General features: G+C 44.8%; 3 protein-coding genes and 1 long non-coding RNA gene across 11 annotated transcripts; 2 read left to right on the top strand and 2 right to left on the bottom strand.

The window, feature by feature from the left end:
- Positions 1-40,200: 40,200 nt before the first annotated feature.
- On the top strand, positions 40,201-70,643 carry CHAMP1 (chromosome alignment maintaining phosphoprotein 1). 4 transcript variants are annotated; one of them, XR_006200419.1, is made up of 5 exons: positions 40,201-40,309; positions 43,918-44,047; positions 62,029-62,091; positions 67,428-67,603; positions 70,407-70,643. XR_006200419.1 is itself a non-coding variant. In XM_042930928.1 (3 exons), the coding sequence occupies exon 3, from the start codon at positions 48,665-48,667 to the stop codon at positions 51,134-51,136; it is 2,472 nt and encodes an 823-aa protein (XP_042786862.1). In that variant the 5' UTR covers positions 40,201-40,309; positions 43,918-44,047; positions 48,611-48,664; the 3' UTR covers positions 51,137-51,485. The 4 variants fall into 4 exon arrangements, 2 of the variants coding, with proteins under 2 accessions (XP_042786862.1, XP_042786871.1); XR_006200420.1 differs by lacking the exon at positions 62,029-62,091; XM_042930928.1 differs by lacking the exons at positions 62,029-62,091; positions 67,428-67,603; positions 70,407-70,643 and adding an exon at positions 48,611-51,485.
- Positions 66,786-96,425, bottom strand: UPF3A (UPF3A regulator of nonsense mediated mRNA decay). Of its 2 annotated transcripts, none has more exons than XM_042930970.1 (11): positions 96,198-96,425; positions 95,093-95,199; positions 93,648-93,754; positions 90,300-90,398; positions 90,065-90,175; positions 86,046-86,101; positions 85,797-85,955; positions 80,160-80,320; positions 78,238-78,535; positions 76,039-76,187; positions 66,786-67,583 (listed from the first exon to the last, which is right to left on the bottom strand). In XM_042930970.1, the coding sequence occupies exons 1-11, from the start codon at positions 96,402-96,404 to the stop codon at positions 67,460-67,462; spliced, it is 1,578 nt and encodes a 525-aa protein (XP_042786904.1). In that variant the 5' UTR covers positions 96,405-96,425; the 3' UTR covers positions 66,786-67,459. The 2 variants fall into 2 exon arrangements, with proteins under 2 accessions (XP_042786904.1, XP_042786914.1); XM_042930980.1 differs by lacking the exon at positions 96,198-96,425 and adding an exon at positions 95,758-95,866.
- An 806-nt stretch (positions 96,426-97,231) lies between these two features.
- On the top strand, positions 97,232-98,599 carry LOC122215554. 2 transcript variants are annotated; one of them, XR_006200446.1, is made up of 2 exons: positions 97,232-97,453; positions 98,211-98,599. It is a non-coding gene; the product is annotated as an uncharacterized LOC122215554 (long non-coding RNA). The 2 variants fall into 2 exon arrangements; XR_006200451.1 differs by having other exon boundaries at positions 98,177-98,599.
- On the bottom strand, positions 98,326-142,260 carry CDC16 (cell division cycle 16). Of its 3 annotated transcripts, none has more exons than XM_042930966.1 (18): positions 142,076-142,260; positions 140,101-140,155; positions 139,902-139,999; positions 138,922-138,960; positions 138,440-138,580; positions 136,790-136,949; positions 135,745-135,836; positions 134,916-135,049; positions 134,000-134,079; positions 132,907-132,956; positions 131,641-131,714; positions 129,785-129,910; positions 119,421-119,573; positions 118,002-118,065; positions 115,400-115,461; positions 114,152-114,287; positions 112,343-112,433; positions 98,326-98,408 (listed from the first exon to the last, which is right to left on the bottom strand). In XM_042930966.1, exons 1-18 carry the CDS (start codon positions 142,121-142,123, stop codon positions 98,383-98,385), a joined length of 1,629 nt encoding a protein of 542 aa, XP_042786900.1. In that variant the 5' UTR covers positions 142,124-142,260; the 3' UTR covers positions 98,326-98,382. The 3 variants fall into 3 exon arrangements, with proteins under 3 accessions (XP_042786900.1, XP_042786884.1, XP_042786893.1); XM_042930950.1 differs by lacking the exon at positions 98,326-98,408 and adding an exon at positions 108,376-108,858 and having other exon boundaries at positions 142,076-142,258; XM_042930959.1 differs by lacking the exons at positions 98,326-98,408; positions 119,421-119,573 and adding an exon at positions 108,376-108,858 and having other exon boundaries at positions 142,076-142,258.
- Positions 142,261-144,179: the final 1,919 nt, after the last annotated feature.

Below are 144,179 nucleotides of genomic sequence, written 5' to 3'. Positions count from 1 at the left end.
CCCTCCAGGGAGATCACGAGAACGGAGTCGCTTCGGCCCTGGCGACGTCCCTGGACCGAACCCTAACCCTAGCTAAGGCACTGTCCCCATGGGTCCCCAATCCCAAAATCTGACAACACCACGCACCTGGGCTTCACAAGCGGTGCAGTCTCACTCGGCATGGAACCTGGAAGCTGACCATGTGGTGTCCCAGGCGCGGCGGCAGCTGCCCGAGGGGATTCCTGAGTCCTCCCCGACCAGGGTTCCATCGACGTGTGTGCCTTGGCAGCCAAAGACTGATCCTGAGCGGCAGCCTACTTTGTGCCCTCAACTCAGCCCTTCTGGGAGACCACAGCCGTGCTGTGGGTTCGGCGTCTGGAGCCTCCTGGGACCTAACCCTAACCCTAACCCAATGTCGGACCGGGACCCTCCACCGAAACCTAAGCCGGCTTCGATATCAAAACGAACACTTGAGTCGCCTGTTCGCATGAGCCCTCACTTCAGCCCTCGATGGAGATCACGAGACCGGAGTCGCTTCGTCCCTGGACACTTGCCTGGACTGAACCCTAACCCTAGCTAAGGCACTCTCCCCATGTGAACCGTATACGAAAATCGGACAAGACCATGCGCCTGGGGTCCAGAAGCGGTGCAGGCTCACTCGGCCTGGAACCTGGAGCTCACCGTGTCGTTTCCCTGGCCCGCCTGCAGCTGCCCGAGAGGATTCCTGAGGCCTCCCCGACCAGGGGCCCATCGACGTGGGTGTCCTTGGCAGCCAAAGACTTATCCTGATCGGCACCTTCCCTTGTGCCCTCAACTCAGCCCTTCGGGGAGACCACAGCTCTGCTGTGGGTTCGTAGCCTGTAGCTTCCTGGGACCTAACCCTAACCCTGACCCTACCCCGAACCGTACCCTCCAGCGGGCCCTCACCCGGTCTCGAACCCTAACCCTACACTTGAGCCGCCCCGTCACGTTAGCCCTCACTTGAGCCCTCGAGGGAGATCACGAGAACGGAGTCGCTTCGGCCTCTGCGACGTCCCTGGACCGAACCCTAACCCTAGCTAAGGCACTGTCCCCATGGGTACCCAATCCCAAAATCTGACAACACCACGCACCTGGGCTTCACAAGCGGTGCAGCCAACTCGGCATGGAACCTGCAAGCTGACCATGTCGTTTCCCAGGCGCGGCTACAGCTGCCCGAGAGGATTCCTGAGGCCTCCCCGACCTCGGGTCCATCAACGTGTGTGGCCTTGGCAGCCAAAGACTGATCGTGAGCGGCAGCCTGCCTTGTGCCCTCAACTCAGCCCTTCGGGGAGACCACAGCTCTGCTGTGTGTTCGTAGCGTGTAGCTTCCAGGGACCTAACCCTAAGCCTAACCCTACCCCGAACCGTACCCTCCACCGGGCCCTCACCCGGTCTCGAACCCTAACCCTACACTTGAGCCGCCCCGTCACATTAGCCCTCACTTGAGCCCTCCAGGGAGATCACGAGAACGGAGTCGCTTCGGCCCTGGCGACGTCCCTGGACCGAACCCTAACCCTAGCTAAGGCACTGTCCCCATGGGTCCCCAATCCCAAAATCTGACAACACCACGCACCTGGGCTTCACAAGCGGTGCAGTCTCACTCGGCATGGAACCTGGAAGCTGACCATGTGGTGTCCCAGGCGCGGCGGCAGCTGCCCGAGGGGATTCCTGAGTCCTCCCCGACCAGGGTTCCATCGACGTGTGTGCCTTGGCAGCCAAAGACTGATCCTGAGCGGCAGCCTACTTTGTGCCCTCAACTCAGCCCTTCTGGGAGACCACAGCCGTGCTGTGGGTTCGGCGTCTGGAGCCTCCTGGGACCTAACCCTAACCCTAACCCAATGTCGGACCGGGACCCTCCACCGAAACCTAAGCCGGCTTCGATATCAAAACGAACACTTGAGTCGCCTGTTCGCATGAGCCCTCACTTCAGCCCTCGATGGAGATCACGAGACCGGAGTCGCTTCGTCCCTGGACACTTGCCTGGACTGAACCCTAACCCTAGCTAAGGCACTCTCCCCATGTGAACCGTATACGAAAATCGGACAAGACCATGCGCCTGGGGTCCAGAAGCGGTGCAGGCTCACTCGGCCTGGAACCTGGAGCTCACCGTGTCGTTTCCCTGGCCCGCCTGCAGCTGCCCGAGAGGATTCCTGAGGCCTCCCCGACCAGGGGCCCATCGACGTGGGTGTCCTTGGCAGCCAAAGACTTATCCTGATCGGCACCTTCCCTTGTGCCCTCAACTCAGCCCTTCGGGGAGACCACAGCTCTGCTGTGGGTTCGTAGCCTGTAGCTTCCTGGGACCTAACCCTAACCCTGACCCTACCCCGAACCGTACCCTCCAGCGGGCCCTCACCCGGTCTCGAACCCTAACCCTACACTTGAGCCGCCCCGTCACGTTAGCCCTCACTTGAGCCCTCGAGGGAGATCACGAGAACGGAGTCGCTTCGGCCTCTGCGACGTCCCTGGACCGAACCCTAACCCTAGCTAAGGCACTGTCCCCATGGGTACCCAATCCCAAAATCTGACAACACCACGCACCTGGGCTTCACAAGCGGTGCAGCCAACTCGGCATGGAACCTGCAAGCTGACCATGTCGTTTCCCAGGCGCGGCTACAGCTGCCCGAGAGGATTCCTGAGGCCTCCCCGACCTCGGGTCCATCAACGTGTGTGGCCTTGGCAGCCAAAGACTGATCGTGAGCGGCAGCCTGCCTTGTGCCCTCAACTCAGCCCTTCGGGGAGACCACAGCTCTGCTGTGTGTTCGTAGCGTGTAGCTTCCAGGGACCTAACCCTAAGCCTAACCCTACCCCGAACCGTACCCTCCACCGGGCCCTCACCCGGTCTCGAACCCTAACCCTACACTTGAGCCGCCCCGTCACATTAGCCCTCACTTGAGCCCTCGAGGGAGATCACGAGAACGGAGTCGCTTCGGCCCTGGCGACGTCCCTGGACCGAACCCTAACCCTAGCTAAGGCACTGTCCCCATGGGTCCCCAATCCCAAAATCTGACAACACCACGCACCTGGGCTTCACAAGCGGTGCAGTCTCACTCGGCATGGAACCTGGAAGCTGACCATGTGGTGTCCCAGGCGCGGCGGCAGCTGCCCGAGGGGATTCCTGAGTCCTCCCCGACCAGGGTTCCATCGACGTGTGTGCCTTGGCAGCCAAAGACTGATCCTGAGCGGCAGCCTACTTTGTGCCCTCAACTCAGCCCTTCTGGGAGACCACAGCCGTGCTGTGGGTTCGGCGTCTGGAGCCTCCTGGGACCTAACCCTAACCCTAACCCAATGTCGGACCGGGACCCTCCACCGAAACCTAAGCCGGCTTCGATATCAAAACGAACACTTGAGTCGCCTGTTCGCATGAGCCCTCACTTCAGCCCTCGATGGAGATCACGAGACCGGAGTCGCTTCGTCCCTGGACACTTGCCTGGACTGAACCCTAACCCTAGCTAAGGCACTCTCCCCATGTGAACCGTATACGAAAATCGGACAAGACCATGCGCCTGGGGTCCAGAAGCGGTGCAGGCTCACTCGGCCTGGAACCTGGAGCTCACCGTGTCGTTTCCCTGGCCCGCCTGCAGCTGCCCGAGAGGATTCCTGAGGCCTCCCCGACCAGGGGCCCATCGACGTGGGTGTCCTTGGCAGCCAAAGACTTATCCTGATCGGCACCTTCCCTTGTGCCCTCAACTCAGCCCTTCGGGGAGACCACAGCTCTGCTGTGGGTTCGTAGCCTGTAGCTTCCTGGGACCTAACCCTAACCCTGACCCTACCCCGAACCGTACCCTCCAGCGGGCCCTCACCCGGTCTCGAACCCTAACCCTACACTTGAGCCGCCCCGTCACGTTAGCCCTCACTTGAGCCCTCGAGGGAGATCACGAGAACGGAGTCGCTTCGGCCTCTGCGACGTCCCTGGACCGAACCCTAACCCTAGCTAAGGCACTGTCCCCATGGGTACCCAATCCCAAAATCTGACAACACCACGCACCTGGGCTTCACAAGCGGTGCAGCCAACTCGGCATGGAACCTGCAAGCTGACCATGTCGTTTCCCAGGCGCGGCTACAGCTGCCCGAGAGGATTCCTGAGGCCTCCCCGACCTCGGGTTCCATCAACGTGTGTGGCCTTGGCAGCCAAAGACTGATCGTGAGCGGCAGCCTGCCTTGTGCCCTCAACTCAGCCCTTCGGGGAGACCACAGCTCTGCTGTGTGTTCGTAGCGTGTAGCTTCCAGGGACCTAACCCTAAGCCTAACCCTACCCCGAACCGTACCCTCCACCGGGCCCTCACCCGGTCTCGAACCCTAACCCTACACTTGAGCCGCCCCGTCACATTAGCCCTCACTTGAGCCCTCGAGGGAGATCACGAGAACGGAGTCGCTTCGGCCCTGGCGACGTCCCTGGACCGAACCCTAACCCTAGCTAAGGCACTGTCCCCATGGGTCCCCAATCCCAAAATCTGACAACACCACGCACCTGGGCTTCACAAGCGGTGCAGTCTCACTCGGCATGGAACCTGGAAGCTGACCATGTGGTGTCCCAGGCGCGGCGGCAGCTGCCCGAGGGGATTCCTGAGTCCTCCCCGACCAGGGTTCCATCGACGTGTGTGCCTTGGCAGCCAAAGACTGATCCTGAGCGGCAGCCTACTTTGTGCCCTCAACTCAGCCCTTCTGGGAGACCACAGCCGTGCTGTGGGTTCGGCGTCTGGAGCCTCCTGGGACCTAACCCTAACCCTAACCCAATGTCGGACCGGGACCCTCCACCGAAACCTAAGCCGGCTTCGATATCAAAACGAACACTTGAGTCGCCTGTTCGCATGAGCCCTCACTTCAGCCCTCGATGGAGATCACGAGACCGGAGTCGCTTCGTCCCTGGACACTTGCCTGGACTGAACCCTAACCCTAGCTAAGGCACTCTCCCCATGTGAACCGTATACGAAAATCGGACAAGACCATGCGCCTGGGGTCCAGAAGCGGTGCAGGCTCACTCGGCCTGGAACCTGGAGCTCACCGTGTCGTTTCCCTGGCCCGCCTGCAGCTGCCCGAGAGGATTCCTGAGGCCTCCCCGACCAGGGGCCCATCGACGTGGGTGTCCTTGGCAGCCAAAGACTTATCCTGATCGGCACCTTCCCTTGTGCCCTCAACTCAGCCCTTCGGGGAGACCACAGCTCTGCTGTGGGTTCGTAGCCTGTAGCTTCCTGGGACCTAACCCTAACCCTGACCCTACCCCGAACCGTACCCTCCAGCGGGCCCTCACCCGGTCTCGAACCCTAACCCTACACTTGAGCCGCCCCGTCACGTTAGCCCTCACTTGAGCCCTCGAGGGAGATCACGAGAACGGAGTCGCTTCGGCCTCTGCGACGTCCCTGGACCGAACCCTAACCCTAGCTAAGGCACTGTCCCCATGGGTACCCAATCCCAAAATCTGACAACACCACGCACCTGGGCTTCACAAGCGGTGCAGCCAACTCGGCATGGAACCTGCAAGCTGACCATGTCGTTTCCCAGGCGCGGCTACAGCTGCCCGAGAGGATTCCTGAGGCCTCCCCGACCTCGGTTCCATCAACGTGTGTGGCCTTGGCAGCCAAAGACTGATCGTGAGCGGCAGCCTGCCTTGTGCCCTCAACTCAGCCCTTCGGGGAGACCACAGCTCTGCTGTGTGTTCGTAGCGTGTAGCTTCCAGGGACCTAACCCTAAGCCTAACCCTACCCCGAACCGTACCCTCCACCGGGCCCTCACCCGGTCTCGAACCCTAACCCTACACTTGAGCCGCCCCGTCACATTAGCCCTCACTTGAGCCCTCGAGGGAGATCACGAGAACGGAGTCGCTTCGGCCCTGGCGACGTCCCTGGACCGAACCCTAACCCTAGCTAAGGCACTGTCCCCATGGGTCCCCAATCCCAAAATCTGACAACACCACGCACCTGGGCTTCACAAGCGGTGCAGTCTCACTCGGCATGGAACCTGGAAGCTGACCATGTGGTGTCCCAGGCGCGGCGGCAGCTGCCCGAGGGGATTCCTGAGTCCTCCCCGACCAGGGTTCCATCGACGTGTGTGCCTTGGCAGCCAAAGACTGATCCTGAGCGGCAGCCTACTTTGTGCCCTCAACTCAGCCCTTCTGGGAGACCACAGCCGTGCTGTGGGTTCGGCGTCTGGAGCCTCCTGGGACCTAACCCTAACCCTAACCCAATGTCGGACCGGGACCCTCCACCGAAACCTAAGCCGGCTTCGATATCAAAACGAACACTTGAGTCGCCTGTTCGCATGAGCCCTCACTTCAGCCCTCGATGGAGATCACGAGACCGGAGTCGCTTCGTCCCTGGACACTTGCCTGGACTGAACCCTAACCCTAGCTAAGGCACTCTCCCCATGTGAACCGTATACGAAAATCGGACAAGACCATGCGCCTGGGGTCCAGAAGCGGTGCAGGCTCACTCGGCCTGGAACCTGGAGCTCACCGTGTCGTTTCCCTGGCCCGCCTGCAGCTGCCCGAGAGGATTCCTGAGGCCTCCCCGACCAGGGGCCCATCGACGTGGGTGTCCTTGGCAGCCAAAGACTTATCCTGATCGGCACCTTCCCTTGTGCCCTCAACTCAGCCCTTCGGGGAGACCACAGCTCTGCTGTGGGTTCGTAGCCTGTAGCTTCCTGGGACCTAACCCTAACCCTGACCCTACCCCGAACCGTACCCTCCAGCGGGCCCTCACCCGGTCTCGAACCCTAACCCTACACTTGAGCCGCCCCGTCACGTTAGCCCTCACTTGAGCCCTCGAGGGAGATCACGAGAACGGAGTCGCTTCGGCCTCTGCGACGTCCCTGGACCGAACCCTAACCCTAGCTAAGGCACTGTCCCCATGGGTACCCAATCCCAAAATCTGACAACACCACGCACCTGGGCTTCACAAGCGGTGCAGCCAACTCGGCATGGAACCTGCAAGCTGACCATGTCGTTTCCCAGGCGCGGCTACAGCTGCCCGAGAGGATTCCTGAGGCCTCCCCGACCTCGGGTCCATCAACGTGTGTGGCCTTGGCAGCCAAAGACTGATCGTGAGCGGCAGCCTGCCTTGTGCCCTCAACTCAGCCCTTCGGGGAGACCACAGCTCTGCTGTGTGTTCGTAGCGTGTAGCTTCCAGGGACCTAACCCTAAGCCTAACCCTACCCCGAACCGTACCCTCCACCGGGCCCTCACCCGGTCTCGAACCCTAACCCTACACTTGAGCCGCCCCGTCACATTAGCCCTCACTTGAGCCCTCGAGGGAGATCACGAGAACGGAGTCGCTTCGGCCCTGGCGACGTCCCTGGACCGAACCCTAACCCTAGCTAAGGCACTGTCCCCATGGGTCCCCAATCCCAAAATCTGACAACACCACGCACCTGGGCTTCACAAGCGGTGCAGTCTCACTCGGCATGGAACCTGGAAGCTGACCATGTGGTGTCCCAGGCGCGGCGGCAGCTGCCCGAGGGGATTCCTGAGTCCTCCCCGACCAGGGTTCCATCGACGTGTGTGCCTTGGCAGCCAAAGACTGATCCTGAGCGGCAGCCTACTTTGTGCCCTCAACTCAGCCCTTCTGGGAGACCACAGCCGTGCTGTGGGTTCGGCGTCTGGAGCCTCCTGGGACCTAACCCTAACCCTAACCCAATGTCGGACCGGGACCCTCCACCGAAACCTAAGCCGGCTTCGATATCAAAACGAACACTTGAGTCGCCTGTTCGCATGAGCCCTCACTTCAGCCCTCGATGGAGATCACGAGACCGGAGTCGCTTCGTCCCTGGACACTTGCCTGGACTGAACCCTAACCCTAGCTAAGGCACTCTCCCCATGTGAACCGTATACGAAAATCGGACAAGACCATGCGCCTGGGGTCCAGAAGCGGTGCAGGCTCACTCGGCCTGGAACCTGGAGCTCACCGTGTCGTTTCCCTGGCCCGCCTGCAGCTGCCCGAGAGGATTCCTGAGGCCTCCCCGACCAGGGGCCCATCGACGTGGGTGTCCTTGGCAGCCAAAGACTTATCCTGATCGGCACCTTCCCTTGTGCCCTCAACTCAGCCCTTCGGGGAGACCACAGCTCTGCTGTGGGTTCGTAGCCTGTAGCTTCCTGGGACCTAACCCTAACCCTGACCCTACCCCGAACCGTACCCTCCAGCGGGCCCTCACCCGGTCTCGAACCCTAACCCTACACTTGAGCCGCCCCGTCACGTTAGCCCTCACTTGAGCCCTCGAGGGAGATCACGAGAACGGAGTCGCTTCGGCCTCTGCGACGTCCCTGGACCGAACCCTAACCCTAGCTAAGGCACTGTCCCCATGGGTACCCAATCCCAAAATCTGACAACACCACGCACCTGGGCTTCACAAGCGGTGCAGCCAACTCGGCATGGAACCTGCAAGCTGACCATGTCGTTTCCCAGGCGCGGCTACAGCTGCCCGAGAGGATTCCTGAGGCCTCCCCGACCTCGGGTCCATCAACGTGTGTGGCCTTGGCAGCCAAAGACTGATCGTGAGCGGCAGCCTGCCTTGTGCCCTCAACTCAGCCCTTCGGGGAGACCACAGCTCTGCTGTGTGTTCGTAGCGTGTAGCTTCCAGGGACCTAACCCTAAGCCTAACCCTACCCCGAACCGTACCCTCCACCGGGCCCTCACCCGGTCTCGAACCCTAACCCTACACTTGAGCCGCCCCGTCACATTAGCCCTCACTTGAGCCCTCGAGGGAGATCACGAGAACGGAGTCGCTTCGGCCCTGGCGACGTCCCTGGACCGAACCCTAACCCTAGCTAAGGCACTGTCCCCATGGGTCCCCAATCCCAAAATCTGACAACACCACGCACCTGGGCTTCACAAGCGGTGCAGTCTCACTCGGCATGGAACCTGGAAGCTGACCATGTGGTGTCCCAGGCGCGGCGGCAGCTGCCCGAGGGGATTCCTGAGTCCTCCCCGACCAGGGTTCCATCGACGTGTGTGCCTTGGCAGCCAAAGACTGATCCTGAGCGGCAGCCTACTTTGTGCCCTCAACTCAGCCCTTCTGGGAGACCACAGCCGTGCTGTGGGTTCGGCGTCTGGAGCCTCCTGGGACCTAACCCTAACCCTAACCCAATGTCGGACCGGGACCCTCCACCGAAACCTAAGCCGGCTTCGATATCAAAACGAACACTTGAGTCGCCTGTTCGCATGAGCCCTCACTTCAGCCCTCGATGGAGATCACGAGACCGGAGTCGCTTCGTCCCTGGACACTTGCCTGGACTGAACCCTAACCCTAGCTAAGGCACTCTCCCCATGTGAACCGTATACGAAAATCGGACAAGACCATGCGCCTGGGGTCCAGAAGCGGTGCAGGCTCACTCGGCCTGGAACCTGGAGCTCACCGTGTCGTTTCCCTGGCCCGCCTGCAGCTGCCCGAGAGGATTCCTGAGGCCTCCCCGACCAGGGGCCCATCGACGTGGGTGTCCTTGGCAGCCAAAGACTTATCCTGATCGGCACCTTCCCTTGTGCCCTCAACTCAGCCCTTCGGGGAGACCACAGCTCTGCTGTGGGTTCGTAGCCTGTAGCTTCCTGGGACCTAACCCTAACCCTGACCCTACCCCGAACCGTACCCTCCAGCGGGCCCTCACCCGGTCTCGAACCCTAACCCTACACTTGAGCCGCCCCGTCACGTTAGCCCTCACTTGAGCCCTCGAGGGAGATCACGAGAACGGAGTCGCTTCGGCCTCTGCGACGTCCCTGGACCGAACCCTAACCCTAGCTAAGGCACTGTCCCCATGGGTACCCAATCCCAAAATCTGACAACACCACGCACCTGGGCTTCACAAGCGGTGCAGCCAACTCGGCATGGAACCTGCAAGCTGACCATGTCGTTTCCCAGGCGCGGCTACAGCTGCCCGAGAGGATTCCTGAGGCCTCCCCGACCTCGGGTCCATCAACGTGTGTGGCCTTGGCAGCCAAAGACTGATCGTGAGCGGCAGCCTGCCTTGTGCCCTCAACTCAGCCCTTCGGGGAGACCACAGCTCTGCTGTGTGTTCGTAGCGTGTAGCTTCCAGGGACCTAACCCTAAGCCTAACCCTACCCCGAACCGTACCCTCCACCGGGCCCTCACCCGGTCTCGAACCCTAACCCTACACTTGAGCCGCCCCGTCACATTAGCCCTCACTTGAGCCCTCCAGGGAGATCACGAGAACGGAGTCGCTTCGGCCCTGGCGACGTCCCTGGACCGAACCCTAACCCTAGCTAAGGCACTGTCCCCATGGGTCCCCAATCCCAAAATCTGACAACACCACGCACCTGGGCTTCACAAGCGGTGCAGTCTCACTCGGCATGGAACCTGGAAGCTGACCATGTGGTGTCCCAGGCGCGGCGGCAGCTGCCCGAGGGGATTCCTGAGTCCTCCCCGACCAGGGTTCCATCGACGTGTGTGCCTTGGCAGCCAAAGACTGATCCTGAGCGGCAGCCTACTTTGTGCCCTCAACTCAGCCCTTCTGGGAGACCACAGCCGTGCTGTGGGTTCGGCGTCTGGAGCCTCCTGGGACCTAACCCTAACCCTAACCCAATGTCGGACCGGGACCCTCCACCGAAACCTAAGCCGGCTTCGATATCAAAACGAACACTTGAGTCGCCTGTTCGCATGAGCCCTCACTTCAGCCCTCGATGGAGATCACGAGACCGGAGTCGCTTCGTCCCTGGACACTTGCCTGGACTGAACCCTAACCCTAGCTAAGGCACTCTCCCCATGTGAACCGTATACGAAAATCGGACAAGACCATGCGCCTGGGGTCCAGAAGCGGTGCAGGCTCACTCGGCCTGGAACCTGGAGCTCACCGTGTCGTTTCCCTGGCCCGCCTGCAGCTGCCCGAGAGGATTCCTGAGGCCTCCCCGACCAGGGGCCCATCGACGTGGGTGTCCTTGGCAGCCAAAGACTTATCCTGATCGGCACCTTCCCTTGTGCCCTCAACTCAGCCCTTCGGGGAGACCACAGCTCTGCTGTGGGTTCGTAGCCTGTAGCTTCCTGGGACCTAACCCTAACCCTGACCCTACCCCGAACCGTACCCTCCAGCGGGCCCTCACCCGGTCTCGAACCCTAACCCTACACTTGAGCCGCCCCGTCACGTTAGCCCTCACTTGAGCCCTCGAGGGAGATCACGAGAACGGAGTCGCTTCGGCCTCTGCGACGTCCCTGGACCGAACCCTAACCCTAGCTAAGGCACTGTCCCCATGGGTACCCAATCCCAAAATCTGACAACACCACGCACCTGGGCTTCACAAGCGGTGCAGCCAACTCGGCATGGAACCTGCAAGCTGACCATGTCGTTTCCCAGGCGCGGCTACAGCTGCCCGAGAGGATTCCTGAGGCCTCCCCGACCTCGGTTCCATCAACGTGTGTGGCCTTGGCAGCCAAAGACTGATCGTGAGCGGCAGCCTGCCTTGTGCCCTCAACTCAGCCCTTCGGGGAGACCACAGCTCTGCTGTGTGTTCGTAGCGTGTAGCTTCCAGGGACCTAACCCTAAGCCTAACCCTACCCCGAACCGTACCCTCCACCGGGCCCTCACCCGGTCTCGAACCCTAACCCTACACTTGAGCCGCCCCGTCACATTAGCCCTCACTTGAGCCCTCGAGGGAGATCACGAGAACGGAGTCGCTTCGGCCCTGGCGACGTCCCTGGACCGAACCCTAACCCTAGCTAAGGCACTGTCCCCATGGGTCCCCAATCCCAAAATCTGACAACACCACGCACCTGGGCTTCACAAGCGGTGCAGTCTCACTCGGCATGGAACCTGGAAGCTGACCATGTGGTGTCCCAGGCGCGGCGGCAGCTGCCCGAGGGGATTCCTGAGTCCTCCCCGACCAGGGTTCCATCGACGTGTGTGCCTTGGCAGCCAAAGACTGATCCTGAGCGGCAGCCTACTTTGTGCCCTCAACTCAGCCCTTCTGGGAGACCACAGCCGTGCTGTGGGTTCGGCGTCTGGAGCCTCCTGGGACCTAACCCTAACCCTAACCCAATGTCGGACCGGGACCCTCCACCGAAACCTAAGCCGGCTTCGATATCAAAACGAACACTTGAGTCGCCTGTTCGCATGAGCCCTCACTTCAGCCCTCGATGGAGATCACGAGACCGGAGTCGCTTCGTCCCTGGACACTTGCCTGGACTGAACCCTAACCCTAGCTAAGGCACTCTCCCCATGTGAACCGTATACGAAAATCGGACAAGACCATGCGCCTGGGGTCCAGAAGCGGTGCAGGCTCACTCGGCCTGGAACCTGGAGCTCACCGTGTCGTTTCCCTGGCCCGCCTGCAGCTGCCCGAGAGGATTCCTGAGGCCTCCCCGACCAGGGGCCCATCGACGTGGGTGTCCTTGGCAGCCAAAGACTTATCCTGATCGGCACCTTCCCTTGTGCCCTCAACTCAGCCCTTCGGGGAGACCACAGCTCTGCTGTGGGTTCGTAGCCTGTAGCTTCCTGGGACCTAACCCTAACCCTGACCCTACCCCGAACCGTACCCTCCAGCGGGCCCTCACCCGGTCTCGAACCCTAACCCTACACTTGAGCCGCCCCGTCACGTTAGCCCTCACTTGAGCCCTCGAGGGAGATCACGAGAACGGAGTCGCTTCGGCCTCTGCGACGTCCCTGGACCGAACCCTAACCCTAGCTAAGGCACTGTCCCCATGGGTACCCAATCCCAAAATCTGACAACACCACGCACCTGGGCTTCACAAGCGGTGCAGCCAACTCGGCATGGAACCTGCAAGCTGACCATGTCGTTTCCCAGGCGCGGCTACAGCTGCCCGAGAGGATTCCTGAGGCCTCCCCGACCTCGGGTCCATCAACGTGTGTGGCCTTGGCAGCCAAAGACTGATCGTGAGCGGCAGCCTGCCTTGTGCCCTCAACTCAGCCCTTCGGGGAGACCACAGCTCTGCTGTGTGTTCGTAGCGTGTAGCTTCCAGGGACCTAACCCTAAGCCTAACCCTACCCCGAACCGTACCCTCCACCGGGCCCTCACCCGGTCTCGAACCCTAACCCTACACTTGAGCCGCCCCGTCACATTAGCCCTCACTTGAGCCCTCGAGGGAGATCACGAGAACGGAGTCGCTTCGGCCCTGGCGACGTCCCTGGACCGAACCCTAACCCTAGCTAAGGCACTGTCCCCATGGGTCCCCAATCCCAAAATCTGACAACACCACGCACCTGGGCTTCACAAGCGGTGCAGTCTCACTCGGCATGGAACCTGGAAGCTGACCATGTGGTGTCCCAGGCGCGGCGGCAGCTGCCCGAGGGGATTCCTGAGTCCTCCCCGACCAGGGTTCCATCGACGTGTGTGCCTTGGCAGCCAAAGACTGATCCTGAGCGGCAGCCTACTTTGTGCCCTCAACTCAGCCCTTCTGGGAGACCACAGCCGTGCTGTGGGTTCGGCGTCTGGAGCCTCCTGGGACCTAACCCTAACCCTAACCCAATGTCGGACCGGGACCCTCCACCGAAACCTAAGCCGGCTTCGATATCAAAACGAACACTTGAGTCGCCTGTTCGCATGAGCCCTCACTTCAGCCCTCGATGGAGATCACGAGACCGGAGTCGCTTCGTCCCTGGACACTTGCCTGGACTGAACCCTAACCCTAGCTAAGGCACTCTCCCCATGTGAACCGTATACGAAAATCGGACAAGACCATGCGCCTGGGGTCCAGAAGCGGTGCAGGCTCACTCGGCCTGGAACCTGGAGCTCACCGTGTCGTTTCCCTGGCCCGCCTGCAGCTGCCCGAGAGGATTCCTGAGGCCTCCCCGACCAGGGGCCCATCGACGTGGGTGTCCTTGGCAGCCAAAGACTTATCCTGATCGGCACCTTCCCTTGTGCCCTCAACTCAGCCCTTCGGGGAGACCACAGCTCTGCTGTGGGTTCGTAGCCTGTAGCTTCCTGGGACCTAACCCTAACCCTGACCCTACCCCGAACCGTACCCTCCAGCGGGCCCTCACCCGGTCTCGAACCCTAACCCTACACTTGAGCCGCCCCGTCACGTTAGCCCTCACTTGAGCCCTCGAGGGAGATCACGAGAACGGAGTCGCTTCGGCCTCTGCGACGTCCCTGGACCGAACCCTAACCCTAGCTAAGGCACTGTCCCCATGGGTACCCAATCCCAAAATCTGACAACACCACGCACCTGGGCTTCACAAGCGGTGCAGCCAACTCGGCATGGAACCTGCAAGCTGACCATGTCGTTTCCCAGGCGCGGCTACAGCTGCCCGAGAGGATTCCTGAGGCCTCCCCGACCTCGGGTCCATCAACGTGTGTGGCCTTGGCAGCCAAAGACTGATCGTGAGCGGCAGCCTGCCTTGTGCCCTCAACTCAGCCCTTCGGGGAGACCACAGCTCTGCTGTGTGTTCGTAGCGTGTAGCTTCCAGGGACCTAACCCTAAGCCTAACCCTACCCCGAACCGTACCCTCCACCGGGCCCTCACCCGGTCTCGAACCCTAACCCTACACTTGAGCCGCCCCGTCACATTAGCCCTCACTTGAGCCCTCGAGGGAGATCACGAGAACGGAGTCGCTTCGGCCCTGGCGACGTCCCTGGACCGAACCCTAACCCTAGCTAAGGCACTGTCCCCATGGGTCCCCAATCCCAAAATCTGACAACACCACGCACCTGGGCTTCACAAGCGGTGCAGTCTCACTCGGCATGGAACCTGGAAGCTGACCATGTGGTGTCCCAGGCGCGGCGGCAGCTGCCCGAGGGGATTCCTGAGTCCTCCCCGACCAGGGTTCCATCGACGTGTGTGCCTTGGCAGCCAAAGACTGATCCTGAGCGGCAGCCTACTTTGTGCCCTCAACTCAGCCCTTCTGGGAGACCACAGCCGTGCTGTGGGTTCGGCGTCTGGAGCCTCCTGGGACCTAACCCTAACCCTAACCCAATGTCGGACCGGGACCCTCCACCGAAACCTAAGCCGGCTTCGATATCAAAACGAACACTTGAGTCGCCTGTTCGCATGAGCCCTCACTTCAGCCCTCGATGGAGATCACGAGACCGGAGTCGCTTCGTCCCTGGACACTTGCCTGGACTGAACCCTAACCCTAGCTAAGGCACTCTCCCCATGTGAACCGTATACGAAAATCGGACAAGACCATGCGCCTGGGGTCCAGAAGCGGTGCAGGCTCACTCGGCCTGGAACCTGGAGCTCACCGTGTCGTTTCCCTGGCCCGCCTGCAGCTGCCCGAGAGGATTCCTGAGGCCTCCCCGACCAGGGGCCCATCGACGTGGGTGTCCTTGGCAGCCAAAGACTTATCCTGATCGGCACCTTCCCTTGTGCCCTCAACTCAGCCCTTCGGGGAGACCACAGCTCTGCTGTGGGTTCGTAGCCTGTAGCTTCCTGGGACCTAACCCTAACCCTGACCCTACCCCGAACCGTACCCTCCAGCGGGCCCTCACCCGGTCTCGAACCCTAACCCTACACTTGAGCCGCCCCGTCACGTTAGCCCTCACTTGAGCCCTCGAGGGAGATCACGAGAACGGAGTCGCTTCGGCCTCTGCGACGTCCCTGGACCGAACCCTAACCCTAGCTAAGGCACTGTCCCCATGGGTACCCAATCCCAAAATCTGACAACACCACGCACCTGGGCTTCACAAGCGGTGCAGCCAACTCGGCATGGAACCTGCAAGCTGACCATGTCGTTTCCCAGGCGCGGCTACAGCTGCCCGAGAGGATTCCTGAGGCCTCCCCGACCTCGGGTCCATCAACGTGTGTGGCCTTGGCAGCCAAAGACTGATCGTGAGCGGCAGCCTGCCTTGTGCCCTCAACTCAGCCCTTCGGGGAGACCACAGCTCTGCTGTGTGTTCGTAGCGTGTAGCTTCCAGGGACCTAACCCTAAGCCTAACCCTACCCCGAACCGTACCCTCCACCGGGCCCTCACCCGGTCTCGAACCCTAACCCTACACTTGAGCCGCCCCGTCACATTAGCCCTCACTTGAGCCCTCGAGGGAGATCACGAGAACGGAGTCGCTTCGGCCCTGGCGACGTCCCTGGACCGAACCCTAACCCTAGCTAAGGCACTGTCCCCATGGGTCCCCAATCCCAAAATCTGACAACACCACGCACCTGGGCTTCACAAGCGGTGCAGTCTCACTCGGCATGGAACCTGGAAGCTGACCATGTGGTGTCCCAGGCGCGGCGGCAGCTGCCCGAGGGGATTCCTGAGTCCTCCCCGACCAGGGTTCCATCGACGTGTGTGCCTTGGCAGCCAAAGACTGATCCTGAGCGGCAGCCTACTTTGTGCCCTCAACTCAGCCCTTCTGGGAGACCACAGCCGTGCTGTGGGTTCGGCGTCTGGAGCCTCCTGGGACCTAACCCTAACCCTAACCCAATGTCGGACCGGGACCCTCCACCGAAACCTAAGCCGGCTTCGATATCAAAACGAACACTTGAGTCGCCTGTTCGCATGAGCCCTCACTTCAGCCCTCGATGGAGATCACGAGACCGGAGTCGCTTCGTCCCTGGACACTTGCCTGGACTGAACCCTAACCCTAGCTAAGGCACTCTCCCCATGTGAACCGTATACGAAAATCGGACAAGACCATGCGCCTGGGGTCCAGAAGCGGTGCAGGCTCACTCGGCCTGGAACCTGGAGCTCACCGTGTCGTTTCCCTGGCCCGCCTGCAGCTGCCCGAGAGGATTCCTGAGGCCTCCCCGACCAGGGGCCCATCGACGTGGGTGTCCTTGGCAGCCAAAGACTTATCCTGATCGGCACCTTCCCTTGTGCCCTCAACTCAGCCCTTCGGGGAGACCACAGCTCTGCTGTGGGTTCGTAGCCTGTAGCTTCCTGGGACCTAACCCTAACCCTGACCCTACCCCGAACCGTACCCTCCAGCGGGCCCTCACCCGGTCTCGAACCCTAACCCTACACTTGAGCCGCCCCGTCACGTTAGCCCTCACTTGAGCCCTCGAGGGAGATCACGAGAACGGAGTCGCTTCGGCCTCTGCGACGTCCCTGGACCGAACCCTAACCCTAGCTAAGGCACTGTCCCCATGGGTACCCAATCCCAAAATCTGACAACACCACGCACCTGGGCTTCACAAGCGGTGCAGCCAACTCGGCATGGAACCTGCAAGCTGACCATGTCGTTTCCCAGGCGCGGCTACAGCTGCCCGAGAGGATTCCTGAGGCCTCCCCGACCTCGGTTCCATCGACGTGTGTGGCCTTGGCAGCCAAAGACTGATCGTGAGCGGCAGCCTCCCTTGTGCCCTCAACTCAGCCCTTCGGGGAGACCACAGCTCTGCTGTGTGTTCGTAGCGTGGAGCCTCCTGGGACCTAACCCTAACCCTAACCCTACGTCGAACCGTACCCTCCACCGAAACCTAAGCCAGCCTCAATCCCTCAACATACACTTGAGACGCCTGTTCGCATGAGCCCTCACTTCAGCCCTCAAGGGCGATCACGAGACCGGAGTCGCTTCGGCCCTGGCAATGTCCCTGGACCGAACCCTAACCCTAGCTAAGGCACTCTCCCCATGGGGACCCAATCCCAAAGTCTGACAAGACCACGCGCCTGGGGTCCAAAAGCGGTGCAGGCTTACTCGCCATGGAACCTGGAAGCTCAGCAGGTCGTTTGCCAGGCCTGGCTTGAGCTGCCGGAAGGGATTCCTGTGGCCTCCCTTACCAGGGACCCATCGACTCTTGTGGCATTTGCAGCCAAAGATTGATCCTGACCGGCACACTCCCTTGTTCCCTCAACTCAGCCCTTCGGGGAGACCACTGCCCTTTTGTGGATTTGGCCCCTGGAGCCTCCTGGGGCCTAACCCTACCCCGAAACAGAACCCTCCACTGAAACCTAGGCCGGCCTCGACCCTAACCCTCCACTTGAGCCGCCCGGTCACATGAGCCCTCACTTCAGCCCTCGAGGTTCACGAGACTGGAGTCGCTTCAGCCCTGGCGAAGTTCCTGGACCGAATCCTAACCCTAGCTAAGGCTCTCTCACCATGGGGACCCAATACCAAAGTCTGACACCACGCCCCTGGGGTCCAGAAGCGGTGCAGGCTCACTAGGCATGGAACCTGGAAGCTCAGCATGTCGTTTTCCCGGCCTGGCTGCATCCGCCCGGAGGTTTCCTGAGGTCTCCCCGACCAGGGACCCATGGAGTTGTTGTCCTTGGCAGCCAAAGACTGATCCTGACTGGCCCCCTCCCATGTACCTTCTACTCAGCCCTTCGGGGAGACCACTGCCCTGCTGTGGGTTCGGTGCCTGGAGCCTCCTGGGACCTAACCGTAACCCTAACCTTACCCCGTGCTGGAACCCTCTATGGAAACCTAAGCTGGCCTCGAACCCAAACCCTCCATCCACCCCGTCGCATAAGCCTTCACTTGAGCCCCCGAGGGAGATCAAGAGACCGGAATCGCTTCGGCCCTGGCGACGTCCCTGGACCGAACCCTAACCCTAGCTAAGGCTCCCTCCCCATGGGGACCCAATCTCAAAGCCTGACAACACCACGCGCCTGGGGTCCAGAAGCGGTGTAGGCTCACTCGCCATGGAACCTGGAAGCTCTGCATGTCATTGCACAGGCCGGGCTGTAGCTGCCGAGTGGATTCCTGAGGCCTCCTTACCAGGGGCCCATCGAATTATGTGTCCTTGGCAGCCATAGGCTGATCCTGACCTGCACCCTCCATTGTGCCGTCAACTCAGCCCTTCGGGGAGACCACTGCCCTGCTGTGGGTTCGGCCCCTAGAGCCTCCTTGGACCTTACCCTAACCCTAACCTTACCCCGAACCAGAACCCTCCACTGAAAACTAAGCCGGTCTCGAAACCTAAAGCTCCACTTGAGCCGCCCCATCGCATGGGCCCTCACTTCAGCCCTCGAGGGAGATCACGAGACCAGAGTCGCTTCGGCCTTGTTCCCAGAGGATTGCTGTGGGCCGCCGAAGGGGGAGAGGCCGAGGGGGCTGCTGTCTTGGGATACCAAAGAATCCCACTGTGCAAGGGCCTGGCATCTCGGCACCGAGATTTGGAATCACAAAGGGAACTGTTTCGGCTCTTAAGACTAATTTCCCTGGGGTGAACTCAATGGTAATCTTACATTCAACAGTGGGCTGAATTGTAAGTATCTGAGCACAGAGAGGCTGACTGTGCGTAAGGGTTTACATACAGGATTTATAGCGTTTTTCAAACAGCGCTACCACTCACTCCCAAGAGATGGGCTCCCTGGTTTTGAAAAATGCACAAGAAATCTGAGATAGGGGTCTCTTCCATGGGACAGGCCACAGTGTTGGTTCCACTATCACATGGAATTATTCTTCTCCTAGCCAGATATGAATGATATTGTGGCACCTCATCTGATATTGCACATTAGACTAACAGAGACCAAGTAAGTACCAGGCATGGGCAGAACAAGTCAAAAGGTAGGAGACTGACTACCAGCTTCAGTATCAATCATCAGATTCATTCCTCATTGAAATACTGGTCTGAGAGAACTTATTTTAAGAGAGAAACTGACAAGGGGTCAGGAAAATGAGCTTATAGAACAAGGAAAGAGAGGAAGGGGAAAAAGAAGAGTATAGTAAGAAAAGCTGTTCTTTGAAGCACTAAAGGGTGATTGTGCTCTAGATGTTCCCTTTCATTGCTGAGCAGGTTTTGGAAGCTTTGCGGGGATGAAGGGAGGAAGCTCATGCCTTTTCTATTATCCAAAGTAATCTGGTTTCTTCAATTCAATGTGTTTTTTCAATCCCTTCTTGCCCTCCCCCCAGCACTCAGCACAGCAGCTCTCTCCCTGAATGCACATCCCAGACATCAGGTGAACCATGATGCAGACCCAGGTGGGTGGGAGCCCCCAGCGGCAGGGCTCACGCACATAATAACCCTGCTGGTTTTTACTCCTTCATAGTGTACTTTCCAGCTCTACTCAAGGGTGCTACTGGTCTAGTTCTTCAAACCATGAAGATTTCATTCAGACTGCGTTGGTCAAAGATTACTCAAGATTTTAGAACTGGGGGGAGTTTTGGAAGCATTCTCCTCCAAACCTTTGTTCTATGGTAAGGAGACAGAAGTCCTTAAAAACGAGGTGGGACCAAGGTTGGAGAGTAGCCCTTCCTTCCCTCTATGTCCAGCTCCATATTCCTATCTCCTATGCTTCCCCTGCAAACACCTGCCTCCCACATGACTCTCCTGCCATTCTCTCACCTTGTTGGTTCTTCTTACCTCCTTGTCCCATCAACATGCTGGTCCCTTTGAACAGAACACCCTCTCTGACACCCAGTCAGAAGCTTTGCAGCTTTTCCCAACTTTTCTGGGATCAGAGGCTCCATCCTGTGTTTCCAGAACACCATTTTAAAACTCTCCACATAGAATTACCTATTTAGACACCTGCTTCTTTTAGGAGCCTGACTACCCTAAGTGCCTCTCCATGGGGCTCTGGTGTGTACAAGACACTTCATGTTTACTGAGAGAAGGAATGCATAGGAGCCGGACCCAAGCATCCTTTGACTTTAGCTGGGGCACCTCAGACTCACATCTCCAGCTGTTCTCTGGATGTACCCCCACTTTAGAACCTGTTGTCAGAATCTCCTCTTCTGTCATCTGGCACTCCATTTGATGGCACTCATAAGATGTCTCTGTGCAGGGATCCTGCTCATTCACTGCATACTGTCTTACCAATGTGTCCCAACTCTGATAAGTTACCCTGGCTGGCCTCTAAAAGGCACTGGCTCAGGTAATGTTTCCTGGGAAAGCCAACAGAATATGCTCTAGCTTCTAGGCCCTTACGTTTCTCCTGCACTCTCAATTTTTAAAAAAAATCACCTGATGGGGTGCCTGAGTGGCTCAGTTGGTTGAGTGTCTGACTTCGGCTCAGGTCATGATCTCACAGTTCATGGGTTCAAGCCCCACATTGGGTTCTGTGCTGACAGCTCAGAGCTTCAGATCCTGTCTCCCTCTCTCTGCCCCTCCTCCACTTGCATTCTGTCTCTCTTGGTCTCTCAAAAATGAATAAATGTATAAAAAAAATTTTTTAATCACCTGATACCTAAACCTTGACAAGCTTTTTTTTTCATTTTTAGGAACATTTCATTTTTAGGAACATCTGGTGCTTCAGGCTAACCTGGCATAACTTCCTAAGCATTTCAGGACTCTTGCCCCAGACAGTCCTGTCTCCTTCTACCACAAGGCCCCATGGAGGAAAGTTCTGAGGGAAAGCATGCATGAAACTAGGCAAAGCTCTGAAATACCAACTATCCTGGTCCTCCCGGTTCCTGCTTTGGTACTGGCCCACTTCACTTGAAGTGTATTCAGAGATGTTTACATTCAGAAGATCTTAGGCTAAAAAAAATTTACCTTCTATTATAGAGTTTTAGGCACCAACATGGCACTTGGTTCAGAAGGGCTTGCCAGAGGTAGTGACATCAAGACAGGGGATGTCCAAGCCAACCATAAGGGGGGCCAGGCCAGGGCCCGATGTGACAGGTGTGTTGAGCCCCCAAATGGCCAATGCCCCATCAAGGATGTGGTGATGGTGATATGGAAGCAGGCTATCTTATCAAAGACAACGTGACATGTGGAATCCCACTTACTGGCATTTTCCCTAATCAAACTTGGGAACAGTTGTCAGAAGGGAAAGACAAAACCTCACAAAAAATTTCAAGTGGCTGCTGTAACATGCTTATTAGTAAAAGTCTTAAAGTCTTCAGAAGTCAGTGATTTCGGAATCTAAAAGTCATAGAGAAGCTTAAGTCTTAACTCTTTGTGGAGCTTGCCTGGATGACACTACCATTGCAGTGGAGCAGAGGAGAGGGTTTGTGGGTGCAGGAAATGCTCTTTTGGTTTTAGGCACATCCTCTCCCACTCACACCTTCCCGTCCCTGAGATCTGAAGCAGTGTCTCTCAACTACAGACCCAAATACATTTTTAGGCACACCCCCAAGCAGGCACCCTCTGAAGAGGGCAATCCCCTGGGGAATCCTGTTATTAATGGAAACTGCACCTCTCCCCTTCCAGGATGCTTCATCAGCGTCACTCCCTCATCCCCTCTCAAGGTAGAATTTTACAGACTTCCCTTAAGAGAGCTGGAAGAGGGACAAGGATGCAGGCTGTCTGTCCTGAAAGTTATCTACTCAGCTGACACCATGAGTGGGAATGACTTCCAGGCAGCACCAACTTGATGACAAGTTGGCTAATTCTGAGTCTTTCAGACAGTCATCCTCAGCTCCATCTCAGAAACTGGCACAGCAGCTTCTGGAGAACAACAGTCTTCCAGCCTATCTCCCAAAGACAAACTCTTCTTTCCAGCCACCGCCTGTGAAAACGGGAACAAGCTTTCTGCAAACTTGGTGAGGCAACCTGAACATACCTGTGTGCTTGACTGAGACTGTCCCCGAGACCAAGACCTCAGGTGAAGGTGACATGACAATACTGAGGCTGGCAGAGCCTTTGTGGGGTGGGTGGTAGACCAAGGCATTTGAGACGAGGAGGGGTTGCAACCTACCAAAAATACCACAGCCTCTGTATGGAGAGGGCTTGCATACAGTACCTGGAGCCACAGCAGTCCTAGTAAGGGCGGCATCTGTAGGAGAGAGGGGGCAGAGGCCAGTCAGTATCCTGGGTCGGAAGGAAGGCCGAACCAGTCATGAGGTCCAGGCCAATTCAGGGCAACGGGCAGAAACGCCACCGCTGCACTTCACCAACCAGAACTGAGTGCTGTCTGGTGGCCCAAACAGAAGGTGCAGAGATGGATCTGGCCAGTGCAGATCAGTGTGATTCAAAACGCCACTACCATCTCCAGATGCTGAATCACAATGGTTCCCTTCTCGTGGGGCCTGTGAACCAAGGCCAGCATGAGTCACGCCAGCACTGCAATGGGAAGGAAGTTCAACAGACCCGTGTCTACATGCTGTAGACCCTGCTCAGCACTTGAGCCCTGATGATGGTCCAAAGCTGGGAGCACGCCACTGGCAAGTCCCCTGAGGTTCAAAGCAGAGCTTATGAAGTCAGACAGATTAGCAAATTTAGTTCTGGTCTTGCCACTTAATGGCTATGGGACTCTGGCAAGTTACTGGACCTCTGCAAGCCTCAGTTTCCCCATAACTGAGTTTTTGTAGTTTCCCAGTGAAAGGGGTGGGAGGGCAGGACCCCTTTACAGTGTTGCATCCTTATATACTCCGCTGACGGGACTGTCCTTGTCTCACTGCCCCCCTCCCCTCCAGGGTGCCTGAGGCTTGGGGCCCTGCGAGGTGCGGGCGGGGCTCAGGGGCTATTCCTCCCCTAGAAGAGCTGCCCAGTCAAGGCCCTTCGGACTCAGTGCAGGCTCCAAGGAGTCAACCCAGTTTCCTTTAAGATGCCTGCCACCCCCTTTTTTTGGAAAAGAGAGATGACTATGAAAGCTGAAGCCCCTTGGTTCTGCACCTTGGAATGTCCAGAGAAACTGTCACTTCAGTGACTTGAGTCCATGTGGCCATAGGTGGGGAAAAGGGAGAAGGTGGACTGTTTCTCAGTAATGTTGGATGATCATATAGTTGTCATCTAGGTTCCTGCCAACTTTCTTCTTTTAAAAAATGGCCGGGAGAAATACACAATTTGATCCAGGATCTTAGACACTGAATCTGTAGATAATTCTGGTACAAATTGGCTTGCTTTATGAATAATTGTGTAGAAAATAGCTCCCTGGGAAGTATTAGTGAAGATTAGTTAAGACGGAGAGTTAGGAGTTATAGTGAAACTCAGCAGACCTGAGTTCCTATGCCGTTTCTCCTTGGTTGGCTCCCAGGGCTTGAGTCTATCTTTTTATTTTATTATTATTATTTTTGAAATGTTTATTTATTTCTGAGAGAGAGAGAGAGAGAGAGAGAGAGAGAGACTGTGAGCAGGGGAGGGGCAGAGAGAGAAGGCAACAGAGAATACCAAGTAGGCTCCATGCCATCAACACAGCGCCCAATGCAGGGCTCAAACTCCCGAATGGAGAGATCATGACCTGAGCCAAAACCCAGAGTCGGACACTTAACTGAATGAGCCACCTAGGAGCCCTCTTGTGTTTATCTTTTTAAATACCCAGCACCCAACTGCTGCTAAATCTATCACTTCAAGGACAAAACTGATCTGAGAGACTCCTGCCCAGTCATCACCACCACCAGTACCTCATTCTCCATATGATACAGATGTTTTCACATCCAGTCCTCCCATAATCCACACACACGGACTTCTATGTACTAGATAGAACTTGTTATGATTTCCATGAGATGCTTCCGTCAATCGGTGACATAAGGTGATCTGTTTAACTTGCCTTAATCAATCAACACATAGTAGAACACTAAAGTGTGTGCCTAAAAATGCTGCTGATCGAACGAAGGAAAAAAGAAGCAAACAAATCCACAGACTCTTAAATACAAACAATAAACTGGCGGTTCCCAGAGGAGAGGTAGGTGGGGCAGAGTGAAACAAGTGAAGGAGATTAAGAGTGCACTTACTCTCATGAGCACTGAGTAATGTATAGAATTGCTGAATCATCATATTGTACATCTGAAACTAATGTGACACTGTATATAAATTATACTTAAATTAAAAAATAAATTTAGAGGTGCCTGGGTGGTTCCGTCAGTTAAGCATACGACTTTGGCTCATGTCATGGTCTGACACTTTGTGGGTTTGAGCCCCGTGTCGGGCTCTGTGCTGATGGCTCAGAGCCAGGAGTCTGCTTCTGATTCTGTGTCTCCCTCTCTCTGCCCCTCCCCTGCTCACACTCTGTCTCTCTCTCTCTCTCTCTCTCTCAAAAATAAATAAATGTTTAAAAAATAAAAATAAAAAATAAATTTAAAAAATGCCGTGGGTTCTCATAATCTATGCATCCATTAAAAAGCCACACCAAGGTGCTACTAAGGAGCTTAGCTTTGCACTGGACCCTCGGATGGGGCGCGAGGGATAGAACAATGAAAAGCCAGACAGAAGTCCCTGCCAAGGAGGAGCTTTCTATCCAGAAAAGGGAGGCAAACAATAAATAAAAAAATATATATGAACTGTGTTGGATGGCAGTAAGTCCCACCGTGGTGAAAAATAAAGTAAGAGCTGGCAGGCTGAGAGCAAGGGAGAGGGGGTAGTAGATAATAACACAGGTTTAAACAAGGAGTTGAGGGATGACTCACTGAGAAGGTGACATCTGAGCAGAGACCACACAGAAATGCAGCCTGGCAATGACCTGGGCCAGCACAAGGGCCTCAGTGGTGGAGGAGTGTGGCTCTGGGGTGGCTGGACCTGCTGCCCCTCCAGTCCCAGTCGCACAGGGACTGTGGTTGCATTGTGGAGAAGAGTGGTTAAGCATAGAGCATGAGAGGAGATGAACTTCCCTGTTCAGGGGGCTGGGGGTGGGGGTAGGGAATCTGGGCCAGGGCTGGACCAGCAAGGACCCAGCACTGCCCAAACAGCACCCTCTGCTAATGTGATGCACAGCATCGTCCACAGTGACCCTGTGGTGCCCTCCTCCTCAAGAATCTCCATGGTCCTGGGTAACCAATATGTGTGTGCTCATGTGTGTGCTCATGTGTGTGTGTGCGTGTGCACATCTGTGTGGAGAAAGAGGGGAGCATTCAAGGGAGAAAAAGGACTTCTTGCTTTTAGGGTAGGTGGAGTCCAAACAATTAATTGTAAATGAAAAGAGATGAAACTCTTTTCTATCATGCATCAGTAAAGAGAATCCTCAGCAATTACGCTGGATTCATGATAAATGTGATAATATGACAAGCAGGTTTCAAAGATGGCCCCAAGATTCTCACCTCTTTGTGTATGTGGTGTGCACGATCCCCTCCCCTAGCAAGGGGTCCTACGAATATGATGAAATGGCCACCCCCATGATTATAGAATATTATGTAAGGTTGTATGTTATTTAAGGCTCTCCTGCTGGCTTCAAGAAGTAGCTACTGTGTTGTCAGAGGCACACATGGCTTGGACTGAGGGTGGTCTCCAGGAGCTGACTGCAACCACCAACCAGCCAATGAGGAAACTGGCACCTCAGTCTGACAAGCACAAGGAACTGAACTCTGCCAACCTGCATGAACTTACAGAACCCCAAGCTACAGATGAGGACACAACCCAGCCAACTTCCTTATTTCAGCTTTGTGGGACCCAGAGCAGAGGACTCATAGATGCTATGCCCAGACTTGTCATCTATAAAAATTATAAGATAATAAATATACAGTAAAACCTTGGTTTGCGAGCATACTTCATTCCAGAAAACTGCTTGTAATCCAAAGCACTCGTATAATCAAAACAAATTTCAAGAACCACTGGCTCAGTTGTGATCACGTGACATTCAGCATCATGTACAACTTGTATTGCAAGACATCACTTGTTTATCAACTTAAGATTTATTAGGAATGTTTGCTTGTCTTGCAGAACACTTGCAGGATGAGTTGCTTGCAATCCAAGGTTTTACTGTAATAAGTTTGTAGTAATTTATTATGTAGCAACAGAATACTAAGACAAGTAAGGACAAAGGTCACAGGTTATGAGAACTTCGAGGTGTTTTACCACTGTCATAATACCCAAAGCTTCTATATACAAGGTAAGTATTATTAGCTTCATGTTTGAAATAATCTCAGGAAACAAGGCATTAGGTATGTTTTGTCTCTTAACTGCAGGGCACTATCTGCTAAAGCCAAGAATTGACTTGACCAGCATTCCAGGAAAGTGTTTAGCACAGACACTGCCTCTTAGGTAATATGGAGTCTTCCATTACCGAAGGGTAACTTCTTTATCCCTACTTGGTTTGCCCATTCTCCCTGGGCCCTGCTTTTACAAGCTGCTATGGGCCGAGCCATCCCAGTGATGATGTGTGGTGACTGTACTAACAGTGAGTCCACAATCATTTAGCTCATCTCATGCGAACGAACCAACTGGAAGAGGCAGAGAGAACCAGAGCAGTTGAAGAGATGCCTAAGAAAGCAAAAGAGGTTGAGAAAATGTAGGAGGTGAAGGGGAAGTTTAACGTGGCAGAAGCCATTCCCAAAGGGCAAATCAAGCCCCAAGGAAGTGACAGGGAAAAGAGAGAAACTCAGCCAGAGCACAGAAACAGACACCAGCAAAGAATCCTTGGGTAAATAGCAGGAAGTCCCTGGGACAGAGGCGACAGATGGAAATTCTGCGACCACAGTTTAGTAATGCTTTAACTAGGGACAGATTATTGATTCCCCCAAATGCCTATACCACTCTGTGTCAATAACTCTCCACAATTAGCAGATAATTTAATCATTACAGATAGAAATAATACAGTAAGATGTGATATTAGGTAAAAGTATGATGTTCGTTTGGAAAGAACTCTCAATGCTGCCGTGATAAATTATACATCAGAACAGTGTTGTTTAGCTACTGTGACCGCCTAATGGATTGTGAAATCAGGTTATTAGGTTGTGATATCCATTTTACAGAGGCAAAGATCGATTTTAAAGAAATCCTAAGACATCACATGTAAGAAGTGTTTTGTGAAACTTCTCTTTTGGCCACATATATACCCATACAGATGTGTGTGTGTACTAGGCTATAACACAAAGGCTGTTTCCTCAAAGCTCTGTTGTGTAAGCCCCAAAAGTGGACAAGCTCAAGTTGTGTTGAGTCTAGATCAGCTTCTTTACCCTCCTGGTAGGTTCTGGGCAGCATCAGGTCCAACCAGAAGGTCACTTCCTGCTGGCAGTGGTGCTGCGCTTCTACCTGGGTGATACTGGTCAAATGGCTATTGCATTTTTGTTCAAAACTCTACTAAAAGTCGCCCTGCAATGATCAAATTCTGGAAGATGCAACTCTCAGGAAGGCCCCCTCAAGTGGGAATGGCCCCTGCTCACCTGCCTGCTTATAAGCACCCAATGAAGGGAGGAGGCGGCTGAAGAGTGGTAGACAACAAAGATGGCAGATGTTTGTGGATTGGGAGAAATGAGACTGTTCTCTTCCAGGTTCAGAACACTTTCTCTCCAATGTCTACCACCTTAGCCGCCATGAAATTTCCTGCGTATCTCTCTCCGGGTTTTACCCCTAACTATAACCAGAACAGCCTCAAGCACGGTCAGAGCTGAGGGCAGACTCAGGGAGTCCATTCAACTCAGGTAAACATGAACTTGCTATAAAGAAGACTACTCCTGACCAGCACCCTCCCTTGTGCCCTCAACTCAGACCTTCGGGGAAACAAATGCACTGCTGTGGATTCAACGCCTGGAGCCTCCTGGGAACTAACGCTAACGCTCACCCTAACTTTAACCCTAACCAGAACCCTCAACCGAAACATAACCCTGTCTCGAACCCTAACACTACACTGGACCCGCGCCATCACATGGGCCCTCACTTAAGCCCTCAAGGGACATCAGAAGACTGGAGTCGTGTCAGCCCTGACAATGTCCCTGGACAGAACACTAACCATAGCTAAGGCTCTCTCCCCATGGGGACCCAACACCAAGGTCTGACAACACCACTCGCCTGGGGTCCATAAGCGGTGCAGGATCACCTGGCATATTACCTGGAACATCACCATGTCGTTTCCAAGTCCCGGCTGCAGCTGCACGAGAGGATTCCTGAGGCATACCGGTCCACTGGCCCATAGAGTTCTACGGCCTTGGATCACAAATACTATCTGACCGGGACCCTCCCTTGTGCCCTCAACGCAGCCCTTCGGGGAGATAACGGCAAAGCTGTGGGTTCAGCGACTGGAAACTCTTGGGACCGAACACTAACCCCCAGCCTAAGCCCTAACCCTACCCTAATCCACTATCCCTAAAAATAAAAAACCTAAAGCTAACCCTAAACCGAACCATAAACTGTAACACTAACCCTAACGCTAACCCCTGATCCAAATACCGACCCATTACCCTAACCAATGTCCTAGACCTAGACCTCACCTTAACCCTAAATCTAATGAAAACCCTAACCCTAACCCTAACCCTAACCTAACCCTAACTCTCAAACCCAAGCCCTAAACCTAAACCTAAGCCTAACCCAAGACCAAACCTAACGCCTAAACCTAACTCCAAACCCTAACCCCTAACCATAACCCTAAACAGTAACCCTAACCCTAAACCCAACCCTAATGCATAAACCTAACTCTAACCCCTAACGCTAACCCCTAACAACAACCTTAACCGTAACCCTAACCCCTAACATCAAACCCAAACCCAAACCCTAACCCAATGCTCACAACACACAGGAATGGTGTCACATTGGCACTGGTGAAGTCCCTGGACAGAATATTAACCCTAGTTAAGGATCTCTCTGGTTGGGGACCCAATTCCTATCTCTGAGAACACCACAAACAAAGGGCCCAAAGTGGTGCAGGATTACTCAGCATGGAACATGGAACATCATCATGACATTTCAAATGCCCGCATGGAGCTGCACAAGGGGGTTGATGAGGCCAAACTGAAGATGTCACACACACGAGGCTGGCCTTGGCAAAGACTAAGTCTGAACAGCTCGCTCAAATGAGGCCTATACTCAATCCTCTGAGGAGACCACTACGCTGCTGGAGTTTAAGCACTTGGAGCTTCCTGGGACCTAACCCTAACCTAAACCATGACACTCAGCATACTGCTCAAACTAAACCTCAACCCAACTCTAAACCTAACCCTACACATGACCCGCACAATCATGGACCTCATTCAGCCTTCCTGGGTGATCACGGCACTGGTGTCACTTCGGCACTGGCAACATCGATGGACCGAACCTTAACCTTGGCTAAAGATTTCCCCAGTGGGGACCCCATTCTTAAGTCTAAGGACACAATGGACGTGAGGACCATAAACAGAGGAAGATTACTCGCCATGGAAACTGGAACATCACCGTGTCATTTCCAAAGACAGAAGGAGATCCACAGGGGATTTCTTGAGGTCTAACCGAGGAGTGACCCTGGCACCCAAAACTCAGCCTCACTGGGACGCTCCTTAGACCACCCACTCAGCCCTGCGGGGAAACAACTTCCCTACTGGGTGTATAGCACCAAGAGCCTCCTATGACCAAACCTAACCTTAACTGTTACTTTCGGTATACACGTGAAGCTAAATCTCACCTCATCGTTAACCCCCACCCTACACCTAACTCCCAACATGCATGGGCCTTCAATTCATCGATGCAGAGAGACACAGGACTGGTATCACTTGGGCGCTACAAACTTCCCTGACCCAAATTCAAAGTGTAACTAAGGTCCTCTCCCCATAGGGAACCAATTCCACATTCTGACACAATACAAATGGGATCGAGAAATGGTGGATAAATACTCGACATGGAAACTAAAATATCACAGAATCATTTCAAAACCACGAAAGTAGCTACAAAAGAGGATTCCTGAAGACTACCGGACCATAGGCCCATAGAGGCCTCTAGACTTGCAACACAAAGACTAACCCTAAATGGCACCCTCCCTTGACCACTCGACTCAGACCTTCAGGGAGACAAGTGCCCTATGGTGAGTCCAGCACCTGGAGCCGTCTGGGACGTAACCCTAACCCTAAACTAACCCTAACCCAAACTCTAATGATAACCTAAATCCTAACCCTAACCCTAACCCTAACTGGAACACTAACCCTAACACTAACCCTAACCCCCTAACCCTAACCCTACCATAACCATAACCCCTAACCCTAATCCTAACCCCTAACCCTAACCCTAACCCTCAGAAGGAGACCAGGAGTCACACCTGCCCCTGGCCACATTAATTACACATTGTCATAGAACAAATTGTCCCATCTTCGAATCTCTTCTCTCTCCTTTACAAAGAGCAGAGACCACATGTGAGGAAGGTAAGGAAATTAGTGCTCAGTGAAGGAGTGGGAGACTCCAGGATTATTCCACAGCACAGAATCCACACTTGGCAGGCTTTCTGGAGGCCATGGTCCTGGAGTCATGCATGTGGCTCTCTGAGACCATGCAGCCTCAGTGAGAAACTGCCTGCTGGGAAACACAGTTCCTCCTATATTCTTGATTCTTAACAAGTATACATGTCCAAGATTACATTACAACAGAGACGCCAAGGACTACAGGGCCAGTCTGCTATGTGGCTCTTGTGGCCAAGGCCACATTCAACATTTGGAGGGTTATTATATCTCTTTGCAGGATAGGAGGCTAGGAGGGAAGAGTTATTTGTCTCAACCACACAGACGTTGGGAATGGAAACATCCTGTGGACCGGTCTACACTGCCCATAGACCTGTTAAATTGCCAAGAGCATAGTCAGCTCAGTAATTGGCTATGGGGGTTTTTAGGACCTGAGCTGGTGGACCACAGATGCCTGCCTGGATGGTCAGAGGCCAAGGGCTGTCCTGTCTGAGACCTGACTGTCTACTGCTGATGGCTCCAATGGGACCAGGGATACAGCCAGTGCCAGGAGGCCCCTCCCATTCCACAAGAAGGGCTGCACATGGGGCCTTATAGGATGCTGCACTCAGACCTATATAAACCGACACATGTCCATTGAGTGCCCTGTGGGTCAGGGCTGTGCTGAAACCTAGGGCTGCCCAGGCAGAGTGTGGCCAGCAACACCCTCACCAGGTGAGAGGGTGGAAGAATCCTGTGTAATCTCTGAGGCTCTCCACAATGCTGGACTGGGTCTGAGTTCGATCTGAAATAGTCAGGGACCAAGCGGACATTTGACTCTCTTTCTCTTAGTACCCAGGGCTGAAGGGGCAGAAGACCGATGTTCAGATCAACCTCTGATGCATGTGTGATCCTGGGTGAGTCCTGTCCAATCTGGAGGGCCAGAGAGATGGAAAAGGGGGATGAAACACAGGCCCTGATCTCAAGCCTTGCACTGACCCCAACGCATGTGTATTTTAACAATAAAATCTTAAGTCTAAACCTTAACATTTTGTTTATACACTCACCACTGATGGACATTTGCATAGTTTCTACATTTTGGCTACTGTTAACACTGCTAGGGGTTAGGGGTTCCAGGTTCAGGGCTTAGGTCCAGGTTTTGGGTTCAGGGTTCAGATTCAGGTTGGAGTTAGAGGTCTGGGTTTGCAGTTCAAGGTTTAGGGCTAGGGTTTCAGATTGGGGTTTGGGCTCGAGGTTCAGGGTTCAGGTTAGGGGGTAGGCTAAAGGTTAGAGGTTACAAATTTTCTTCAGGTTGTCATCATAGATACAAAATTTCTCCCCAAAGGGTATAAACCTAGAATCTATTTACTCTGTGTGTCATGAACAGGTTCAGAGTTAGGGTCCCAGTAACTCCCTACTGACAGCATTCTGATGCTAGAGTTGGCCAGCTGCACAGAGGCTGCCCCTTGTCTCAAACATACCCTTTGCAGAGAACACACCCTGTGTGATTCATGGAGGTGTGAAACTAAGACCAGGACTCATGGAATATGAAACAGGATACAATATGAAACAATTCATGGACTCCTTATTCTTTCACAATAACAAATATCGAGTTTGGCTCCCAACAGAATGTTATAATGTACCCCAGGTGTGACTATGGTACTATCGACACAAAATGAAGAAACCCTTTTTTTTTAATTTTTTTAATGTTTATTTATTTTTGAGAGAGAAAGAGAGACAGAATGAGAGTGGGTTAGGAGCAGAGAGAGGGGAGACACAGAAGCAGAAGTAGGCTCCAGGCTCTGAGCTGTCAGCACAGAGCCCGACGCAGGGCTCGAACTCACGAGCTGTGAGATCATGACTTGAGCTGAAGTCTGACACTCAACCGACTGAGCCACCCAGGTGCCCCAAGAAACCCTTTTAAAGAGAAAGGAAAAAGAGTTTTATTTGAGCTCAGGTTAGGGCTGCTGCCAACATACACAATATTCCCAAAGAAGAGAATGCTCAGGAGAAGGAACATTTGGCACAGGGTTACATGGTTTTTCAATAGAGAGTTACAAATCTATGTGACAAAGGACATTCCAGAAAGTTACAGACTTTATCTTATCTTTTTGGTATGTGCAGGGCTATGTGACTTTAATCTTATGGGAACCAGGGATGTTTCTTTCCTTTTCTTATCTTCTGTTCAAAATCCTCCTTTGTGGTTTTTTGTCTGTTTGTTTTGTATGTTTGTTTAATGAAGCAGACATACAATGTGTGCTCAGGGAAGAAATAGAGTCCATGCTCTGAAGTTCTGCCAGGTCATTCTGACCTTGGTAAATGTTAAATTGTAGCTTCTCTGGGGAGCCCAGGAGCAAGGCCGACAAACATTAACAGCTGAAAGTTTCCCATATCATTACTCACTACTGGTACCAAACAGGGCTCCCTCCCCCTGGCTTAAGCTAAGAATCACAGGAGGATACTTACTTCATTGTCAAAAATAAAACTGTATTAATAACTAATTGGATGTTCCAGTGTACAATTTGTAGGGGAGTCATCAACATTTTCAATATGCAAATACATAAAACGCAGGCAATATTGTAACACACGGCTCATTGGAATACCAACTACAAGGAGATTGATAGAAGTAATAAAAATATATCTACTATTAAACTCAACAATCACACTTTATGAGGATACCTATCCATCTATCCATAAAATCTAACATCTCTCCATAAGGAATACATCCATTAAGATCATGAGTGACAACAGCCTGCTGTCCCCTGTAACCACCCCGTCACTTACCAGATGCCTGTAATACCCACTCCAGCCGCTAGAGACATACTTCCCAGCAACAGAAGGGGACTTGCCCACTCCTCAGGCATCAACTCTTACAGGAACCTACATCTTAACAATCCTGCTCCTTGGAAATTCCAGCCCTTAGAACAAAGTCACAGAAACCACGCCCATACTTCATTAAAAAAAAGGCCGGTATCTCATCAGCCAGACGCTGCAGGTTCACCACCACTCTCGTGAAGTAACTCCACAGTGGACTCCAGATCCACCCTCTTCCCAAGATTACAAAGTGCATCATTCTTCCAATACCCCATCCTTAGAACAATTCTTTTTATTGTCTTAATCAGTCCTGCGTGCAGGCTCAAAGTGAGCCCTGTGAAAGCCAGGTACCTTCTTAAGAGCACTCAGGCTGTCATGTCTATTGAGATATGCAGATCCTTTCAGACAGATGGGGTGCCCTCTCTCCGACTTCTCTACCAACTACAAAATACATCAACATCCAAAAGCCATTCTTCTGTGAAATTACTTATGGTGAAACACCACCAACCCCTCACACCTTCTAAACCTAGGTAAATTGGCCAGGGCTGTGACCCCTACCCCCTACTCTGCACAACCCCTTACCTGTGTGTTCCAGACCGGTTTTCACTTTGTTCATTCTCAGCCATTGTCTCTGCAGAATAGTTCATACCAAGCCAGCACCTGGGACATACTCAATTCTATAAGTTAATATTTATTTCATCAACCACCACACATCCCCAAACCATTATCACCATGGCAACCAGAAACACCATCCACACCAGCAAAGGTTCCTCTTCTTTGAGTACTTGAGAACAGAACCTTGTGGAGGTGAGCTCTACATGGTGCAAAGAAAAAATACTGCTCCCAGATTCTCCTGCAAGCTCTCAATAAAAGGGTTTTTAGTAATATTTCAACTCTAACTTACCTTATAATGGCACATCCACATGTCTACAACCCAATGGGAGTGGTATTAATAAAATGACCTGTAGCCCTCAGGTGATTTTATTTTATTTTATTTTTTAAAGAGAGAGAGAAGGGAGCACCTGGGTGGCTCAGTCACTTAAGCATCTAGCTCTTGGTTTCAGCTCAGGTCATGATCTCACAGTTCATGAGTTCGAGCACCTGAACTGACAGTGAAGACCCTGCTTGAGATTTCCTCTCTCTCTCTGTCTCTCTGTCTCTCTCCCTCTCTCTCTCCCTCCCCTGCTGTCTCTCTCTCTCTCAAAAATAAACAAACTTAAAAAAAATAAAAGAGAGAGTGAGTGCACACACAAGCAGGGGAGGGGCAGAGAGAGAGGAATAGAGAGAATCCCAAACAGGCTCCACTCCCAGCATGGAGTCCAACATAGAACTCAACGTGAGGGTCTATCTCACGACCATGAGATCATGACCTCTGGGGCTTGATCTCACCATGATATAATGACCTGAACAGAAATCAGGAGTCCAGATGCTTAACCAACTGAGCCACCTAGACGCCACATCCCTCAGGTGATTTTAAAGGTGCTTTCTGATTCATTAAATAACATGATCAGTTGCAGTTTGGGAATTCACTACAGTTTATATGGCAGTGATGCTCAAAGATGGAGGTGTGAATGTGAGTGTGTGCATTTGAGTATATGTTTAATTCTAGTCACAGTAATTCAGTAGAATAGACCTTCTCATTATTATAGAACTTTGATTTGAATAGCACCAAACAGTTCAAGATGGTTGAAAGCAGTAAATACTATGGCATTCATGCTTGGTGTTCACTCTTTGCTTTTCTTTTAAAATAAACTTAAAGCACATTAAAATGCATCATGGTACCTCTTTTTCAACAAACCAAGATGCCCTGAAAAATGTGTCCAAGCTGATTTCCCCTCCTCTGCTGCCCTCTGGAAGCAAGGATAGATCCACTTCAAGCAAGAAAATATTTCCCAGAGCTTCAGCTGTGTCTTCACAGTTAGAGTTCAGCTAATTTCCAAGTTCCATGTTCCCTTCTTTTTCCATAGCATGTCAAACCTTCTGAATTATGTAAGCTTCTTCAATGTAATGCTTTATTCCTGAGAAAACACCAATCATGTGGCCACCTAGGTGCATTGGACAAATCCTGTCACAGTGAGGATGGCCCTGGGGTCCTCCATCATCCATGACGTACTTCAAGGAACCCCCACAGTCAGGAAGGCTTGCTTCCTGAGGAGTAAGGAAAAAGCAGTGAGTCAACATGTCAGTCTAGGTAAAAGTTGTAAATCCAAACATTACACTACAAAGTTTTGGCCCTATAGTCTTTGGTTTTGTGGTATCTTCTGCATTTTAAATTTTGAAAAGAAGTTGGTAGCCTCAGAAAAGACAGCTATCATCTGGTTTCTGTGGCAGAACAAACATCTATCTCCCTTAGGCCTTTTTATGAACTTCTGAAATTTCTGTTTGCTTCCAACTACTCATGGGACAATAAGAACGCTACCTTTAATGTTGGCAAGGGCAGGGGCACCTGGGTGGCTCAGTGAATTAAGCAGCTGACCTCGGCTTAGGTCATGATCAGTTTGTGAGTTCTAGCCCCATGCTAGGCTCTGTGCTGACAGTGCAGAGCCTGCTTGGGATTCTCTCTTCCCCATCCCCATTCATGCTCTCTCTCTCTCAAAATAAATAAATAAGTTTAAAATATATATATTGGTAAGGCCAGTGCTAACCATCACAGAGGTGGACAACAAACTGAAAACAAGGCAGGCAGTCCAAATAAATAGGCGAAGGCAAACAGGTCCACCCTTTCCACACACAAAGCTCTCTGAAAGGCCCAGGGGCTGGCCTAAAGACAGAGAGGGGTGATCTTATAGCTACTCCAGCCACTTGTTCACCTAAAATCCACTCTCAGTGACTAGAGAGCTGCCCAGATAGTCAAAAAAAAAAAGGAGCAGAAAGGCCAGAGCATCACAGTTTGCTCTATCCAAGCTGCAGGCCAGATCTTCGCAAAGTAGGAGACATAGCTTTCAATGGACCTCTATAGAAGCCCCTTCTTGTATCAAAGACAAATGTGAGAACTGTGGCTATTTGAACTTTTTGCTTTGAAAAATGGACAATGTTTATCCCTAATAACTCCCAAAGAACAAGTTATCATTCTTTCATTATAATACTAACATCAGTAACTTATATATTCTATGGGAAAGACAGAAAACCAGAGACACCTAAATCTAGGCAGCCCTGTTGTTGAAATGAATTGAAGGACTAGATGTGACTTAAGAGGGAAAAACACACTAGCAGGTGAAGAGCAGCTCTTTACAATTATAAACTGAGAAACAGAATGCCACAGTTACCCTGTGTAAATGTCTGTATTTATTTCTCTGTCATTCTTCTGATGTTCCTTGAGACGTACGTTAATGCTCTAGTTTGGATGGGAAATTTAAGTCTGCCTTTTTCTGACAAAAATTCTGTACGATTTTAGACCTTCAGTTCACAGACTGCACTGTGTTTGCAATTGTGATTCTGTGTCAGCTTTGAGTATACGCACAGGCACAGCTGTGTCCTCCTCCATCAAGGACACTGAGGTGATCACTTCTTGCTGCAACTTTAGTTCTCCTGTATCCACCTGCTCCCCACTTCAAGTTTAGACCCTAGAATCTAGCAGGAATTGAGAAAACACCCAAATAAGTTATGAAGTATGTGCTAAATAGTAGACTTAAAGTTTCTAAATAGGACTTAAGTCTCCTAAATAGGAGACTTAAAGTGGACTTTAAAAGTCTGTAAGGTCTAGTTTTAGTACAGGGTTTTATGAGGCTAATTTGTGCTTTCTTAGGTTACTTCAGGTTTAGGGCAATATACTGACAGGCTCTAAGACTAAGGTTTCAATAATTGGGAGTTCATTTGAATTATCCATATACTCTATGATAGCTTTGTTTACATAATTTCAATTCAAAATAATGGCAGAGGGTATTTTGTTGCTATGTTACTTTGTCATTTATAGAGAAATTCTCACTAAAATGGACCGAATTACTGCCCCATCACAATCTACATTTGGCTTCCAAGAGTTGCCCTACGCTAGAGGCTTGTTTGTTCAGAGTTCTGTTAAAACAACTCATTCTAACACTTGAGGAAAAAACCAAGTACCACAGCCAAATTCTGGCCTGCAGCCACCATGAACCTTGTTTCTGAAATTGGATTTCAAAACAGAAGGTAAAAAGCTCCACAGAAGCTTCTTGGGGCACCCAGGTGGCTCAGTCAGTTGGGCATCCAACTTTGGCTCAGGTCATGATCTTGAGGTTCATGAGTTCAAGCCCACAGCATGCTTGCTGCTGTCAGCACAGAGTCTGCTTTGGAACCTCTGTCTCTGTCTCTGTCTCTGTCTCTCTCTCTCTCTCTGCCCCTCCTCCACGCACATACACACACACTCTCTCTCAAAAATAAATAAATGTTTAAAAAAAAAAAGGTTCTTAAATAACAGAAACTCAGAACTCCAGCGCTCCAGAGGCATCCACACACTTGGCAACCAGGTCCAGACCCTAGGGACTTCCATCTGCAGATAGCAGAGCTCAGAACAAGTCTGTGTCCGCAAACAGTTCACAAATTGACAAACCACCCCAGGAGGGCAGATCTTCAGCAACTGAAGGAATAATACACTGTTATCTTGCTATCAGTCTCTGGTCACTACCCAGTTCTTTAACTGGAAATTGTGTGATGTGAGTACAAATTACACTACCTTCCAGGGGGAGGCCTTAGGGGTAACAACAGTAATAAGAGTTGAAAGTTATTTTGGTAACACTGATACAGCAGCAACACGTAATTATTACAATACTTTTAAAATACAGGCCTAAAATGAGAAAAACAGCAATCTCAAAAGTTAATATGTAAAACTAAGTGGTCAGAGAAAAGATTCTCTCATTTCTACATTTAAAATTTATGGCTTAAAGAGTATGGATTGTATTTCTATTAAGGCTGAAGACTTTTTCACTATTTATTGGACATCTATGTTTCTTCTCTTGTAAATAAGCTGTTTGTCTTTTTTCTGTATATTTAATGCGGTGTTCAACTTTCCTTTTTCACAAAGAAAGTTTTGTTGTGTTAGTAGATAAAAGTTCATGTCACAGTTTGGACTTGGGAGAGTGGGAGGTGTTTTCCCAGGTAAAGGAAATTTTCAGCTTTTAACATTTGGGGACCCTACTCCTGGGCTTCCGGAAACTACTTAACATTTACCAAGGTCCGTAGCACACACTATGTCTGCTTCATTAAATAAAATAACAAAAGAGGTGCATTCTTAACACAAAAAGATAAGAAAAAGTAAGAAACTTCCCTGATTCCTTCAAGATTAAAGTCACACAGCACTGCATATACTGGAAACTTAAAGTCTGCAACTCTTAGAAACGTTCTTTGCCTAATAAAATGGAACTTTTAATGTAAAATATGTATATAACCCTATACTGAAGATTGTGTATCACAGGAAGTTGTCCTAATCTAGACCTGAATAAAACACTCTTTTTAAAAATTTTTTAATGTTTTTATTTATTTTCAAAGGAGAGAGACAGAGCATGAGTGGGGGGAGGAGCACAGAAAGAGAGCGAGACACAGAATTCAAAACAGGCTCCAGGCTCTAAGCTGTCAGCACAGAGCCCAATGCGGGGCTTGAACTCACGAGCTGTGAGATTATGAAGTCGGGCGCTTAACCGACTGAGCCACCCATGTGCCCCAAAATGCTCTTTTTTAAAGAGATTCTAAAATGTTTGTTTATTGTGCCTTACAAGATGAATGGTTCCTCCTCCCTCTCCCAGGAGTGTGTTTACAGTGTACCTTGGCAGGTACAGTCTTCAGGCCCAGGCAACAATATATATATGTGTGTATACACACATATATATTGTGTATACACAATATGTATATATTGTGTGTATATATATATGTATATATACACACTATATGTATATATATATATACACACACATATACATGTGTATTTATATATGTGTATATATATATATATTTGTGTATATATTTGCGTGTGTGTATATATATGTATATATATATAGTTTTAACCCTTTTAATTGTGCAGTTTTCTTTTGAGGCTATTAAATCTAAACACAACTAACGGATCACTCTGCTACACAAGCAAAAACCTGCAAATGCCCTAAAATGCGCCTGTCACTATTTAAATATTAGAAGTCAGAATATTCTCAAAAATCAAAGAACGCAGGGCCCTCAGTTCCAAGTGAATGGGAGGTCAAAACAGCAGACTGGAGAAGCCTTGCACTGAGCATGAGTGGGTACCGACTGCACAACCCCGCGGGCTGCTGGTTCGACGGCAAAGTCCACTAGGCATTCGCAACAATGAATCTGCTGCGCAGCACCGTCTCGGCCGGCCATTCGAGGTCTGCGGGCGTGTTCACCTCAAGGAACCGGCAGAAGCGAGAAACAGAGCGGCCAGGCGACCTTAGGCCGGGGATCGGACCGTCGACCTGCCGGAGTCAACAAGGACTACAGCCGCTGAGACCGCGGCTCACTCGATCAGGGTAACCAGCACTGTAGACCCAACCCTGGCCGGCGCCCGGGATCCTCCGGGGGCGGGACTGAGCGCGTAACTTCCGGAGGCAGGGCGGGCTGCTCCGCACGCCAACGTACTCCCAAAACGGCGCCCGGCGATCTGCGATCTGATTGGGCGGCGCTGGAGGGCGCGGGACGACAAACTAGCTTCCCATCAGCCCCCACGGATCGTCCCGCGGCCGCGCGCACGCCCGCGCGCCCGCATCCCGCGCCTGCGCCGCGCAGCCATTCGGGAGGCCGCCGCGCTGCAGGGCCTCGCGGAGCAGCCGGGTCCCGCGAGCGCGGCTTCCGAGGTCATTCGAGTGTCTGGACGCCGCCGAGGCCCACCGGTGAGGAGCGGGGCGGGACTGTCGCCCGGGCCGGGGCCCACCCCGCCTCCGCCAAGGCCCGAGTCCGGGGAACCCCGTCCGGGGCGTGCACCGAGGAGCGGCCTGCGCCCGGTCCGCCGGCGGGGTGGGCCTCGGAGCGGGGGGCGAGCCCCGCGTTCTCTGCGGGAGGCGGGAAACGCTCTGCGCGATCCCGCGGGGAGGTCGGGAACCGGCTCGGGAAGGAAAGCGCTCCTTCCGCTACGGGCCAGGACGCAGTTTTCGCGGCACCTAGTCGGCGTGGGCTTTTGTCATTGTTGCTGCTTAAAAATGAGCTGGGCAACCCAGAGTGGGAGACACGTAATCACGTAGCTGGGAAGGGGTTACTGCCCAGAATATGTAAAGAACTTCTACGACTCAACAACAGAAACAACCTGGCTTTAAAAAACGGGCAAGTGCTGGCCAGTGAGCACGTCACAGGATGCTCCGCAGGATGCTTCCAGACATCAGAGTTAGGAAAATAAAAACCAGAATGAGGTACCACTTCACACCCACTCGGACGGCTGTCATCAAAAGAAAAATAACAGGTGTTGGGGAGGGTGTGGAGAAGGGGGCACACTCGTGCATTGCTGGCAGCCACGTAAAGGGGTGCAGCCAGGAGGTATGGAAAAAGGGTTAGTGGTTGCTCACATTTTAGCGTAGTTACTCCAACACCCAGCAATTCCGCTCCTAGGGCTAAACTCTAAAGAATTGAAAGCAGGGCCTCAAATATTTGTTCACCAGTGTTACTAGCAGCTTTATTCAAAATGAGCCAAAGGCGGAAATACTCCAGATGTCTATCAACAGATGAATGGAAAGCAAATTGTGTAATGTAATTCATCCATAAAAAGGAATAAAATTCTAATACATGCTGTAATATAGATGTGGAAAGTGAAATAAGCCAGACACAAAAGGACAAATGTATGATTCCACTCATAGGGACAGAAAATTGAGTAGAGATTACCAGGGGCTGCCGAGGTGGAGGGGTGGGGGGAATGGGGAGTTACTGTTTAATGGGTACAGAGTTTCTCTTTGTCCTAATGAAAAGTCCTGGAAATGGACAATGGTGATGTTATACAACATTGCAATATACTTGATTCCACTGAATTGTGCTTTTGAAATTGTTAAAATGGTAAATTTTGTTGTGTTTTGCCATAAGTTTTTAAAATGTACGGGAAAAGGCAAAACCAGGAAGGCAGTAAAGAGATCAGTGGTTAATGAGGAGCACAGGGAATTGTTATGGCTGTGACATTCTGTCCATTCTGTAATGCTAGGTATGTGACACAGTGTGTGTGGAAAATTATAGACTTGTACAACAGGTAGAATGACCCCTAACTACACTCTGCACTTCAGTAACAATAATATATCAGTATTCATTCCTCAGTTATAACAAATACTAACAGAAGTTGTGTGCAGAGGAGGAAAGAAGGTATATGAAAGCTGAAACTTTGCATTCAATTTCTTCTTTAACCTAAAACTACAAATAAAGTTTACTACTTTTCAATTGACATTTAGGGGTGAAGAGAAATGCTACTGGATATATAATAGAACCCGATTGGTTTTAACTGTGCTATACATAATTTTGTGCATTTATTTTTAAAACTATGCATCAGAATGTTTTTAAAGACAACTAGTGGTGTTAGAGTCTAATGAAGCTGTTGGATAGGAGATAAGTGTGATGTGGTGGACTGGCAAACCACTAATGACAGAACTTTTTTAGGGACTGCGTGTAGCCTGTAGAGGCAGAAAGTAGGATGAGGGAAACTTTTGTAGAGTTACCTTCATACTTAGGCTTAGGAGCTCTGAAATTTGGGTGGGAGGGCAGAAGGAATCTGTGTGTCTGGCCTGTACTCAGGAGTCCCCATGGGAAAGACCTCATGGTGTTACAGCAGAGATCCAGAATCAGGATCTTGTGTTACTTCCTCTGACCTAAGTGTTGTGATCTTGGGCGCTTTTCTCCGTCAGCATCACTTTTCTCATTTTAAAGTGAAGGGTTTGGACTCAAGTCCTCTGACGACCCTTTCAGTCCCTTGCTGATCATTGACTTACGATTAGGGAGGGCTCTTACCTGGCAGGGCCAGTCATTCTAGTCCATGACTGAGTACTTTGTAACCCTGCTGGCTTCCACTTGCTGCTTCTAGGACACCTTACCTATTAATCCATACTTCTTCCACTTTTGAAGTTAATCAGTTTCTGTAATCCCAAAATACATGTTTTTTATTTATTTATTTATTTATTTATTTATTTATTTATATTTTTAAATGTTTATTAAAAACATAGAAACAGAGTGTGAGACGGGGAGGGGCAGAGAGAGAGAGAAAGACAGACCCAAAGAGGCTCCATGCTCTGAGCCGTCAGCACAGAGCCCGACGCGGGGCTCGAACTCACAAGCCGCGAGATCATGACCTGAGCCGAAGTTGGATGCTCAACCGACTGAGCCACCCAGGCGCCCCCCAAAATACATGTTTTTAAAGACTGCCTGCCATCCTGGTTGCTTTTGTTTGCGTGTTCCCCTGTGTTATGAACTCAAGTGTCCTTCCTGCTCAGAGCTAGAGACAGCGATCTACTGGGACTTTCTGTCCAGTGTAGACTATGGAATGCAGTTCTCTGTAGATTCATCTTCCTGATTTTGTGCGCTGTACTGGCTTGTCAAGATCTTACTAAATTCCAGGGTATTAGTCAAGGTGTGTTAGAAAGAACCTGGATAGATGGCAGAACTTTAATCTGGTCCTTTGTCAGATGTTCATTATTTGCTTCATCTTGAGCAAGTTACTTAATGTTTAGGCTTGAATTTCCTCAGCTATAAATTGAGTTTTAAAGTAGTTGCTCCCTGAGGTCTTTCTGCTCTAAATCCCAATGTTCAAAGGCTAGATGATAGCTTAGGTCTCTTCTAGTTTTAAAATCTTGTGAACCTAAGGTCAGGTCTCCAGTCTTCATGACCAGATGTTTTAGAGGTAACAAACACATACTTTCTTAGCATACACCGTGTGCCAGGGATGTGCAAGGGCTACAGGGTGAATGGGTAGACCCTGCCCTCAGAGAGCCAGACTCCTGCCAGAGGGTGAAGGCTACACTGGAGGTGCGCAGACAAAGAGGATGGGGGGTGGGAGTGGCCATTATTAAGAAGTAATTCTGCGTGAGGGGTCTGATGGCTGGGTGGCAAGACAGGGAGTGTAAAGAAGGGGCGATGCCTGTGCAAAGGTCCAGACGCTTGGTTTGTGGGGGAGTTACAGATGGGTCAGTACTTAGACCTGTCGGCGGCCAGACAGATCGTGAAGAGCTTTACATGCCTGGTTTTGTCTGCTGAGTGCTGTCACATCAGCTGAAGTGGGATGGTGGGCTGGAGAGTGCTGTGGTTAAACACATGAGCGTTAATTCTGTAGTGGATTTTAAAGTGGAATTAGACATGGGTGGCATCATGGTACGGTCACCTTTGGTATTATTTCAGTAAAGCAAGTGTTCAGCTTATTGGATTGGACCCCTGTCACTGTTGCAGGGAGCAGGACAGCGAGAGAAATAGGCAGAATTCTATTACAGGGCCACAGATGACCACAGAAATGTAGTTTTGATTATACTTCCTTTATTTTTTTCAGGTCCAACTTCTCATCTCTGTATCTCTGTTCTTCATGTACTACAGGCTTTTTTCTGTAGTTAAGTCAGAAAGCCATGTAGACTTGCCTGCCCTTTGAAGACAGACTTTTAAGACTTCTAGGAAGATAGCTGGTAAGTCTACCAGGGGATAGCATGTTGGTCTCTATTTCTTCCCTGTTGTAAAAGCACTTGTCCTGGATTCATAGTGTCTTTCTACCAGCTTTACTTAGCATATGTTTTTGTTTGCTTTTTAATGTTTAGGAGAATATTTTAAGATATGAACATTTTTGAAAAGTGTTTGGATTTCGTAAGGAAAAACCACTTATAAAAGCATATACACTCATATGTAATAATGTGGGAATGTGTGCTAGATATGCATTTATATGACAGAGTTTGGGGTTTGAGAAGTGAATTTTTTACCATTCTTTTTAATTTTTTTAAGAGGTTTCTAGAGTATGATAATGAGGTGTGGGAGTAGGCAGGTTTGGGTAGTAGGCACTTTGAGATTGGCCAGAAGAGTTGGTGACAGGAAGAGGAAATAGGGGCAGGTGGGAGAGCTGGGGACTTTTAAAGTGTGAGGAGCTTGAAAGAGAATGGGATGGGTGAGATTCTGATTGGGTGGCACTAGATGAAGGGTGGGAGAGCTGATGATTTAGGCAACAATTAAAGACCAAAGGAGACCGTCCAGTCAGAGAAGCTGAGGTGGCTGGAGGCCGCCCGAGGCAGAAGCCAGCAGACTTAGGCCAAATGGTATTCCTCAAAGACGGACTCATTTACAGGAGCAGCTGTAAAATGTAGTGAGCGTACAATTTCCAGAGAGGCAAGAAACAGAGGTACAACTGATGGAAGATAGAAATAAGGAGAAAGAGTGGTAGAGCTTTGCCCGTAGAAAAGATCCACAGGACTTGGGTAGTAGTCGAGACCGGGGGTGTGGCTGAAGAGGGGACCAGCTCTCTACTGTTGCACTGTGTCAGAGGTGTCTATTTATGAGTTGTGCTTTTGTGTTATCTTCTTTTTCATTTGGTAAAACCTTCCTGGCAATAGAATATTGTGCTCAGTCATTTCTGTGGTAGTAGAAGGAAATGCTCTATACCCTTACAGTTCATAATCTGATCCCCATATTGTACACTTATTGGGTTCATTGATAACTTCTGTTTTATGAGTTAGTATTGGTAAAAGTTGGTGAGTTAGCATATAGAAAATAAAATCGTTTCATTGATGGGACTATATTAGGGAAAGAAAGGAGAGGGGTCGCTAAGTAAGATACTTTTGCTGTATGCCAGTTTCTTGAGAAGATGGGAAAAGTCTCCATAGTTTTGTTTAATAAGTTTCTGAAGTCATGGAAGTAAAAAGCCTCTTCCTGTCACGAGTGGGACCTGAGTATATTTGGGATGAGATACTGTGTGTTGGTCAGTCATAAAGTTACCAAGATCATTTGGGAATATTTATTTACCAGAAATGAAGTATTTGTTAGAGGGTACTCTTGTAGTTTCTAATATAATAAATCATAGCTGACACTGAGTGCTAACTCTGAACATGCTACAAAATATCACATCCATTTTAGAGTCCAGGAAACTGAAGCATAGAAAGGTTTAGCAATTTAACAAAAGCCGTATCATGGAGCTAGGACTCCCTCAAACCCAGCAGGCCTGAGCTCTTAACCTCTGTGTCATAATACATACGACATAGGGAATATTATACTACAATGATGTGATATCCCCCATTATTTAATATGAGCATGCCTTGACTGTTCATTAGGGCCGCTTATTGCCAGGTGGGATTATTAAGATAAATCTTCCCTATTCTTTTAACATTCTTCTAGTTTTATGAAACATTGGGTCTGAGGTTAGCCTGCATGTTCTTTCTACATGTTTTACTTGCCAACCACGAGATCATGACCTGAGCTGCTGACTGAGCCACCCAGGTGCCCCAGAAATGTTAAGTCTTTTATTTTGTTAAAAAAAATTTTTTTTTCTTACATTTATTTACTTTTGAGAGAGAGAGACAGAACACAAGTTGGGGAGGGGCAGAGAGAATGAGACACAAAATCTGAAGCAGCTTCCAGGCTCTGAGCTGTCAGCACAAAGCCCAATGCAGGGCTTGAACTCACAAACTGAGATCATACCTGAGCCAAAGTCAGATGCTTAACCAGCTGAGCCACCCAGGCGTCCCTGTTAAGTCTTTTAAATGAATGTTTTTGAAATTATTAAAGGGCGATCCTGTGAACATAAGAAGTGTCTCTGTACTGTTTTCTGAGGAGCAGTAACATGGAAGGAATACATTTTGACCCTTCATTACTGTTAGCACAGAGCACATTGTGGGTCCTGGGGAGTGGCTGGTACTTTTGGTAAAGGATGGGACATAATGTAATGGGAAAAGACTTTGTGATCCATTTGGATAAACTGTATGTGTTACAGAATCTGTTTTAGCAGTTGTTGGGTTCCCATACTGAGAAGAACACACCAGATGGAGCCGGTGGAGAATAGGATAGAGTCCAGTTGGAAGAACGTGGGACTCTTGATCTTGGGGTCATGAGTTTGAACCCCGCGTTGGGAGTAGAGATTACCTTACAAAATTAAAAAGAAAAAGGAAAAAAAGGAAAAGAGTTCAGAATGGATTCATAAACACAAAATTTAGTAAATGCTAAATGGAACATTACACATCAGTGAGGAAAAGGGTTGCAGAGACAACTGAACTGTCCGTTTGGGGTGAAAAAATAAGCTGAAAAAATAGGCTATCCCACTCCTTATACACGATGGAGTAAAAATACAAATGTTAAAAAAAAAAGAATGAAACCATCAAAATCACAAGAAAAATATGTAGACTGCTTTAAAAGTAATGGAGTGGGAAAGCATGATTTAAAACAGTCGTAAGGAAAACCTTTAAGTTTTTCATTTGTATGTGAACCAGTTGTGTGTGAAAACAACGCATGCACACATACACACACACATACCGTAAGTCAAGAGATGGTAAACTAGGAACATATCTTCAGTAGAAGGACTGATTTATTTTATGCAAAGACTACAGATAATTAAAAGGACAAGGCATACCCTACAAAAGAAATACACATGTGTAATAAAAAGGGAAAATGTTCACTCTTTCTCATTAAAGAACAGCTCGTTAAAACGATGATGAGACTCCAGTTTTCACCCTAGAAGTAGCAAAGATTAGAAGTTAATAATAGTGTTCTTGAGGGATTGGGGAATTGCCCCTGAACTGTTGGTTGGTGTGCAGTACTACTGTAACTTTCTGAGAGGTGGGTGAAATGTATCAGTTTTAAATGCAAAGAGCCTTTGAACTGGGTAATTCACTTGTAGGATTTTCCCTTCAGCAGCACCCTCATATTCAAGATATGTACAAGGAAATATAGTGCTTCCTCTATGTAAAAATGTCCTAGAAAATGCTCGTCATAATTCAGCAGAACTCCTGAGACCTATGCCTTCCCTCTCCATAGAAACATGAAAACTTGGCCTAGTTCTGTTTCCAGAATCACCAAAACCTGCTCCTCTCTTTGCTTTACCTGAAGCCTCAGGAGCCTGGTCTTGGTTCTCTTGAGCCACCTGCTCTTACTTAAATGAGCAGGTTGTAGAATATTGTGTTTAGAATCCTATTTGTGTAGCATGTCTTTGTGAGAGATTGTGTAGTCTTAGAGCAAGTGATACTGTGTAAATATCTTGTTCTGCACGAATGAGTATATTTCTAACTCTGAGCTTCTGTTACTTTTCACCATCCTAGAAAACGTGCTTATTTAAACTTTTAAAAAGTCATAATTACTGGCAAGCAAGTTCCTGCTTCAAGGATGTCCTCTATCTGAATTGCCCTTTTGCTAAGCAAACTCCTTTACATCATTCAGGATCTACGCTGGAGCTTCTTTCCTTGACAGCCTTTTCTGTGTTGCCCTTCACACTTACCTGTGCAACTAATGTTAGCACCATAGTACAAGACACATCTTTAAACCCAAGTGCCTAGAAAAGCAGGGGACAGAAAATAATTAATCTTAAATGAAAGAATAAAATATTAGGATGGATAAAATATTATAAAATGTGTTGATATTTTTAAAAAGCCATCTTTTCATAATTTTAGATTAATGAGTGCTTTCTGAAATGGATCTAGTTTTCTTGCTCAGCCTTAAATTTGCCTAGCTTTAATTTTGATGTTTGCTCAACTTTATGTGCTGACAGCTTGTTGATGCAGAGTTATAGAGTCAAGGTGTAAGGCACACGCTGGGTAATTCTGGGGTCAGGCTTGGGTCACTGGTAGTCTAGAACATGGGAAAGGTACCATTCCGAACCTGTTTCTTCATCTATAAATGAAAATACTAATACTGAGTCATAGTGTTAGGTGGATTAAATGAGATAATATATGTAAAGGCAGTTTTGAGGCTCAGCTAAAAACTAATTCCATCTCGGGGTACCTGGGTGACTCAGTCATTTAAGCATCTGACTCTTGATCTCAGCTCAGGTATTGATCTCAGGGTCATGAGTTCAAGCCCTGTGTTAGGACTCCACTACTTTAAAAAGAAAAAAATTAATTCCATCTACCTTTTCTCTTCAAAATCTTTGTTGAGATATTATCTGATAAATGCACGTACCATTCTAGACTTAAAATTAAGCGATTATAGAATGAAAAGTTCTAGGACAGCATTTTATTTAAAATTATGTTCCCTGAAAATAATTAATTTCTACTTTATTGCAGCACTATTGAAAGTTTTAAAAGAATATAATCGTGTGTGTTGTAACAGAAAGAGAAATGGAAGTATTCCAGGAACTCCGTAAGCCCTCAGCACGTTTGGAGTGTGACCACTGCAGTTTCCGAGGCACAGATTATGAAAATGTGCAAATCCACATGGGCACCATCCATCCAGAATTTTGTGATGAAATGGATGCTGGTGGGTTAGGTAAAATGATATTTTACCAGAAAAGTGCAAAGCTATTCCACTGCCATAAATGCTTCTTCACCAGCAAGATGTACTCTAATGTGTACTATCACATCACATCCAAACACGCAGGCCCAGAGAAGTGGAATGAGAAACCAAAAACTCAGCTAAGCAAAGAAGCAGATCCTGGGAAGAGCCCTCCTCTTCCTGAACACCAGAAAATACCCTCTAATTCAGCAGAACTCCCAAAATCTATACCTGCCCTTTCCATAGAAACACAGAAACTTGGCCCAGTTTTGTCTCCAGAATCCCCAAAACCTGCTCCTCTCACTTCCCTGGAGCCTCAGAAGCCTGGCCCTGTTGTTTCTCCTGAGCCACAGATACCTTCTCTTCCTTCTCCTGACCCTGCAAAATCTGCCTCTCTTTCTTCTCCTGAACTTCCGAAGTCAGTCCCTGTTGTTTCTGAATCTCAGAAACCAGTCCCTATTCCTTCTCCAGAACCACAGAAACTTACTCCTTTATCTCCTGAGCCAGTAAAGGCCACTCTTCCTAATCCCAAACCCCAGAAACACTCCCATTTCCCAGAAACATTGGGGCCACCTTCAGCCTCTTCTCCAGAGTCACCAGTTTTAGCTGCTTCCCCTGAACCTTGGGGTCCTTCCCCAACTGCATCTCCGGAGTCTCGGAAGCCAGCCCGGACTGTCTCCCCTGAGCCAAGGAAGCCATCCCCATCAGAATCTCCTGAGCCTTGGAAGCCATTCCCTGCTGCCTCCCCAGAGCCCAGGAGACCAGCCCCAGCTGTGTCACCAGGTTCTTGGAAGCCAGGGCCACCTGGGTCCCCAAGGTCTTGGAAATCCAGTCCTTCAGCATCATCAGGACCTTGGAAGCCAGCTAAACCTGCTCCAGCTGTGTCTCCTGGTCCTTGGAAGCCAATTCCTTCTGTTTCACCTGGACCATGGAAACCAGCTCCCTCTGTGTCCCCCGCATCTTGGAAGTCTTCATCAGTCTCACCTGGTTCCTGGAAGTCTCCCCCCGCATCTCCTGAGTCGTGGAAGTCTGGCCCACCAGAACTCCGAAAGACAACTCCCACCTTGTCACCTGAACATTGGAAGACCATTCCCTCAGTGTCCCCTGAGCTTCGTAAAGCAGGACCTCCCTTATCTCCTGAGCTTCGTAAACCAGGCCCACCATTGTCCCCAGAGATCCGCAGTCCAGCGGGATCTCCAGAGCTCAGAAAACCTTCAGGGTCTCCAGAGCTTTGGAAGCTATCTCCGGATCAGCGGAAAACTTCTCCTGCTTCACTTGATTTTCCTGAGTCCCAGAAAAGTTCCCGTGGTGGTTCCCCTGATCTCTGGAAGTCTTCCTTTTTTATTGAGCCTCAGAAACCGATCTTCCCTGAGACCCGGAAACCTGGACCATCTGAGTCCCCCAAAGCCACCTCTGATGTCTGGAAGCCTGTTCTCTCTCTTGATGCTGAACCTAGAAAACCTGCCCTGTTTTCTGAGCCCACCAAAACAGCCCCTCCTGCTTCTCCTGAACCAAGAAAACGTGCTCTTTTTCCAGAGCCCCGGAAACATGCCCTTTTCTCAGAACTTCCCAAGTCTGCTATCTTCTCAGAATCCCAGAAGGCAGTTGAGCTTGGTGATGACCTACAGACAGATGCCATAGATGATCAAAAGTGTGATATTTTGGTTCAGGAAGACCTACTAGCTACACCTAAGAAACTCTTAGAAGACACTTTATTTCCTTCCTCAAAGAAGCTCAAGAAAGACAACCAAGAGAACTCAGATGCCGAGCTTAGTAGCAGTGAGTATATAAAAGCAGATTTAGATGTGATAGACAGCAAGGGCCAAGAATCAAGCAGCGATCAAGAGCAGGTTGATGTGGAATCTATTGATTTTAGTAAAGAGAACAAAATGGACATGACCAGTCCAGAACAGTCCAAAAACGTATTACAATTTACTGAAGAAAAAGAGGCTTTTATCTCTGAAGAAGAGATTGCAAAATATATGAAGCGTGGAAAAGGAAAGTATTATTGCAAAATTTGTTGCTGTCGAGCTATGAAAAAAGGTGCTGTTTTGCATCATTTGGTTAATAAGCATAATGTTCACAGCCCTTACAAATGTACAATCTGTGGAAAGGCTTTCCTTTTGGAATCTCTCCTTAAAAATCATGTAGCAGCCCATGGGCAAAGTTTACTTAAATGTCCACGTTGTAATTTTGAATCAAATTTCCCAAGAGGCTTTAAGAAACATTTAACTCATTGTCAAAGCCGGCATAATGAAGAGGCAAATAAAAAGCTAATGGAAGCTCTTGAACAGCCACTGGAGGAGCAGCAAATCTGATTTTTACACTTGGCGTGGATATACGATCTACAGAGTTGTTTGTTGAAACTGTAAAGCCTAGTTAAGTAGCATAGTTGGAATGGTAGATGTTGATGTGTATGATGTACCGTGTTTGTCTCGGTAGTGTTACAAAGGGTAAGCATTTGGTCCTTTTTTTCATGGCCTCTGTTTATGTGGCTGTCTTGTTAAGTTAATAAATTCGTAACTATATTCCAGGTGGATTCAGATTTCTCTAATTTCTTTAAATGTATTTGAATAATATGAAGATGTAGGCGGTCCACTTAATCCAGAGCAAGTTGTACTCGATTTAAAACATCTAATAAAGTGTATCTTTTTTTTGTGAAACTGACTTCAGACAATGGAAATTATTAGTTGGAATGTTTAACAATTAGGCATGAAATTTTTTCTCTTTCCTTATTTTCAGATCATAAAAGTTATTTTGAAGTTCCTATTTGATCATATAAAGTTAGAATTTTGAGCAGTTCTAGATGTTTATTAGCTTTTACGTCATGGAAAATTGGAGTCTCAGGGTTGCTGATTTTCTGCTAAAAGAAGAGGGGTCAAGTAAGTTTGAAAATGTTTGCAGCCTTCTCCTCTAGGAGACTGGGAAAGATGAGTGTGACTTAGACTTAGGTCTTGTCCTTAGATGTTCCCTTTGGGTTCTTCCACACTGCACGGACACCCCAGCCACCCCCCCCCACCCCCCCCCGCTCCATTCTGGCTCTTTTCTTACCTGTGAGTTCACACCAATAGATGATCCTTAACTGCCAAATGTGTCAGAACTACACTTCTGCCCCTGGGCCTCATGCGCCACCTATTGGGATTTCAGACCTGGTAATGAGTAGGAACTGAAGAGTCTTCCAGATTCACAGTAGAAAATTTTATAAGTAGACGTTTCTGTTTGAGAGTACGTCAATTGTCTGTTTTCCACGGTTGTTACTGTAAATACCTTGTACCTGTTCGTGGGTTATTTTGTTCCAAAATATTTTGTCAAATGTGTATCGACCAAATTAAAAGCAAAGGCTTTCATGTCAGCAGTATCTTCATGTGTGTGTCTTCTTTTGTGTAATTTTCATTGTATAATACCCAGATTCCATTATTCTTTCCCATACTCCCTTTTTTCAGCATGCTGATTTTCATGTCTAGATAAGCATTTTCTAAGCTGTGTTTTCTCAGCTCTGTGGTCAGGTAAGTGAGGGAGAAGCTACCCTAGGTGAGGCTCCTTGTGGAATATCCACATCCTGGCTGACTCGTGAAACATTTAGTGCCATGAGGATTGGGAGACTACTTTTAATTAAGCTGTTTCTAGACGTTTTTGAACAGGGAGCACTTTTTCTCATAGCATCATAATTAGCATGCCAATCGAGAAGGTAGTGTTTACAGAATACTGGGAAGGTCTTACAGGCTCCAGGTCTCTCCCCTCTTTGAGCACAGTCTGGCAGGGAAAGCACTGTGAGTAGTTGATGGTGTTTTCAGTTCACACTGGGCACCTTGAGAGCAAGCTTCTACTACTGAGTTTTCCTTCTAGGCCAACAGGACAGATGGGATATCTTGGATATACAGTGGTCTTTTTCTCATCTATACTGACTTGATTAAAATTACAACTGGAAAAGAGAATGTGCAGCACCCAGAAACCCTTTTGAAGCCTGCAGTCTCAGACCAATTGTGTTATGTATAACACATTTTCCTTAGGACCTTGCATACTTCTCACAGAACGCTTCCTAGACTTTTGCTCAAGGTGGAGCCAACTAGATCCCATGACTTGCCATCTTAGGTGAGTTTTTTCGTAACACAGGATGTTATGCTAAAGTAGGGGGTGACAAATAGTTTTGGCCTCTAAGCCACCATGTTCTTGGCTCATCTCATTTGTGGCTTTCCACTTTTTTTTCCTTTTACCTCTTCCGGTCAAAGTAACCTAATACCCTTTTTTTCAACCTTGATAATTCTGGTTTCTATATGATAGCATCCCAACTCTAATCAATGCAGCCCTACATGTTCATTTTATTTTCCTATGTAATTACAACTATTTTAAATGAACTCGATCCAGTTATTTTATATAATACGAAAAATTGTACCATCTTTCGCTCAACACTCATGGACCTGACACCATTACATTTTAGGGTGGCCTATTTAGTTTTCATTAATTTGACCCTAAGTACATGAACTATGATGTGTCTTTAGCAGATACTGCTTTTGTTTTAAATATTGGTGTGGATTGTAGCTTTTGTCTTAGATGAAGGCCTAGACGGGTGCTTACCATGTTGGATCTTCAGAGATCGTAAAGTGAAGAGGGGCATCTTTTAAGCTGAGTTACATCCCTAGATCTTAAAAACCCTGAAATTGTCCCCATTTCTCAATCTTGCAATTTCTGTTGAGTAACTTTGAGTATGCAGTGTATTAGTTTCCCCTTCCTGTCATAACAAATGACATGAAATTTAGTTGCTTAAAACAACACAAATTTGTTTTCCGACATTTCTGTAGTTCACAGGGCCAAAGTCAAGGTGTCAGCTGGGCTGCCTTTCCTGGAGGCACCAGAAGAGCATCCGTTCCCTTCCCTTTATGTTTTCTGTCGGTTCGTGGCCCGCTTGCTAGCACCTACATCTCCTGCTTCCTTCTTCCATGTAAGGGCCCTTAACGTTTACATTAAGCCACCTGGATAATCTAGGATGATCTCCCTGTTTTGAAGGCAGTGGATTAGCAGCCCTAAATCTTTGCCATATAAACTGCCATAATCACAGGGTCTGGTGGTTTGGACTTGGACGTCTTTTGGGGCTACCGCCTGCTAGACCTGGGCTTGAAATTTGGGGTTTTGATTCCTCTGCTTGACCTATTGCAAGCTAGGTTTCTTCAGCAGTATATCTTCTGTGGCCACCTCACTGTGTACATGTATTAGTACCGTAGACTGCTTGTAGTCTGGGGACTCCAGTGTCAACCCCCATTCACCCTTTACACACAAGTAAGGTCTCCACAAGACTGATTTTTATGTTGCACATTTAAGGTCCAGTTACTTAGGATCTTCCATTGGCAAACCATACCTTACTCAAGCAGCCTTCCAACCCTCCCCCTGCTCATTTTTTTCTTCCCCAAGAAAATGCTCCCTCTGTTTCCTGTTAAACTGCTATCCTCACCAAGCCTGGCACATTTCCCTCCACCTTCCAATGCTAGTCTTGCCAAACTGCATTGTATTTTAGGAATTGGAGAAAGAACAGAAAAACCCTGTAAGGCTGAATTGGGCCTCATTTAGTATTGATTCAGTGCAGGAATGTAACATTTTCGTTACAAATTCTCCAGACTGGAGACACTACACTAAATCTGAAAACTGAAAAAAGTCATTGGAATGAAATCAGATGTGTCAACACTTTTGATCCTCACCAATTAATGGCTTAGTTGGTTTGAGCATAATTTTAATCAACTTTTGCTTCCATCACCACCCAATCTATTCGAATGCTTGTCGTGGGCCTGGTTTGTATAAATGGGAGAGTTTTAGTCATGTGAAATAAGAAGGTAGTAAAAGCCAATCAATTCCAGTGAGGATTCTGGGAAGATGGTGGAGTGGGACACCCCAGGAACCTGTCCCCCCCCCCCCCATGTGGACAACAATTACACTCATAGAACCTGTCTGATGTAACTATTTGGAACTCCAGTCTCTTGAAGGCTCACAACTTCCAGGGGGAGACTTGTACAGTAAATTTTAGCTCTTCACACAGTGGCAGCTACCCACCCCCCACCCCTGGCCATGTGAGCATCTTGCCCACAACTTACAGGAACTAAGGTGGGTAAAAAGGACCCTGTCTTCCAAATTGTTGGGCATCTGTGCTTTGCTGATTGCTAGTTTTGATCAAAGAGGTGCAGGCAGACAGGCATTCTCATTCTATCTCCCCCATTAATGCAATCCCCTTCCCCCACCCCACTCCCACCTCCCGGCTGAAGTGACTTTCAGGATATTTAAAGGGGCAGCACTCCACCCACCCATCTCCCACTGCCCTGACCTCAGTTTTGCTTTTCCCCTTTGGGGAACCAGACTTTAAAGACTAGGACTTTGAAAAACAGCTGCATGTACAGGGAAAATTAGAAAGTGGCCATGAATGCCCAAGGAAAGGCTCAGAATGACATAAGACACTTTACACCTCAGGCTGATCCTCAGCGTAGAGCATACAATAATAAGACAGTAAATCCTGGGAAAGGAGGAGAAACTGATTTACACAGTTACACATTTTAGATTCAAAAGTCCAGTGTTTCACAAAATATAAGACAAACAGGAAAGTGTGACCCATTCAAAGGAAAAAACTTGAACAGAAACTGTCCCTGAGAAAGACTTAATGACAGATTTATTAGACAAAGACTCCAGAACGATGGACCTAAAGATGCTCAAAGGCCTAATGAGAAGTGGAGAAAGTCAACAAAATGATGTATGGACAAAATGGAAATACCAACAGGGTGATCAAAAACCTAAAAAGAAACCAAGAAGAAATTCTGGAGCTGAAAATACCACAACTGAGATGAAAAATTCACTAGAAGGATTCAAAGGCAGATTTGAGCAAACAGAAAAATCAGTGAACGTAAAGACAGGATGATGAAATATATCCAGGCTGAGGAACAGAAAGAAAAGATTGAAGAAAAGCAAGCAGAACCTAAGAGACCTGTAGGACATCATCAAGTAGACGAACATACACTCTGTGGGTGTCCCAGAAGAGGGAGAGAAAGGGGCAGAGCAAATATTCAAAGAAATAAATGGCTGAAAACTTCCCAAACATCCAGGAAGTTCTACAAACTCCAAGAAGTATGAACTCAGAAACACATTATAGTTGAAAGAAAAAGAATGAATCTTGTAAGCAGTAAGAGAGAAGAAAATTGTCACATACACAGGATCCTCAATGAGATTATGTGCAGATTTCTTATCAAAATTTATAGGCCAGAAGACACTGGGTCAAAGTAAGAGTGCTAAAATAAAAAAAACCTGTCAACCAAGAATCAAATATCTGGCAAACACAGTCCTCCAAAAGTGAGGAAGAAATCAAGACATTCCCAGAAAAAAAAAAGCTCAGGGAGTTTGTGACCACTAGATATGTCCCACAGTAAATGTTCAGCAGAGTCCTGCAGGGACACTAGACACTACCTTGAAGCTGTATGGAGAAAGTAATATCTTCATAAAGGTAAACGTATGGTCAATTATAGATGCTGGTACTATAACAATGGTTTGTAACTGTACTTTTTTCTTAGCTAAGTGATTTCAGAGACTAAATACATATAAAGAAAAAAATTATTATAAAACTAGTATTATTGTAACTTGGCTTTGTGACTCCAAGTCTTGTTTTCTACGTTACTCAGGAGACTACTGCATTTAGAAGAATTAGTTTTGGTTTGGGGACATACAATGTATAAAGTTGTAATTTTGTGGTATCAACAACGTAAAGGGGGAGGGATAGAGTTGTAAGAGAGCAGAGTTTTTGTATGCTTATTCAACTTATGCTGCTACAAATTCAAATTAGAATGTTATAACTTTAAGATGTTGATCCCCATGGTACCCACAAAGAAAATTGCTGTAGATTTCATGCAAAAGGAAATAAAGAATTCAAACATTTTACTTTTAAAAACCAACTAAATGTAAAAGGGAAAAATACAGGAATGAGGGGAAGAAATCTGGACAAACTTTCAATATGCCCTATGAGCTACAGAGCATATGGGAAACAAATAGCACAATGTCTCCTCTAGTGGATCAGACAGAGACTTTCCATCTCAGCAAGAAAGAACTGGATGATAAACTGAGGACAGTTCACGAGCCCCCTTATAGGTGGGAAAAAAGCGGGGGGGGGGGGGGGGCGGGGGCAGGACCCCAGAGGGTTTTGCTGGTGCGAAGGGGCTCTTCTCTTCTGCCAGGCAGAGCTGGCTCTGCTAAATGACCATCTCAAATTCACAGCCAGCAGAGTGAGGCAGGCAGGAACTGACAGGGTCTGCTGACTCCACAGTGCCTGGCACATTGTAGGCACTCAATAAATGCTAGTTGAATACATGAGTGAATGGACTTTCCACACACATGCAAGTGAAAGGCTACCAGGAACCTGATGCTGGCCAGCTGAGTCCCTTTATGCGATGTATCGTGACAACACAAAGCCAATCATCTTCCAGTCTTGTTTGCTCCTGCTAAGGAGGAGGCAGAGGGCACTTTGCTTGGAACAGGGTTCCTGAGTAAAGGTCACCTGCTCTTGCTGGTGAAGAAAAAAGCAGGAGTGGTGAGCATAGAAACCAGCCTGACCTTGGATACTCTTTGTGCTTGTGGAACTGCAAAAGGAACCCATGACTTCTCTCCTGCCCTATATTATGTATGAGACTGGAAGCCAGGCTCCCTCTCCATGCAAGGACTCCCACCATCTGACTGTTAACAAAACTGAGGTAAGGCACCAGCAAAGCTAAGGACCTACTTTGTTGGACATTATAGCTTTAACGCTTGATAAGCACACACTTACTCTCCTGCTGAGGATAATGAGCATAGTGGTTGAGAGCTTGGGCTGTGCATTCAGACAGACCTACATTTGTACCTGCCTTCATCACTTAATGTGTGTGTATATGTGTGTGCATGCCTGAATGTGAGCTTGAGTGAGTTGTTATCCTCATAGGCAAAATGGGATAGATTGCAGGACCTACCACATAAGGTTATTATGGAATAAGACAGCATAAAGTGCTCAGAGCAGTTAGTAAATGTTAGATGCCACTGTTACTCATACGTTAATTGAATTGTGCAAATGAGAATTTTCACCACTGGTAGGGAAAGTAATATTGAAGGATGAAGATTTTATGGCTTACCTCCTCTTGGCAAGGTATTGCGGGCCTTTGGGGATTTCTTTCTATCAAACATCTGAATTACAAATAGCCAACACGTAACCACCATGAAAATATCCAATGGTGGACTCTCACCCTGGAGTCATAGCTGATGTCGGAGCTCTAGTGGGCAAGATATCTGATTCCCCACACACCATGTGAGTGTAAGTCACCATGTAAGTGAGACATTGGGTCCTGCTTAAAACTCAACCCAGGCACTACTTCCTCACCGAGGAAGCCTTTCTTGCTTCCAGGCTGGGCAAGACACCTTTTCCAAGGCTCCCAGACACCTATTGTTGCTGACTTTTACTGGAGTGTTTCCCTCTTCTTGAGGGCAGAGACTTGCATGTCATATTCCTGGAAGTAGCATTTTCTCAAATATTTGTTGAGGAGTAGAGGATTGGGCATTCTTTGCTACCCAGCATTTTCCCATGGACACTGTGCTACCTATCAGTTATTTTTGAACCTGGCTGCACATTAGAATCACCTGGAAAGCTTTATGGGGCACCTGCGTGGCTCAGTCGGTTAAGCCTCTGACTTTGGCTCCAGTCGTGATCTCGCAGTTCATGAGTTCGAGCCCCACATTGGGCTCTGTGCTGACAGCTCAGAGCCTGGAGCCTGCTTCAGATTCTGTGTCTCCCTCTCTCTCTCTGCCCCTCCCTTGCTCATGCTCTGTCTGTCTCTCTCAAAATGAATAAATGTTAAATTTTTTTTTAATAAGAAAAAAAAATCACCTGGAAAGCTTTAAAAACTACTGGTTCCTGGGCCCCATTCCAGGCCAGTGAAATCTGGGTATAGAACTCAGGCTTGGGTGTTTTCCAGAGTCTCACATGTTTCCAAATACAGTCACAATTGAGACCCAGCATTATAAACCATGAATGCTAAGCCCTCAGGCTTACCCATAGCCCAGCCAGCCCACCCTCATGGAGCTATTGGGGAACACAGGAGTAGGGCACAATGACTGTGCCCATTGTGAATCACATTCGTAGTAAAGCAGGAATGTCCTGTCATGTAATTTTAGTTTTAAAACAATATCTAAACAAGCAGAGAAAAAGCCAAAGGAGTTCAATTCTTTAAATTGTGGTCCACGAGGGCTGCCTGTTTGGCTCAGTCTGAAATCCGACTCGATTTCAGCTCAGGTCATGGTTTGTGAGTCTGAGCCCGAGTCAGTACTTGAAGTCTGTGGTTAAAAAATTACATTTGTTCCCAGTGGGGAATTCTACTGCCTATGTTTCACCTTTGGAGCTTCCTGTCATTAGTGAAGCCATGTTTGCCAGAGGAGAAGCACAGAGGGAAGGCTGGGCGGAAAGATGGCAGCCTCTGCTGGTCTCACCCAGCCTCTTCCACTCTAAACGGGTGGGATTTCCTCTGGACAGAATTCAAGGCAAGCATAAAGTATCATGAGACTACACAACTTTCCAAACGTTTCTCATGTTTAAGGGATGTAGATTTTCCTGTATCTTAAGTAGTAAGTAGTAAGCTGGAATTTCTTAAGTAGTAAGCTGGAAGAGGGATGGCATTTAAGGGTTGGGGTGAGCGAACAAATGGCAGAAAGAACCAGTAATTTGGTGCAGCAAAGGCCTCTTTCCCTTATGGGTTGGCTGGTCTTTGGCACATCACATGGTTTGTCTGCAACACACCTGAATGATAATACTGCTTCTAAGATGAGTTCAAGGACACACAGGAGGAGGTTTGAGAGACAGTTTAGGAACACAGAGAAGGGTGTGAGCTTGAGGTCACAGAATGATTTCCAAAAGGCTAAAAAAGCAGAATGAATGTGTTTTAGACTTAATCAGATTGTGAGTACAGAATAAGCAAATGAGCCGGTTCCCAAAGGAGAATTTGGGGAACAACAGTGTATTTAGTGAAGGCTGAAATAGCCGCTGAAAATCTGTTTTTTATCAACTTTATTTCCCAATTGCAGTCATTTTTCATACAATTAAATATTTCTACTTGCTATTGACTAAAAAATAAACATATAGATTAGTTGCCAGGCAGAATCGTTTTTAGCAATATATATTTGACTATTAAATATGTGTAAAATGTTTGGTAGTAGTACAGAACAAAATTAAAGGGTTTATTGATTAGTTTTTAAATAAATTAACTATTCCTAAAGCCCAATACTAGAGTTTCATATACTCATGTACTGCTATTTACTGAAGCAACATAGCTCCCATTACCATATTCCCTGCTTCACAAACTCCTAAGTTTAGCTACACATTATACTGCATTACCTTAGGTAGTAAGAAACAGACTGTTAGCTCTACATAAGTTTAATCTTGACTTTACTGCATTTAGTAATCTCTTAACAAGATGTGTTCCTGATTCCTTTGTATAAATTTGTCCTCATTTTGAGACATAAATTTCATATTTATTTGAATTGAAAACAAAGTTATGGGGCACCTGTCTGGCTCAGTCAGTGGAATATGTGACTCTTTATCCCTGGTTTGTGGTTTCAAACCCCATGTTGGGTGTAAAGTTTACTTAAAACTCTTGGGGGCACCTGGGTGGTTCAGTCGGTTAAGCGTCTGACTCTTAGTTTCAGCTCAGGTCATGATCTCACGGGTCCATGAGATGGAGCCCTGTGTCTAGCTCCACGCTGAGAGCATGAAACCTGCTTGGGATTCTCTCTCTCTCCCTCTCTCTGCACCTCCCCACTTGCTCTCTCTCTCTCTCTCTGTCTCTCTCAAAATAAATAAACTTTAAAAAAAACAAAGTTATACTTTTCTGAGAAAATAAGCCTGATTTTGACTCATTGGTCTAAAAACAAAGACTAATTGGCAGAGGTTACATGGTGACTATTTTCCATAAATTGCTTAATTAAATCTACAATCCAAGGCTTTCGTAAACTCTCTGTAAAAATATTGTACTGACAAACATGTACTGAAATTACTGCCTTGAACTCCACCCACCAACAAGTTTTCTTGAATAGATCAGATTAAACTGTTTACCTCTAAGAATGAAAGGGTAGCAGGTGTGATTAGTAGTTATTTGATAAGTCCTGGTAAAGTCTTCTTCTGTGCCTGCTTCCCAGGAACAGAAAATTAATGAGTCTACTGATTGAATAACAAATCCTTTTAAAAGTCAGGTCTTTGGGGCGCCTGGGTGGCTCAGTCGGTTGGGTGTCCGACTTCGGCTCAGGTCATGATCTCGCAGTTCGTGGGTTCAAGCCCCGCATCAGGCTCTGTGCTGATGGCTCAGAGCCTGGAGCCTGCTTCGGATTCTGTGTCTCCCTCTCTCTCTGACCCTCCCCTGTTCATGCTCTGTCTCTCTCTGTCTCCAAAATAAATAAACGTTAAAAAAAAAATTAAAAAAAATCAGGTCTTTGGGGTGCCTGGGTGGCTCAGTCAGTTGAGCATCTGACTTCGGCTCAGGTCATGATCTCACAGTTCATGGGTTCAAGCCCCGCATCAGGCTCTGTGCTGACAGCTCAGAGCCTGGAGCCTGCTTTAGATTCTGTGTCTCCCTCTCTCTCTGCCCTTCCCTTGTTCATGCTCTGTCTCTCTCTCTCTCTCAAAAACAAACATTAAAAAAGTTAAATAAATAAATAAATAAATAAGGCAGGTCTTTGCTTTCAGTAAGATTCAGAGGATTATCAGATGGTAAACCCTCAGAAGTAATTTGTGATTATAGATAACTGGAACATTTGGTGTATAACTTGAAAGAAATTTAAAGAATTAGGTGGCATTTTTATAACAAGACCCCTCTGCTCCCTCATACATCAACACAGTCTCAGCAATTAGACCCATAAAAATGAAAAACAGAAGAGGACAAGGTATTCTTTCAATTCATCTGTGAACATATGAACCAACTGGAAAAAAAATCCCCATCTAAGATGAATTTTCTTTTTAACATTTTATTACTGGAAATTTTAAACATTCACAGGAGAGAGAGTAATAACATGGACCCATACCAGCTTCAGCAGTTGCCAATATGCTGCTGTTTTCAGTTCACAGAGGGACATTATACCTTCTCTGCTTAGGTCTTCGTCAGGCTGCTATAGCAGACCACCACTGACTGGCTCCCATGGTGGGCAACACCTGTGCCAGAATGTGTGTGTATGCTTCTTTGGGCAGGTTACCTGGAAGTCATGGATGGATTCTCTCTGCCTGGAATAAGAAATGACCCTCCCAAGAGAGGTGAGGAGCCCCCCACAGATTTCCTGCTGAACGAGCAGCAGCAGGGCAAGTACGGGCTGCGGTGGAGGGGACACAGGGTGCATGTGGCATTTTCAAGTCACCTTGGGCATCATGGCTGCTCCTTCCTCCCTATTTAAAGAAAGCCCTTGTTCTTGGCACTAGAGGCCTGACTCATGGATATGAGGAAAGCCAGGACGTGTCCCACTTGGCTGAACTTGTACAGGCTGACTGTGGTTTGCAGCAGCCCCCAGGAGAGCTGCAGAGCATCCATGAGACCTCCTGTCTAGGAGCTGATAGGGGTCCTCCATGGGCCACATGGTCAGATGCTTTTCTTTCCTGAGAGTGTCCCAGAGTGGAACCAACAAAGGGTGAATTGATTTGTTCACTCATTTAAAAGTGCCTACTCTGTGTCAGAACCAGTGTTAGGCTCTGGAATATGAAATGAATAAAGCAGCTTGCTTCTGTGGTGTTCAAAGGCAGAGGGGAGTGGTAACAGAAAAACTAGTGCTATGAGGGGATGAGTGGACACTGAGTTGATTCCTTTTTTTTTTTTTTAATGTTTATTTTTGAGAGAGAGTGTGTGTGTGCACAAGCAGGGGAGGGGCAGAGAGAGAGAGAGAGAGGGAGAGAGAGGAAGATACAGAATCTGAAACAGGCTCCAGGTAAGCTGTCAGCACAGAGCCCGACACAGATCTGGAACTGGGGAATGGCAAGATCATGACCTGAGCTGAAGTCAGACGCTTAACCGACTGAACCACCCTGGTGCCCCAACACTGAATTGATTCTTAAATGAAGAGTGAGTTTCCCAGGGGAATCTGGGTACTTGGGGCACTGGGGAGACTGGTCCATAGCAGGTGGCTCACACCCTTAGGTGCAGGTGGAGCCTGGGAGCCTTGTGGGATTAGAAGGTCTGCATGGGGCTCAAGCTGCTGTACTCTCCAACAAGTAAGGATACAAAGGAGAGGCATCTCAGTAGCTAAGGGGACAGCCACCTCAGCAGGAAACAAGGACACAAAGAGGTGACTGTTGAGGCAGCATGTGTGTGTTGGACACAGCAAGGGGCAGGAAGGATGCTACCGAGGCACAGGTTATCTCAGATTACTCAGGTTCACAGCAGTGCCGTCCCTAAAGTGACCCCAACTGGTGACACCCATGCTGGTCCCTTGTGTCCTCTACTTGAGACAGTCAACTCCACAGTTGCTCCCAAGATGTCAGTGAGCTGGGTTCCTGCGGCATACTGGCCCCTGAATCTTGCCAACGGAGACACAGCCTTGCCAACAGAGTCAAGCTTGTGGATCTTTGCCAATCTGCAGTAAATGCCTACAGAAAGAAAAGTCCCATAACAAACGTGTAGGTTCTCACAAGGTCCTTCGAGTGTAGCTAACCTCCTGGCTGGTGGAGGATCTCTGATCTGTGGAATTATTCTAGTCTAGAAATTGGTTGAAGGGACATGTCTCTACCTGATTGTTGCTCAAGTCAGGCCTATATTCACAAGACCTGACATAGGTTTTAACTACGCAAACCAAGCAGGAATCTAGTGGGCAGTTTATCCTTTTCAAACCTAGGCACTTGGTAATCAGTCACCCCCAGAATTATCTGGGGCAGGGCCATTCTGATCACTACACTGGCCCTGTTGCCTGCTATGTTCAGCTTCCTGGCTTGACACTAAACTCCTGAGTCTTCCTTTCCCATTTAAGCCAGGGTACCTGTATTAGTTGCCTCTGGCTGCCATGACAAATGGCCACAAGTGTAGTGGCTTAAAAGCACAGAAATTTATTCTGTTATAGTTCTAGAGGCTGAACCCACCATCAGTATAAGCAGGGCTTGTTCCCACTGGAGGCTCTGGGGGACAGTCTGATCTTGGCCTCCTCCAACTTGTGGGGGCTGGGCTTCCTTGGCTCGTAACAGCATCTGCACATCACCTTCTCTGCATACCTGGGTGTAAAATCTTTCCCTGCCTCCCCCTCTCAGATCCTGAATTTAATCACGTGTACAAAGACCCTTTTTCTCCCCAGGCTCCAAAGACTAGGATGTGGACATCTCTTGCGGCCATCCTCCAGCCCACTCCAGAGTCCACCTTAAATGTGATGGGAATTTTTGGCCTCTCAACTTCACTTGGCCACCACTGAGTTTAGGCCCCTAGTAGCCAGTCGAGCAAACAACTAGAACTTCTCCTTTGTTTAAACCAACACACTATCCATGAATTCAATCCAACTTAGTATCATTTTCTTTCTTCTCTAGACTCCTGCCCTCAGAATCTATTCTTTCATTTGTTACCCTCATTTTGGCTGACATGAATTCTTAAAGGGCTGTGTTCTTTTTGTGTGGAAGCCAAGTTGTTCCAGTATCAACTTTGTTATTGGCTACTTCAGGTCTGAAAACAGTGGTGGCGTGGGGAGAAACATAAGATCTGTTTCCTTGGGGACGGGACAGCATGGGAGTAACAGTGGGTCTGGGTGTTGGTGAGCCTGTCAAAGACTCCTAAATACCTCCATTCTGGTTCAGAGGACACTCTTTCTGTGTTACTGAACGAACTGTCACATATGTGGCTATTTCAACCCTGTTTTACCCCTTGCATAGCAACTCTCAGGGTTTATGTTTTAAGAATTCAGGTTGTTTTGTTTGCTGCTTACATTGCAACTCAGGACTGTTAGAAATCACCACCCGACACTACAATCTTGCATTGCTTTTGCCTTTCACGTTGTTCCGTGGTGATCGCAATGGAGCAAACCTGAACAAATCCACAACAGATATTGATACCAGGTCACCACAGGTGATTAGCCACTTTCCACCACAGGGTATGGGCTGCCAGATTCTTTTTGCTGGATACTAATGGTATTTCTGCTCAGGCCAGTGTAACTTCTTCCTTCAGCTTTCCCTGTGTTACTTTTGCCTCTAACTCCCTCCCTGTTTGTCAGTTTTCCTTTAGAGTTCTTGGTTTTAAGCAACAGAAACCAATCCTAGTTGACTTAAGCAGAGAAGGGAAATTATTGGAAGGATCTCAAGTGGCCCAGAGAATGAACTTGAAGCCTGGAGAATGAGCTAAGTCTCAGAACCAACAGACCGGGTGCAGTGTAGTGAGCACGTACTGGGCCCCTGGGGAAGCACCACTGCCCTCCCACTGGGTGCCGTTATCCCCACCACCACAGGCTGCTGCCTTGGATGGCCTGATTGTGCCTGCCTCTGCATCACTCTTGAGTCAGGGTTATGACGTCAAGCTCTGGCTTCCTGTTGCCAGGAGCAAGGGACCCCAATAGATCAGTGTACTTGGGGAGAAGATGATTGATTAAAAGGTACATTTCTTTGTCCACACTTTATTTCAGTCCTTACGCCAGTGAACTGTAATGGTCTATTCATCCACTTGTGTGGATTTTCCTGGCAAACAGAGAGCTCATTATCAGCACAAGTCCTGTGCTTTGTAACATGAGCATGTGGCATCTGTCCCCGGCACAGCATACACACCCAGACAAGTGGGTCGTCACTGAAGGAATAAAGTAAGTGTGTAGGCTGTAAAGCTGCCCTTGGCAGGTGAGGGTTTGTGTCTGTGGTCTGGAAGGGGGAGATGCAGTCATCTCTCTTATTCTTAGAGGGTAGAACTTGTAATTCACATCTTAGAAGCAGCACAAGACGGTTACTGAAATGTGTATTAAGTGGAAATGCTAGGTTCTAGGAAAACCTGGATGACTTCACATTTTTCTAAATATTTCTTGATTAATTTGCAAAAGTTGCAAGAGGAACCACAGCTCTATCACATTACGACCTATCAATTGGTTGTCCATTAGAACCTCGAGCCTTTGGGGTTTCTCTTCATAGTCGTTTGTAAGTGGAAGTAATGGCTGTGTGCTGCTGGGGCCTCTGGGTCTGATAGGCAGTATGGTGGGGTTTCTCAAGGCTTCAGAACCACCTTGAGGATAAGAGCTGAGACCTAAATTATCAGTAGTTCTTAGGCAGCACTTGAGAATGTGCATTTCTGACAAGTCCTCTAGGAGCTGCTGGGGGTGGGGTATCACACTGTTGTACAAAGAGTGGATTTCCTTGGGGGAATGAAAGCTTCCTCACACATTAAAACAAAACAAAACCTTTCGTCCAGGGTCAGATTTGTGTGCAAGTAATAGAAACAGTCACTCAAACTGTTTACACAAGGGACACCCCCCTCACCTAACAGAAGCCCACAGGAGGTGGGCAGTTCGACCACCACGGTCAGGAGCCTGGGGTCTTCCCACCTCTTCATTTTGGCTCTGTGTGAAGGCTGACTACCCTTGGGCCTCTTTGGCCACATACGGGAGGATAGAGTTAGGTCTGCCCTGTGCCCTCCCTGCACTCACTGACATCATGTGCCCATCACCTGACCAGTGGCAGCCAGCAGGACCAGGCCCAGGCCCAGAGCAGACTGGCCGCGTCTGGGGTCTGCCCTGGTCAGAAGGAAGCAGGCTGCTGGGGGATCTGCTTGGAAGAAGGAAGGCGACAGGAATCACATGGCTACTTGGCAATGGAGAGAAAATACATATCATTATCTGTCACTTAAGGTGACAGTTTTTCCCTAGAATATTGAATCACTCCATTTTATGTTTATGGCAAGATAATGGTGACAACAATTTAGTGCTGGGTTACAAAGAGCCTAATGTATGACACTTACAGCTTTTTAAAAGTTGTTCCTTTGAGTATCTGACAAACATTTAATATAGACCATTCCATAGAAAGAAAGAGTATGATCTTGTTTATTCATAATATCAGGGAGACTAATTTAGGGGCCATGGATGGCCACTAGAGCAACAGTGTCATATCAACACTCAACATGGATTTCGGATGAAGGGTTTCTGATCTAGACAATCTGGTTCTGGCACTTATGACCTGGAAGATTCGAGGAAGACCCTACCTTTTAGGGGTTTCAGCTCCTTGTATGTTTAAGGAAGAGTATGAGCCCTGACAATGCAGGGACTGGTCTGCTGTGTTCACTGCTTATGCCCGACACCTACAAAAGTGCCTGCCACACAGAGGCGCTTGGAGAGAATGTGACGAAGGAATGCAGGAACCCCCCAGAGTGGTTACACTGCCTCTTCAAAGGACTGTTGTCAGACTACAAGTAAAGAGCATCATAAATGTGAGATGCTGTTACTTCACTTGAGGGACACTGGAATTCCTTAATGATGCCCATCTTTTCAGTGGGAATATGGCTTTGTTACAAAGATAGGTATACCCTCTGTGAAGAAGCACAGGTGCTCCTCAAATCAAGTGATGTTTTTTGAGAGTGTGTGGGACTGATTTGGCCTATTATAACCTGGTCTGTCTCTGCCTGTGTCTACCCGTCTCTGTCTCTCTCTCTCACTGATGTTTAGGGCAGATGCACAATGTGTTTGGGAAAGAAGTATCATTGGATTATTCTTTGAATCTGCGTCATGAAAATTTGATTTGTTAATTCACATGCCTGACAACATAATGCTACAGATCTTCTCTTTTCTTGATTTGGATGACATTGGGCAGCTCTCAAAAACCTGCAAAAAAATTCCAAAAGGTAAGGCCTTAAAATATTATATACACACACACACGCACACGCACACACACGTGTGTGCATGTATTTTTTACTGGTAAATATTACACAGAATTTCAAAGAGAAAGGACATGATTTAGAAAACCTTAACTTCATGTAATGACGCACTGGATTTTGGCAATGATAAAATATGTTTTACTTACAGCCTAAGAAACTGGTTAAGTTATGCTCAAGAGGAAAAAGTAGCACCAAGAAAGAAAGATAAAGTGGTTTTTTGTAAAATATAAGGTCAATGAGCACTGTAGGCAAAACTATTCTAGCAAAAGGAAATGCATCATGCTGCATTTCAAGGTAAATGGTGTTAAAACACACATATTAAAGAGAATGTTAAAAACAGTACTAATACAGTTTCTAATTGAACTTAAGCAAATACTAAAAACAGAAAAAGAAATTGCATGGAAATTCCTAAGGGTGGTTTTCACCAGTGTCCTTCAATGAGAAACTTGGCAGCAGATTAACAAAGATCCCTGGGGAAAGAATTACTTTTCAAATTCCTAATTTTACACATATTGTTTCAGGCATCTGTAGATATTTGGTAATAAATAAATTTTGAATTCCTTAGGAATGAGAAGCAATGAAAATCTATCTTTGTATATAATCATTATTTAAAAGTTAGAAAACAACTAAAAATCACTTAATCCTACCTCCAATTGCTATTAAATTGTGGAATAGTTCCTGTATTTTTCCTAAAAGCTTGAGTATGTTTTGTGTTTGTACCTACTAACTCCCTTCACCCATTTTGCCCATCCCTCCCACCCATCGCCCCTAGCCCCCAACGACCACCAGTTTGTTCTCTGTATTTATGAGTCTGTTTCTGTTTGTGTTTTTAGATTCCACATAGGAGTGAAATCATTTGTAGTACTTTTTTTTCTGTCTTATTTCACTTACAGTAACACCCTCTATGTCCAACCGGGTTGTCACAAATGACAAGATCTCATACTTTTTTTGTGACTAGAGTAATATTCCATGGTATATACAAACCGCATCTTTATTCATCTATCCACAAACACCTGGGCTGCTTCCATATCTCGGCTATTGTAAATAATCCTGCAATAAACATAGTGGTGCATATAACTTTCCAAATTAGTGTTTTCATTTTCTTTGGGAAAATACCCAGCAGTGGAATTACTGAATCATATGGTATTCCCATTTTTCATTTTTTTAGGAAATTCTGTACCATTTTCCACAATACACTCCCACCAGCAGTGTACGAGGTTCCCTTTTCTCCACATCCTTACCCACGCTTGTTATCTCTTGTCTTTGATCTTGGCCATTCTGAACAGGATGAGGTGATCTCTCATCGTGGTTTTAATTTGCAGTTCCCTGATGATTAGTGATGTTGTGCACCTTTTCATGTGTCTTTTGACCATCTGTGTCTTTGGGAAAATATCTATTCAGGTCTTCTGCCTGTTTATTAATCAGATTATTTTTTTCCAGTAATGATTTGTATAATCTTTATATATTTTGGATACTAACCCCTTATCAAATATGTCATTTACAAATATCTTCTCCCATTCTGTAGGTTGCCTTTTTGTTTTGTTGGTGGTTTCCTTTGCTGTGCAAAAGATTTTCTTTTTGGTGTAGTCCCAATGGTTTCTTTTTGCTTTTGTTTCCCTTGCCTGAGGAGAGGTAGCCACAAATATGTTGCTAAGGCTGAGTAATCCATGAGATTACGGCCTATGTTTTCTTTGAGGAGTTTTACAGTTTCGGGTCTCACTGTTAGATGTTTAATCCATTTGGGGTTTATTTTTGTGTGTGGTGTAGAAAAGTGATCCGTCTTCATTCTTCTGCCCGTAGCTGTCCAGACCCAGCACCATTTACTGAGGAGACTATCCTGTCCCCATTGTGTATTCTTGCTTCCTTTGTTGCAGATTGATTGACCGTGTTCTTACATGTTGGTACACATCTTTCCAGACATTTTCTAGCACAGACATCCTGTATATCTATGAACTATTTAAAGCACATCCCGTACTTGTAATTTTGTGACACACTGTGGACATTTCAATGTCTGTATTCTGCCATGGCTGCTGAGGAGCAGTGGGCAGAGCATAGGGACAGCTGGCATGCTTACTGTCTGTACATGTGCAGGTCTGTCTGTAGGGTGCAGTGTTAGGAGTTCAAATGCTGAGTGTGAGGATATTTCCATTTTATATTTTGATATGGCAATTTTGCCTGAGGAATTTCCTTCCTAACACAGGAATGACCAAATCTTGTTGGAATGATCCAGGAGAGGGGAGCCACCACTGGTTTCCTTCCTAATGTCCTGCACACTCTTAGCCCTTGGGTTTCCAGTGACAGGCCTTTCTCACAGCTCCAGCCACCACAACAAAATACCATAGATGGGGGGCACCTGGGTAGTTCAGTTGGTTAAGCGTCCAACTTTGGCTCAGGTCATGATCTGGCAGTTTGTGGGTTCGAGCCCCACGTCGGGCTCTGTGCTGACAGCTCAGAGCCTGGAGCCTGCTTCAGAATCTGTGTCTCCTTCTCTCTCTGCGCCTCCCCCACTTGCACTCTGTCTCTGTCTCAAAAATGAATAAACATTAAAATTAAAAAAAAAAAATACTGCAGATGGGCCACTTTAGCCACAGACACTTCTCACAGTTCTAGAGGCTGGAAGTTCAAGATCAAGGTGCTAGCTGTTTTGGTTCTTAGTGAGGCATTCCTAACTTACACCTTTTGGTGTTTCCTCCTACAAGGACACTAATTCTATCAGATCAGAGCCCCATACTTATGACCTCATTTAACACTGATTACTTCTTTACTCCAGATATAGCCACACTGAGGAAGCAGTTAAGACTTCAACATGTGAACCCTGTGGAGACCAAGTTCAGTCCATAGTAAGGCTTGAGTGTGAATATCATGGTTTCTATCACTGTTAAGACATCTAAGAAACACCAGCAGTTTTGTACCCAAACAGCATCTTCTACATTGGCCCTCACACCTGAGTGACACAAGAATCCTTTGTCAAATCAATTGTTCCATTTTTTGGTTCAGGAAAGTATGGTCCTGGGGCACCTGGGTGGCTTAGTCGATTACACGTACAACTTTGGCTCAGGTCATGATCTCGCGGTTCGTGAGTTCGAGCCCCGCGTTAGGCTCTGTGCTGACAGCTCAGAGCCTGGAGTCTGCTTCAGATTCTGTGTCTCCCTCTCTCTCTCTGCCCCTCCCCCACTCACGCTCTGTCTCTCAAAAATAAACGTTAAAAAAAAAAAAAGCATGGTCCCAGTGATGCAGGAAGTGGCTACTTCGTGCATGTATAACTGGGCAAATTATATGTAGGCACACGGCTCTCAGTTTGGCACCTTGATTTTTCTATCATGACAATAATTTATTCTACTAAAAATGCTATTATCATTGAAAAATGCCATTCTTCTATGGGGTAGACTGCTTGTGTTTAAATTGGCCAAGATGCCTTACCTTTTATCCCTTTAGTCATACCAAGTTACTTATGTAATTATTTTTTTAGATGTGTAACAGTGAAGAACTTGGGGAGAAATTTAACATGTTACAAGACAAACATGCTTTTGACACAAAGAAGGATAGACACTTACAAGAAGTTGTAAGCTTTCCACCAAAATGCAGGCCAACAGAAACACACAGAGAAGACAGCATTTTTCTAAACTTGACTGAAGTGACAAACTTTTAAAAGTAAGGATTTAAACTGAATTTTCATATAATAATGACTATCATTAAACCTTACTAAAGCTGACACTGGGTGGAAGAAATTACCTGGTAGATTTAAGCAGGCTAATTTGTTTGGGGAAAAACAAACGAACAAAAAAACAACCCTCTTGACTCTGAACACTGTTCTGAAAATAAACTTATTTTCGCTCTTTTTTTTTCTTTTTTTGGTAGTAATTAACACAGATTGAATAGATCAAATATCCATTTAAATTCTCCATTTTAATCTCTGACATGTTCTTAATTTTAAAGACAGGAAGAATAGAACAGAAAACAAATCTGTCTAAAGTATAATTACCTCTCTTTTCATCAGAGTTAAGAAAATAGACTTAAAAATGAGAATTCACTCATACAGATGAAAATAAAAAATCCTTTCTCATGGCGTAATGTGAAGAAATTCATGCCCTTCTCCACCCGAGGTCCTCTCCATGTCACGACTGCGGCTGAGCCATAACCACTCCTCTCCTTAGTTCCTGGGGCCACATGATCCACTAGACTTCCTGAGACTTGTATTAAAGAATCTGTTGCCCCGTGAGCTACCTCACCCTCCCCAAGTGTTTCACTGTCATGTGATTCATTAAGTGGGAGACAATTACTTGGTAATACTATTATCAAGCAAGTGAAAACTTATTTCCGAAGTTGTATGTGAGATTCTTCAAGGTACCTATTTCACGTCAGATTTGAGGAATTACTTCAGTCAGTTGGTGTTTCTAATTTACTAGCAAGACTGAGAGCCATTAAAATACTGATAGTTGGGGCGCCTGGGTGGCTCGGTCGGTTAAGCGTCCGACTTCGGCTCAGGTTATGATCTCACGGTCCGTGAGTTCGAGCCCCGCGTCGGGCTCTGTGCTGACAGCTCGGAGCCTGGAGCCTGTTTCGGATTCTGTGTCTCCCTCTCTCTCTGCCCCTCCCCTGTTCATGCTCTGTCTCTGTCTCAAAAATAAATAAACGTTAAAAAAAAAATTAAAAAAAAAAATACTGATAGTTAATGCTCTGCTTTGCTATGTTCATGTTTAAATATAATTACTAAAATTATTAGGTAGCTGTGGGGTGCCTCGGGGCGGGGGGGGGGGGGCTCAGTCGGTTGACCATCCAACTCTTGATTTTCGCTCAGGTCATGATCTCAGAGTTGTGGGATCGAGCCCTGCATCAGGCTCTGTGCTTAGAATGGAGCCTGCTTGGGATTAACTGTCTCCCTCCCTCTGCCCTTCTCCCTTGCTCGTGCTCTCTCTGAAAAATAAAAATAAAAATAAAAATAAAATACTTAGGTAGCTGAATAAAACCAAAAACAAATCCAAAATGAGAAACAGAAAAAAGAAAGTTTTGCAGAGGAATTACTAGAAAGTGAACCAACAGGTGGCCAACCCCACCCCACTCCTTGGTCATGGTGAGCCCTCCCCACAATACGGGCTCCCATGGGCAATGCCCGTGTGAAGAATATTCTTTAACATTTCTATCATTTCTTAGACATGTGATAAACTCAAAAACTTATTTCTGGGTAATTAGTAGTAAAAACTTTACGAATATGAAAACAGCTTTTGGCTTTGCCAGCAACAAGTGCTGGACATCTCTAAACCTGTTTCTTAGTTTGTAAAAGGGAGATTATGTGTGTCGTGTCCTGTCCAACCATCTTAAAAATGAGTCTAAGCCAAAACTAGGGAGTATACATGGAAGTGTTTTATACCGAAGTAGTCCATTATACAAATGTATTATTGTTTTAAATCAGTAATCTCAAAGTGACTTCTGCGAAGCCCTGGGGACAGATCTCAAGAATCTTTCACAGGATGTAGCTACTTTTTATTTACTTATTTTCCAGCCTCATGGAGGTATAATTGACAAGTAAATTTATAATATATATTTAAAGCATACAACATATTGATTGGTAAAATGCATACATTATGAAAGGATTCACACTGAGTAATAAATAGCACCTCACATATTTACTTCTTTTTGGTGAGAAAATTCTGTCTTAGCAAATTCCAATTATACAATACAGTATTAACTATCGTCACTGTTATACATTAGACCCTTGACCTATTAATCTTATAACTGAATAACAGAACTTCACTAACCTCTCCCTATTTCCCTCATGCCCTAGTCCCTGGCAGCCACCATTTTACTCTGTTTCTAGGAGTTTGACTTTTTTTTTTTTAGGCTGTACATATATAAGGGATAGCAGGCAGTATTTGTCTTTTTCTGTCTGGCTTACTTCACTTAGTATAATGCTCTCCAAGTTCATCCATGTTGTTGAAAATGGCAGGGTTTCCTTTTTTAAGGCTGCATAATACTCATTTCATTTTTTTTATCCATTCACCCATAGTGGACACTAAGGCTGTTTCCACACCTTGGCAACTGTGAATAATCTGTGACAACCATGTGAACAGATATCTCTTTGAGGTAGTGGTTCCAATTCCCTTTGGATCTATGCCCACAGTGGCACTGATGGATCATATGGTAGTTCTATTTTTAATTTCTTGAGGAACCTCCACGCTGGCAAACCATAGTGGCTCTAACATTTGGCATTCCGACCAACACTGCATGAGGGTTCCCTTTCCTTCACATCCTTGCCAAGACTTGCTCTCTTTTTTATTTTACCCACTCTGACAGGTGTGAGGTGGTATCTCATTGTGGTTTTGATTTGTATTTCCCTGGTGATGAGTGATGCTGAGCACCTTTTCACGCATCTGTTGGCTATCTGGATGTCTTCTTTGGAAAAATGTCTATTCAGGTCTTTTGCTCCTTTTTCTTTTTTAATTGGGTAATTTGGTTTTTTTTGCTATTGAGTTGCTATGAATTCTTTCCATATTTTGGATATTAACCCCTTATTAGGTATGTTGTTTGAAGATATCTTCTTCCTCTCCATAGGCTGCCTCTTCATTTTATAGATAGGTTCCTTTCCTGTGAAGAAGTTTTTCAGTTCAATGTGGTTCCATTGTTTATTTTTACTTTTGTTGCCTTTGCTGTTGGTGTCAAAATATAAAAAATTATCACCAAGACCGGTATCAAGGAGCTAACCCTCTGTGTTTCCTTCTAGAAATTTGATGGTTTCAGGTCTTATGTTCAAGGCTTTATTCTTATTCTATTTTGAGCTGTACTTGTGTTTACAGATCAAAGCCCAAGTCAGCAGTGAGGACACAGTGTCTCACTGATCAGGAAATCCAGTGTGACCCAAAGTCTAAGTAGGAGTCAGCAAAGTACGATCCACAAGCCAAATATGGCCTGCTATGTATCTTTATAAATAAAATCTTATTGGAACACAGCCCTGCCCATTTGTTATGTATTGCATAATGGCAGAGTTTGCAAGTTGTAACAGAGACCAGAGAGCCTGCAACATCTAAATAGTTACTACCCACCTACCCTTTTTCCATCAGGGATGACCCCACCAGGTCACATAGACCTCACTAAATCACAGCAAGTCCTTTGCCCCCTCCCCCCGCCAAATTCTTGGAGCTCCAGAGTCAAGAGCAAGGGCATAGCAATGCCATGGAATAGACTATATGTCTGACAGACATTTTTAAAATGATAAATGAGTATTCTAAGTTTTTTGATAAATGTTTCATATCTAGAAAGGAATAGATACAACCAGCAAAATTCTCAGATAACTAAAGCTACATTTTATTTATTTATTTAAAAAAAATTTTTTTTAAATGTTTATTCATTTCTTGAGAGAGAGCACGAGAGTGGGGAGGGGCAGAGAGAGAAGGAAGACACAGAATCTGAAACAGGCTCCAGGCTCTGAGCTGTCGGCACAGAGCCCGACGTGGGACTCAAACCCACGAAGTGTGAGATCATGACCTGAGCTGAAGTCAGATGCTTAACCGACTGAGCCACCCAGGCGCCCCTAAAGCTACATTTTAAAAAGCAATGTTTTATTATGTAAAATTTGATGTAGGAAAAGTACAACTGGACTTCAAATTCATAGCAACTAAAATTTTTATTTAGTAAGTGGTTCAAAGCATAGTGCCAAAAATACATTAATGTTTAAAAATTTCACTAACATTAAAAAATACTGTAGAACACATAACTGCAGAAAGTTCCAATGAGTCATTTCAAAATAAAACTGCCTCAGACTGTGAAAAGAAAAACCCTAGATGCCATAACTAAGTTATCCTTGTCCCAAAATAATGCCCTTACGTTGTCTCAGCAACCCTTAAATCACGGTGGTTATACACCATGAGCACATCCATCAAAAGACTGTGAAAAAAGTCAGTGACCACATTGCTAAAAGGGCAATTCTTAAAGCTGTCAGATTTTATACAGTGTTAAGTTCCTATCACAGGGGCTATAACACAATACAGACTTCAGGGAATCTTCAGGACAGATGGCACAGGTGTCTGTATCACCGAGTTACAATGGAATGAGAGCCCTCCCTTCCCCCGAACAATAGCTCACATACTACGTGATATGAATCCCAACAGATCACTTACAAATGTGTAGAACTCAAAGTACAGGTTATTTTGGCTAAATGATACATACTACTTTATACTAAAAATAATAAAATCTATGACAACTTTTCAATTTTTTAAAAGATTGCTTCTTTCTTAAGAATGGTTTCTAGATGTTTCTATGCCACATTTATATTTCTAGTTTCTGATTTCTTTATAAGGAGTAAATTCACTTTGCAGGTTAGATTCAAGGCTGATTTGTACATTTCCAGAATGCCCTCTCTAACCCACAGAATGCTGAATGGAAGGTCCCAAACATATGCGCTGACTCACCCCGCCTGTTCGCTCTTCTGGGAACCCCCCTGTGCTGAATCTTCAGCCTCGTCCCTGTTCCTGCCAGGGCACTCCACAGAAGTTCCCCTACCACCTTCTCGTGCTCGGATGCGAACTCTTGGCTGGTACAGCTGCAAGGCCGGCCGATCCTGCCAGGACAGAGCAGTGGGTTACCCTTCCAAAGGCCAGCAACACAGGAGGGAGTAACTTCTCTACTTCCAGGGTCTGATAACTCTAATTACCTAAAAAAAAAATCAACTAAAAATCTGCCTTTTTCACAGCACTATCTCATCTCAGAAACCAGACACTTTGAAGCTAAAAAAAAAAAAAAAAAAAAAAAAAAAAAGCCATGAACAGAAAGACAGTTAATATTTAAAATAACTTGAAAAAAGGTAAAAATTAGTATCTGGGAAAAGGTTACTGTGCAAACCCAGATCTCCCTGGAACCAGCAGAACCACGGCGTCTGCCCTCCCAGGCAGAGGTGAAGACTTACACATTTCAGCCCCTCTAAATTACCAGGCAGGGTGAACACGTGGCCTGAGACAAAGCAAGGCATGGCCCCTCAGCGGCGGCTTTTTAAGGCCATGAACTAAATAATTACTGATGTCTGTAATGAGTGATTTCTATGTGGGTTATTTCTGAACTGCCCCTTCATAGGAAACACCAACCCATCATCTGATTCAAGTCTTAGAGGTGAAGAAACGCAATGATGGTTGAGCAACGTGAATAAGACACTACGGAACTGCTTCCAGATATCAGCACAGTGAGGCCAGGGAAGGACAGAACAGCAGAAGCCAGGTAGCTCTGCCCTGATGGAGAGGAGGAACAACCAAACCCCAGCTCAGGGGAGCTTCCAGCCCCTCAAGGAAGCCTCCTACACTCCTTCTGTGGCCACCTGGGGGCCCAAGGACAGGGCAGCTTGGGTGGGCATATCTGGGGAGGTGTTTCTGCAGGGCCCCACAGTCACTGCCAGGGCACTTAGCAGCCCTTTTCCCCAGTGGAAGCCTGGCCAGGGAGGAGAGTGGCAAAGGCCTTGGCAGGACCCATGGGTGCAGAGAGAAGGGCAGGGTTCGCATGCCACCTCCTGCCCGGGGCCAACACACATGGTCCTGCTCTCACCAGGGCAGCACTGGTGTGCACAGATGGGGGTCAACACTGATACTGAAAGAACATCGTAACCTGCCAGGCCTCGTAAGAAGCAGCCATTATGCACAAGGCGCCTCATTTCCACCACAGCATCACAGAGTTCATGGAGAGGACTCCCAACGCCTAAAGCTGTGCTCACTGCTGCTACAAAAAAAGGGAGCTGAAAACAAGTGTTCATATAAACACCTCCCACCAAAAAGACCCATGGCTGTTCTGGTGTACCTGAGATTAAGGAAACTAGAGAAACTCCTGGGTGACACAGATGTGATTAGCCAGGGGTGAAGAAGGCTCTCCTCTTGCCTGTGGTTTTGCCTGCCCTGGAAACATTTTAAAAATCAACATCACTAATACCAGCAACACCCTGGGTGACTGGAAGGGAAGGCAGATCTGAGAAAAACAGTCTCAGGTCACACACTGTATGCTTCCACTTACATAGCACTTATATAGCAATGACGAAACCATGCAGACAGCAGACAGTGTCCCTGTCGAGGTTGTGAATGGGGTGGGACGAGGGTGTTCCCCTTGGACACTGGGCGGCCAGGCTGTGGGGGACTCACTGGCACCACGGGGCCTGGCCCTATAGGGAGGGGACCCCATTAATAGTGCTTCTCTACAACAATGTGATCTGAGTAAAAGTTAACCTCAAACTTCTGGGAAAAAAAAAAGAAAAAAGAAAGAAAAGCCGTTTGTTGGTCTAAGTAGGCCACTCCAATCCTGTGTTGACTGTGCACACCTAACTGATGAGTATTTATGAGCCATTTGACGATCTACTAATAATCACTACATTGTTAATCACATAAAAGAAAGCTCCCTGAAGCGTCATGAAATGCAAACTGTCAGGGCAGTGCACTCCCTAAGAGCACAGGACCCAGTGGGGGCAGACTTCCCACTGGCAGAGTGCATGACCCTAAGTCCCCGACACCTACACAGATTTCTCTCTTTGGGCTAACTAAAACAACTTCCGTCTGATAAAGCAGGCATAAAGCCGCAGGTGTGCTGTTTGTGCTTTTACGGCTGATGAATGAAAGATGATCCCAAACAAGCAGAAGAACCTTGTTTCCTGGGCGCTCCATTTTGGCTGCTGGGCCACCTTCACTCCTCTGCTCTTTCCCGGGCCACTCTGCTGCCTCCACAGTGTTGCCACTGTCCTGGCTCCCCTTCTTCCCTCTGTCGGGGGGGCCTCCTTTCCCCCATCTCGGCTCCTCCTCATTTCTCCGCGAAAACGTGTCAAACTCACAGTGAGCTCTCTGCTTTCTACTGTCATCCAAGTGGCATCTTTGTGTTTCAAGGTCTTTTTCTCTGAATCTTCGGTCCAACTCCCTTTGCTCTTCATTGCTCTCATTCTGTGACCTGTGATTCAATTCAAATTATCAGTCACCTCAGGTATACTGCTTGACGAGAACCTGTCTGCCCGTCCATACCGCAAGTTCCAGAAGAGGCGGGGAATACCTCAGTCTGCACATCACCACGCTGCCAAGTGGGCACATAATAGGCATTCAATAAAAAACTGCTAAAAGATGAACTGACAATGGTAACGACAGTATCTACTGTTAAACTTGAATGACAGGTAGGAATAGGCACTGTGGTGAGGAACTATGTATACTTACTTTTCTAACTCTTAGTAACCCCCCAAAGTAGACTAACAACCCCCTTTACAGATAGAGTACTGGAGACCAAAGTGGTCAGGTGACTTTCCTAGGGCCCCAGGTACACATTCATCATGACACAGAGCTGATACTGACAGCCTTGTTTCTGCTTCAAGCATAGCTACAATTAATTGAAATTTACTAATTTTATACATATATCAAACTCTTAAATGAATAGTAAATAAATAAGTGGCTCCTTAGCTCCTTTGCTTCTTAAAGTCCACAACCAACAGGCAAAAGTCCTCACACACTATTTTTGACTTCCCACAAAACAGAAGCAGCAGGACTGCTGGGGAGAAAAAGATCTATAAGCAAAGTGAGAATTCATACCAGAAACATGATGAAAGGCACTGCTATATCATAAGCGATAATAATACAAACACATATAACAGAAACTACAGTCCTAACAGATCACAGATTTCATAATCATGCATAAATTAATTTCATAAACTGAGCAATAAACCGGAATCCCCAAAAAGAGGGAAAAATTTTTTTTTATCACAACTCTTTGTATAAGAAAGACAGTAAGAATTCATTGTGACTGGTATGTTTCTGGGCAAATGGCAGCCTAACCCCACAACCCTGCCATCTCACATCCAAGTGCAAATTCACTTCTGGACCCCTTGGAAGCAGAGCAGCCCTGGGATCCAGGAAGCTCCATGGGTGTCCAGATGCAGTGCACGAGCAAGAGCCCTGGGCCAGGGGAACAAGAAGCCCAGACACACGTGGCCCCACTGACTGTGGGGAGGTGACCAAACCCTGAGGACGCTCAGGGGCGAGAGGGAGGGGCTCCTACCTGACAAGGTTCTGGCGGGTCTCTCTGGCCCCCATGCACAATGGGACAGTGTCTGTCCCATTCCACACAAGCCCTGCTCAAGCTCCTTTCGTGAGCCGCATGTCACAAGCACACAGAGAAGTACATGCCCCAAGGACCCCTAGCCTGAGACAGGCAGGGCTAGTGCAATACTGGGATCCACACAGCTGCTGGTCAGATTCCACGGGAGGGCCACAGGGATGGTAACACCAACACAGGAATCCTAGCACTTGGACAAAAGACTGGGAAGGAGATCCTGAAGACCTAAAGAGTGATAACAGGAATCCAAAGGGAGCAAGGACTGGAACGGCTAAGGAACTAGAAGCAGGACATGTTCCTGCTTTGAAGACAGACTTGAGGCTGCAGACGAAATGCATTTACCAAGCCCCTAGCGTGACCCAGAAGAAATAAGGATGTGGGCAAGCATTATCTTGGTAAAACCCGATTCCACAAACAGTTTGAAATACGATAAAGGACACATACGACTCTGACACAGTGACAGTCACAGGCTCACTTTTCCCTGGGCTCCTCCAGCGAGCTCCCCAAGGGCATGGGCTTCCGGACAGCACAGCCAGGACAGGACTCCTGTTCTCCATCTCTAGTATCCATTTCCTCTCCTCTTTCTTTTGGCTTCTCAGTGGTTGGTTCCTCTCCCTTTTCTGGTTTCTTAAGAAGCTAAGAAATTATAATGTCAGTAAAATATCACTTTTAGAATATGGTATAAACGAAGCTGTTTAAAAAAAAATTAAAAACATAAAGCAACATTGAGCACAAGTGTTTGAATAGCAAACAATGTAAGCTAAAGGTACAGCAACCAGGTTTTTGGTTAAATACGGGAACAGTCAGTCAACGAAATACCATCGTTATGAACAACGATTTAGGACGGCTGATGTGAGAAGACACGCATGCTGACACAACAAAAGAATGCTACAGAACTGAACGACCTGGTCTCTATGTTTACACACACACAACAACAGCTGTAAGGCTGGCAACGCTGTTAACAGTGGTGTCCAGGTGGTGGGACTGAAATGATCTTCTTTTCTTGTATCAACAAGTTCTGTTTTTTTCCAAAATTAACAAGTATTGCTTTTGTAACGAGGAAAAAAAGCATTGTTTAAAATGCTGCATTATACTGATGACTTTTAGAATAGTTTAGACTTTTCAGAACACTTCCTACTCTTTCTTGAATCAGCCTGAGCAGGCGGCTGTCGTGGAATTTGGGCCCTCCTCGCTGTTCTCTGTGTAGTTTACTCTTTGAAATTCAACTGCCACAGGCAAGTCAGTTTATAAACAAAAACAGAAGGTACACTTCTGAGAATTTTTTTCTAACTTGAAAAAGTGAACGTATTTTAAATTGCACTACAGCAAAATGACACACAGGTAAGTTTCAACTACATGAGTTCATTTAAGAAGAAAACAGGTAAAATGTGAGGCCAAGCACTGGAAGTTGCAGTACCTTACATAGTCTTCTCCTGTCTGTGGGCTCTATGAATTGACACATTTTCTTTCACATATCTATTGACACATTTTTAACTAAAAAAGCATTACATGCTGGTCCTAGAAGTAAACCACAGGGAAGTACAACAGTTTATGTTCCTGCCCATCCATCCAATGAATAATTTAGTGCACCTACGAATCGTTTTTACTTGCAATACTTCTGAAACCAAATGTGTGGTGTCTTTTCCAAAACCATTTCCCAACTCTCAACACAGACTGGTATCCTACAATTCATTTCAGTTTTGACACCACCTAGTTGCAATTAATGTCACACCCCACAAAACTGTTCCCACTTCAGATGCCAGTCAAAAGTCCCAAGTTGCCACTAGCACCTATGACTGACTGGCTATATATTCAGGGGTTCTTGAATGAGAACAACTTGTGGAACTCAGCAAAACTTCACAGGAACTAGGTCACTGGATTATTACAAAGGACACAGTGCAGGGATGGCTAGACTAGGTCACTGAATTACTACAAAGGACACAGTGCAGGAACTAGGTCACTGGATTATTACAAAGGACACAGTGCAGGGACGGCTACACTAGGTCACCGGATTATTACAAAGGACACAATGCAGGAACCAGGTCACTGGATTATTACAAAGGACACTGCAGGGACAGCTAGACTAGGTCACTGGATTATTACAAAGGACACAGTGCAGGAACTAGGTCACTGGATTATTACAAAGGACACAGTGCAGGGACGGCTAGATCAAAGAGGTGTTCCGTGCAAGGTACGGGGGAATGGCTCAGAGCCTCCAGGCCCTCTCCATCAGCAGAACCCTCCTACACCTTGATGTGTTCACCAGCTTGGATGCTCTCTGGACCCCATACTTTAGGGAACTCTATGGAGGCTCCACTACATGTCCACAAATGATTAAATCATTGGTGGCTGGGGACTGAATTCAATCTCCAGCCCTCTCCCATCTCTTGAGGTCACAGGGCTGGCTGAGTGTTCCAACCCTCTAATCACACCCAGTCTTTCTGACAATCAGCTCTTATCCTGAAGCTACCAAGGCCTCAGCCAACCTGTCACCTCACTGGCACAGAGAAGATGCTCTTATCACTCCGGGGGTTGCAAGGGTTTTAGGAGCTATGTGCCAGAACTAGGGAAAAAGTCCTTGTGTTAGGTGTTAGGAATACAGTTGTGAGTAAGAGACAAGTGCCCACGGTGAAGGAATCCACAGTACATTCTAGCTGAGGCAGTGGTGGCCATGGGGGGGAGGGGGAGAACGGTGTACGCAGTGACAAAATAGAAAAAGTGAACCAGATAATCTTAGATGGTGTGAAATGCTACAAACAACTAATAGAACAGAAAACACACACACACACACACACACACACACACACACACACACACACACACAAATCCCCAGAGAGATGTGGGGTGAGAGTAAGAGCAGGAATGGGTTCTCAAGGGGGTCATGGAGGGACTCTCTGTGGAGGTTAGACATGAATAGAGACCAGATAATGAGAACGAGACACTTAAGAGAAACTGTAAGTCTTGGGGGAAACTCCCAGTAGAAGGAAGCAAGCAGAGGCCTAAGGTGAAACCAGAGGGAGGAGGAGACAGAGAGGCAGGAGATTCAGGGAGGTGGGGGAGGGAAGAGGGAGGGAGGGGAGAGGAAGGAGGAGGATGGAGGGAGGAGGAAGAAGAGGGGAAGAGGGAGGCGGGGGAGGGAAGAGGGAGAGGGAGGAGGAACAGAGGCCAGGTCTTGCGTGCTTCCACGAAGTCCACCTTGGTTTTTAATAAGCTTTGTAGAAAAGATCACACAACTAATAACGTCATCTATTGTCCACAACTTGTGTACTCAGGAATTGTATTTGTAACTTTGTATTGTATTTCTAACTTCCTACTTCAGCTTAAGCTCATCACCTAGTTTTAGAGTCCTCAGAGGAAAATAAAAACAGCTGGGTTGCTTTCCTTGTATCACAGTTTCCTTTATGTTAAAAATAGCCTGAGGATATCTCTCTGCATCTGTATTTTTATTATATTAATAAACTCTTTTAGCATTTCTTCACTGATTTTATTTTTCAGGTTACAAAAGAATTTTAACTCTCCAAATGATTCTTAAGTCAGAAATCCTGAAAATGAGCACAGATGCTCATTAAAGGCAAACCTTGGGCGTGGCTGTGGGTAATCAGGTCTAGACACCAGACACTCCCCTAAGGACACAGGCTTGATTACCTATGCCATTGTGGTCTAACCTGCCACCAAGATTTTGTTTTACCAGATTTGAACAAGAATAACCCTTTCTCTTGCTTTCTTTATGTTTTGGCTCCTTTTTTTCTACAGGAAGGAACATATGTTTACTTTTAGTGATATAATTTTGTTTTTTATTTCTTTGACTTATTTTGGACTCTAATTCCATAATTTTTTTTTTGTAAATTTTTTTTTAATGCTTATTTATTTTTGAGAGAGAGAGAGAGAGAGAAAGAGAGAGAGAGAGAGAGTGTGAGCGGAGGAGGGGCAGATAGAGAGGGAGATACAGAATCCGAAGCAGGCTCCAGGCTCCGAGCTACTAGCACAGAGCCCGAGGCAGGGCTCAAACTCACAAACTGTGATATCATGACCTGTGCCAAAGTCGGATGCTCAACCGACTGAGCCACCCAGGCGCTCCTAATTCCATAATTTAAAATGTAAAAGTAAAATGAATGCTACATTCCAAATACTTTAAGCCTTACTTAAAATTACAACTGAAATTATAAGCTACAAGTGTCATTATTCCTGAAAAACTCTCAGCACTACTGACAAAAGTACTTTTGAGAGTGTAAAGATTAGGCACTGGGTTAGCTATGATTCCATGTTTAGAAAGATAAATGAGAAGGTTAGATAATATTTCCATATCGGTGGCCACAAAATTTCCATTAAACGTATATCTATTCGGTGCCTGGCCATGACAGAACTGAATTTCTGTCAGGATTAATGCTTAAGGTTTCTCCGTAATATTAAGGTTTCATTTTATTGATTACCTTTCCAGGGCTGTTGATTTATGCTGTTGGAGATGAAAAGTTTGTTACAGGAAGTCTATCTGCTACAATTTTGTTGGGAGACTTGTGTGTTCACTAAAACTACAAGGACGAATGAAAAACACGACCTCAGAGTTGTTTCCTGAGGAATACCCTGGTTTTGCTATGTCCTTGCTGACGGAGGGGGAATGAACGTGTTTATTTGATAGTCTTGGCTGGGTTCCTCAATTTCATCAATGCTATCAGATTAGGAGATACTTTCTGTGGGACAATCAGTTCCCCATTCATCTTGCCCATCCAGGTGCTGTCTTTGCAGCAAATGTGCTCGAGGGACATGACCTGCCCCACACCTTTCATCTAGATAAGGTTTTCAACACTGCCTTTAAACTTCAAGAGAGACACCTGAAGAAACAGTCTTTGGAAATTACTCCTTAGTGCTGTTCATCAGATACTTCTGGTTCTCCTCCTAGTGCTTCCTAAACATGCCCCCAACCTGAGGTTAGGTACCGCCGTGTGACTTGCTTTGGCCAGTGAAACGTGGGCAGAAGAGAAACATGGGCATACGACCTGCAGCATCACACGTTCCTGCCTGGTCATAAGGGCTGTGGAAGCAAATGCCAAGGTGCAGCCTTGGTCGCCGGGTCCTGGGCAGTAACGGTAAGTGGTGACCGACAGCCACAGCCCGCCACCAACAGACTCCTTGCGTGAACTGGTGTGAGGCTACCTGTTCCTGCAGCAAACCTAGCCAGGCCTCAAGGATACACACGGTTGTGTGTTTTTGTACAAGTTTTGTGAAGAAATTGTTCCCTTCAGCCAGTGAGCCTCATGTGACCACCTACAGGAGAAACTGATTTAGAAGCAAAGGCCTAGAAAAAGCCTCGCCTTCCTTAAAGAACTGGCCTGTTTTTCCTTCATGGATAATGACACTGTTTCTGATCAAGCATACCAGAAACCAGTCTATTGCTCAATTATGGTGACTGTGATCTCTTCCCCATCCTTTCCCTTTCTACTCTATCTTCCCCCAAGTCCTGATCTTTTCTTTTTCTGATATAATTTTAATGAATCCCTATAAAGCATCTCAAACCCTTTGTGCAATGAGGGGAGGTGCACATTAGGTTGAAGTCTAGGATTAATAAGGTCATCTGAGCAGAAGACTAAGAAGTAAGGGCTGGCTCAAACTGGGGCAACATATTTTACACTGGAAAGACCTCCTTCTGTGCATGAAGCCACCCTTCCATATGAATGCATCAGTCAAAGGAGAAATTGGGCAAGAGAGTAGAAACATTGCTGCTCCTGCAAAGAAAATGGTAACACCCAACACCAGGAGTGAGCCCTCATCTAGAAAGGCCAGTGCACATGGGGCCAGTGGTTTCCAAACATGTACGTTTTAGTCAGGAAGTCTTCTCTCTGATGGAAACGTAAGCAGAAGCCCCAACTCTGACATGTAAGTGTGGGGCTCCGCTGGGTGGTCCTTCTCCACCTCCCCCACAGCATGCCCAAGGAACCCCCAGGGCTCAGGGAACACAGTTTGAGAACCACTGCTGTATCGCAGAGAAATGGAACTATAATAGTAAGAGACAAGGCTGAAAGTTTCCTTACAAGTAGCAAGAGCTAAACACCTAAAAGGCGTGCCTGTAGCAGAACTACTTTTGGAAAAACGAAAGGAGAGGTCCCCTCAAGATTACCTTAATCCTTACTTCTCTCTCTGCTGTTCTCTTCTGTTTGTCTGCTTCTTTTCTCTTACACCTCTCCTCGTCTCTCTTTTTTCTCTTTTCTTCTTCCCGTAAGCGCTTCTTCTCCAGCTCCCTCCTCCTTCGCTCTTCTCGCTTCTCTTCTCGAATCCTCTGAAGACGTGGAAAAGCATGTGTATAAATTGTCTGCACGAATGTGGCAGAGACAGGAAGGATATTTATCAGGTAAAAAGGTCAACCTACCTGCTTCTCTAATTTTCTATTTCTAATATATTCCAAAAGAGGTGTGGTTCTTCTAGCTAAAACACAAAAATTCGAATGTAGTATTTAACTCTAAAATATGATTTCTTTCCTTTATTTTAAATACTTGTTTTCAATTTAATCCTTAAATAATCAGGCTGGCTCAGTAGGCATAGCGTGCAACTTTTGATTTGGGGGTTGGAAATTTGAGCCCCACGTTGAGTGCAGAGATTACTTAAAAATAAAATATTTATAATAAATAAACGAATACAATTTAGATGTGCACACATTGTACCTGGAGAAATTCCTATTCCAGCACTATAAAATCACATCATCTGGAGGCACTGACAACTCTACACACAGTAGGCAACGAACTCCTGATTCTTAAGGGAGGCTTCATGTTACTCACAAAGACGCCATAAAAGCAAAAAAGAAAAATGAGTACAATGGATTAGACTTCCTGAATGCTACGAGTATCTTCACATTATTTTTTTTAAGTTTATTTATTGGGGGCGGGGGAGGGGGGTGGGCAGAGAGAGAGAGAGAGAGAGGGAGAGAGAGAATCCCAAGCAGGCTCCATGCTGTCAGCATAGAGCCCAACACAGGGCTCGAACTCACAAACCGTGAGATCATGACTTGAGCCGAAATCAAGAATCAGACGCTTAACTGACTGAGCCACCCAGGCGCCCAAGTATCTTTGCATTTTTGCGGATATTTTAAAACATTACATAGCCCGCTGATAGATTCACTGATTCAACATATATTCTGGGAGTTTCTTCCTTTTCTGCTCTCTAGACAATGATTTTAAGCAATGTGGATTCTTGTGATTTCTCATGATATACACTCTACAAACCAGAATAACCAGGTGTAAAAGTTTAGACAGTGACACTGCCCCCCACCCCATGGCACTTTATCTAAGCAGCACTAGCCACCCAGGAATGAACCTCTCCATAAACTCAAACCTGATCCTCAGTTTTCATGCCCTGGACCTGTCTGACCTAACCTGAAATTTGGTTCCCATTTGTGGCAGGCCTCCGGGCATAGCCTCTCAAAGGGATTGCTTCTGAGAAGCATGTGTTCCCTATGGCAGTGGCTGTGGATGCAGGTGGGAAGGCAGAAGATGGTTTGGGTCTATGCTACAGCTCTTTCAAGATCTAAGATTAAGTGAGGGAAGAAAGAATCCCTGGACGCACTTGAAGGCTGGCCAAGACATACATTTCCAGAATTCTAAGGATCAGGAATTAATCATAAATTCTACAAGAAAGCCCCTGGGCAGGGGTTCTTACCTTGGAATTAAAGACTCCTGAACACCGCAACATAATATACCAATGGCTTCTGCCAAGAAAGCTTTGCCCTGGATTCAGGACTGTGCAAATGCCCACGTTTCATCATAAGTACAGGGGCCAAGAAGAGCCCATTTCCTCCCTGGGTGGCTCCTGTGTTAACCATGAACTCTGGCTCAGGATGAGCACAGCCAATGCCCTTTGTAATAGGCAATCACCTCAAATAGGGAGGATCTGCTCTTCACCATGGGAGTTCTGGACTTGTCAGCAAAGAGCAGGACCAAGATCTCCCTGGGTAGGTGGGGGAGCTAACACCGAGATCCCACCTGCCTTCCCCCTTCTACAAACACCTCCCTTGTTACCCCAAAGGATCCATATGAAGGGTACATGAGACCCTGGATAAGAAAGTGCTTTACAAACCACAGAAATGTATCATTTGTTAAACAAGGTGCATGGCCATGTAATATAACACTAACTTATCCAACAGCATGACTCTCACCACTCACAGAGAGCTGTTCCATTCTAGGCACTGTCACCACCACCTGGCAGCAGGGATGCTAAGGCTCAGGTGTGGCCACACAGCTGCTAAGTCTTAGGGCTGGAACCTGAGCCCAGGTCTGTCCGCTCCACAGACCCTGCCATGCCACCGCACTAACCTGCAACTTCAGAGGGATTTAATATTTCCATTTAACCCTCATTGCTCAGACTAGATCATAAGAGTCCACTGAAGGCCAAAATCGAAGAAAAGAAAAAGGCAATCTGCCATGAATTGCCTGATTAAGATTCAAACTTCAATGGGCACAGATTCTGAATCACACTTACTCATTCAGTAAAACACTATGATCACCTACTGTGCACCAGGAACAAGGTGAGGGGCTGGGAATGGGAAAGGATGTCCCCCTTGTGTGGGAGGGTGGCTGGAGCAGCTGGATGGTGTGTGTCTGGCCACCAAGGCCTGCCTCAAAACTATCCACCAGTGGAAGCTCCTGGTCCTTTTCTGTGGGTACCCTGTACAAAGGCTTTTATAGCAAAGTAGGAAAGAAATGATAGTGGGGGGGTGGGGGACAGGGCAAGTCCTGTAAATTTTTAATTTGCTTCTTTTCTAAGCTCTTCCTAAATTTAACATGCTCTACAGTGAGATCTCAATTTGCCTCCAGTAAGTTTCCTTCCCCAGTTTGCCCCAGGTCAGTGATGGTGCCCCCATCCACTGATCTGTTTGGGTAAAACTCCTGGGGGCCTGGATTCTTTCTGTTTCCTTTCTTCCCACACCCAATCCACCAGAGCTTATGTGGACTCTGCTGGCTAGCACAAGCAGCCCTCCCTGGACTGGAGCAAAGCCTCCCCACTGGAAGCCCAATGTCTTCTCAGGGCATCCACAATCCATCATGTATGGAGCGACGGGGAGAACTAATCAAGCCACGCCACTCCCTCAATGGTCTCCAGCTGTCTCTCCAATAAACTCCGAACCTCTCACTCACCTGCCTCTCCAGCCGCTCCGCCTGAGGCCCACCCGTGTACCAAGCACACAGGCATGTATCCCACTCCTATGGGCCCGCAGCTCAGCTCCCAGCTCTCATCTCTAGTCCCCTCTTCTCCCACCTCTTAGCATGGCTGCTCTCAGCTCAAATGTGGACTCAGAGGGTCTTTCCCACTCAGGATTATTTCACCACATCGTGGCACTGCCCCATGAAGATGCCCTGGCTTGAAGCCTGGTTATTTTTCGGGTGTTTACTGCAGTCTTGCCCATGAGCAGGGCAGCTACGTGATGGCCGTGGCCATGCTCACTCCCTACTCCCAGTCAACATGTGCTGACCAAAAATGAGCAAATGTACCCTAAGCACATCTTTACAAATATTTGCTTTAGTGATTAAAAATCTTTTGAGCCACACATTAAATCAGCTGTTACAAAACATAAACCTTCATTACTTGACTAATGAAGACCATTTCAAATGTTAACCTCTCTTACTACTTTCCTCAACAAACATTTACTGAATACCTAACCTTGTCTAACCATGTACTACTGGGACCACCAATATGAAAATACGGTTCTACTGGGGGGGAGGGTGGGGAGAGATGGGTAAATAAAAATGTAAACTATTAACAGGGCAATCATCCCGTTCTAGACATCTTGATGGGCAAGTGGGACACAGCCACAGGGAGGGATAGAAGAGCAGGGGCGAGTGGGAGCAGACAGCAAGGGAGACACCAGGTAAGTTTACAACCTGCCACCAGGAGATAGCCATTTCTAAAATATGCTGCTTGCAAAAAAGGGCTGAAGCCTGATTCAAAGCAGACTCTGTGCTCCGGATGGGTTTATCCACTTGTCTGCTTGCTCTCTCAGAGCGCTTGGTATTTTCTGAACAGTAACAACATGGCCTCACACTTGGGCAAAGCATCTCATCTCTAGGACTGCTCTTGAGAAAGATGACTGACTTCACTCTTGAGACACAGCACTCCCTCCCTGATGTAGCAGGTACAGAGCACTCCACGGTCTTCTTTACTGCTCGTCTGGAAGCATCGTAACTGTCAACAAAACGCCTATGACTGGAAGTTCTGGTGCTCTCCATCAACAGACACGCAGAAATATTTTCACGGGTTGCCATCCTTTTGTTACAACTGGAAAACATTCTACATTCCTGCCAAGCCTGTCATGAGCGTGTATTTTTAAATACTCATGAAAAAGAAATACAAGCTTTGTAGGTACACGTCTCAACAAATAGAAGAAATGAGCAAACAGACCAATAAGCTCTCTTGTCTTTGCCTCCATGTCTCCCAGAAGAGTTTCAGGACTGGCATTCGTTTTCTCTTCCTCCACACAGTAAGTTTCCAAAAACTTCTTGTATTCCGGATCTGTAAATTTAAAAAGAAAAATGGAAAATAAACATGCTCCTCCCCATATCTGGTAGACGAATTATATCTGATCAGTGTATTTGATTTGGCAGTTTCCTAATTCAGCCTTTGTAAAAGGACTCACCATCTTCAATGCTTCCGGTTTTGGCATCTTTTTTCTTTAGCTTCTTTTTGGCTATCTTCTGGAATGGGGCAAACTCTACCACTGCAGGATATTCTAGGCCTGTATTAGAAACAAATTGCAAAAGCCATTCTGAAATTCCACTACATTCATTTTAGTAAATAACGTTTGCTTTCTTAAAGACCACATATAACAATGACAATGTTAACTGTTTTAACTATATTTCGAGCAACCATAACCTTAGCATGTCAAACTCCAGACATGAACAAAGGACGAGCATTTATTTATCAAATAAAATGATTTTTCATGTGTTAGTAGTGGTTACAAAACTGAATGCATTCAAAATTCATCAAATGGTGAATTCTACATTAACTCAATGTTAATAAACTCTCTCTTTCCCACTGAAGAGTTTATCGTGGAGTACCTTTAAATACATTTCTCAGTCACATTTAAATTTCTTCTAATTTTAAAAGGTTAATGCCATTATCAATCTGTTATGTGAGTTCAAGGGAATTACTCTGCTTACAAGAGACACTTGACTAAAAGAGGGGCTTCGAAGGGTGTGCACAATAATCAGACAGGGTTTGCTTCAAACAGGAATGTTTACAATGAAAGCCATGAGAAACTGACTTGGTCATTATGTGCGGGGGGGAAAAACATACCAAGAAATGTTCACCAAGATAACCTGCTATACACTTAATCAACACATGGAACACTTTCATGTTGGTACTAAATTCACTGAGTAATCACCTTCAGCCTCGTCAGGAATGGTCATGTGACTATGATATTGCAACTCTTATTATCTGAAAGATATTTCGATGCTAACCCAAACTATCCAGGAGAAAGTCAAGAACCAGGAGGAGAGCAGGGCTTTGGACAGAGAGGAACAATGTCTCATTCACTGCTCCATCAACAATGCCTGGGACATAGATAGTTATTAAATAGGAGTTGACACACTTCCTGATTTCAAAGCTTATTACAAACCTACAGTAATCAAAACAGTATGGTATTGGGGCACCTGAGTGGCTCAGTCAGTGAGCATCTGACTCTTGATTTTGGCTCAGGTCGTGATTCCAGAGTTGTGGAATCAAGCCCCACCTTGGGCTCTGTTGAGCATGGAGCCTGCTCCAGATTCTCATTCTCTCATTCTCTCCTTCTCTCTCTCTCTCTCTTTCTTTCTTTTCTTTCTTTCTCTCTCTCTCTCTCCCCTCCTTGCCCCTCTTCCTCACTCACACGTGCTCTCTCTCTAATGGGGAAATTGGGGAGATGACATTCAATGGGGAAATGACAATCTTCTTTAACAAATAGTGCTGGAAAAACTGGATAACCACATGCAAAAGAATGAAGTTGAACTCTTACCTAGTATCATAGACAAAAGTTAGCTGAAAATGGATCAAAGACCTAAACATGACACTTAAAACTATAAAACCCTTGGCAGAAAACATGGAGTAAAAGCTTGACATTAGATTTGGCAATGACTTCTTAGATATGACACCAAAAGTACAGGCAACTAAAATAAAAAAAGAAAAATTGGACATCACATTAGAAACATCAACAGAATATAGTATATGTGCTGCCAAAGCAAGCACTGAAACATCAACAGAATATAAAGACTACCTATGGAATGGGGAAAAAAAATCATATATCCAATGAGGGGTTAAGATCTATAATATATTAACAAAAATTTTACAATTTAACAAGAAACAACTCAATTTAAAAATGGGCGAAGAAATTGAACATCCCTCCATTTCTCTTCCTCCAAAGAAGACATCAGCAAACACACAAAAAGATGCCGACATCACTAAGCATTAGGGAAATGCAAATCAAAATCATAATGAGATACTGCCTCATACCCGCTAGGATGTCTGTTACCAAAAAACCCCAGAAAACAACAATTGCTGGCAAGGATATGGAAAAACTGGAACCCTGTGCACTATCAGCAGGAAGAGAAAATAAGCAGCCTCTACAGAAAACAGTAGGGCAGTTCCTCAAAAAATTAATACTATAATTATAATATGATCTAACAATCCCACAATGGTATCCACCCAAAAAAACTGAAAGCTGGGTGTCCAAGAGATACTTGCACACCATGTTCACAGCAGCACTGTTCACAACAAAGAGCTGGAAGCAACCCAAGGGTCCACTGAAAAATGGATAAACAAAATGTGGTACACACACAGCCAAATATTACTCAGCCTTAAAAAGGAAATTCTGACACCTGCTACAACATGGGTGAACACTGAGGACACCAGGCTATATGAAGTAAGCCAGGCACAAACAGAGAAATACTGTAAGATTCCACTTATAGGAGGTATCCAGAGTAGTAAATTCATAGAAACAAAACACAGAAAGGTGGATGCCAGGGGCTGGGGGTGGGGGAGGAGAGGGGAGTTATCTAACAAGTACAGAGTTTTCGTTTTACAAGATCAAAAGAGTTCTGGAAGTGGGCTGCACAACAGTGTGAATGTACTTAACACTACTGAACTGTGCACTCAGGAAAGACTAAGATGGTAAATCTAGTTTTGCGTATCTTACCATAACTTTTTAAAAACTAAAGGAAAAAGGCACTTGAACAAACAAGCATTTAACACAAATGTCAAATAGTTCAAGCATTAAATTTGTTTTTGCTCAAAGAAAAGAATCTCTTGGCCTAGTCACTCTTTGAGGGTTTCTTGCTCCCTCTCAGTGGAGGAGAAAACACTTATCAGTAGTGCGGTGGGTGGAGTGGGAGGAGGCTGGCTGGTGAAAGGTGTACAGAGAATATGCTGATACAGGTGTACAGACTTGATTGCAGTGGACACAACAGTTGACAGTCTGACAGGAAAGGAGGACAAAGGGAGGACCCAAAAGTACAGAGAACTGGGACCGTTTAGAGTAGAGATAAATATCATGGTCTCAGCGGGCAGCTGTTCAACAGTGAGAAAGTGATGTTCGTTACTACAATCCCCATCCCCCATGACATAATCCAGACATGTATGATTAAAAAAGTTCTCTGTTTAAGACATAGATATAAGTGAATAATATAAATTAAAAGACTTATATTGAATATGAACAAAGCAATTCAGTTTTGGTACAAAAGAAAGTGAAGCTCACTTATCCAGGAAACTCATTTATATGAAAAACTTCACTCTCTGATAATACACAAATAGATTACAAAGACTTGCCGGAGTTCTTTGGTTTACACATAATTTCAATTTTCAACACAAGCACATAACCACAGTAACACAATAAAAATTTATGAACTTATTTTAAGTCGGTATCTGAGAACTTAATTACAGTTCACAAACATTCCAGCAAAACATAATTAATGTAGTTAGAGATTATAATAGTTTAAAAAGCCAACAATCGAACCTTTACTGTCAATGAAGATATATCCATCAAAACGATCTCTAAAAAGAAGGATGTCATCAGGATTTCTAAAATTAATGTATGCTCTTGAGTAGAGATGAGGATAAAGACTGAAATAAAAGATAACAGTGAAAACTGTTAGCAAAAAAATGCAAGGCTTCTTTAATTTTGATTTTCTTTTCCTTTTCTAGATGCAACAAACTATTTCAAATAAAACCTTTATGCCAAAGAATCACTTCTCTTTTAATTACAATAATCTGGGTATTCTTTAGCAAAAAAAACAAAAAAACAAAAATAAACAAAACATTACCCGAGATCTTTTTAATAACTTGGGAAAGACACTTAAGGTCAGTTTCTCTATTACACAAAACCAGGGTTAAAATAATGGTCTTCCGAGGTTGAAAATCACAGGCAAAGTTATTTAAAGGTTTTCCTTAGTACACACGATGATGTAATACAACCTAATCATGATTCATTCACAGTTGAAAACGTTATATTTACAAGATATTCTTCACTGATGACCACTTTTACGTATGTTAAAGGGATATTAATTGTAGCACATGGTATGGGGACTATAGAAGAACTAACTCTTTCTCCTTGATCTCACAACTACCAATTTCCTTCATAGGCAGGAACTTTCAACCCCATTTCACAGACATGAACACTGAGGCCCAGAGAAATTCAGCATGTGCAAGAGGTGCAGCTAGTTAAAGATAGGACTATGATTCAACCTGAGTCGCTCTGAGTCCGGTGCCTGTCCTTTAATGGTACCAGTTTTCTTAAAGGTTAGTCATCTGAAAATCATCTATTTTTTTAAAACCAAATCTATATTTACCTGTGATATTTTTCTTTGAATGGACTGGCATTTTTAACTTAAATGTATTTATTCAGAAGGAAAGTTTATATGGCTACCATAACAAACTCATGGCACTCATGACACTGAAGATAAAAAGGATAATAATGATAATAAAGGTAATAATAAAAACAGTGAAAAATCACAAAATTCTAGCTGAACTATCACCCGTTGAAGGTCTAACATGAGGTCTGCTCTTTCATTGTTAATAAAAAGAAAATCTAGAAGTGTGAAAGTGTTGTCAGAGCCACCTTACTACCAAGATGTAAAAGAGAATCAAAAAAGATATAACCTGGCAGGTGTGAGGTGGGGACAGGGGTCTCAGTGATTTAAGGGAGCACAAGTCGGTTTCTGGGGGCTGGAATATTGTTTCTGTCTCTGGTGTTTGTTCTCTTTAGACTATGGTGGTGCTAGTAGAATGTAATGATCTGCCTACTTGGAAACAATTTGCAGAAATAAAGGTCTGCACTGATTTCTGAGTACATGTAGGAAAGAAGATGGAAATAAACATAGCTTTCATCATCTATAATAATCTTAATCTCTCACCAAGTGACAAGACCTCCCAGCTTCTTAATGTTGGTAAGCAGCTTCTCACCTGAAATCGGCAGTAAAGAACTCAAAGTAATCATGTGCCGGCAGTGGGTGTAGCTGCTCTTCCAGCTGCTCCTTGGTGAGGCTGGGAGGAAGCCGCCGGATGACCACCTGTAGAAAGGACTCTGGGTGGGTTTTGTTTCACTATCATTGCCTCAATAATTTGAATGTCACCTGTGTTTTGGTTCAGAAGGAGATCTCAACCAGGAGTCCAGCAGAAACACACATTTTAAAGCTAAGAAATACATGCATGGAGAACATGGCTGTCAAAAGGGTAATGAGGGCTGACTAATCTAAACGGAATCAGTAAGGTCAGAAAAAGGGGTGCATAAAGCAGCTCCTTTTCAGGAAACCAGACAACTCTTGGCATGACGCTTACTGTCCATGCCCGAGTTGAAAAATAAAACCTCCGCCTACATTCTCCCTGCACGCAGAGCAACAGCAACTCTAACAGCCCGGCGGTGCACCGGTTCTTCCTGCCAAGGGACCTCCGCCTGCGATGCGCACTTGTCGCCCCTGCCCGCAGTATCCTCCCGCCGCCCTCCCTGGACAGGACCGGACCCTCGCCGAGCCGCCCCCTCGCATTGCCCGGGCCGAGGACAGAGCCTCCCCGTGGCCCAGCATCTCAGCGTGGCAGCCCCAATCGGAAACAACACAGGCTGAACGCACTCTTCTTCCTCCTTCCATATCAGAAAAGGCCGCGTTTGGCGGAACGGGAAACGGTTCCAGCTGCACGTCGTCCCCGCCTCCCCCAACCGCTGTCCGCGGTGCTGAAGCGGCTGGCCCAGCCCGGACCCGCGCTCCCAGAACACGCCGCGCGTGGCATCACCTCCTCCCACCACTCCAAACCCTGAGCCCGCCCCATCTTCGCTCAGACCATCCCTCTTCTCGCGAGGTTTGCCTGCCCAACCCCGTTCCCGCAGCCCCTCGCCTCCGCCCACCCACCTTTCTTAGCCCCACCCCTCGAGACCACCCCAACCATTGGCCCCACCCCCGCCACGCTGAAGAGCATCCCTCTTCTCCTCGCGAGGTTTGCAGGGACGCCCTCGCCTCTCCTGTTGAAGACCCTCCTCCTCTCGCCAGGCTTATCTGTCCCGCCCCTTCCCCACCTTGCTCAGGACCGTTTTCTTCTCCTCGCGATGTTTGCAAGTGCCGTCCCCGCAAACGAAGAACGAGGCTGGTGGCGCCTCGGGTTCTCGCCGCGGCGACTCCCGGCGGAACTGGACTTCCACGGCCGACGGCTTCTCCCGCCCGCTCGGGCCCCGCGCAGCAACGGCAGCCCCTGGGCCTCCGGCCCCCTCCTTCTCTGAGCGCATCTCGCACCCGCCGCGGAGCCGCGTCTACCTCCTTCCCAGGGCGAAACCTCGCGAGAACTGGGACGACACCGCCCCTTCTCCCTCCCCCCGCTCCCCCGACCCATGATGCTCCACGTCCAGCATGGCATCCTTCTGTCCCAGGGGACTCAACCTGGTAGTGCCGCGGGACGTAAAGCCGAGGTGGGCCCTGGCAGCCCGGGTAGGTCTGGGACGGCAAGGGGTCGAAAGGCCTCTCCCAGTAGCCAGTCGGCGGGAAATTAGGGACCAGAGCACGTTTGGCTAAGTGTTCCTGAGAATTACATACACGTGCTTCACATTTTACAGCTATTTTATTTTCCAAGGAAATCTGAACCTTTCTTCAGAGAACAGCACTTAAGAAGAATGGAGGGGTTGGCAAACAGCACAAATGGCTTCCCCATACGGAGGAGAATAAATGCGCCGCAGTTGGAAGCAGAAAGTGGCCGGCTCAGAAAGAGGGTTTATTCATCTCTGAGCCCCGCATTCTAGGGGCGAGTGCCTTGCTCAGACCCAGGGCACCCACAAAACGGAGCCTGAAGGATTTGCAGCAGTGTTTACACAACTGTTCGAAGCTATTAATGGGACAGCAACCAAGCCAGGTTCTCGTTCATATATTTTTCTTTTATGAACTTAAGAGGCAGTAGCACTTCAGATTAGAATGTATAGAAGGTCTTCAGTTTTGTTTTGATGTTTATTTTTGAGAGAGGGAGACAGAGCACGAGTGGAGGAGGAGCAGAGAGAGAGGCAGACACAGAATCCAAAGCAGGCTCCAGGTTCTGAGCTGTCAGCACAGAGCCCAACGCGGGGCTTGAACCCACAAACCTCGAGATCGTGACCTGAGCTGAAGTGGATGCTTAGTTGACTGAGCCAACTAAGGTGCCCCATCAGGTCTTCAATTTTAAATGCCACGTTTTTTCATATTTTCTCCTATTTTTTAATTACCTTGGCTGTATTTGTCATTCATAGCATCTTTCTCCCGAGAACTTCCGAGTACAAACAGAGATGAAGGGAGTCACTGTCAGATACTGGAGGTAAGTCCAGGCCTACTTCTAGTGCTTTATCCTTAAACTACTCGCTACCAATGAACACACTGGGAATGTGACTTTTAAATGAGCCAAGACTCAAAAAGCAGTTCCAAAGCAGTTTTCTAAAACCCCATGAAGGGGGCAAGGAGCAGTTGTCAATATTTCATAAATCTAAAGGAATCCTATTAGAAACACACCTATGATAAGGTTGCCCACCCTGGCTCCACGGTTTCTTTTTTTTTTTTGGTCTCAAATCAACTCCGTACAGGCAGTTTAGGTATGCTGATCAAAAGCTCTGATGGTATAACCTGTGATAAAAAGAAGGAAAATATGGTTGCCACCTAAAATCGTTTAATACAGGGGCGCCTGGGTGGCTCAGTCGGTTAGGAGTCCGACTTTGGCTCAGGTCTTGATCTGCCGGTTTGTGAGTTCGAGCCCTGTGTTGGGCTCTGTGCCGACAGCTTGGAGCCTGGAGCCTGCTTTGGATTCTGTGCCTCCTCCTCTCTCTTCCCCTCCCCAACTTGTGCTCTGTCTCTATCAAAAGTAAATAAATGTCAAAAAAATTAAAAAATAAAATCTTTTAATACAAAAGACGGAAAGGAGGTAGATGCAGAAGGGGCTGATGTTGAAAAACGTGAAACCCATTCATTTGAAAAATTGGAATGTTTCAGCAGTCTTTACAGAGCACATATTTGGACTTTTAAAAAACTGCTCTCAATCTATTTGCAGGTCTTTACTTTTCTAATTTCTTGATATTATTCAGACTAACCAACTGAAAAACTGGCATTACTGGAGCCATTTTAAAATCGAGTCTGAGTGGCCAGTGGAGAGAAACCGCCATACTCACCTTTGAACTGGGCCAAAACCTTTGCACTGGGTAAAACGGCAGTTGTTTTAAGCAACTGTTTGAAAAGTCAGCAGAACAGACATCCGGATCACAAGTCTGGTGGTTGTGGACTTTCTGAAGACAGAATCAGCACTCAGTCAGTATATAACCCAGAGTAGCCTAGCCTGTTAAAACACCCATAGAAAAAAAATTTCTCCCTTAAATCATGTCATTTGTTTTCCTCATGAAAACCACCTTGCTTTCCTGAATCTGTGCTCCCGACACTGCAACTCTTTGGTCCCAAATAAATACTCATTTGCCTCTCATTGTGGCTCTTTATTTTCAGGTTGACACAGTCATCTAAGTATCTTTTGCTCTTTGGTGAGGTTTTTAAATTGAGATAAGGATTCTAAACCTCATACCACAAACCTACTCACATCTATACTAGGCCAAAAAGCAAAATTGTCAAATGGAGAAAAGAACTGTCTTCAGAAAGGGAGTTCTCATTAGGCCCAAGTCATGTGCAACGCTTTGTGGTATTCCTGTGTCCATACTGTGCCCCCGTAGTGAAGCCACTGTTTATGCTATGGCTTCGGCCTGGAATGCCCTATCCTGAAGGACGTTCCTGAAGTCTTTCTCATCCCAACCCAACATCTTCCCAGCCAAAGTGATTCAAGATCCCCAGAAATTCAAGCATACCTCCGTTTACTAGTTACTACATTGTTTCAATGCTGAATATTCCCTAACAACCTAGAACTGTGCCTTCACTTAGGCAGGAACTATGTCTTTATCCAACTCTGTGCCCAGTCCAGGCCTGTAGCTGGCACCTACAGGCACTCACATGTTTGCTGTATGTGTACTGCAATCTGGACAGCAAAATGCCCAAATGTTTTTTTTTTCCCCTAGCCAACGGCCACCATGGTCAATTTTTAAAGACTCCTCAGATTCTTTACTTCCTGTTATTAACAAATAAGGTTCTCAGAAATGGTTTCCCAAAAATGGCAGAATTTTAGAATTCAGGTATGACTATGAAATTATTCTGTAAATTAAAAAATCTTATAGTACAAATTTCAAGATACAGTGAATGAAATACACTTGCAAAATAGCTTAAGATTTTATATGAAAAAATAAGTACATCACAAAGTCTAGATTCCTACATACTGCCAAGCCTGTTATATATGTTTTCTTTTACATTATTTTACATACACAACTACAGACAATAAAAGAAAATAATCTCCAAATGTCAGAGTGAATAAAGTAGGTAACTTTGCTTTGCCACAATGAATGTGATCCTGGGGTGAATGCTTGTCACAGGAAAGGCTACATTTTACTTGGGAGCACATCTAATTGGTAAATGGCACTGGTTTAAAGCAGCAGGTGACCATAACACTCCCATATCCCTTTGAAAATGACAGCATGATCACTTTAAAGTTGGCAAGAAGGATGCCTTTTTAGTAAACCATGCATCATTATGAGAGTAAAATATTGGGTGGTATAGAAAACTACTTGACAGTACAATTACACATTACCTTTCTTTGATACTCTCTGAAGCCTAAACATTGGTACTAGACTGCTGACCTGAAAAACAGCTTGGATTTTGCCTTTCATTTCTTAAAGCACTGTCAATATGGTAATGAGGCTCATTTATCAGGAGTTTGCTTTTTCGGAAACTTAAAAAAACATACCATGTGATCAATGAAGAAATTACAGGAAGAAATACTTTATCTGGAAGGCAAAATAAACTTGAAAAAAGTATTAATACCTATATTTTTATCTATTTTAAAAATTACTATTTTAAGTTCAGTCATTTGATTTTCCAGCCCCAGCTAAAGAGGGGAGGCATAGCAATAGGCACATGTGATCCTGATAGAGAAGAGATAAAAAAGCCATTAAATAGAAAGATGAAAACTCAGAACCACACTATTTGAGTCTGAAGAGCAGCAGGTAACTCACGACCTAAGTGCATTACTGCACTAAACTGACATTCGCTGTCATAAGCTGAAACACACAATAGCTAGGATGCTGGGCCTTGGAAGCATCTATAGCTGCACTCAAATTCCTCAAATGTACAAAGTCTTATTTTTTTCAATGTTAATTTTTGAGACAGAGCACGAGTGGGGGAGGGGCAGAGAGAGGGGGAGAGAGAGAACAGAATCCCAAGCAGGCTCCAGGCTCTGAGCTGTCAGCACAGCCTGATGCAGGGCTCAAACCCACAAACTGTGAGACCATGACCTGAGTGGAAGTTGGACGCTTACCCGACTGAGCCCCCCAGGCAACTTACTTTAAAGACCTCAGGAAATGAGAGCCATTATTTTATTTTATTTTTTTTTTGCCTTAGCTTCTTAAGGAATATGGAATACATGTTAGATTAAGATAAAAAGTTGATGTTTAAGGAACCATTTCAGGTGCCAGGAAAATTCATTTCTGTACAATACTTTGTTAATGCTCTGAACGAATGTCTCAGAAACCACAAAAACATAGGAAAATATACCTGGTGAAGTCAGGATGCAGGCTTGCAAGGGTTACAACAAATGAAACATATAACCCTATCCCTTTATTATATGACATATTTAAAGCTTTAAAAGAGAAACACTGTCAACCAAAAATTTTTCTGGCTAAACCATTCCTCAAGAAGGAAGGAGAAATTAAGACATCCCCAACAAACAGAGGTTAAGGGAGTTTATCACTGGTAGACTAGTACAAGTGCCCTTTTAAGAAATCCCAAAGGGAGCCCTTCAAGCTGAAATGAAAGAAAGCTACACAATAATTTGGAATCATATCAAGAAATAACAATAGTAATGATAACTACATAGGTAAATATAAAAGCCAGTATTAGTGTACTTTTGGTTTTTGGTTTCTAACTCCTTTTTTCTTATATGATTTAAAAAGCAAATGAATAAAATAGTATTTATAAATCAATGTTAATGGGAACAATGAAAAAAGATGTAATCTGTGATAATAAGAAGAAAGGGAGGGAGGTGTATAACAACAGTGTATGTATGCTACTAAAACTAAATTGGAATCATTCAAATTAGGTTGTTATAAATTTAAGTCAGATATTGTAATCCCCAGAGTAGCCATGAGGAAAAAAAACAAAAAGTCCCAGAATAGTAGAGTATCAAAATGGCACATCACACACACAAAATCAACTATAAGATAAGGAGGGAACAAAAAATATGTAACACTTACAGAAACAAATAGCTGTATGGCAGCTCAAGACAAATTCCTTATCAGTAACTACTTCGAATGTAAATGATCAAACCCTCCAATTAAAAACCAGAATGGATAAAAAAATATGATCCATTAGTATGCTGTCTATAGGAAACCTGCTTTAGACACAAAAGGGTGAAAGTAAAAGGATGGAAAAAATTACTCCATGTAAATAGTAATGGAGAGAGCTGGGCTGGCAAACTGTTATGAGACAAAAAGGACATTATATATTGATAAAAGGGTCAAAAGTTATAACAAGTATAAATATATATGCATCCAATAAGAGAGCCCCAAAATACATGAAGCAAGCATTGGCAGAACTAAGGGAGAAATAGACTTCTATAATAATAGTTTCAGACGTCAACACCTTATTTTCAATAATGGAATAAGTAGGCAGAAGATCAATGAGGAAATAGAAGACTTGAAAAACACCATAAACCAATTAGACCTAACAGACTTACACAGACCACTCCACCCAACAAAAGCAGAGAATACAATCTTCTCCAGTGAACAGGGTATATTCTCTAGGAAGGACCATAAATTACACCACAAGAAAAGTCTTAAACACTTAGACTGAAATCACACAAAATATTCTTTCCAACTACAATGGAATAAAACTAGAAATCCTAAGACAGGAAAAACTGGAAAACTCACAAATATGTGGTAAATTAAACAACACACTCTTAAACAACCAATGAGTCAAAGAAGAAATCACAAGGAAAATTAGCTAATACCTTAGCACAAATGAAAACAAGAACACAGTGTAACACTTAGGGGCTGCAGCAAAAACAGTGCTCAGAGGGAAATTTATAGCTGTAAATGACTGTGTTAAAAAAATCTTATTTCAATAATAAAACTCTACACCTTAAGGAAATAGAAAAAGAATAGCAAACTAAACCCAAAGCTAGCAGAAGGAAGGAATAATAAATATTTGAGTGGAAATGAAATATAAACTAGAAAAACAACAGAGGAAGTCAACAAGATCAAAAGTTGGCTTTTTGAAAAGAGCTACAAAGTTGTCAAACCTTTAACCAGATTGAGGGGGGGGAAAAAGACTCACATTACTAAAATCATAAAATGGAAGAGGAGAAATTATTACAGACTTTACAGAAATAAAAAAGATTGTAACAGGATACCATGCACCATGGTTAACCAACAAAGTGAACAACCTGGGTGGACAATTCTTGGAAACATACAAACTACCAAAACTGACTCAAGAGGAAACAGCTATTAGCAAGTAAAGACATTGAATCAGTAATCAAAAACCTCCCAACATGGAAAGGCCCAGGACCAAAAGCCTTCACTGTTAAAGAATTAACATTAGTTCTTCTCAAAAACCTGAAGAGGAGAGAATACTACTTCACTCATTTTATGAGGCCAGCAGTACCCCAACACCAAAGCCAGACAAAGGCACTACAAGAGGACTACAGACCAATAAATATCTCTTATAAGCATATATGTAAACTCAACAAAAAATTAAATCAAATTCAACATTCTATTAAAAGGATCATACAATGTGACCAAGCAGGATTTATCTCAGGATTGCAAGGGTAGTCCAACACACAAAAATCAATCAACGTAGGAGGCACCTGTATGGCTCAGTCAGTCAAGCATGACTCTTGATTTGGGCTCAGATCATGATCTCATGGTTCATGGGTTCGAGTCCTGTATCGGGCTCAATGCTGATGGTGTGGAGCCTGCTTGGGATTCTGTCTCACTCACTGCCTCTCCCCTGCTCGCTTGCTCGCTCTCTCTCTCTCTAAAATAAACACTTTTTTTTTTTTTTACAAATTTAAAAAAATCAATGTAAACTATCACATTAATATAATGAAGGAAAAAACCTTCAAGACGTTATATAAGTGAACCAGAGATGTGGCCCTTGTATATTGAAGCCTATGTTGTTTACTTCTTCACAGCAGACGGGGTTGGTTAGCTCAAGCCCAACAATGCCAAGTCCAATTTTTACACATATCATTGTTTTAAATATAGCTTAAACAAGCGTATCTTTAGCCATCTAGAGCCTGCCTGTTTTGCATACTGGGCAAATCTACACGCAGCATCTGCAACCTGTACATAAGACACACCCTGGGACTATGAAGGACCACACAGCCACTGCGCTTCAGTCTTCTCTAACCTCCTCTTCCTGCCACACTGCTACCACATCACCCCCAAAGAGCCGCTCAAATACACTTGCCCAAATAAAATATGCTACTGCCACCTTATGGTCATGTTTTTCCCTCAACAGCCCTGAAATCCTAGAACTCATTACCCCTCATCATCACATTCATCCACCTAAAAAAAAAAAAAAAAAAAAAAAAAAAGCATTTGACAAAATTTGCAACCTTTCTTGATGAAACAACTAAGCACTCAATAGAGTAGGAATAGAAGGGAACTCCTCCAAAACTGTGAAGGGCATCGATGAGAACCTACAATAGCATTACCCTTGATGGTGAAAGACTGAAGCCTTGGATCAAGCCTGTCCTACGATCAAGGACAGGACAAGGATGCCTGCTTCTCACGTCTATTCAATGTAATACTGGAGTTCGAGCCAGAGAAGTTATGCAAGTGGGAAGAAATAAATACAATCCAAATTCAAAAAAAGAAGTAAAACTATCTCTATTTGCAGATGACATGATCCTGTTATGTAGAAAGCTCTACATGTACACATACATACATGCATGCACAAACTGTTAAAGCTAATAAATACATTCAGGATACTAAGTCAACACACAAAAAACAGTTGTTTCTCTATACATTAGGAATGAACAATCAAAAAAAGGAAACTAAGAGAACAATTCCATTTATAATAGCATCCAAAAAAATAATAAAATACTTGGGAATAAATTTAACCAAAGAGGTAAAAGACTTGCACAATGAAAACTACAAGCACTGCTGGAAGAAATCAAGATGACACAATTAAATGGAAAAACAGTTTTTGTTTATGGATTAGATGATATAATATTAAGAAGACACACAAATTCAATGAAATCTCTCTGAAAATCCCAATGCCATCTTTTTTCAGAAATGGGGAAAAAAACACAAACATTTAAATTCATATGGTAATTCGAGGAAGCCACAACAGCCAAAACAATCTTGAAAAAGAAAAAGTTGGAGGATTCACACACCCTAATTTCAAAGCCTACTTATAAAGCTATAGTAATCAAAACAGTGTGGAACTAGCCTAAGGATACACATATGGACCAATGGAATAGAATCCAGAGCCCAGAAATAAACTCTCATCTTTGTCATCAATTAAGTTTTTTTTTTTTTAAGTTTATTTATTTTGAGAGAGAGAGCAAGCCGAAAGGAGAGAGAATCGCATGCAGGCTCAATGCTGTCAGCACAGAGCCTGACATGGGGCTCGAACTCACAAACCGTGAGATCAAGACCTGAGTCAAAACCAAGAGTTGGACATTTATTTAACCAACTGAGCCACCCAGATATGCCTACCATCATCTGATTTTTGACATGAATGCCAACACTATTCAATGGGGAAAAGACAGTCTCTTTAAGAAATGGTGCTGGGAAAACTGAATATCCACACACCAAAGAATGAAGTTGAACACAGCTTACAACATTTAGACAAATTAATTCAAAATGGATCAAAGACCTAAATTTATGGAAATCTTAGAAGAAAACTTTAGTGAAAATCTGCATAACCTTGGATTTGGCAATGGTTTTGTAAATATGACACCAAAAACACCATAAACAAAAGAAACCATAAATTGGACTTCATTCAATTAAAAATTTGTATATCAAAGGACACTATCAAGAGAGTGAAAAGACAACTCACAGAATGGGAGAAGATATGTGCAAATCACATATCTGACAAGGATTTAATATTCAAAACCAATACAGGACTCCTATAGCTCAACAACAAAAAGAAACAGCTCAATTTAAAAGTGGGCATAAGGGGGCACCTGGGTGGCTCAGTCAGTTAACCATCTGACTCTTGATTTCGGCTCAGATCATGATTCCACAATTTGACTTCAAGCCCCACATTGGGCTCTGTGCTGAGTGTGGATTCTGCTTTGGATTCTGTGTCTCTCTCTCTGCCCCTCCCCTGCTTGTGTTCTCTCTTTCTCAAAAATAAACTTACACACACACACACACAAGTGGCCATAAGATCTGAATAGACAGTTTTGCAAAACAGACATACAAATGGCCAGGAAATTCAGGATAAGATGCTCAATATCACTAGTTATTAGGGAAACACAAATGAAACAGCTACTTCCCACTGGAGTGGACTGTAACAACAAAAAATAAAAGTCCCGGTGAGGGTGCAGAGGAATTGGAACCTCATGCTCTGGGGGCGGGAATGTAAAATGGGCAGTTGCTGTAGAAAGTTGCCCAGTTCCTCAAAAAGTTAAGCACTGAATGGGGCCCCTGGGTGGCTCAGTCAGTTAAGCATCCGACTTCGGCTCAGGTCATGATCTCACAGTTTGTGAGTTTGAGCCCCACATCAGGCTCTGTGCTGACAGCTCAGAGCCTGGAGCTGCTTTGGATTCTGTGTCTCCTCTCTCTGCCCCTCCCCTGCTTGCACTCTGTTTCTCTCTCTCTCTCAAAAATAAATATTTAAAAAAATGTAAAAATAAAAAGCACTGGATTATCACATGAGCCAATTCCCCTCCTAGGCAAATACCCAAAGGAACAGAAAACAGGGACTCAGATGTTTACACACGCATGCTCACAGCATTATTCACAATAGCCAAGAGATGGAAATAACTCATATCCATCCATAAATCAATGTGATGTACATTATGGAATATTATTGAGCCATAAAAGGAATAAAGTTCTGGTAAAAGCTGCAACAGGAATGAACCTTAAAAATATGCTTGATAGGGGCATCTAGTAAGTATCCGACTTTGGCTCAAGTCATGATCTCAGGTTTTGTGAGTTCAAGCCCCACATCAGGTTCTCTGCTGTCAGCACACAGCCTGTTTTCAGATCCTCTGTCCCCTTTGCTCTCTGCCCCTCCCCAGCTTGTATGCTCTCTCTCAAAAATAAATACTTTTATTAAAAAAATATGCTAGGGGGGCGCCTGGGTGGCTCAATCGGTTAAGCGTCCGACTTCAGCTCAGGTCACGATCTCGTGGTCCGTGAGTTTGAGCCCCGCGTCAGGCTCTGGGCTGATGGCTCAGAGCCTGGAGCCTGCTTCCAATTCTGTGTCTCCCTCTCTCTCTGCCCCTCCCCCGTTCATGCTCTGTCTCTGTCTCAAAAATAAATAAACATTAAAAAAAATATGCTAGGTAAAGTCATACACGAAAGGACAAATATTGTGTGATTCCACTTACATGGTCTAGAATAAGCAAATTCAGACATAAAGTAGATTAGAGGTTACCAAAGGCTGGGGGGAGGACATGTGTGGAGTTCCTGCCCAAATGGGTACAAAACTTATTTGCAAGAATGAAAAAAACCTGGAAATAAGTACCACTGAAATGTACACTTGAAATTGGTTAAAATGGCTACCTACCCATATCTATACCCACACATGCACATAATTTCTTAGAGCACTAGGTTACAGAAAAATGGAAAAGAAAGCACAAGTTCCCACATGCTCCCCACCACACCTGTATCCGCACCTTGCACTGCGACATTTGTATCAATAGTGATGCATTATTAACTAAAGCCCATAGTTCATGTTATGTGTATTTTACCAGAACAAAGAATCACAACAAAAATGGATGGGGTTATATCACAGGGACACAGGAGCCAGGCTCAAGGAGGTCCCAATGGCCAAAGTTGAAATAATGAAGCCCTGGGGCGCCTGGGTGGCTTGGTCGGTTGAGCGTCTGACTTCGGCTCAGGTCATGATCTCGCAGTCCGTGAGTTCGGGCCCCGCGTCGGGCTCTGTGCTGACCGCTCAGAGCCTGGAGCCTGTTTCGGATTCTGTGTCTCCCTCTATCTCTGCCCCTCCCCTGTTCATGCTCTGTCTCTCTCTGTCTCAAAAATAAATAAACGTTAAAAAAAAATAAATAAATTAAAAAAAAAAAAAGAAATGAAGCCCTAATATAATATTGTGTAGGATTATAACTTAAAATACAAAGTATGTATACATATACATATGTATACATATTCATTTTTGATAATACTTAACTAATGGCTGAATAAATGGGAGAAGACACGAATTTTTGTTACAGAAGACTTCCAAATATGTGCAGATAGACCCCCCTCCAGATGGTGGAGCCCTTGGTCCTAAAAACAAACAAACAAACAAAAACAAAAACAACCTTGGTCCTATTGAGGATAGGCTGAACTTCATGATTTGCTTCTAAATCACACATTACAGGCAGGGAAAAACAGTAACTTTACAGTGGAAAAACTTGGTAGACATCATTGTAACCACGTGGTCAAGATTAACACCATCCGTGATAAGTCATGTTATATTATATACCCTCTGACATGTGATGAGAAAGATACTTCATTCCCATCTGTGTACTTTTTCCCCAAAACAAATAACCGTAGTCCAGTATGAGAAATACATCAAACTCCAACTGAGGGACATTCTACAAGACATCTGACCAGTCTTCCTCAAATCCCTGTAGGTCACAGAAGTCTGACACATGGTCACAGCCAAGGGGAGCCCAAGGAGATGTGACAGCTAAGTGCAGTGTGGCCCCTGGATAAGATGCAGGGCAGGAAGAGGACATTAATGGGAAAATGGTGAAATCCAAATAAAGCTCAGAGTTCCATTACTTGTAGCGTACCAATGTGCGCTTCTTTGTCATGACAAAGGTTTCACAGTCACATAAGATGAGAACAGGGAGAAACCGTCTGGGGGTCCTATGGGAGCTCTCTGTGCAGTCTCTGAAGCTTTTTCATAAGACTAAAATTATTCTGAAAATGAAAGTTTATTGAAAAAGGAAAAACAAAAGGAAAAACAGACATAATACACAATTTACCTCTTTATTCCTCTACCTATAATTGTTTTGTAGGGTCAGAAAACACCTGTTGCAAAGGTGTGCAGTCCAGTCTCTTTTGGCAGGCCCCCATTCCTAAATGTAGAGGTGCAGTCTGGATTCGTGTTAAGAAATGGGAAATTCTGAAGACAAGACAAGGGTGTGAGGAAACCCCAACCTCCCCCAAGGCAAAATGGAATGGAGATCTGTCTGCAATCAACTACTGTGGTCTGACATAGATGTCTCTAACATCATGTCACTTTCGTTCATTTCAATTTCAAAGGTTTCTTCCAAGGAAGGTCTGGGATCTGGAGTTTTCCTTGAGGTTTCCAGTGGTGCAAGCCCCGTTTCTTCTGCAGTTTGTTTTTCTACTTCAAATTCCCTGAAATCCCACGGAGGTGAAATAATGTTTTTTAGTGTCTTCATTGTATGCACATCAAAGTCATAACATTTTAATTTGTCTTTAATGTCTGCTCCTAAAAGGGAATACCACAAGGAGAATAAAATAAGAAACCCTGTCATTATCTATCATTTCCATCATCATGTATGTAGCACCACCTCCAACGTTTAGGGCCAATGGTACTTTTTTATTTCTTAATGTTTATTTTTATTTTTGAGGGAGGGAGGGAGGGAGGGAGGGAGAGAGAGAGAGAGAGAGAGAGAGAGAGAACACAAGCAGGGGAGGGGTACACACAAGGAGACAGAACCCAAAGCAGGTTCCAGGCTCTGAGCTGTCAGCACAGAGCCCAATGAGGGGCTGGAACCCACAAACTGCAAGACCATGACCTGAGCGGAAGCCATCGGATGCTCAACGGACTGAGCCACCCAGGCACCCCTAAGTCCAATGGTACTTTTACGAGCACAAGTACAGCTCAGAAGGAGAAATTCCAATCACTCTCCTCCTATTCTTTTTCTCGATTATCAAGGGCGGCTGCTGGGAGACTGACAAGCACATGTACTTCAAGCCCCATGTGGCAGCGGCACCATCCCTAAAGCCCCCACACACAAGGGAGCCACAGCAGGCACTTGCCCTTGCATGTTACAAACAAGAACAGCCCACTGGCATTCTGGCATCGGTGCAGTTGCACCCTTATGCACACAGAAACACAGTGAGGGGAAATACACTTTCCACACATCAAAATCTTATGAATGATGGAGAAGAGATTTCCAACAGATGTATTAGGTTCAATCATTTCTGACACAAAATAATTTTACACAGTTCAAACTAATAGCTTTCAGCAACAGGTGTTTTGACAGATAATAACAAGCCTTCTAAAAAGAAAAACAGTACAGCACAGTGATTAAATACTGTATTGCACATTTGAAAGGTGCTAAGACAGAAGATTTTAAAAGTTCTCATCAAAAGAAAAATAATTTCTAACTATGTATGGTGATGAATGTTAACTAGACTTACCGTGGTGATCATTTCACAATATGTACAAATCCTGAATTATGGTATACACCTGAAACTAATGTTACATGACAATTATACCTGAATAAAAAATATATATAAATAGTAAGTAATGACTAATACACTTGGAAATCTCTGTAAGACCATTATCTTCGTGAAGACAGGCAAAATGTCTGTCTCACTCAGTACCCTACCTCCAGACCTTCCTTAGCTTTGTAAGAATTTTGCATTTAAGCCTGTTGTAAGACCCTCCTCAAACAAAAGAGGAAACTGAGGCTCAGACTTGCCCAAAGCCACAGGGCTTGGTGGCAGAGTTGAGATACCAACTCAGGGTCTTTAGGGTGCCAGAGCTCAAGTTTTCTGTTTTAGCTTTACAAAAATGAGCCACAACATACACACCGTAAAAAGTGTGCAGAGCTGGGCAAGTTCTCACATACACATATACCCACATGACCACCACCAGACCACAAAGAAAACACCTTCAGTTCCCAGAAAACCACCTCACGCCCTTTCCAGTGAACACCTCCCCTTCCCAAACCAGAAGGAATCACCACTCTAATTTTTCTATCACCACTGATCAGTTTTGCTTATGATTAACTAATCTTCACATAAATGGAATTTATCAGTATATATTCTTTTTGTCAAAATCTGGGAGATTCACCTAGGTTACAGTGTGACTTCATCGTTGGTCCTTTTAACTGTGTAGTACTCTACCGCTTATGCTTGCCACAATTCACTTCCCCATTCTCCTACTCATGGACATCCAGTTATTTCTAGTTAGGTGTGGTTACAAACAGCTGCTGTGAACAACTCTGCATGTGAGCATTGGCTTACGGAGACTTTGATCCACTGGGCACACACCTGGGAGGAGAACTGCTATGGCTTAAGAGCAGCATGGTAGGTCAGCACCCTAACACCCCAATGAATCACACCCCACCCCTGATGACAATGCACTCGATCACATGACTTGTGCTGAACAGAATGTGACGGAAGTGATTCTAGGAAACTTCCAGCTTTCAAGAGGTCTTGAGGCGTTAGTTCTTGTTGTTAGAACCCTGAGACCTCCATGCTATGGAGAAGTCTGAAAGACCCATGAGAGGCCCAGCTGGGTTGGCTGAGGTCTCCATCTGTGCATAAGGCCATCTTAGCCCGTCAGCCCATCAAGTGACTGCTGACCACAGCTGCATTAGTGATGAGACCAGTAAATGAGCCACCAATCAACCTACAGAGCTGAGACAGGTAATACATCCTTGTCGGTTGGTGTAGCTTATTAGGCAGCAACAGATAACTGCTTTAACAGGTCTGTTTAACTTTAGCAGATACGTTGAACAGTTTTCCAAAGTGGTTCTACCTGCTATGAGCACCAACCACCAATAATATACAAGCATACCAGGTGTATACGTCATTACCAACACTAGGCACTAGCGGTGTTTTCACTTGTAGCCATTTTGCAGGTGTGCAATGACATCTTGTTATGGTTTTAATTTCATTTCCATAATATGCAACGACAGTACGCACATTCATTTGCTTTGGCGGACAGCCTCTTTGGTGAGGCTCCTGTTCAGGTATTTTGCCCATTCTGGACCCATTTTTGACTGAACTTTTTCTCACCAATTTATAGGATTTTTTGTATTCTAGACACAAGCTCTGACCAGTCTATAAATTGTAAGTTCTCTCAGTCTATGACATGCCTTTTCACTCTGATAACAGTGTTTTGATGAACAAAGTTCTTAATTTTACTGAAACCTACTTGAACACTGCTTTCCTCTCATGGTTTTGTGTCCTGTGAAAGAAATCTTTGCCTACCCCAAAGTCCAGACCTCGAGTTTAACTTCATTACACCCTCTTTACCTTACAATGTTTGTCACTAAATGAAGGCCCAAGGAGAGCAATTCTACCCAAATTTATCTTAACACTTGCTTATCATTACCAAAAAAAATACTTAAAAAATTACACAGCACTGTAATGTGTGAATGTAAGCCAACTTAACAGTCCACTGAAATGCAAAAATTAATGTTATTAATATGCAACAAACCTCATTATAAAGTATTAAGGCCAGAGTGTTTTCATTACTTATTAGAAATTAGAAACTATTGGAAATTAAAAGTCTCTAAGGTTTTTTCCCATTACGCAATTTAGATTGTTTTAACACTTTTTCTTTTTAAGATTTTATTTTTAAGTAATTTCTACACCCAACGTGGGGCTTGAACTCACAACCCCGCAATCAAGAGTCACACACTCTACTAATTGAGCCAGCCAGGTGCCTTGCAATTAATTAGATTGATTCTTGTATATCACAGCACTTTACACATACTCCATAATAGTATTTTGCATATACCAAGTACTCAATTATAAACTGAACACTTAATGAGCCATTAACTCCCACAGAATTGTTCCAACAAATAAATGGAGTTTCTTAATAATATAGTTAAATGGTTAGAAAGTTAAACTTAAAACCTTACATGAGATTTGAGAAACCTAAACAGAGATATACAACAATCTAAAGAATGGGATGCAATGTCAATCAGAGTAATTAATTATAATCTTACCAATGTAAGCTTCAGAATCACCAATGTACATCTCAATGCAATGACCAAGCATTGTAACAGAAAATGTATCATCCCGCCTAAGACCAAGGGCCTGCAGAAAAGATTCACCATGGTTATTACAAGAAAATGTATTTCCTTCTCTTTCATTTAAAAATATTCCTGCAGGACTCCATTCAAAACACTACAGGGAATCAGAGGTTGGGCGGAGGGGGGCCTACAAGAGTGGCCATGAGTTGATGTCTGTTGCAGTTGGGCGATGGGCACATGTAGGGTTATCACACCACTGTTTATGTTTGAAATCCCAGTCCTCCAAAAAGATTTTCAAAACTTTGTCTCCACATAGAGCCTTCTAAGTCTTCTGCATTAATTACATCACAGAAGAGAGGTAAATTATAGAATCTTCAAATACACACATTCGAAATATCACACAAACCAGAAAAGCTGCCCAGTCCACACTTCTGCCTAGCTCAGTATCCTAGTTATCATAATGGCATCTTCAGGACTTGATCTCATCTGAAAATCTCTAACCAACCCTATGCATTTTCTCAGATTTTATCTTTCTCTCCAAATACCATTATTTCATCAATTCTAAGACCCATTTTTTTTTTTTTTATTCTAACATTTCTGAACTTGGGACGCTTTAAACTACTGGTGGTTTCTTACTACTGCTGTCAGCTGGCCACAGCTCTGATGAGGGTGTTTTGCGTGGGTAGCCATGGTGATGTACAGACTAGATTTGAAACCACGTGAACACTCAAAAATACAGGAACTGAGACTGTTGCCTAAAATCCTTGCATTGACACCTTCTGGCAGCGTAAGATTTGCATAGTCAACGCCTTTGGGAAAAACCTTCAAGAGCAGGGTATACGTGCCAGCCCCAGGAAAACAGGGACACTGACCGCCTGGTACGAAAGTGATTTAAAAGAACCAAACTCTGAATGTAAAGAATAGAGCATCTTAAGTATTTATTTCACTTATATTTTCTTTTTTATGTAGATACTAGAGTCATCTCTGAAAAAAAACCTATGTCCTAATATGCCCAAAAAGAGTGCCCCAAAAGAGTGCTTTTTCTAAGTACCAAAAAACTGAGAGATTGGAAAGAATTGTGTAAAGTTTAAAGGTTTGTCTGTGTGTTGGGGGGCGGGGCACCCAACCTGATTACTGATGGTGTCTTAGGTCTAGTGAAGTATGACGTGAGATTCTTTCCTTGTGATGACACAGATGTTTTGTTCACCAACTAAAGTGATCCAAGGTGGGGCGCCTGGGTGGCTCAGTCGGTTAAGCAGCCGACTTCGGCTCAGGTCATGATCTCTCGGTCTGTGAGTTCGAGCCCCGTGTCAGGCTCTGTGCTGACAGCTCAGAACCTGGAGCCTGTTTCAGATTCTGTGTCTCCCTCTCTCTGACCCTGCCCTGTTCATGCTCTGTCTCTCCCTGTCTCAAAAATAAATAAAACGTTAAAAAAAAAAAATTAAAAAAAAAAAAAAAAAGTGATCCAAGGACTTTAGGACTTTAACTATAAGTCCTAAACAGAGAGACCAGAATTTCTTTTCTCCTGCCCAGATGTGATGCCCAGCTCAGATGAGGCCCACAAACCTCATGCACACATGTATGTCTGACTGCACACTTAGGACCTAAGTCTCACATTTGTCTCTAATTTGATGAGTATCACACACACACACATGCTTTTCTCTGGAAAGGAAAGAAGAAACCACAAAGTCGTCTGAAGAATTTTAAAATGGTAAATACAATGTTGGCTAGAAAAGATCTTCTCAAAAAAAAAAAAAAGTGGTAAATGTTAACTAGACATACTGTGTGGAAATAGTCAACAGCATTTTCAAAGTTGCCCATCAGACTATGGATATACCCTATGGCAGAATAGGTAGACGCGTTCTGAGGAATTAACACCAGTGCCTGACGGTGATAATCCAAGGCCTCGGCATACTTTCTGTGAGGGAAGAAAAGACAGGGAGTTGAGAGCAGAAAGAACGGGAAGAAAGAGAAAACAATTAGTGGGTACAGTGAAAGTACTGAATTTCTAGATCTAAGATGAGTATTCATCTATGTGCCAACATCAAAAACAATCTGGTACATCACCGTAACCATCCAGAATGGTTATACCACCTTCGTGTACCTTGACGCCTTCCTAAATGGATCTTCCTGCCCTTCTCACCCAGCCAGCTGAAGGTGCTCTCACAGGGACACAGGTGGGAGACATGAGCCAGAACATAACCTCTGGCCCTGGGTCCTGTGCCCCACCACACTGCAAGGTCTCTTTTGGGGCCAGACAAACCTCCCACACTGGGGGTGGTTAAAAGCAACCAAAGGTTTTTGCTTTAAGGTCCAAAGAAGTCACTTGAACAGCATTTTCCTAAGTTCTCTGGAATTCCTGCCCTGTAAAATCTTTCGTGAGAAGGTTCAATAAGGTTTGGGAAATGCTGCAGCTCATAATGAATACTCAAGACACCAACATATCCTGAAATAGAAAAACCTCTTAAATTTTGAGTAACCTAGAGTTTCCCAAACATACTGAACCAAAGAATCTATTTTTGCAATGCTGTTTATCACATCATAAAACTGGTACCTAGAGAAAAACAGTAAGTTAGAATATGGATATGGTTTTAAATAAACCCTACTGTCCTAATTCTTCCAAATTAATTTTGAATACCAATTTTTTTATCTAAGAAAATGAAATTTATTAGAGAATTGTAATTCTCTATATTTCTAAAATAAAATTATACTACCAGGGATAATAAAAAAAGAGATAATAAAACTCACTAGAGATAATTATTTTGATGCTTGCTGTGTCTGAGAAGCAAAGTACAAAGCTGGAGGACCTCAAAATAAAAATATGGGAAAAGAAGGGTGCCTGGCTGGCTCAGTTGGTAGAGCATACGACTCCTAATCTAGGGGTTATGAGTTCAAGCCCCATGTTAGGTGTAGAGATTACTTAAAAATAAAAATCTTAAAAAACAAAACAAAACATGGAGAAAGGCTACACAAAATTAAGTAAACGTTTAATCGCAAAGAATGTTTCTTCAATGGTCCTAGTTCACTTACTTAAGCTTCCTGCAGACATGCCCCAAGTTGTTCAACAAAGGCTCCCATTTGTCAACCGTCACCTGAAACACAGCAACACCAAACCCATGACTCATGTGCCACTTTCCAGTCACGCCCATTCAACCACACCACTGCACACAGCGAAGCAGGCCGCCCTCTCTGGCGGTGCCTGCACAGCACAAAGCAGAGTATTTGTGGATTCTCCATCTTTCTTTCCTATTAGAAGAGACTTCCTGAGGATGCTGTTATTTTATTACCACAACACTGTTAATGAGCCCATCTGTGCTGGCATTCAAATTCTGTATCTTGAGCCCAGAGCTTTCCATCTGCCTACTAAACATTCCCACTTGGAAACCTCATAAGCACTGCAAATCCAGCATGCCACCCGTCCATCTCTTACCCTCTCTCCTGCCCTCCCAGCTCCCCAACCTCACACCCTTCTAAGTGCCTGCCTCTCATGCCCGGCACCCATGTCAACCCTAACCCCTAGCAACTACCGAAGGCTTATTCATCAGCTGCCCCAGCATAACGCCAACCTCCATGTAACAAGTCTTGTCTGGGCCCAACCACCTCAAGATAAGGTACAAGGCCCTTGACGATCCACACTCAGCCCTCCTGACCCATTTCTTGACATTCTCGATTAGCTCCAACTTTGCACATACCATTCTCTATACCTAATACACTCTTTTCCTCACTTCTGCTTGGCAAAACATATCTGCTCATGTTTTAGGACTGAAATGTCACAACTGTATCCACGAGGTTTTCTTGGCCCATCCTCAAATTCCGGTTAACTGCTCCCTTGCGTGAGTTTCTTTATTTCCTCAATCATGGCCTTTTTTGTGCACTGTATCATTACCGCCAATTTACTTATCTGCAATCCCCAACAGGTCTAAGGCCAGGAGCTATCACGTCAGTTTCCTACTTCCTCCCAACACCTAGCTCAGAGCTTAGGACACAGTCAACACACATCAGTCAGTCTGAGCTAACCAGGCAACAGATCTGAGCCATAGTCTCCAGCTCCCATGAGCCTGGCTCCAGGAGGTGTGGCCTATGAGAATGAAAACAAACCCTTCATGGTTCTTAGGCACATTGCTTCCCTTTGGCTGTTTGGACATTTGCTGTAGTTTACAACTGAAGGCAAACATTATTTCCCCCTTTTCACATAACTTTCAGTAGCATTGGGCATTTGTACTTAAAGCCATTACTGTAAATTTCTGCAAGGCTCCACAGTGCCCTCCGATCATCAACGAATATAGTTTTAACTCTAAGTGTAGTTTGTGACAGTGCATCCTAAACTTCTCTGAGCATGAGAATCTTGGATCTTGCTAGAACTGCAGACGTGACACAGTAGACCTGGGACCCTACACTTCTAGTGATCTTCCAGGTGATGCTGATGCAGCTGGTCCCATTAGAGCAGCAAGGCCCTAAGGTATCCTACTATGAAAACTAGCAAGGTGGTATGTGGCCATCCCATATAACAAAAACACATTTATTATCCAGACCACCCAAGACTGAGCTATTCAAGACCCTGTTTTATAGGGGTGCCTGGGTGGCTCAGTTGGTTAGGCATCCAACTTCGGCTGGTCATGGTTCGTAGGTTCGAGCCACACACCAGGTTCTCTGCTGTCAGCGCAGAGCCTGCTTTGGATCCTGTCTCCCTCTCTTTGCCCCTCCCCAGCTCGCTCTGTCTCTCAAAAATAAATAAACATTAAAAAAAAAAAAAAAAAGAACCTGTTTTATATAAAAGATGTGCCAACACACAGAAATACAGTGTTTTTAAGTTCATATGTATGACAAATAAGAGACTTGGCAGGGACCCCAAGGGAGCTGTGTCTGTGTCAGTGAAGGGAACGAGCACCAAGGAAGATGTGGGTTATAAGCAAGGCGGCCCAAATAGGAACAGAGTAAAAATGGGAAGTGACAATCAGAATGGCACAAAACAAAATAGATGTGAATAAAAAGAATCAAGAACTAGAAGAGTAGCAATATGCAAATCCCTTACCTACAGAAGTTGACAGTATCTAAAATTAATATTATTTTACAAAAATACCCACATATACACATCCAAGCTAGCAGAAGGTTAATTCATGAGCACACGTCTTTCATATGGTAGAACCTAGCAAAATGTTTCAAACCTTGAGAGGTCTAAATATGTAGTAACTACAAGGTCAGGAAGAGCCATGATAGGTCTGAATAAAATGATACCTGGCCTTATTCCTACAGAGGTGGGTGCTGTATACTTACCCATTAATTCAAGAGGAGCCTCTTCAGTTCTAGAGGACATCTTATGTTAGATGCTACAGTGCCCACTAGTATCCACTAACTGTCACATATTCCCCATATCAAAAAATCATCAAATATATTCTGATTACTCCCACATATCAAAGCCTCCTAGGAAGCAAACAGTTGACATCTACCTTCTCAGTTAGAAACAAACTCATTTTACACCATGCAGCAAAATAAATGCCTGAAATTCAAACATTAACAAGACATTTGCCATGATAAATATTAGCCCTTTATCTCCCAGGCAAGACTTTGTCCATATTATTGTTCTCATTCAACAGTAAACACACACAAGAGTTACAGATGTTACATAAGATACCTCATTCCCAATTGCTTTAATTTTTTCCAATGCATCAAGAAACCACTTTTCAGCTGTTTTCCATCTAAAATAGAGGGGAAAAGGTTGCAGGTTATTCAAAATTAGCAAATATAAACATTTTAAGAAAAAACGAGATAAGCTTCTGTAAATAGTTTATTAAAATTCAACTTTAAAGGTGAAATTAATGAATTTTATGGCATTAACATTATAGGAGTTCAAGATTTTAGGATATGGTTAATTATCACTATTCCTGGTAATCACATTCTATAAAGTCAATGTGAACACTGCCTTAGCAAATACTGAACTACTGCTCCTGGCAAAAGTACAGGCTCAGGTTCCTATAAACCTCTGGTCAACCATTCAACATATAACCTGTTTTTTTTTTTTTTTTTTTCAACATATAACCTGTTTTATATGTGTTTCTGTTGATCGATACCTTATGTAACATACAAACTGATTTACTGACACTGAACTCATAGCCAGCAACACAGCTCATCTAACACAGGCTCATCACAACCTTCTTGTGTTTAGGGTCACTAACAGCACATCAGCACCAGGCTTGGGGATCATTTCAAACAGTGAAATCATCAACAAAAAACACAAAAATGCGAAAAATGTGGCACTGAAAAAAAACCCACAAACTCATTTACAGTATGAGAGCAGAAACAGGAAGGCAGAATGTCACTTATGACCTTGGCTGGGAACGTGCACGTAAGTATGAAAGTACTCCAGGAACGGGCCCTGGGCTACAAACCAACAGGCTGTATATTACATCATTTTACAACAGCTCCAAACTTGCTTTTGTAAACACTAGATAATCCAATTCTTAGAATACACACACATGCCATAAAAAACACAGTAGTACTAATTTGTTGTTTTTAAATTTATGTATAATTTAGTGCAAAGCACTACAGACATTTTTCTCTTTAGAGCATGATACTGAATTATTCTACAAATATCCAAGGTTACACTAATGCCTCAAATGACCAGGAATCTGGGCCATTCTAATTAGTTTAATTTTTGGATTAACTTCATTTCTGTTTCACAGCTGTGGGCAATCTCCCTTCAGTGTATGACTCCAACTGCTAACCAACAAGGAGATGACTGACTGAGGGTTCTGCAAGGCCTCCAGGCACCCTACAGGGTGTGGTTACTGGACAGTCAGCAATAACTGTCCAGTCTTGGAATGGAGTCTGCAGGAGCCCACCTCCCAGGGGACCAAAACCCCAGTACAGTATTTTTAAAGAATTCCACAATAACACTTTCTATTTTTTTTTCTAATGTCTGCCTCCTTCTCTTCAAATAATACACATTTAAAAACAAAAATCTATTGAAGAGTCCCTAATCACTTAAACTCTAGTGACTGGTTTTATTTCATTTACAGAAAGAAAACAGGGTTTTGGGCCTTTCAAGACTTACTCGCCATTCTGAAATGCAACTACGCCAACCTCGTGCATAACAAAAGGGTCTTCTGGTGCAATGCTTAGCGCTTGGCCAAAGAATCTTTCAGCCAACTTTGAGTTATTGGTCAATCCATATTCTAATCCGATGTAGAGCATTGGCAAATGACACCTAAAAATATTGGAGAATTTCACATATGCAACACCTAAAACTTTATAATTCAGCAGAAATTAATTTACCAACTTCAAATCCTGTATGCAAAATAACTTAAACATAGCCCAAAATAATGTGTTTACTTTTTTTCCTAACACTTCATTTACTAATACGTAATAAATGTCTAATAGGTTTTCAGACCTGTTAGAATCTATCACTTTCAGACCACTTCTAGAATCTATCAGCAAGCTACTTACTTATCTTTATTTTTCATCATTCTACAGTAAAAACAAAAAAAACCAAAACTCTCCTAAGCAGAAGGGCAGGTCTGTGCTTCCTGTTTTCTTCTACGATGCTAATGTCATACCTTTGGCCTTGACCGTCTTCCCCCTCCTCTACTATTTATCCTTTGTGACATGTTCAAGTGACCCTTCCCTTTAGGAAATGCTTCGGACTTTCTAACCTAAATGGATCTCCCTTGTGTCCATTCCTATTATCTCAATTACTATCAGTTCTATCCCCAAGGGTTTCAAAAGTATGTCATGTATACCCCATTTTCACATCCTCTGAAACAGTTGTAGGTACAGAGCAAGTACTAACCACTTCTTAACTGAATCTCTTGCCAGACCAGTAATTACATTAAAACAAACAGAATAAAATAATATTTTTTTGAAGATGAATCTAAGAAAGTCTATAAATACTAACCAACAGGTTGGTAGGTGCTTTGGTTTTAATCAAGAATCAGCTCAGGTGAATCACCTACAGATAGGTTCATGAAGGACGCTTTAAAAGGATTTACCTGGAGGAAGTACTTCCAAAATGGCCAAGTAAACACCTCCAAAACTCGACACCAGAAAAAGCAGTATCAACACTGCCTAATTGTCAAAATAAATTTTTCAGAACTTCAGAAGCTAACTATCTAAACAACAATCTGAGGGTTGTTTACTACACAAAGACAGGTGAAACATGCCAATACCCAGGAAACGATTGGCAATCCAGGGGAGTGGGTAGAAAGCAGGCAATAGAAACTGTCCTGACAAACACCAGATGTTGGATGTACTAGACAAACATTTTATTATTATTTTTAGACAAACACTTTAAATAAGCTATTTTAAATATGAAAATAGAGGGGTGCCTGAGTGGCTTAGTTAGTTACGCATCTGACTCTTGATTTTGGCTCAGGTCATATATCTCACGGTTTGTGAGATTGGGTCCCACATCAGGCTCTGTGCTGACAGCCAGATCCTGCTTGCGGTTCTCTCTCCCTCTCTCTGCCTCTCTCTCACTCACGTGTGTGAGTGCACACACTCTCTCTTTCTTCTTTCTCAAAATAAACAAACATTTAAAAAACTATATGAAAACAAAAATATAAAATCTCAAGTTGAAACATAAAATAACGAAAAGGGTTGTTCAGTAGAAGGGTTCAACAGCAGTTTGAAAAGGCAGAAGAATCAGTGAACCTGGAGTTAGGTCAACTGACATTACCCAGTCTAAGGAACATAAAGATAAAAGAATAAGGAAAAATGAACAAAGCTTCAGAGACCTGTGGGATGCTATCAGGCAAACCGAAATATACACGATGACAACACCAGAAGGCAAAGGGAAACAGCAAGTGGCAGAAAGAATATTAGATACTAAAGAATATTTGGGCCCAAAACACCTCAAATTAAAAAAACAAACAAAAAACTCCAAGCAGGATACTCAGAGATCCACACTTAGACATATTATAGTCATAGTCAGACTACTGACTTTAATTTGTAACATTTATTTATTTTTTGAGAGAGACAGAGCATGAGTGGGGGAGGGGCAGAGAGTGAGAGGTAGATAGAGAATCCAAAGCAGCTCCAGGCTCCGAGCCATTAGAACAGAGCCTGATGTGGGTCTTGAACTCACGAACCGCAAGACCATAACCTGAGACGAAGTTGGACACTCAACCGACTGAGCGCCCCAGGCACTCCCAGACTACTGACTTTAAAGCAGTAAGAAACTACAACCAGTGACGTACAAGAGATTCCCAATAAGATTAACACCTGGCTTTCCTGGACACCAGGAAAGGCGGAGGGAGGACATTCAAGGTGCTGAAAGAAACAGAGCACCAACCAAGAATTTCATACCCAATAAAACTACCCTTGAAAATGAGGGTGAAATTAAACATTTCTCAGAAAACAAAAAACTGAGAAATATTGTTGCAGACAAGAGACACTGAAGGGTGTCCCTCACGCTGAAATGAAAGGAGACTATACAGTAACTCAAATCCCACATTTTAAAAAAAGGAATTTAGAAGACTTCAGTCCGACTTCGGCTCAGGTCATGGTCTACCGGTTTGTGGGTTTGAGCCCATGTCTGGCTCTGTGCTGACAGCTCAGAGCCTAGAGCTGCTTCGGATTCTGTGTCCCCCTCTCTCTCTGCCCTTCCGTGACTCACTCGCGCTCTCTCTCTCTCAAAAATAAACATTAAAAGAAAAATTTTTTTAATCTTTCAATACTCACTCTAAACGTCAATAGACTCAATGCTCCAATCAAAAGACATAGGATAACAGAATGGGTAAGAAAACAAGATCCATCTATATGCTGCTTACAAGAGACCCACTTTAGACGCAAAGACACCTTCAGATTGAAAGTAAGGGGGTGGAGAACCATCTATCATGCTAATTGTCAACAAAAGAAAGCCAGAGTAGCCACACTTATATCACACAATCTAGACTTTAAAATAAAGACTGTATCAAGAGATGCAGAAAGGCATTCTATCATAATCAAGGGGTCTATCCACCAAGAAGACCTAACAATTGTAAACATTTATGCTCTAAATGTGAAACCCCCCAAATATATAAATCAACTAATCACAAACATAAACTCATCAATAGTAATACCATAATAGGAGGGGACTTCAACACCCACTTACAGCAATGGACAGATCATCTAATCAGAAAATCAACAAGGAAACAATGGCTTTGAATGACACACTGGACCAGATGGACTTAACAGATATATTCAGAACACTTCATCCTAAAGCAGCAGAATTTATATTCTTCTCCAGTGCACATGGAACGTTCTCCAGGATAGACCATATACTGGGACACAAATCAGCCTTAAGTAAGTACAAAAAGATTGAGATCATACCGTGCATATTTTCAGACCATAACGCTATGAAAGTTGAAATCAACCACAAGAAAAAATTTGGAAAGGTAACAAATACTTGAAGACTGAAGAACATCCTACTAAAGAATGAATGGGCTAACCAAGCAGTTAAAGAGAAAATTAAAAAGTATATGGAAGTCAATGAAAATCATAACACCACAACCCAAAACCTCTGGGACGCAGCAAAGGCAGTCATAAGAGGAAAGCATACAGCAATCCAAGCCTTCCTAAAGAAGGAAGAAAGATCTCAGATACACAACCTAACCTTACGCCTTAAGGAGCTGGAAAAAGAACAGCAAATAAAACCCAAAACCAGCAGAAGACAGGAAATAATAGATTAGAGCAGAAATTAATGCTATTGAAACCAAAAAAACAGTAGAACAGATCAATGAAACCAGAAGCTGGTTCTTTGAAAGAATTAACAAAATTGATAAACCACTAGCCACTTTGATCCAGAAGAAAAAGGAAAGGACCCAAATAAATAAAATCAAGAATGAAAGAGGAGAGATCACAACCAACAAACAGAAATAAAAACAATAATAAGAGACTATTAGGAGCAACTATATGCCAATAAAATGGGTAATCTGGAAGAAATGGACAAATTCCTAGAAACATATACACTACCAAAACTGAAAAAGGAAGAAATAGAAAATTTGAACAGACCCACAACCAGTAAAGAAATCGAATTAGTAACCAAAAATCTCCTCCCAAAAACCCAAGAGTCCAGGGCCAGATGGCTTTCCAGGAGAATTCTACCAAACATTTAAGGAAGAGTTAACACCTATTCTCTTGAAGCTGTTCCAAAAAATAGAAATGGAAGGAAAACTTCCAAACTCTTTCTATGAAACCAGCATTACCTTGATTCCAAAACCAGACAGAGACCTGACTGAAAAGGAGAACTATAGACCAATTTCTCTGACGAACATGGATGCAAAAATCCTCAACAAGATATTAGGCAACTGGCTCCAGCAATACATTAAAAAAATATTCACCATGACCAAGTGGGATTTATACCTGGGATGCAGGGCTGGTTCAATATCCGCAGAACAATTAATGTGATTCATCCCATCAATAAAAGAAAGGACAAGAACCATATGATCCTCTCAATAGATGCAGAGAAAGCATTTGACAAAATACAGCATCCTTTCTTGATAAAAACCCTCAAGAAAGTAGGGATAGAAGGATCATACCTCGAGATCATAAAAGCCATATATGAACGACACAACGCTAAGATCATCCTCAATGGGGAAAAACTGAGAGCTTTCCCCCTAAGGTCAGGAACACAACAGGGATGTCCACTCTCTCCACTGTTATTCAACATAGTATTGGAAGTCTTAGCCTCTGCAATCAGACAACACAAAGAAATAAAAGGCATCCAAATTGGCCAGGAGGAGGTCAAACTTTCACTCTTCGCAGATGACATGATACTCTACATGGAAAACCCAAATGATTCCACCAAAAAACTGCTAGAATTGATTCATGAATTCAGCAAGTGGCAGGATCTAAAATCAATGCACAGAAATCGGTTGCATTCCTACACACCCACAATGAAGCAACAGAAAGAGAAATCAAGTAATCGATCCCATTTACAATTGTATCAAAAACCATAAAATATCTAGGAATAAATCCAACCAAAGAGGTGAAAAATCTATACACTGAAAACTATAGAAGCTTATGAAAGAAGTTGAAGAAGACACAAAAAAATGGAAAAAGACTCCTCCTGGATAGGAAGAACAAATATTGTTAAAATGTCGATAATCCCCAAAGCAATCTACATGTTCAGTGCAATCCCTATCCAAATAACACCAGCATTCTTCACAGAGCTAGAACAAACAATCCTAACATTTGTATGGAACCAAAAAAGACTCTGAATAGCCAAAGCAATCTTGAAAACCAAAGCAAGGGGCATCACAATCCCAGACCTCAAGCTGTATTACAAAGCTGTCATTATGAAGACAGTACAGTACTGACACAAAAACAGACACTCAGATAAGTGGAACAGAATAGAGAACCCAGAAATGGACCCACAAACGTATGGCCAACTAATCTTTGACAAAGCAGGAAAAAGTATCCAATGGAATAAAGACAGTCTCTTGAGCCAGTGGTGCTGGGAAAACTGGACAGCAACATGCAGAAAAATGAGCCTGGACCACTTTCTTACACCAGACACAAAAATAAACTCAAAATGGATGAAAGTCCTAAACGTGAGACAGAAAACCATCAAAATCCTCGAGGAGAAAGCAGGCAAAAACCTCTCTGACCTCAGCCATAGCAACTTCTTACTCAACACGTCTCCAGAGGCAAGGGCAAAGCAAAAATGACTTATTGGGACCTCATCAAAATAAAAAGCTTCTGCACAATGAAGGAAACAATCAGCAAAACTAAAAGGGAACCACCAGACTGGGAGAAGATATTTGCAAACGACGTATCACATAATGGGTTAGTACCCAAAATCCATAAAGAAGTCATCAAACTCAACACCCAAATAACAAATAATCCAGTAAAGAAACGGGTAGAAGACATGAATAGACACTTCTCCAAAGAAGACATCCAGATGGCCAACCAACACATGAAAAAATGCTCAACATCACTCATCATCAAGGAAATACAAATCAAAACCACACCTGTCAGAATATTCGGCTTACATTAACAACTCAGGCAACAACAGATGTTGGCGAGGATGTGGAGACAGAGGATCTCTTTTGCAGTGCTGGTGGGAATGCAAACTGGTGCTGCCACTCTGGAAAACAGTATGCAGGTTCCTCAAAAAATTAAAAATAGAACTACCCTACAACCCAGCAATTGCACTACTAGGTATTTATCCAAGGGATTCAGGTATGCTGTTTCGAAGGGACACATGCACCCCAATATCTGTAGCAGCACTATCAACAATAGCCAAAGTATGGAAAGAGCTCAAATGTCCATCGATGGATGAATGGATAAAGAAGTGGTTTCCATATACAGTGGAGTATTACTCAGCAATCAAAAAGAATGAAATCTTGCCATTTGCAACTACGTGGATGGAACTAGAGGGTATTATGCTAAATGAAATTAGTCAGTCAGAGAAAGACAAATATCATATGACTTCACTCATATGAGACTTTAAGGCAAAGAACAGATGAACACAAGAGAAGGGAAACAAAAATAATATAAAAACAGGGAGGGGGACAAAACAGAAGAGACTCTTAAATATGGAGAACAAACAGAGGGTACTGGAGGGGTTGTGGGAGGGGGGATGGGCTAAATGGGTAAGGGGCATTAAGGAATCTACTCCTGAAACCACTGTTGCACTATATGCTAGCTAACTCGGATGTAAATTAAAAAAAAAAATTTTTTTTAAGTAATTTAATAAAAGTTACCACCTAGGTAAACACAAGACAGTACAAATATATTTTGTTTGCAATTCTTCTACCTGATTTAACAGATAACTGAGTAATAGAACAATCATAAATTTGTGTTGGGGGCTTACGATGTGTAACATGTAATCTGTGTGATAAGAGCACAAAGGAGGCAGAAAGAAACAGAACTGCAGAAGAGTAAAATTTTATACAACTGGAATTAAGTTGCAGTGGTAAAGTAAGAAATGTATTTGGTCTTCCCCTTGGTTCTTGATACGGAGCACCTAAAAACCCTTGCAATTTCCTTAGTGATAGGAGTCTCTTTGGTATTCACAGTGACCCCTTTTGATCACACCTGAGTTTATACTAATGAAGGTGACTCAGGGTAGGGCCCCAAAACAGCCTTGTAAGGGGCTGGTCACCAGGAAGACCAAGTGATAAGAGGGTGGGAACAAAAGTTCCAACTGACTTCCCATGAAGGGAAGGGCCGGAAATTGAGCTCCATAAAAACTTGCGAACAAAGAGACTGAGTATCTGGGCTGGTGAACACAGTGCAGTGCCGGGAGAGTGGCTTGCCTGCAGAGGGTGTGGATACCTTCTGTCTGGCTATTCTGGAGTATACCCTTTATAACAAGCCAGAAGAATTAAGTAAAATGCCTTCCTGAGTTCTGTGGGTCATTCTGCAAATCACCAAATCTCAGGAGAGGGTCATGGGAACCCCCCGATTTCTAGCCAGTCAGAAGTGAAAGTGGTCTGGGACTTACCACTGGCGTCTGAAGTGGGGAGCAGCAGTCTTATGGGACTGAGTGCTTAACCTGTGAAGGGTCTGTACTAAATCCGGGTAGTGTCAGAACTGAACTGACCAGTCAGAACTGGACCCAGCTAGTGTCCAGATAATCAGAGAATTGGTTGTTGGTGCTGGAAAGCACCCTACAAACTAGATTCTTTTAAGATGTTAACTGTAATCCCCAAGATAACCACTAAAAACCCAAACCAAAACAAAAGGCTCAAAAAATATAGTATAAGGAAAAACCAAGGAATTAAAATGGTATATTACAAAATATCTAACAAAAAAGGCAGTAACAAGGAAGAACAAAAAAGACATAAAAACAGAGCAAATGGTAAACATAAATCCTACTTACCAGTAATTACATAACACAGTAACACATAAAATTCCATCAGAAAGAAATTGGCAGAATGAATAATAAAACAATGATCCAACTACATATTGTCTATAAGAGACCTACTTTAGATTTGAAGACACAAGTTAAAAGTAAAAGGATGGAAAAAGACCATGCAAACAGTAACAAGGGAGAACTGGTGTGATTATACTAGTATCAGACAAAATAGACTTAAGACAAAAGCTGTTACCGGAGACAATGAAAGACCTCCTATAATAGTGAAAGACTGCACTCAAAACCTAACAATAGAGACCCAAAATACATGTAGCAAAATCTGCCAGAATTGGAGGGAAAAAGACAAAATTCAAAAATAATAGTTGGGAGGTTTCAACAGCTCACCTGCCACAATGGATAAAATAACTAGGCAAAAGATAAACAAGGAAGCAGAAGACATGACCAACACTAGAACCCAATCAGACCCAAGGGACTGCAGTACAACAATCACCCCAAAAAAGCAGATTCTCAAGTGCACCTGGAACATTCTACAATAGACCATGTGAGGTCATAAAACAAGCCTCAATAAATTTGAAAGGACTGAGATACATATAATATGCTCTCTAACCACAATGGAATTCAATCAGAAATCCTAACAGAAGGAAATTTGGGAAATTCACAAATATGTGAGAATTAAACAACATACTCTTACATAACCAGTGGCTCAAAGAAGAAATCATAAAGGAACACTTACAGTATTTACACAATTTCAAACATTTATCCAAACACAGGGAAGTTAAGAGAATGCAAAGTTGTTCTGATGGGGAAGAAATGAAAAGAATAATGCTTATCTTGGTGAGCAGATTTGAAAATTTACTTGAATGTAGTTTGTTACATTGGAAAATTCTGTAATTAGTTTTGATTCTTAGGTAGAAACTGACAAACAATAACTATTCTGGGTTTGTGAGCACCCAGAAAAAATAAATAAATAAAATAAATAAAATTAAAAAGCACACTCTAGCCTGTGTTCATAAGAAACAACCCAAGGGGGCACCTGGGTGGCTCAGTTGGTTGGGCATCCGACTTCGGCTCAGGTCACGATCTCACGGTTTGTGAGTTCGAGCCCCGCGTCGGGCTCTGGGCTGACGGCTCAGAGCCTGGAGCCCGCTTCAGATTCTGTGTCTCCCTCTGTATGCCCCTCCACTGCTTGCACTGTGTCTTTCTCATTGTCTCAAAAATTAATAAACGTTAAAAAAAATAGTGAGAAACAACCCAAGGTAAATTGTGGAGACTTTTTTTTCTGCCAATTGACCAGATTGATAGATTAGAGGTCTTGGTAGACACGGGAGCCAAGTTTTAGCAAAACACTGGGAAAGAAAGGTCTCACACATCACAGTGGATAAGCTGGAGAATCATGGACTCTCCATGATTGGTACTGAGGACCATTCAGGTGGGTCAGTAACTGCTGAAACCATTTTAACCTGGAGAACTATTTCTAATAATACGTTGGTATTAGGACTGAATTATATATCCTCACCCTGACCAAATTCATATATAAAGCCCTACCCCAGTGACTACACTTAGAATGCTTGTAAGGAAATAGAAAAGGTAAATCAAACCTAACGAGATGACGTTCAATGAAGATAAATATATGATCCCACTTCTGAATACTATAAGCAAAGAAATTAAGGCAGCTTTTACTGACTGCTTTCTGCATGTCAGACATTGTTCCAAGTCTTTAACTGGTATTGTCTCAATTATTCCCAGAAAATAAGTACTGCAATTCTCCCTATTTTTCAAGAGGGTACATACTTGGCTGAGACCCCCAGGAGTCTGACTCCAGACCAGCCCTTGGAACTACTGCACTCCTACTACCTCTCCAGAAACGGACACAGCCCACACAAAAGAACACCACGTGGTAGGGCTAGGACAAGTGTTAGGCAAGTCCAAAGAGAGTTGACAGGAGAGTTGACTCCCCACCACAAAGTAAGATACTCTTAGGGTGCACTTATATCACTTAATATCAATACTCTTAATATTGATATAAATCTAGAACACTGGAGGGGTACCTGGGTGGCTCAGTTGGTTAAGTGTCTTGACTCTTGATTTAGGCTCAGGTCATGATCTCATAGTCATGAGATGGAACCCTGCATCAACTTCTGCAATGACAGCACAGAGCCTGCTTGGGATTCTCTCTCTGCCCCTCCCTCCCTGGTTCATGCGCACACGCGCATGCTTTCTCTCATAAAAATAAATAAAAAGTAAGTAAATAAAATCAAGAACGCTGTCAAATACAGTCCACAAAGCCTACATCAAATACCTTTTGGACATAAATAGGATAAAGATAACATATTTGCTCACGAATACTTTCATTCCTGCATGAGAAGGAGCCTCTAACCCTCCTTTCTTCCCTCAGCTTAATTTCCTAGTGCCATTCTGTACTGGTGAAAGTGACCTGCTAGGTCAAAACCACTACACCAGCCTCTTTCCCTCCATGTTCAATCATAAGCTACTAACAAGATACAAATAAGATATTTTTGTTTAGTTCAGCGACCAAATGGCAATGACAGTAGTAACAGAATCGTCATTCTGTTAGCAAGAGCAGCCCTTCACGGATTTCACCACGCACTCTGCCGTACCCTTTCATGAGCTGCGCGGCTGTGAAGTAAGCAGCCATGGCCTGGTCATGCTCGCTCTCAACTGCAAATGAGTGTCCGTACGCTACCCACGCAGGCCCGTAAGTCTTCTCAAGTGTTGTCGCTTTGCTGAAACAAGAAACGTCATTCTAGTGAGAGATTCATTCTTGTTAATTTTATATAAGCTGATAGCTTCAAGGATATTGGAATTAAATAAATGAGCTCTTAACATATTAAATACTTACATAACAATTGTTAATCTCATTTGAAATAAAAGAATGTTTAATAGTACAAGCAAAATTTTAAGACATTTTAAGAGAGGTCCACAACTTTTTAGGTCCAATAGTTGAACCCACTGGCACTCTATATTTACAAATACAAATACACTCTGAATTTACAAATATTACTTAATCCAAGAGCTTTGTTTCAGTAATTGTGGTAGCAACAACCATTTAATGAGGGCATATTTTACACCAGACTCCATGTGAAATGCTTCATGTGCATCACCTAGTAACTTACAAGGTAAATCGTTATTTGTATTTTAAACATCAGTATACTGAGGCTGGGAAGATTAAGTGACACCCTGTGGACGGCAGCAGGAGAACACCCTGGTCCTGCAGACTGCACCACACAGTCTTAAGCCGTCATAAGTAGTCTTCAATCAGCAGACACCCGGTGACCCAGGACACCCAGAATAAAGAGAACACACCACAAAACAAGGAAAATATAAACAATGAGATGCCATTTCCCAGCATTTTATTTTCTAAGTTTTCTATCACTCAAATGTTCCTTGATTCACATGGAGTCCATCACTAAATCAGAGAAGCACAGTTCAGAGGAACTATCACATCTGAATCATCTGCCTACTCCAGGAAAAAGCACAAGCAAGTTCTTCTAAAATGCTTAACATTCAACTGACCAGAGAACTCCCTGTTTTTCCGAGTGCAGGATCCTTATGAGTCATCCTACCAATTTTCCTAACAATCCTGGGATACAAGTATTGTATCATTCCCATTTTTAAAGAAGAGAGGGTCAGAGGTTATTAACTTTCCCAAGGAATTACGGCTAGCAAGTGGTAGAGCTTGTATTAGAATTCAAATCTATGTCCAAAGTTTACACACTTTTTCTTAGATCCACTTTCCAGTTTGTTCATGTGGCTGAAATCACACTTATAAAGTAGCTTGACTGGGCTGCACACAGCAGATCCTTATATAAACCAGTTCACTATGACAAGAATTCTGTTTTATAGTCACATTTAGTGACCCTAATCTCATGTAGTTTCATGTAATTTCACAAGTATTAACAAAAGAAGTCCTAAAGTTAAAAGGTGCCGAGTATCTCTGTAAATGAAAAACAGGACCTTCCAAACATCTATTATTGTTTCATGTTTCTTCTCACTTATAATTTACACACATCGTAAATTCCTTGAGAATAAGGTCTACACCACTGACTTTTATATCCCCTCATGACATCTTATAAAAAGGTATGTAATTGGGGCACCTGGGTGGCTTAGTCAATTAGCAGCTGACTCTTGATTTTGGCTCAGGTCATGATTTCACAGTTCGTGAATTTGAGCCGCACGTCAGGCTCTGTGCTGACAGGGCAGAGCCTACTTGGAATTCTCTCTCTCACTCTCTCTCTGTCGCTCCCCTGCTCTCATGTGTGCACTCTCTCTCACTCTAAGATAAATAAACATTAAAAAAAAAAAAAGGTACATAATTGATGCAACTGAACTGAATCTGAAAAAAATTATCCTTTCATACTGCTTTTAAAGTACTTAATTATCGTATTAAAAAGGATGAACAAGAAATCCCTTACTATAGGCTCGTTACAGAGGGAGAAAGACAACAGATCCATACCTGAGGTATCTTCTGGCATGTTCATTTTTATGACCAACCATGAGATAATAGCATCCCACTGCAAACCAAGACACCTAAAAAGTTCAAAATTTACTGTGACCAAAGATGGTTGACTTGGAACTGGAAATCTCTAACATACCAGGCCAGAGGGTGGACTACACATTCCATTACGTGTTCTAGCTCAAGTTATTCTAGTTCAAGTTAGAAACTTCTCTGAGACAGGCTGTTTACTAAGGGTCCTAGATGAAAAAAGAACAGATTCTTCCTCAAAGTGCCTTCAATGATGTCCCTGCAGCATTCAATACAAGATGAGGTTCCTTCACACTTGGTACAAACACCAGCCTGAGTCGTGTCCTCCCTGGCTCCACCCAGGTTCTCACCAGCACTATGCAGGCTCGACCTCATTAGCAGACTTCTCTTGCACTGATTCTGCCTCTTTCTAAATTATTTTCATACTGGCCAAGGGCAGAGATTCTTGGGTGAGGCTTAGGCTTTGATCCCTAACTTCTGTCTCTAAGGACACAGTTCCTGAATTAGTTTTAATCTCTGGGTCCCAGTTGTGTTCCAAGGTAGCCTAAGAGACCCAATGACCCAACTATTGCACAATTCAGTAAGTTATGCTGTACGTGCAAGGTGAGGAAGCCACCAAGTAATTATTAGCATCACTTACAAGAGGTGAGAGTATGACTTTCATTTTCAACATTTTATTTTTCTGTATATCAAGTATATTAAAATAAGCATATATTATTTCTGTAACCAGAATAAAAGGATTTTTGTTTTAAGCTATTGTTTCAAGATACTTAAATACTTTCATGGATTGAAAAGCTAACGCTACTTCTAATTATCATAGCACTAGGAGGTCCTCCTCCAACACCTTAAAATAAACATTATATTTGGGGGTGCCTGGGTGGCTCAATTGGTTGAACATCCGACTTCGGCTCAGGTTGTGATCTCATGGTTCGTGGGTTCAAGCCCCGTGTCAGGCTCTGTGCTGACAGCTCAGAGCCTGGAGCCTGCTTTGGATTCTGTCTCCTTCTCTCTCTGCCCCTCCCCTGCTTGCACCCTGTCTCACTCTGTCTCTCAAAAATAAATAAATGTAAAAAAAAATAAAATAAAAAAATAAAAATAAATAAATAAATAAATAAATAAACAAACATTATTTGCTTGAACTTAAATATAAGTTACTACCTAAAAGCCAGTTAAGTATTTTTTTAGAGTTCAGGTAAGAAAAATACACCATAAGAAAAAAGGTTTACATTTACTTACAGGATTACTAGGATACAGATCCACCAATTTATGAGAAAGGTAGAAAAGTTCTACATTAAAAAAAAGAAAAAAAGAATTAGATCCAGTCAATTTTAAGATATGACTTTCCTCTAGTTACAACTCTTCACGATCAAACAAATTTATTCTCATAGTAACACTTTCATAGTTTTCTATTTACTTAATAAAATATACAACTACTACAGTTGTTTCATTCACAGCCCCCCACCAACGTCTTACCCTACAAGTGGACACTGAGTGTTTCTGGAGTGACTGGAAAACTGGACGAGTCTCTCATGATAAAGCACGTCATGGTGCTTGAGAAGTAATTTCAAAGCTCTTCGCTTATCTTCATAACTGGTATCACACACTCTGTGCCCTTATTATGGACCATCTTAACTACCCATAACCAATTTGAGTGATCAAACTTTCAAGTTTCAAATCAGCAAGATGATTTCTTCTTGAGTAACGTGTAAGTCCTAACACATCATGATGAAGCTTCCTATGTGCAGATTTGGATCCGTTAGACCAGCACAGCCGGAGTGTCCGCATCTCCAACAAGCTTCTAGGAGATGTGATGCTGCTGGTCCATAGACCACACCCGGAGCAGCAGGGGTTTGGAATTGGAGTGTCAGGCTTTTTAAACTCCTGACACAGCTTAAAAGATTTAAGGGCAAATAACATCCAAACATAACTAAAATGTTTCTGAAATGTTAAAGTATAGGAAACACAAGCAAAAACTCTGCCCCCACCCAGTTTCTAAACTATTTTCTATCAGTTTTCTATCAGTTTTCTTAGGATTTTACAAAAAAAAGAAAAACTATCTGCCGATACTCTAAAGCTTATACAACTTAAACCATAAAGTACATTTGACAACAGGAAGCAAGGGAAAACAAACACTGTTCTGTAGGCATAAGAGAATTGATCCTCAGTCACTCTGATAAGCTTTTCTTACACTAGCTGTTACTTTTGTCAGAGAACTCCATTATGTTGTTAACTGCAATCTCAATTATCCAGGACTTATGAGACATAATTTCAAGAGTTACAGAAAATTTTTTTGTCTTAACAATTATTATTTTGATTAAAAAAAAATTACCATTTGCTTTATTCAGCTCCACAAGTGTCCCTATATGTACAGGTAAACAGTTTGCATGGAAAGGATCTTTCTCCATCACTCTGAAAGTCAAAGCAACATTTACCATGCCAGAAGCAATACATAACAGAACATACCTCATTAAAATAGCTATGTCTAAACAGTCATTACATCTTTATGTAAAATACTTTTTTTACTTTTTTAACTCCATTACCTTCAGGTTGGCTCAATTAAGGTAATGATTATCTTATAAATGAAAGGGAAAATTCTGGTTTATTTAGAAGGAATAAAAACAAACACTATCACATACATTTATTTTAAATCAACAGAATTACAAAATAAGCAGTCTAATTACTAAGAAGGATTAAAAACAATATGAAATACTAAACAGATCGTAAGTATTTGTCAATTAATATTTTTGTGAATTCAAGGATGTTAAGTAATCCCAAAGATCTGTTAAAAATAGCATATGTAATTTAGCTACAAGACAAGTTTGAATCATGTGCGCTGGAAAACTGGTATGGTGGGGGCGGCAGGGAGATGGCTTAGCTACTTAGTAAGCCTGACTGAGCACCCAGCATCTACAGGATTTGACTAGTCCCTACTTTAACAAAGAAGGGATTTTATGAGACTATGTGCCAGAATGGTATTTTCAAATTTGCAAATTATAAAACACTGAGACGAGGGAATTGCCTATTCCCAAGGCAATGGACTAAACCTATAAGTGCCCATAAACCTGTGTCTGTAAATTGCTCTTTTAAGATAACAATAACCCTTCTAGTAAACTCTGCAAATTGTAAAGGCAACTTCAATTATCACCAATTAGTTCAAGCTTATTCACAAAGCAGTCCTACATACTTCTTAGGTAAAATGAGAATGGACTCTATGCTCCTACACAGAAATAAGTGGATATACTTACACAGAAGTAAGCTTGTAGCACATTTTAAAATCACAGTTATAATAATGTCTTTCAGCCAAAGACACTACCACATCCAGATTCTCCTGCAAACCATCTACAGACTCGGGGAGGACAGTTTCACTGGGTTTATTATACTGCAACAGAGAAAGGGAAACATGAACCCAATGTGCAGTACAAATCAAACAGCAGACTCGATCTGGCCCAATGGCTCAAGGGTTTACACAGGGCAGGTGTGAACCTCTGGGAGCCCTGACTTTATATCTTATCAGCCCTCCTCTTAATCAGCTGGACTCTCAATTTTATCACGGAATTCCAGGGCAGGAAGTATTTTACAAATTAGAAGTTCAGGGGCGCCTGGGTGGTTCAGTCAGTTGAACATCCAACTTCGGTTCAGGTCATGATCTCACAGTTTCTGAGTTCGAGCCCCACGTCAGGCTCTGTGCTGACAGCTCAGAGCCTGGAGCCTGTTTCAGATTCTGTGTCTCCCTCTTTCTTTGCCCCTCCCCCGCTCATGTTCTGTCTCTCTCTCAGAAATAAATTAAATTAAAAAAAAAAAGTTCACTAAGCATAAGAAAAAAATCCTCATTTTCACACACAACGTCCCACTTATGTTACAGTTCAATCTTTTAGCATAAGGAATCCCTAGAAAAAAGACATGATTTTGGACACTTTTTAAGGAATCATATCATCTATTTCAAGTAATCTAAAATCTATTCTTGCAAATGTGCTAATAAAAATTAAGTTTTAAAAATTTAACTAGTAAAAGAATAGATGCCAAATTTAGTAAAATAGTTACATAAAGCAAAACTAATTTTGTGTTTTTACTCACCTTTTTTAATTTGTTCTCAAATAGAAAGCGTAGCAATTCCTGTTCTTCAGTACAGAGCTTGCTAAGAGGTAGTGACTCAAGAAGTTCTTTCTCTTAAAAATGTTAAGAAAAAAGAATGTCCTCACAATATTTATGGGGGAAAAAAGGCATCAATAAAAAATATTCTTCTATAGTTCTTGGTCTAAGTAAATCGAACTCAAAAGAGAGAATAACAAGATCAAAATATACTTGAAAATCTAAGACAGTGGTTCCAGACCCAGATGATAAGAACCACCTGGAGGGTTAAGCCATGAAGCCTTTTAGGCGATTCTGGTCACCACCAGATGTAAGAACCACCCAGCCAGTTTCCCAGCCTCAGCACTGCTGACACTCTGTGTGGATAATTCTGTCGGTTGGTTGTCCCACGCCACCACAGGATGGTTAGCAGGATCTCTGACCTCCACCCACTAGATGCCATTAGCAACCTCCCATCCCGTCCCCAATTTATAAAAATCAAAAGTGTCCCTAGGGCACAAAATCAACCTGAGAACTACTACACTAGATAGACTAAAATGTGCTTGAACCCCACTAACACAACATCCCTATTTTCTCTGTGTTTCTTGCACATATCCACCTCATATTACTGCTGACATACTAGGTCTGTGGTTCTCAGCCTAGCTGCACCTTAGGGTCATCTGAGAGCTTTAAAACATCTGACGCCAGGGCCCCACTGCCAGAGATTCCATTCCACTTGTCTGGAGCTGGGACCTGCACCCTGATGTTGTTAAAGGCTTTGAGGTAAAGCCATGTTGGGCATCTCTGAATCAGATACTGAGATCTTGGTTTACACTACCTCAAGTTACTTCCCAAAAAGATGACCTCACCACATCACAACCCTAAAGATTCTGACAGCAAAGGGCACTGCACAATCCACCACTGTCCTTTGCAATGTGCTTCAGGTCTGTTTAAACATGCATAGTCTGCTCTTGATTGTATAGGTTTCAGAGAAAAAAAAATCCAAATGATATTAATTGTGCTAAACATGAAAACACCTGAGTTTCCAAACCTTCTTGAGCTGTCAACATGTGGTGTGATGTTAAAAGATCAAATGCTTCAAAACAGTAGGCATCCAGCTTCAACGCTTCTTTGTAGCTATAGGTAGCTAGGGCTCGGTTATCCAGAGCATCATAGATTTTCCCTCGTAAAAGACAAATAGAACTCTTTATCTGTTGGAAAAATATGATGAGTCATGTACTAAATCAATACGTCGAAATTTAATTTTTGATCAGAATGATCTATTATCTTAAGGCTGAGACTTCTCTTGACCTCTAAAATAATTTATTCAATCCCAACAAATTAACAGAAACAGGAAAGCGAAGTAAAACTTCTCTATCTTCCCTAGGCTCTCCTCACTTCAACAATCTTTAGAACTACAGCACGTCACTGCTACTTGGTTCCTTATCTGTTCTGTCTCAAAGAGGGTAATGATTTAGATAGCAAGCAGAATACAAATGTTAAATTAAACTCAGACAGTTTGATAGGCGGGTCGCAATGAAAGGATCTTAGTAATAAACACTGAAAAACTGGCACAATAAGGTACCGCAATTAGGGTCATGAACTTGTAGCACTGGACAGACCTGAGTTAAAACCCCAGCTCTGATGCTTCCTAGTGACCCTAGACAAGTTTCCTTTCCTCATCTAACTTACAGGGCCCTGTGAGAAGCAGAGGTGCTAGTCTTCTGCAAAGCGAGTACATGTGAGGTGTTCACAGAGTAGCCACCTCACCACTACCACTAACAAGAGGATGTGGGCGGCAATCCAACCTAGATTCTAGACTCCGAACCTCAAGAAACATGCAACTAAACCTACAGATGATCCAGAGACGGGCAGCTAAAACAGGTAAAGGGACAAAGAAGACTCATCATAAAATCCAAACTTAAAAATAAGAGGATGTAACAAGAGAATCTTACACCAATGCAGTATCTTATGACTTGTAAAAAATAATACTAATAATAATAATAATTTCATAAGATAAATAATGCATTACAAACCATGTATTTCTTAGCAGGTAAATGGTATGTAGTCCAAAAATAATAATGGTAATACCAGACTCCCTCATAAATACCTTTATTAGCAGAAAAATAAACGTGCTCCTTAGCACATAAATAGTCTCAAGAAGGCTGTTAAAAAAAAAAAAAAAAAAGCAGAAAAAAAGAAAAAATAATAACAGTCGAGATTAGTAATCTGTGAATGTCATTTATTATGTTACATTATATAATCTCTGCCAACAAGGAATTTGCAATTTCAGGCAGGTATGAAGTATACAAACTGAAGTAAACAAATTACATAAAGAGTAACACCAAACCACTCCCTGGAAAGAAGCAAACTATGGTTTCCTGGGGTAGGTATTGAAACACAGTAAGAAAGGGAAAAGTTATTCCATCTGTGGGAGTAATTTAAGGCATCAAATGAGAAGAAAGCTCTCAAGTCAGCGTATTTCAGACTCAAGCATATGAGGACATAGTTATAGCTTCCATCTAATGACTCAGAAATGTCTAGGAGTCTTCTTGTGTTTCAGTGGCAAATTAAGTAAGTTGGCAACTGAACTGTTTTAACATGGTGATACTGAAATAAAAGAAAGTGATTTATGTTTTGCATGTCATGTGAGTAATTCTTACTGATGTTACTGAAGTATGCTTATTGCAGCATTACTTACGGAGGACTGTGACATTTCCCAGTCATTGGAGGGGTCTTTCAAGCCACTTTCATCCTTCAAGTATTTCTCAAATAACCTTTTGTTGATTGGCTCCTCCATGTCAAGAATATCAAGTGCCTGCTGATGCTCTTTCGCAGCATACTGTGTTGTGCAAAAGCCAGAACTACTGTTTATCACCTATCACTTCGAACACTAGACATACAAGCAAATACTGTCAATTTTAAAAGGGTCATAGAATATACCTACTCATTACTTATATTTAAAATGTAGAGCTTAAAATTTCAAATTCTAAGGCAGAGTTTTCTTCATGCATGTCAGATATTGGTAAATAGAGAATCAATATTTTATAGCACACAATACTAAAGAAAAGAACACTTCCTCATGAATACTTTACTAATCTGCCAGCTCCACCACCAGATTTCTGTATAACAGCAACATAATTAAACTTTTACCAAGAAAATTAAAACAGATGGCATACTTACATGGCATCTAGCTGCAAGGTAGCGGCATGCTTCATACAGCTAGGAGAGAAAACAATCTGTTAAGGAGGTTATGGCAGGAAGATGCAAACACAGTACTCGTGAGACGTAAACTATATAAACTCTGGAAGAACGGCATAAAAGTACTAGCAGTTAAGAAAACATGTGCAAGGGACAGAGGTGGAGGGGCTGGCCAGCATTCCAGGCACTGAGCAGGGGCACTCCTCTATGGGACTGCAAACAGTCAGTTTGCACATGTTACTTGTACTGGTGGTGGTGGTGGGTTCGACACCGACGGAGAGAAACCACAGGGACTCTGGTGCCTATGTAGGCAGTGGGAAATCACTGATTGATACTGTCAGTGCTACAATCAGGTCTGTGTTTCTGTGTTTTAGGAAGACCACTCTTGTGATAGTTTAAAAGACTGCTAAAAAGAGTCAGGGAAAATGGAAGTGGGAAAGATATTATCAAAGAAAAGAGACTAGAAGCTAAAACAAAACAAATTAAAGGCCTGACATGTATGAGCAGTAATGAAATGGAAACGAATATCCATAATTTCAGAGTTACTTAGAAAACAGAATTTTCAAAACTGAGTGATTAGATTGGGGGACAAAAGGTGACTGAGATTAGGAATAAGACAATTTTTCTTTACATTCAATAAGAAAAATTGAATCCTTTTAAATAACTTTGACATTTAATCTAATGATATTTTTTAAATTAATACCTTTCATTTTTTTTTAAGTTTATTTTGAGAGAGACAGAGAAAGGGCTCAAGAGGGGTAGAGAGGGAGAGAGAGAGTTCCAAGCAGGCTCCATGTTGTCAGTGCAGAGTCCAATGCAGAGCTCGAACTCACAAACCATGGGATCATGACCTGAGCTGAAACCAAGAGTCAGACACTTAAACAACTGACCACCCAGGTGCCCCTCATCTAACAGCATTTTTGAAAAGTTTGGGAAGCTTTAAAGTTCACACAATCACTTACTTTGTCCAGTTTTCGTGACCGAAGTGCATGAGCTGCTCTGTGATATTGCGCTGTCAGGTAAAGACACTGAGCCAACCAATAAATGTCCTGGGGTTCCTCTGGAAGGAAAAAAAATCACATAAATGGTCAGAGGCACAAGGAAAGATAGAAAAGTTTTTAAAATAGAAATCAGAAAAAAAAATTACAAGTTGTCACTTACCATGAGAGAGTGAAGCTACTTTATCTGCCCAAAATAGAGCACTTTGATACTGTTGCTGTATCAAAACACAAAAAGTAACCACCTTGTTATTTCAATAGTTTTAAACAGATATCTAATATCGTTAGAATGCTATATAATAAATCAACATCTTAATACAATTTTTTACATGTAGCAAAGGTCTACCAATCTTATCTCCATTTTACATCTCAGCTAGGTGAGTTTTGGTTCAAAGGTACAAAAACATTATTGTAGGCTCTTTGATACATACAGCTCAAGAAGGTAGGATTTTTTTAAACTTATACATTGTAAAAATGTATAAGCAGGTATCTAAGACAGTAGATAATTTAAACAATTATTTTGCAGTTATCTCCTCATTAGCAACGTTCTGTCTTTGTACAGTTCTTGAACACCAGCTAGGTACTCTGTCACCAGTCAATCTGGGAAAAGGAATGCTTATGGAATGGTTACAAATCTGCTCAAGGTAGGTGCCCCCAGGGTGGAAACCGGACCTGTCTCATCTCTCACTACATCCCCAGAACCAAAAAGAAAGTGCTCAGAAGCACCTGTTCAGTTCAACTGACTCACCAACACAGGACCCTAACATACCGCAGGCATCTGGCAGTGTTATGTCACATCCATTAGAAACATTTCATATCAAATATGCTTTTCCCTCCCCTTCCTGGTTTTCAACTTATTTGGAGAGTATAAATTTTATAAAACTAAATGACCTTGGGGCGCCTAGGTGGCCCATGTCCTGATCTCAGGGTTCTGTTGGTGGTTTCAAGCCCCAGGCTGGGCTTTGCACCGACAACGCAGGGCCTGCTTGGGATTCTCTGTCTCCCTCTCTCTCTGCCCCTGCCCTGCTAGCATTCTCAAAAACTAAATGTTAGGGGCGCCTGGGTGGCTCAGTCGGTTGAGTGTCCGACTTCGGCTCAGGTCATGATCTCGCAGTCCGTGAGTTCGAGCCCCGCGTCGGGCTCTGGGCTGGCAGCCTGGAGCCTGTTTCAGATTCTGTGTCTCCCTCTCTCTGACCCTCGCCTGCTCGTGCTCTGTCTCTCTCTGTCTCAGGAATAAATAAACGTTAAAAAAAATTAAAAAAAAAAAAAAAAAAACAAAAAAAAAACAAAAAAAAAAAACTAAATGTTAAAAGCAAACAAACAAACAAACTACTTGACCTTGTGGATAAAAGTAATGCTGCTGATTCTGGAGACACTTCCTAAACAAACTGCTGCTCATTCATGGGCAGTGCAGGGAATACAGACAGAGTTAACATTTATTTTTTATTAAAAAAAAAATTTTTTTTTAATGTTTATTTCCTCCTGAGAGAGACAGAGTGCGAGCCGAGGAGGGGCAGAGAGCAAGGGAGACACAGAATCCGAAGCAGGCTCCAGGCTCTGAGCTGTCAGCACAGAGCCCTACACGGGACTCGAACTCACAAACCCTGAGATCATGACCTGAGCTGAAGTCCGTGTGGCTCAACCGACTGAGCCATCCAGGCGTCCCAACATGAATTTGTTAAAGTACTGATTTGACACAACAGGCTTGTTTGTATCTTTATTCACTTGAATTCTGCCAAATAAGAATTACAACTAAGCTTCTCGAAACTTTTCCATTAGCTAGCTAAATTCAAAGGCCATCCTGCAACTCTCCTCCTAAAATAACCCTTTAACTTCCACTGAGCACTAAGTTTGTACTGAGCACCCACTGCGCGCAGCAGTTAGGACGGCTGCAGAGCGGGAGTCAACACGTGTAAAGCTCGCGCTGCGCTTTGGTGGCCTGCGCTCCCAGGGCTCCTCATCCTCCCAGATGCAGAGAGGGCTGAGGGGCTGCCTCCCTCCCTTCCGGGGCTTCAGCCCAGGCCCCGCCGGACGAAGCGCCAGCAAGACCCTGACGACAGTTACCCTGCGGGCAAGGGCTCGGGCGCGCTGGCCTCAACGAGCCCCGGGGCCTGCGCTCCCCGGGTTGGGCCGCCCACCTGGTCCAGGTACTGCCGGACACGCTTCCGCAGCCGCTCCAGGTTCATGGCCGCGCGGCCGGAGAATCCGGCAGAGCGTGGTCCACCGCCCCCGCGCGCGCCCTCCTTCCCGCTGCCAACCGGGCCCGCCCCGAGCCCGCACAGCTGTCGCCAGCTCCCTGTCCGGCGCCGCCGGGATCTTCCGCTCCTGCCAGGCCCTGCCCCGGAAGTCCTCCGCAAACGCGTTCCCTCCGGCTCCAGATACTGGGGGTGCGCTGATGGTTCCGGCACGCTCCCTTGACCCTTGGGTTGCCGGGGTTTGGGGACCACGGACGCCTTTTCTCCCGACTGGAGGGCTCTGGTAGCACGGCCGGTTGTTGTGTCCGGGCGCCGTTCGCTCTTTAGCTCGTTCTGGGGGGCGGGGAGCTCAAGGCCGGCAGCCGGGTGGCAGCGGGGGCGGGAAGGGGGGTGGCCCACCTCCCGGATCGCCGCGGGGGTCGCCACGCTTCCCCGTCATGTTGTCTTGCGGCCCTAGGGCCCGAAGCCCTAGGTAGAGGAAGCAGTGACCAAAAACAAGTAAGCTAAAAGGGCTGGCCAATTAAAACTTTGAATGGAGTGGGATTCGGCAATGAAAGGGAAGTGTTGACACCTGCTTAGTGAGGGACGCCAGCCCCCCAAGGACCACACACCCTGATTCCACTGGCGAGGGTTCGCCCACTGACTGAACCCTACTCAGGCGACCCTCAACCCCGGTGCAACCAGACCTCACTGTTGGACTTCCACGTGCCGTTCTGCATCGACCCATTTTAACAGGAATTCCCGTGTCAGTTCAGCCGGAATCCCCCACCCTCCATGTGTGCTCTCCCTTGACGTATGACCAAAGTCCTCATCGCTTGCATCCCCCAGTGGGGTCTGATCACCTCGGCTTGCCTTCAGCAAGAGTCCTGTTGGTTCGGTTTATCTTTTTAAATTTTATTTTTGTAAGTTTACTTATTTGAGAGAGGCAGAGAGAGTGAGTGGGGCAGGGGCAGAGAGAGAGTTCCTAGTGGGCTCTGCACTGTCAGCGCGGAGCCGACAGCGGGACTTGATCTCACCACGGTGACCCTAACAGTGAGATCATGAAGAGCTGAAACCAAGAGTGGAGGCTTAACCCACGAAGCCACCCAGGCGCCGCCGCATGGGTGCGTTTAGACCGAATTCCCACCCCCCCACCTTAACTCTGATGTTTCCTCTTAATAATATTCTATTCAGAGACCCCCACCTTGCTCCTTGGCTATAGATTCCCGCTTGGCTTGTGCAGTATTCAAAGTTGAGCCGGATCTCTCTTCCTCACTGCGGATTTCCATCACAGTTGTCCCTAACCCTATGGTGATAGTTCCCGGGCTTGAATAAAATCTTCCTTCCCATAAATCACCATGTCATTTCCAAACGTGAGAGGATTTTCCCTAGGTATCTTGTGCCTTTTGAATTTCAGACTATGTACATGTATTACCTTTTAAAGGTAGCTAAAACCTTTATAAATAAAAGGCCTAAAAAAGAAAGAAAATGCAGAATAACTAAAAGAATATAAAACTACCCATAAAGAATCCCACTCACTCAAAAATTCTTCTCTTAACACTTCTGTGAGTAATCTGCCATGTCTTTTTCTATGCATGCACATACACTGGTAACATGTTGAAATTTCTTCTGTATCTTTCCCTTTCCTTCACATCTTCCCAGAAAGAATCACTGTCAATTATTGTTATACACTTTATACTCTCCTTTCTGTGCTTTGAATGTACATATACACATTTACAAACATCTTTCTTTTCTAAAACGATGATGATGTAATGTGTAATAACTCTGAGAATTGCCTTGTTCACTTGTATACATTAGAGACATTTCCCTGTCAGAACCTGCTTTGTTCTTTTTATGAACAAATATTTCACAAAAAATGTTTCATGTTATATTCATCGGACCAAGCTGGATTATGATGCTATACAAACTAATCCTTCACGTCATACCAGAGTGGCTGTGATGGTTAATTTTATGTGTCAATTTGGAGCACAGGATGCCCATATTTTTGGTCAAACATGATACTGGGTATGTTTGTGAGGTTTTTGGACAAAACTAATATTTGAATCAG

Source organism: Panthera leo, chromosome A1 (genome assembly GCF_018350215.1).
Source record: "Panthera leo isolate Ple1 chromosome A1, P.leo_Ple1_pat1.1, whole genome shotgun sequence".
In the NCBI taxonomy this organism is placed as follows: Eukaryota; Metazoa; Chordata; class Mammalia; order Carnivora; family Felidae; genus Panthera; species Panthera leo.
This window is presented reverse-complemented; position numbering and strand designations above follow the sequence as displayed.

Bases quoted from the DNA above. Each gene is read 5' to 3' on its own strand.
- CHAMP1 (XM_042930937.1), top strand. From the start codon at position 48,665: ATGGAAGTATTCCAGGAACTCCGTAAGCCCTCAGCACGTTTGGAGTGT.
- UPF3A (XM_042930970.1), bottom strand. From the start codon at position 96,404: ATGCGCTCAGAGAAGGAGGGGGCCGGAGGCCCAGGGGCTGCCGTTGCT. The intron at 78,536-80,159 runs GTGAGCCTGTGA...ATTGAATCACAG, and splicing joins CTGGAGGAGCCCAGGGAAAA to GTCACAGAATGAGAGCAATG. The intron at 67,584-76,038 runs GTGAGTCAGCGC...ATTTTTTTGCAG, and splicing joins CAGAAGAGCGAACAGGCGGG to GTTTTTGAGAGCTGCCCAAT.
- CDC16 (XM_042930950.1), bottom strand. From the start codon at position 142,123: ATGAACCTGGAGCGGCTGCGGAAGCGTGTCCGGCAGTACCTGGACCAG. The intron at 136,950-138,439 runs GTAAGTAATGCT...TTTTTCCAACAG, and splicing joins GGGAAATGTCACAGTCCTCC to ATAAAGAGTTCTATTTGTCT. The intron at 118,066-119,420 runs GTAAGTCTTGAA...CCTCTATTTTAG, and splicing joins GTTGCATTTCAGAATGGCGA to ATGGAAAACAGCTGAAAAGT.